The sequence below is a fragment of the Rhea pennata genome, chromosome 7 (genome assembly GCF_028389875.1).
Source record: "Rhea pennata isolate bPtePen1 chromosome 7, bPtePen1.pri, whole genome shotgun sequence".
Lineage (NCBI taxonomy): Eukaryota > Metazoa > Chordata > Aves > Rheiformes > Rheidae > Rhea > Rhea pennata.
In genome coordinates this window covers 15,151,716-15,295,894 of record NC_084669.1, presented here as the reverse complement: position 1 = coordinate 15,295,894, position 144,179 = coordinate 15,151,716, and the positions used below count along the sequence as shown (strand labels likewise).

Genomic DNA, 144,179 nt, shown 5'->3' with positions numbered 1-144,179 from the left:
CCGAGAAGCTTTTGCACTGCAAAGCCGTGGTGAACGCTTGCAGCCTGGTGACCCAGCCCTCCGCAGCGTGTTTGTCACGTCCTTCACGTGACCCCATTGCACGTCCCTGACACACACAGCTGATGTTGGGGGGGGGGGGGTGCTTTTTGTAGGGGGTGTCCGTGTCCGTGTCCGTGTCCGTGTGTGTGTCCATCTCAGCCAGGTTCTGGCAGCAGCTACTTGTGGCTTGCGTGGTGCCGGCTGGGACAGACGTAGGTGCAGCACCCGAGCCCCATCCCGTGGGGGTAGGACAAGCCTGTCCCATGGGGAAGCAAGGCCTGAGCCAGCCACGGGAGCGGGGGCTCGGCGCGCTGCTGGCTGCCTCTCAGGAAGGGCGATTTGCTTCAGACCGTTTCCGTGGCCTCTGCACCTATTCTGAGCGCTGGCTTACGGAGAGCGGGTCAAATCCGTGTTGCCAGACAGCATCAGAGGTTGTGAGCACCTTTCGGAAGAAGATACCGAAGGACATTGCTAAGGTCCCGCTCTGGAAAAGCCTGAAAATACCTCCAGGCTGTAAAATTCGGTGAGCACAGAGAGGTGAGACCAGACCCCGGCTAGCGGCCTTCACCGCGGAGATATGCTGCCCTGGGTGGAAATGGTTGCCGTTTGGGGTCGGTTTCGCTCCAGCAATATTTCAGGTTTGTAAAAACCCCGTTTGAAGGCCTGCGCGGCGCGGAGGGGGCACGGAGAGCTGTAAATACCTGGGAGCTTTAGAGAACTCCCTGAAATTGCTAGTAAATCACCCAAGGAATCACTTATGGCTCCATCCCAAGGAAAACTGGCTTAGCTGTGCAGCCTAAAGAAAAAGCAATTCGGCTAGTTTTATGAAATGACGAAAAAAAAAATGAAATAAGAAGAGAAAACAGCTGGTCTGCTTCACTCCGGGCTGAGCAACAGGAAGTTTTCCGGGGGAGAAGCAGGGGGAAACTGAGGCACGGAGGCGGAGGACGGAGGCGGCCGTGTCCCCGCCGGCCCCGCGTCCCGGCCCGTGCCACCGGCGCCGCGGCCGCCCGGGCGCTCGCCGGTTTCCGCCTTAATTAGAGCCCGGCGAGAGCAGGCGAAAATCGCATTAGCGCCGGGCCCCGGCGCGCGGGGCCATCCATCTTTTTTTATTACAGCGTAATGGGGCCGCTCGCGAGGCGCCGTGCGATTTGTCACAGGCCTCGTTCCCTGATAACGGGCATTTGTCATCGCTTTCTGCCCGCGTTAATGTCATCGGCGGCGGGCTGACAGGCGGACCCGCGGAGGGAGCGCCGGCGACAGACCGCATCCGTCAACCTAATATTTCCGCGGCTGCGGGGATCAGCCGGGCTGCGAATGCGCATTAAAGTGCTTATGGGGGGGGGGGATTAAAAAAAAAAAAAAGAAGAAAAACTAAAAAAAAAAAAAGGAAAACTAAAAAAAAAAAAAGAACGAAAAAGCTGTTGTCATTAATTAAAACGTTAGTGCAGGCGCGTATCTGAACCCCTTTAAAAGTGCTACAGGGGGCTGGGGCACCCACCCCGCTCTCTCTCAGCCCCATTTTCCACTGTCCCCCCCAGCCCGGCCGAGGGTGTCTCGCCCCTTCCCAAGTCCCCCCCTCGCCCCCCCGAGCACCCCATGATAAATCACCCCCCCCATGGGCGGCGGGACCTTTTAAAAGCGATTTATTCGTGGGGAAATGCTCTCATAAATCCGCCGGGCGAGGGCGAAGGCTGGCGGCGGCGGGGAGGAATACGGGACAGGACGGGATGGGATTGGGGGGGGGCAGCATCCCCACTCCCCCCCCCCCCGTCGCTATCAGCCCCCTCCAGCCTCCCCTCGTCGCCGCCACCGAGACCACGAGCGTGGAAAAATCCCCAGACAGGGAGTGTAAACGCTTGTTCTTTGTAAATGAAGAACATAATTAACATTAAATTAAGGTAATACAAATGAAGACAACACAGAGCCTGACAGGATGAGTGTTTGGGGAGGCAGTAGAGAGAAGTGATTCATATTTTTAATTTACTGTACAAATAGACTAGCAGGGCTGGGGGGAAAAGGGCCATCCAAGTGGAGTGGGGATTTTTTTTTTTCCCTACCTTTTTTTTTTTTTTTTTCCCACTGTTGTTTTGCTGTGCTTTAAGCACACAATGACTATTAAAGTCAACTGCCCATATAATAGGACATCTCCTACATGACTGCTCTCCGAGAGGCAGCTTGCTGTAGCAATAAATTCTGGGAGTGCCATCTGCTGGCACGCAACCTCCGCTGGGCACCTTCGCCTCCGCCCCGCCGGGCACCCCGGCTCGCGGGGAGCAGCCGCCCCGGCCCGCTTGGCAGTGACACGGAGAAGAATTTCTCTATGTTCACAAACTCGTTCACTCTTAAATTCATTTTTTTTTTCTTTTTAAGAGATTGGGTTGGGGGCAATTGGCTGACACAGAGGAAATATCTGGGGGCTTTAGGAAGTGACTGGTCCGTGGTTTCCTCCCCTCGGAAGTGCTGGGTTTCAGACTCGTGGCCGCTGCCTGCAACAGCACGGTAAAAACCACACGGGCTTTAGGGATTTTATTTTTTTTTTTCCCTGCAAAACCATGTTGGACTCACCCTTCCTACGCAAAACTTACCCAGCGACCGTGCCGAGAGCCTCCTGCCCCATTGCAGCCCCCACGGAGGTTTCTCATCTGGGGAATTTTCCAATTTTGGGGCACAACTCTCCATCCCTGGGTCACTCCTGTCCTGGCGTGTTTTTTGTTTTTTTTTTTTGTTTTGTTTTTTTTGGTTTTTTTTTTTTTTTAACACCTTTGTGGAGAGCGGCTGGTCCCTGTTGCTCCCCAGGATGGGCAGAGCCTCCATGCTGCTGAGTTTTTTGCCTGCTTCAAAGTGCAACTGGGGCCTCTTTAACCCCCTCCCTGGGGCAGAGGAGGTCTGGGGTACTTCCTGCACCCACACCGTGCTTCGGCGGGGGTTCGCCCCCGCGGTCGGCTCCCCATGACGCGACCCACTAGCTGCAGCGGGTCCTCCCCGCCGTGCAGCCCTGCAGCCGGGCGCCCCGCGCTCCCGGGAGGAAACCGGAGCGGGCTGGCGACGGAGCCCTGCACCGGGCTGGCTGGCCGCCGCCAGCTTTGCTCCGCGTTAAACAGCCCCGAGCAGGCGGGACCGGAGGGGGCTGCAAGCCACCGCTCGAACAGCACGTGTCCCGGGGGGACGTGGCGGCCACCAGCCCCGGGCTGCAGGCACAGGAGCCGCCTGAGAGGCGGCCTCCCCGGGCCATGCTGTCCCCGTGTCCCGCATCCTGCGGCTCGCCGTGCTCGATCAGGGCTAAGAAAAGCGTGTATGAAGCAGCCTGGATGAAAGGGGCCGGTTGCCCTAGCCTGGCCCGGGCGGCTTGTGCTCCCTAAAAGCCGGCCGTGCCGCAAAGCGGAGCGCTCTGCCCTCCATCACTACTCCCAGCAGTGCTCCTCAGAGCCCGTGACGGAGGTGGCCGAGCAGTTCCAGGTACCATCCAGTGGCAACGGGCTTCACGGAGCAGCTCTGCTCGGCTCAGGAGATGGTTTTCACAGCAAATAAGGTCCCCTATGGAAATGGGTGTTTGAAACCAATGCAAAAATGTTTCAGTGGTGTCAGAGGCTCGGTTGGTCCCCGTACTTAGGCCAGACCCGGACTCCCTCCCAGCCGTGTGCATCGTCAGGGTGCAAATACCTGCTGGCCTGCCCGGGCAAAACCCAGGGACGCTTGTGGCCTCGCCAGCCAGCTGTGCCGGAACAGAGGTGCCAGAAGGCACTCGAAGAGATGCCTCAGCAGGCTCCTGGTCAAGCCGTGACACTTCATCCTGAGCCAGGCACCTTCCAGGAACGCTCCCCTGCGGGAGCTGGGGATTTCCAAGGCTGGGGAATCGCCATTTCCATCGGAAGCTCCTTTCATCTGGGACTTTTTTCCCATTCCAGAAGGGCTGGGGTGAGCTTCAGCCCTGAAAGTGTTACACCGTGTTGCTTAGACTCACCCACTCTTTAGCACTGGGTAGGTCAGGAGAAGGCACCGTGCATGCGCAGCAAGTCACCGTCATCTTCCCTTCTGCAAAGGTAAAGAGGCTCAGGAGCACTTCCAGGCATCAGGTCGTATCTTGGACTCTTGCTTGCAACTGCTCCAGTCTTTCATGGCCTCCCCCTCACCACCTCTGAGACAACATGGATCGTCTGGGCCACCTCCAAGCACGTACAAATCCTTTTCCTGGGTTGAGCAGCACTGGAGCCCTCTGTTGCTCCCCTCCGCGTTGCTCCCCATGAGGATGTGGGTGCTGGGTCCTGCCTGGGGTGTTGCCTGTAGCCATTGCAAAATGAAGGCCAAGCAGCAACCCATACACTTCACGGCAAGCAGAGGAGATCCGCTAATCCTGCCTTCGTGGGGGTATTAGACCTAAAGGGCAGCCCGGGTTGGACTGACAGTCCCAAATGGAGATCCTAACCCAATGCACTAAAGAAAAATCTGATGAAAATCTAGTGCCCCATGACCACGGGATTCCTCGCTCCCTCCCTTGCAGGGCCTGATGGAGGATGGGGCTGCTCCCAGAGGCCCCATTGCACCCCATGCGGAGGGCAGGGGGCATCTTCCAAGCCGCCCGGCATGCTGGGTGGGAAAGATAAATAAATACTGGAATAAATAAATACCAGTGGCAAAGAGGCCTGAAATGATGCTGTCGTTTGCTGGGAATGAGAGACACAAGTGTAATTTAGGTTTTGATATTATGAAAGTCTCGCTGCTCTAAAACAGCAGGGCACTCAGTGCCTCATTAATAAAGGATAAACTTGGAGTCTATTTACAATGCACTTTTTGGGGTTATTTACACTCCATTATACATATGTAATGCTGCACATATTTACCGCTCTGTTCTGCTGCCGAGAGCAGCCGAGCTGGGAGGGAGACAGAGGGGGAAGCGGCTGATGCCGTGGAGCTGCGACCCCGGCTCTGACTGGTGTCCCTTAAGCTGCGCGCCGAGCTGCAAGGAGAGGCCCCCGAGCCAGCTGCCGGAGATGGAGACATCAGGACAGGGCCCTAGGGGGACCAGTTTGGCCAAGCCCCCATCCCCATGGCTGCAGCGCCCTGGACTGGTCACAGCACTGCGTGGGCCACTCTCAGCAGTCACTGAGGGTTGAGATGTGGGGGAAGCTGGGCTCAGAGACCAACCTGGGGCAGCAGCGACTTGTGGGTGCAGATGCACCTAGGACCACCTAGTTCTTGCTTTGAAGGGTGCACTGCCCCACATGAGCACCCCTGCAGGCAGTATAGGGCTTCATTCCCCCCCCACCCCAGGCAGGGACTAAAGTGCATTTGCAGTGGGTTTGCACGGCCAAGCTGGTTGAGATGCCAGGGCCTGGGAACCACTTTGACCACAGCCTCAGCTTGCAAAGTGAGGGGAGACACAGCCAGACACGTGGGGAGGGGGAATAGTCCAGGTGCCAGAGGAAGGGTCCATCCCATGCTGCCACTCGCCAGGTCTCTCCCATCCTATGCCCAGACTTCCCAGATGCCCAGCCCAGGAGTTAACGCTCTTTATTAAATACCTTGTGCAGGCAGCTCTGGTGACATCCATGTGCCTGGGCTCGAGGGGATACCCCTCACCCCATAGTGTTTTAGGAGGTCCTGTCTCTGGAAAGGCAGCTTTTCCGGCACAGGGGTGATGCCCACCAGTTGGCACCCGCTGGCCGCAGTGAAGCGGCCAGTCCTGGAGGCAGGTTGCTTCACCCACAACATCCCCTTGCAATAGCAGCCAGCAGTGTCCTCAGCTGGAGGCCCCACATGGAGGGCATGGGTCTAGCATCACCTCCCTCCCACGGCCGGGAAGGTTTGGAGGGAGCGGGGTGCTGGGGGCATTGGGGTGTGCCTGGTCCCCCTGCCACCTAGGGACATGTGACCCATGTCCCTGGGCTGGAGGAGCAGGAGACGGCTGGGGAAAAGGATAAGGCACAGCTGCAGGATACGTCCTGCAGACCCAGAGCTGCCTGGAGCCCAAGGGAGTTTGCACCTGCAGCCCTGAGACTCCTCCGCCACCCCTGGTGCCCCTATCGTGGGTCGGGGTCCTGCACTGGGAGGTGCTGGGTGAAGTCAGGGCAGCCGGGAGCCCAGCCCCTCCGGCGAGCTGTTCTCCAGGGTCCCGTAGCCTCCAAGCTTCACCATCTTGACGAGGCGGGTTGGGGCGGAGAGGACGGAGCAGCGGGCGGCGAAGATCTGGCTGATCTCCACGAAGGTTTTGTTCTTGGTCTCAGGGATGACGAGGTAGACGTAGATGGCCACCAGCAGGCAGATGCCACAGAAAAACAGGTAGCAGAAGGCACCAGCTGACATCTGGGGGCAGCAAGAGAGCTGGCACGGGGCAGGCGGCCGCGCACCCCAAGCCGAGCGCGGCACCAGGCATCTGCCCTTCGCATCACCCCTCCCGGAGCCAGCTCCCACCGGCACCCCCGGGCCCCGGCAGAGCTGGGAGCACGGGCTGGGCCATCTCCTTCCCCGCTCCTCCTCCCGCGGACCCCCGGGGCTGGTACCTGCAAGAAGGGGAAGATGAAGCCGACGGTGAAGTTGGAGAGCCAGTTGAGGGACCCGGCGGTGCGACTGCGTGAAGAGCTCGGCCGTTATCAGGAAGGGGACGCCGGCTGGGCAGGGGGGGACAGGTCAGCCCCTGCCCGGCTCTCCTCTGGGCCCTCGCTTTGCGATAACTTGCCTAAACCCCGATACAGTAAATCTAAAACAGACTAAAGGCACCCTGGAAGGTGTGCTCGGCACCGTGGATAATGTTGTTGTTCCCGACTTTCCTTAAGCAAAATGGTTTAGAAAATCTTCTGACAAAAGTAGCTCGAAGTTTTGCCCCTGTGGCCTTTTCCTGCAGGACGCAGAAAGGCCGTTTTCAAGTGAGCTTTCCTCAGTCTGTACCGGGTTAAAAAAAAAATAATAAAAAATAAATAAAATAAAAAGAAGAAGAAGAAGAATTGCTGTAAATGGTTCTTTCAGCCAGCTTGGCCATTGAAAAGTTGGACACCGGTCGTGGCTATTTCTCCTGCAAGGACGCAGCCCTTCGTGCCACCCGCCCAGGACTCCTGGGTCCCAGCACCCCGTCCCTTTGCGGAGGGGATCCAGCACACTGCTCTGGACCCACGGGGCTCTGGCAGGGGATGGTATTCAGTGTGGGGACATGCCCAGCGTCCCGATGCCTGGGACAGAGCTGACGGGGACCTCTTATAAAAGAGCTTCAAAAAAAAAAAAAAAAAAAAAAAAAAATCAAGGAGGAGTGAACCCCCTGATGGACTCTTACTCACAGCTCGCCCAGAATAGAGATATATATTTTTTTTTAGTTTTAAAAGTCCTATTCATCATTGTTTGTGAACAATGAGCCATTAAAATCCTAATTAAAGATGTAATTACAGCGAAGAAAGTCTGGGCTGAGGATGAATTATAGATCCGCTAGCAGCTCTGCTAATACATCACCCGGGTAAAGCAGCCCGGGCTCCCGGCGCCGTGCCCGGCGCCCGCTCTCGCGCCCGCGCTTGGCCGGGGCCACGAAGCCGCCTGCCAGCCGCGCGGGGACGGGCGCGGGTGCCGCCTCCGGGGGGGCCTTGGGAATCCCGCTAGGACTCTTTGGCGGTGCGACCTGGGCGCGAGGGCGATCCTGAGCTGGTCCCAAATGCGGGATGCTGCTGAGATGCGCCGGGGGGTGGGGGGGGGGAGGTTGCTGGTGGGGTACGGCACGAAAAGCCGAGGCTCGGGTGCTGGTGCACGTGTCTGGCCGACTCTGCCCCCCCCACCCCAGCTCGCCCCCGGCCCCGGCTGCTCCCCCTCCGCCCCGGCCCGGCTCCCGGTGGACCCACCTGGTCCCACGCAGAAGCCGGCGATGATGCCGACCACGCAGGCGACGGCGACGTAGCGCATCCCGGGCAGCGCTGCCTGCGGAGGGGACCGGACGCCCCGAGGGTCGCGCCGTGCACCCCCGGCACCCCGGCGCCCGTTCACCCCCCCCACACCCCACCCCACCACCCTCCCCATCCCGGCGGAGAGGCAGGAGAGCCAGGGGCGGCTCCGGACAAACCGAGGGGGCTTCGGCCGCGGCAAAGCTCGGAGCATCGCGGGCGCTGCAGGCCCGTCCCCGGGGGAGCGGGGACATTATTTCTGCAAAAAGCGGCCGCGTGTGGATTTGGAGGGTGTTTTCTGTCGTTGTCGTTATCCTTCGCGCTGAACTTTCCCGCCCCGAGCGGCGTGCGGGAGCCGGCTCACGTCCCGCTCGCGCCCGCGCCGCCCTCCCCTCCGCTGCCCCGCTCCCGCCCGGCGCCGGGGGCCCCGGCCCTGCCCCGGCGCGGCGCCCGGAGCCCACCTGCAGCAGCCGGGACACGGTGACGCCCGCCGAGCAGAGGCCCATGGAGCAGAAGCCGGCGAGGAGCAGGGGCCGGCGGCCCAGCTTCTCCACGGCGACGCACTGCCGGGGGAGAGCGGCGGTGGCTGGGGGGGTCCCGGCACCGCGTCCCCCCCGCCCGCCCCTCCGGCAGCCCGGGGTGGTGGTGCTGGGAGCTGGGGCAGGGCTCTGCACCCTGGGTGAGGGTGGGGGGGGGGGAGGGTGCACCCATCTGTCTGTCTGTCTGTCTGTCACTCACCCCGATGAGCCCCGCGGCGATTTCAACGGCGCCGGTGCCCACGGTGACGTAGGGGATCTGGGGCGCCGGGATGCCGGCAGCCTCGAAGATGGTGTTGGTGTAAAACCAGATCTGCTGGGAGGAGGCTGAGCGTGAGCTGGGGCGGGGGGGAGGGAGCAATGGGACCTGTGACGGCCCCGTGGTGAAACGAGTCGCCAGGTCTCAGCTCATCTCTGCAGAGCCGGTCCCGGGGCCGAGCGAGGATCCCGCGGGGCTTACGGCGTCGATCCCGGAGAGCTGCATGCCGGCGTTCACCACCACCACGGAGAGGGTTTGCCAGCGGACGGAGCGGTCCCGGAGCAGCTGCCAGACGGAGACGGTCTCCACGGAGGAGAGCGACCGCTGCTCCTCCCTCATCTCCTCCATCTCGGCCTGCACGTCGGTGGTGCCCAGGAGCCAGCGCAGCGCTGCGGGGAGAGCGGGGCGGTCACCCGCGCGCGTGTCCCGTCCCGTCCCATCCCGTCCCGTCTCCCCCGGCCGCAGCTACGAGACACAGCCGCAGCACGTGTTCGGCTCCTCACCCGGGGCAGCCTCCCCAGGGGAACCCCCCCGACCCATGGGGTTGAGGCGAGGAGGTGCCCTGACACCACAGTGACGGGCACCGGGAACAAGGCTGCGGAGCAATAAGGTGGGAGAGGTGTCCCCCCTCCCACCTCAACCCTGTGCTGCCACAGCAGCTTTTCCTAGGAGCGTGGACAGGCGAGGAGGGTGCCACGAGGTGGGACTCCTTCGCCGGGGCCAAAGCTGCATGTGGGAGGATGCTGTGAGGATGCACCCTGCTCTTGGGAGACCTTGGCCAGCGCCCAGCGCCCCGCGGGTGCCCCTCACCCTCGGCGGCCCCACGGACGTCGTTCCTCTCTATCAGCAGGTACCGCGGGCTCTCGGGGAAGCAGCGCAGCAGCAGGAGCTGTAGGGAGGCAGGAACGACCACCACGGACAGGAGAAGGGGCCAGTACCTGTCCTGCAAGGAGCCAAAGAGGGATGTGTCACCGGGGGGGCAGAGCAGATCGATGTGGGTCTGGGGGCCAGCAGGAGCAGGCTGGGGGGCATCCCACTCACCTCACCCAGCAGCTCTGGGAGCCCCAGGACCTGTGCCGAGAAAACCCCCAGGCAGATGAAGATGCTGGGCATGAGGCCCAGGAGACCCCGCAGGCTTCTGGGGGCGACTTCTCCTAGGTACAGGGGCACCACGCTGAGGCAGATGCCTGGAGGGACAGGGCAGGAGGCACCGTGGTGGAACAGGCAGCCAGAAGAAGACCTTCCGTGCATCCCTTCCCACATTCAGCACCATCTGTGGCAGGGGTCCCCTCTGGCCACCCCATGGTGCAGACCCTCTTACTGTACTGCTAGCATGGAGATGGGGACAGCCTGTGGCCATGGGGGACACGAGGTCTTCTCCAGCCCTCCAGAAAAGGGCCATAGGGGACTGAGACGCGAGGCCAGGGCTGTGCACAGCCCCAGAGCAGCTGGGGACCAAGAATCACCTACCTGAGTGGACCCCCATGATGAAACGGCCAAAAATCAACATCTCAGGGGACCCTAGGTCCCGGCTGAAGCCCATGGAAGCGCCGGCCAGGAGGACGAGGAGAGCACTGCAGCTCAATGTGCCATTCCTAGTGGTGCACAAGCAGTGGGGCAGCCCCTCCGTGCAGTCCCTATCCCCACCCATGGTCCCCATCCCGCTGTACCCTCCTTACCTGCCACGGTGTGCCACCAGCACCCCTACCAGCACAGAGCCCAGCAGCCCGCCCAGGGCAAAGATGGAGACAGTCAGGGAGTAGAGGAGGGTCAGGAGGCCGGGGGCCAGCCCGTGCCCCTGCCGCCGGGACCACGTGGCATTGTAGAAAGCCTTAATGGGCTGTGGGGCAGAGAGAGACGCCTGGGCACCAAGCACGCTGGGAGAGGGGAGCGAGGCCGGGCCAGCCCCACAAGAAGGATGCCATGGGTTTAACAGCATCCCAGAGGGCTGGTCTGGAGAAGGACAGTGCACAACTGGGGGTGACTGGGATGTGGCTTTCAAGGATGGGACCAGAGGCTTTCAAGGATGACTTACAGACACCCTTGGGCAGAGCTGGAGCACGAGGGGCAAGGCAGCTTGTAGGGAGCTTTTCCCCACGAGGCCTTCCAGCAGGGACCAGTTTTGGTGGGAAACCTGAACCCAGGACCCCCATGTTTCTTCCACGTGCCGTCCTTCCCCTGGGCTACTGTCTACAGGGATTTTTGTCTAATCCAACATGTTGGCTTTGGGCTTTCGAGTAGCAGTGCCTCCACCCTCGCTGGGCCAGGGGAGACACGGGCGCCTTCCCCTCGTCCCTGCCTGCGCCTGCCACCTCTTACCGCTGCCGGTGCATTCACCACAGCCAGGTTGTAGCCGTAGAGCATGGAGGAGCCGAAGGACACCAGGAGCGTGACCGACAGCAGCGGGAAGGTGAGGTGCTGGGAGAGAGGAGATGGGATTGGATTGCAGGGACAGCAGGAGCCAAGGTCACATGTGAAACAGGTTGCTTTGGGTCACTGCCCCCTTTTTTTTGACGGGGGGGGGGGGGGGGTGGGTGGGATGTCCCGGCCCCAGAGCAAAGCCGTGCTTTGGTGCACAGGCAGCAGCAACCACCATCCATGGTCCAGGTGGGTTTACAGCTGCAAACCGACCAGGGCCTGGGCCCTGGGGAAGAGCCAGACCACGGGCTGCTCCTGCTGCAAAGCCAGCCTGGAGCCGGGGTTGCTGCCCCCAGCCCCACGCCGCACCGAGCACCCAGCCCACCCCAACGGCCCGGTTCTGCTCCGCAGCCTGCCTGGGGCGGGGGGGGGGGGGGGAAGCTGAGCAGCCCGGCTGGTGGGGGCTTCCCGTCACTCTCCCCCTCCCCTTTTCAGCTGAGCTTTTCACCCAAACCTCAAACCCAGCAGCCCCCAACCCCACCTCACCACCAGAGAAAGGGCCTGGGCGTCCTCCCTGCGGCCGCCCCCCTCCCCAAGCACTGGAGCCGAATCCATAGCACCCAGCAGCTCCCGGCTCACGCACGCCAAATCCCCTCTAATCCCACCAGGAATCCTGAGCCGGGAGGGGGGGAAAGCCCATGGGTTTGGAGGGGGGGGGACCCCACCCCAGCAGCCCCTGGCCCATATGGTGCTCACCCCAGCGGTCTCCCTGCCGGGGTGCCGGGTCCCTTTCCCGTCCATGGGAGTGAGGCCGCGGTCGGAGCTGGGTGAAGGAGGAAGAGTAGGGGGAGAGGAAGGCGGCCCCAGTCTGTCTGCTTGATTCATTTCTCCCAGTTTTAGATGGAAGAAACAGGGGTGGGTTGAAGGCAAGGCAGCCTGGATGCCCGTGGGGCTCATTGGAGGCGTCCGAGCGGTCGGAGGAGGAGTCTGGGGGCCTCCCCGCCTCGCCGGGGGGCAGAGTGGGGCTGGGGGCAGTGCGTGTCCTGGGGCGCCCAGCTGGAAAGTCCGGGTTAAGTCCCCGGCTGGGAGAAGGCATCTGGGGGCCGCGGGTGACCCCCGCCAGGCTCAGCACCTCTCCAGTGGGACCGTGCTGGGTGGCATCACTGCATGGTCCCTGGATGGGGAGGGGGGGTGGAGGGACAGCCCCACATAGCCTGGCACCCTCGGCAGACCCCCGCAGCCCGTCAGGCCATGGGGCCGCTCTGCCTCGGGGTGGGAGGGCTGGTAGCCCACGTCCCCCGAGACCTGCCCTGTGGTGGGCACCGGATGGCACGGCCCCTCGCCCCCCCGGGCACGGCCCCCAGCCCCAGCAAGCAGAGATGCGGCTCATGGCAGCTCAGAGGAATCCAATTTTGCTGCGGCCAGGAGCTGCCTCCCCCCGCTGCTAATGAAGTGCCTTTAATTAGCAGCCTAATAGCAAGCTCTTAATTTGCTGAACAGCCAGTTGAAAGGATGGGGACCCCACCAAGCCGGCTGGCGGCAGCTCCAAGGGCTTAAAAGGGGCAGGACCCGGTGGGCTGGCCCCACCTGCCCCACTCCCCCAGGGGTCCCGGTGGCACCCAGCCCCTGGCTCCGACACCGCTGATCCTGAGCGCCCCTTCCTCCCACAGCCAGGATGCTCCAGCTCCCATCGCTTCCCTCCTGATGAGCCCCCAGCCCTCCGCAAAGCCACCGAGAGATTCACTGTGTCCTCCCCCCCCCCCCCGCCACTGCAGCCAAGATCCTCTCCCAACCTGCTGGGATTTGACTTTTCCAAGGGCTCCTGCATCTTCCTGGACCTCGGTTTCTCCATGTCTCGATCCAGGGTATCATCTTTCCCTCCCCGACTTGAGGGAGCTGTGGAGACCTCGATGACTGGCTGGGCCAGGAGCATCCCGACCAGCGTGGGGCCGCTGTCCCAGCGAGCAGGGGTGCAGCCAGGGGGTGCTTGCCCCCAGAATGCTCAGCCCATGCCCCACGCCGTGAAAGTAGCATTGCCACGGATGGGGCGATAAGCCAGGCCATGCTGCGTCCCGTGGTTGTTCTCCCGCTGCTCCAGTTGTTCAGACAAATGACTCATCCCTGGGACCAGCGCCTGGAGGGTTAAACGCGGACAGTCCAGTGGGCCCAGCTCAGGGAGCTGTAGGGAGATGAGGAACCAGCAAGGTCAAGTAAGCCACTGGCGTGACCCAGCCCAGGACCCTGAGTCTCAGCTCCCTGGTGATGTCCCCCTCCAGAGCCTGGCTTCACGTTCCTGAGGTGTGGCAGGCACCCTGCAAATCAACCCCCCCACCCCGTCCCCCGCCCCCAAACTTCCCCTGGAGCCTCCTGTCCGCTCTCCACCGACACCACTAACCATCACCAACCCCAGCACTTGGCCCCCCGGGTTGCCAGCTCCATCCCAGCCCTGCTGCTGTGTCCTCGCCGTGGCCATGCAGCACGGCACCAGCGCACTGAGCGGGGGCGTCCTCAGCCGTTGCTCTGAGTCGGGGCGGGGGGGGCGGCTGCCTTGATTCAGGGGGTAAATCTGAGTTATTGACACCAGCTCACAGCAGCCGCTGGGACAAGGGGAGAGGAGAGGTAGCAGATGTTCAGGTGAGGAGCCCGTGGCAGGGGAGGAAGGGTGGAGGAGGAGGAGGAAAGCTGGAGGGGGGCAATTAAGAGCCCCCAGGGAGCTGAGTTAATTGGAGACACTCCTGCAACCGGACCCGATGACAGCGGCACGTGGGGAGGCGCGCTGGCGAGAGGCACCTGCTGCTCCCTGCTCCGAGGGAGCTCGTCTCCGTGATTTACAGGCATCCCCATTCCTCCAGTGCTTCCCCGCCTCTGAGCGAGGGCTCGGCACAGCCCCGCTGCCCACAGTCCAGGCAGAGACAGGATCCATCCTGCCCGGGGAGCTTGGGTGGTGGGAAGGGCAGAGCCAGCCCCACGAAGCAGCACAGAGCCTCCTGCATCCTACTGGCTCCTCCAGGGCCACCAGGCAGCTGTGAGGGACCCCACAGCGACGACGTAAATCACTGGTGGAGAAACGTGCAGTCTGAAGATTTCCGCAGGACTGGGGAAGACTCGGGAAAAGATCTGCTGGGAGAGTTCATGCTCTTTTCCAAGATGAGATGGAAACCTTGCAGCAAGGACATGGTCTTCAGGGCTGCCCTTGGTGTTTGCTCAGCACCACTTAGTCCAGGACTAGAACAGAGTCCCTGAAGAAGCAACAGCTATCTGAAATACATGCACTTAAAAGAGATGCATTGCTTAACAGCTAAGGACCCCATTTCTTGCCCAGACAACTCACGCTCTACTGGAAAAGAGGGAACCTCCGCAGCCCGGGCACAGCATGACGGCACCAGGCAGAGCTGCTCGCAGACATCTGCACGGCTGGAAAGGTCAGAGCAGTTTGCCAGTGTTGCTCTTTATGAGTTGACACAGCAGAAACGGAGACTGTCCAGCAGCTTCCCCATCTCATTGCCCCCTCTAGAGGAGAAGCTGTCATTGATTTGTGCCTGTAAATATCAGTGGGGGGTCTTGGGCACAGCACAGAGAGTTTTGGATACATCAGCTGTGTGATGTTAACCAGAGACTTGCGTCTCTGCAAACAGCAGTGGTGTCCAGAAGGAACTCAGCATTGCCCTTTGCAAAAATACTGTTTATACTGGTGTGCTCTGCAGTATCTTTGCAAAACACCCGTGCATCGCTCTGTCGCATGCAGCCAGTTGGAAACTGAACTGTTCTGTTCTCCAGCTGCAGGAAGGTTATTTATCTGTACGGGTTAGGACTTTTCAAACCTAGGTTTTCCTGTTCATATTCCTTATTCAACTTCAGTGGTCCCCATCAGATCAGGATTTATGGCTGCTCCTGCCAACAAGGTGCATGTTGGTAAAGCGCTTGGGAGACGAAGCTTAGGATGGGAAGATAACTCTGGTGAGAAACAAGAACATCTCTTAGGGGATGTAATTAATGCATATTAGAGCTCTCTTAGAGCAGAAGAAAGCAGCTTGCACTCACACACATGCTGCCTGGAGCTTGCTAGAAGGGCTCATTACATCTCTGTCCATCACGTGTCCTCACAGCCATCCTTGCCAAGCAAGGATTAGCCAGTGGAGGGCACAGGACCTCAGACTGCTGCAGCCCACAGGGATTACTTCAGATTTGCACACAGTATGGTGCACAAGTAATATCTTGTTTTCTTCTGCTGCTCTTCCCCTTCAGTAGCTCAGTAGCTTTCTCTTGGGACAGTGTCCCAGACAGGAGGTTAGCTGGCTGTGAAGTAAATTGAGTACTTGGAAAGAGAAACTTTGTGAGGGATCACTTCCTCATGGCACCTAAGGCTAATGGGAGAGAGTAGCCAAGATAACCCTGCCCCTCTCCTCTGGAGCCTGGCAGAAGAGTGTGAGGTAGACGTGCTCCTTCCCTGGAAAATCTGGTTTCCCTGAGGCCTGGGTGGAGGTGGCACAGGATCTGGAGACCCTACAGTTGGCAGCTGCCAGAAAACCTGGAGTTTGTTGGAGGAGCCCTTGCAGAGCATGTGGGAGCCTCTAGCTCTGCAGCAGCTTCCTAGGTGCCAGGCCCTCAGCCCCTCACATCCTATTCCTGCTGAAAGCCAAATCATTTCCATACCTCCTTTGATGCTGCCAGGTCTGCTATTGGGGGGGGGGGGGGCTCTGCTACACCCTGCCTTTGAAAAAAAATGAGCCAGGAGCCCCCCTGAGGCAAGGAACTCCTGGGGTTTGCCAAGGCAGGGTGACAACTCGCCCACAAAACATCCACAGCGGCACTAAAGCACGTATGTTTGCGTAGGGCCTGACTCTGGCTGCCTCCCCCACTGGCAGACTCGCTGTCCCTACGCTCTTCAAACCAGCGCAGCAGGCCCTGCAACATCCAGCTGCTGGATTCACCCTAAGCATTTTTGGTAGGAATTACATTAACTTGCAAAGCAGGTCTAAATTGGCCAACTTTTCCCTTTGCAAGAGCTTACTACGCTCTTGAAAACACGTCTATAAAATATATTAAAAAGAGGTTTCTTTTTTAAAGCTGTAGGCTGATCAAATGCTGTTAATTTGAAGCTATGGTAAACATTAGTTCCCTCCTTCATTTGAAGTGGAAATAAGGCACACATTTTTAAACAGAAAGGGTAATTAAGCACTGAATCTATTTAAGATGGGCTGCCGTGGTGTTTGTTCTTTTCCAGTGGAAATTTACAGTGGAGATTACTTTTCTTTCTCATAGACACGAACTCTTGAGGTGATGCCAGAGATACTGGGACATGTTCTCCAGCATGTGCCTCACAACAGAGCACTGCCCCAGCCTTAGAAATTTGGAACAAATATTTTGATCATTGTTTTTAAACATCAGGGAAAAGAAGGAGAGGGAATAACTAAGAAATGACAAGAAATAACCCACGGGAGAATCTGTTTCACATGGAACTGAGTGATATTTGTCTGTTTGGGAACATAGAGAAGGAAACCAGAGACTAAAGGTAAGCGGTTTCACTCGTGTGCACTGGCAGTCTTGCACTGCTTAAATCAAGCTGCATCCTGCGCTACAGAGCGATCCGAAAACGATGGATGAAGCCTGTCATTGCAATTCTTCTTCCAAATCTATTATCATACGGGAGGAAAGAACGAGGAGGGAACAGAAAAGGTTCAAGTGGTGTAAATATAAACCCTCCTTGCCAAACCGAAAACCCGGCTGCTAGGAATCCTGTCACAAGGAGAGAAGGGGATTGGAAGTGACAGGAATCCTGATCCCAGTGCTTCGGAAAAGCAGGAGGCTTCGCAATCTCCAGTCCCCTGCTGGCTCCCAAGAATGGAGCCAGCAGGGAGAGAGCCGGCAGGAGCGCAGCGTTTGTTTGTTTTCTGACCACCCTAGGAGTCGAGATCTTAAAACTGCTGCAGCCTTTGTTTGAAAAGAGGATGTTAAGTAAAACGGAAAGATCCACAGTGACTACCAAAGGGAGCATTTTTAAGAGAAAGGTGTTTTGAGGGCAAGGGTGCCGCTGTTAAAATTCAGGCCGGCACTAGGCGCAACGGTGTCCTAAGCCGTTGCGTTGCACGTCGGTGCTGAGATATGTCAATTACTCACTCATTATTGAGCAGCAGGATTGCGATTAGCTTATAAAACAAATTTGTGCTTCTCCAACCAGGAGCTTCCAACAGTATCCAGAAAAGCACAAAGTCCTTACAGCTTCTCCCCCCGCCACCTTTTTAATGGGCAGGATGCTTTGAGCTCTTAACGTGAGTCGCATCCATTCTCTGACTTGCAGGGTGGACTCATTTGCCCCAGCTAGAGGCCATCAGCCATGAATAGAGAGTTTCTTAATTAAAAAGTATGCTGTGGCTTTAGAAGTAAGTGTTTCTTCTGACTGCCAGAGCAGTCTTTTATGCTGCATTCATCAATGAGCGACTGCCGGCAGCTCGGAAGCAGAGCTGACTAGCATACATTTTGTGTACCATGTAAAGCTGCATCTACCCAGGACTTGGGGCAAAGCTGTCCACTGTATGGCAGCAGCATTTCAAGATGTTTATGCTGCAAACATTGCACACATGGTGCACCTGCACCAGAAGTCTGACTCACGTAACAGGGCTCACAGAACATACAGGCTTCATATTTTGACAGCGTCCTTCACTCAAAAGGAAAACAGGAGAGATTCACAGCTTAATCTTTATATTTGTATTTAAGTTATTTTCTGAACAGTTAAAAAAAAAAACACACCGTTACCATGATTCTAGCTCAAGTGAACATTAGTACGTTAACTACACATCACCGTAACATAATCACAAAATTCAAAGCACTCATTACTTAAGAATCCAGATAACAAATATAGCAGTAACAAACAGAAAATTCTGGAGAAACCATGTTCTTTCTCACCTCTCCCACTTCCACACCCATCTCAGTCTGAGCAGGTAGGAGTGATGCAGCATAGCTTAGCCTGGTAGGCATGGAGCTCTGATAAAGGTAGTGATGTAAAATGATTGGGAGAAACTGGATCCATTCAATTTTGCTGAAGTCCAAAATATTTTTGTGCCATCTTTTGTGGATAGGGTAAGCCCTGCAATGCCTCAAATCAGAAGGACAAAGTAGCCGAAAGCATAATTATATTGTCAAAAGTAGCACAAGAATCCCACACTGAACTGCACAGATTTTTTCACAGCTAGCTCCAATTGCTAGCTCTGCAAACAGTCTGGGACAAGCTGGCCAATCCTTTTTCAGCAGTAATGCCTCGGCATGCAGGACTTTGCTCATACGTAAACCTGTGCTACAGCAGTAACAGATCAAAACACTAAAGGCAACAGATTGTAATTCATTACACAGGCATGGAGCAGAGTTGCTGTGTGAGGAAGGCTGGTGTTTCACGCTTACTTTTCTGGCCACAGCTGCATTTGTTTCCTGCCTGAGCAGAAATCACAGTAACTTTCAGTGTGATAGGCTGTTGAAACAAGAGACCTGTTTCAGGAGTTGGTTACAGTATGTTAAGAGATCTTTGCTGACTGTACATCTATATACATCAGAATCCCCATAGTTTTGAAAGGATCAGCTTAGCATCAGTGAGGATCAATCATGGGTGACAACTTCCAAGGGAGATCCACTGGGCAAAAGGAGAAAACCAATGGTCTTTCAGAACAAGCAGAAAGTCAAGGGAAAAAATTTCTGACAAGACAAAGGATGATTTATTCTGGCAGTATGTCAAGGCTTACTCTGGGAGAGAAGCTCTGGGAATATGCCAGTAGCCAGAAGGCTACACCTCATTAAAAAAAAGGGGGGGCGTGAGAGGCAAGGAAGAGAAAGTCAAATGCTCAGCCTCAGCAGGCAACCTTTTTCTCAACCCACCGCTGAGGTTGAGGAGAAGGAATGCACCCAAGAGACTGGTTGCTTCTGCGACAAATGATTCTCTGTATTAAAAGGGACTGTGTGCCCCTAATGCCAATCAATCCAGCAGGGATTTGCTGGAAGGAGGAAGGAGGGATTTCATATGAAGACCTCCTCTGTGGGACAACTCAGTCACCTACTGTTCCCCTCTCCTTCTAGAAGCTATTGCTTATTGCTTCTTGGGGAACAGCAGCAGGGCAAGGCTCAGCATGTCAGATGCATCATGCATGCCACTTGGAGATGCTGACAAAGTTCATTTTTCTCTTGGCCAGTGTAATTTAGACAGTCCCTATCCCCTCATCCCCCAGTGCAACCTAAAAGGGGGCATCAGATGGCTAGTTCAGCACTTGGAGGCATTACTTCATTACCTTCTCATGATTTTCAATGTTCTCACAGAAAACATCTCTTCTGTGCCAAGTACACAAGCTAGGCTATTTTCAGTATTGTCCCCACATCTGTAGAGATCAATCTCCATCCCCACACTCCTCTCCTACCTTTCAACCACATGGGTCATCTCATCCTTTTCCTCCCACAGTCAAGAGGCAGTCTGCAGTAAGAAGACTGGCTGCTCCATCTCATCAGCTTCCCTAATCAGGAAGGGCAACTCGTACCATGGGTCAACCACAAATGCTCCCCCATAAGCTAGTTTAGGAATCATCAGCCACAGAAAGCAAATCTAAAATGGCATTAAAGAAGCTAACAGAGCTCGATCTGGAGATGTGTTGAACATCATCTCCCCACTGGAGTTGGGAAGCCAAGAATCTCAGACCGAAGCTTGAAGTTCTGCTCAGACTGAGAAAGAGCTGCACAGCAGGGGCAGGAAATGCATACCTGGGAGCAGAGAAATACACATTACTCTCCAGCTTTTTCATTGTTCAAAAAAAAAAAAGAAAAGAAAAGAAAAAGAAAAAAAAAAAAAAAGGATCCTTTGGAGCAGGAGGTGGGTAGGTAGAGCATGGTGGTCCAAGTCAGCTTCCAGTTTAGAAACAAGTTTAAAGCACTTCAGCATTTCTGATGATCACAGGCTTCTAAACTTGTTACCCAAATCCTTCTGTTCCAACAGAGAATGTGTCTGTCCCTGAAAGTTAATGCAGAGCAGAGGGAGCTGCTCCAGAAGAGACAGCTGCAGAAATTCTCTTGCTGCAAATTGCTTCATGCCATTTTCTATTTGCATATTTTAAAGCAAGCTGTATTCCTCTGAGGATGAGAAATATTTGCAGCAAAACTGTGCCCCATTGCCAAAGGAGTCACAAGCAGAAGATGGTGTGACCATAATAGATTGTCATGCTCTTAATGTCCCACACCTCCAGTACTTTCGATCCCATAGTCCAAGGGGGAAGGCTATAGCATGAGCTTCCTACTTTTGGCAGAAGTGACGATCTCTACGCAGCAGAGATATTTCATCTCATTTCATTCCTTTTCAAAGTGAGGTGTAACACTTAAAGCCTGCAGACAATTCCAAACCTTGCTTTTATCTCCTTTTAGCAGGCACCTTCTAGTTCTTTTCATTATAAACTTTGCAATTACTCCAACCTGGCTGAGGGATTACCCATTCGGTTCATGCTGAAATCTTTCTCTTACATGCACTCTTGCACACTCACACACACACACACACACACACACAAGCCACTTTCTTATGACACTGGGAGATCTACTTACCAGATTATTCCTCCCTGGGTGCACAACGGACACCAACAAATGTCAAGCTGTGGCAGATTCAAGTTCAAGTTAATCAGTTAACTTCAGTTTCCTTCTTAGCTATCAGAAAATTTATACAACTCAGGAATTGTGGTAGGAATCCTCTCCCTTTTGCAATTCTGTATTTAACTACCCAGACACAGTCCCTTCTTGACAATGAGACACCATTCTTACCATTTGCCAAACACTGATTTCAGCTGTTGCTCACAAACTGTACCTTAAACAGTTCTATATAGCAGAGTTCAAACTGTGGTACCACTCAAATACCCTACAGTGCTTAGAAGTTACAAAATAGCAGCATGGAGCAGCAGGGCTATGACAACCAATTACAATCTGCAGTGTGCAATGGTGTTGTCTCTGTGTTTGGCCAACTAGTCTTTTGGTTTTCCCAAGCTCTCTTAATTAGCAAAAAAAAAAAAAAAAAAAAAAAAAAAAAGTCATTGTTTTAGGCATTAGCTCTAAAGATGCAGTTAAAATATGACAAAGCTCTGCAGCCTTCATAGGCTGGGAGAATAGACCACTGCTTTCTACAATAACCTGAAGGTAGAAGACAGAGGATGATGAGACAAACTGAGACAAACGGAAAATGACTATTAAATCAGCAGCCAAGGTTGTATAGACTGCCTACAGGTAACCACACTGCAGATCTTGTAAAAAAATGAACTTAGAGGAACAGTATTCACATACTATTAAGAAAAGACTCAGAACTTGAGCTCAGAGAAGTCTGGGATGCAAACTTTGATTCTCTATGCTTCCCAGTCAGTTTTGATTTGAGATTGCAGTATATGTGCTCTGGTTAACTGCCTGAAATCACAAACAGCCTTCCTAGACCTGAAAGCAGTGCCACAATTAGTTGTGGATGAACTTACGGTTAATATTCAGAACTTTAAGGACCCTGTAGAGATAGGTCAGTCAATGGTACTTAACAGAGTTAACCTGTTTGACTCTTTCTACAATAGTAGAAACAAACAGAAAACAAGAGTGTCACCACATGCTCTGAGACACTCTTTAGCACTGATGTAGTTCCTTGCCTCCATGAGAATACAGGGAGCTGGGTGCTTAACACTGCTGCTCATGAGCTTTTAGTGCTGTAGTTACTCTGCAAGCACTGGCTATCCCTTCCTTCATAACTTCATTGCCTTTTTTCCATTTTGGCTGTCGCTAAAATGATTTAAGCATTCTGGATGGCTCTCTGGGGACTCTTGGCTCAGCTACTTGCAAAATTTCATTGGTGGAAAAACTGCATCCCAAGCACGTAGAAACGATGCAACTGCTTCTGCAGCAAAGTGAAGTTGATGAGAATAGCTAAATAAAATTTCCCATCTGCCAAATTCCAAGTTTAGAGGGTGTTACTAACTCTGTTTAAAACTTCTTTACCCCTGAGACAAAGGGCTTGGATTTCCTACTGTGGGATCGGAGCAACTCCCTACTAAGGTAGTCGGGGCTATTCAAGACCTACAGTAAAAATGTAGCTCCAACCTGGAATAATCAAGGTCTGGTTTGCACAATCTTTTCTGATCTAAGTGCAGGCCTGCTGCAATTCTTTTCAGTTCTGTAGAAACAGTTGTTTTCCCCTAGATCTCTCAGTCTAGTTCAGAGACATGCAGAATTGTTCCCCACGTCCCTCTTCTTCAGGGCTACTTTTCTCTTTTAAACTATGTCAGTTCACAAAAGTGTCAGCTGCAAAGCAAAGATCCAGCTCAGCTATCAGTAAAGGGACTGTCTTGTGCCTCTAAACTGTAATGCAGCATGCACACAGCTTAGGGAAGTACAGCAAAAGCTCTCCCTCCTAATGCCTCCTGGAAGAGCCAGCCGTAGAACTGTCCTAGAGCTGCTGTTAACTTCACTGATCATTCTCACGGCCACATTCATTTACCCATTTGCCATTACAGGGGCCTGTGCCTCACCTTCGTACACGTGAGCAAAATCTTGCTGTCATGGCCTGAGCACTCATGTAGCATCCCCACTCCTGCTAGGATGGCTCAGTCTCAAGAGCTCCACAAGCTTGTTAGCAGCTCCCGCTTCCAGCACGGGGCTACAGCATCTCTGATGAGAAATGGGATGGAAAGAAGAGAGTAATGTCCAGCTCTCTTCCTTGCCCTAGCCTCAAACTCCATCCCACATCCAGAATGATTCCTAAGCCATTAGCAGCACACTGTCTCCAGAGACAACATTAGGAGGAAGATTGTCCTTGGTACAGACAACCCCTTTGCCAGTGAAATATTGCCCTCAGCCAACATACCCTACTGGGGTGGGGAATGGATCTCAACCCCTGGCCGTCATGCTTGGGACTTTGGCAGAAGAGGGTTTAACTTTTCATTGAAGCGTTCCCCAGCCAAGCAGATATTAAGGGAGATTATAATACACATTCAGCTTCCAAAGGGTTAGCAGAGCAGGCAGGAGAGAAAAGAGATGGATTTGGCTCATAACAGTCAAATTTCAAGGGTCCTCTCTCCACAAAAAATAGTTCTGCAGTCAGAACAGCCAAAAGCCGCAGGGAGGAGGGCCCCTGGTCTGGCTGTTATAAGTGTTTCTCTTGCTCTTCAGAGTCAAATGCTTTTATAAAGGCCTAGCAATGGATATTGATATCAGTCTGAAAGTAGCAGCCTTCTCCCCACCCACCCTCCCACCCCTGAAGTGACTCTCTCAGCAGGGTGCACTGTGGCTATAAGTCTTCTGCTTAACAGCAAAGCAACACATTCTGGCAACATCTTAAATATATTCATAGGACATCTGTGACTGGGTCTGGAAGGGAACCAAAGAGGGCAGAGGGAAAAGGAGTGAAAAGGAAGATGAGGAAGGGGGGGGAAGGGAAGGTTTAAAAATGTTAATTGTTCATGAAAGATAAAAGTCATCTTCTGATATAGCAGCACTTTAGCAGTCAGCCACGCTGAGTAGACCCTGTCTGAGATCAACCGCATGCCAACTTTGTTCCAGAAACAAGTCTGAGAGCCTCTCTCTTCAGCAAGTATTGGTAACGTGGATAGTTCTTTTGTCCTGGCATTGGCAGATAATTTAAATACTGCAGCTTAAATGAGTCCTGGAAACAAAAAACAGAACAAAACAAATCCTGTTCGTACTAAATCTTCTAAAGATTTAAAAGAACACCTGATGACCAGAGTGTTTACCGGGCTGACAGTTCCAGAGCATGACTGTATATTTTTCCATCAAACAGACAGAATACAGGATGTGCTTCATAACAGAGCATTTGCATGGTCACTGTCACTGTGAATATCCTCTTGCAGAAGAATATTCTTCTGCCATTTTTTCCAAGTTGCTAACAGGGGCGATGCCCATCAAAGTGAGCAATCATGCCTAATCCACTTGGCTCTCATACATCAAATCCACTCTGCAACTGACTCAAGCATAAGAAATACGATCTCTCCCCTGCACTGTGTTGGCCAACAGAAAAAGATAACGTGATGAACGAATCAGCCAAGCTCTGACATTAACAATTGAACATACATGCGGTAGTAGGTAGGGAGAAGGAAAGCAAGGCCTTATGAATAAATAATTTTGCACATTGATGCACCTTGATTTAATCTGCCAAGGCTTGTGCCTCAGTGTCTTCTCTCCTAATCAAACTGTTCTCTTGAATCAGCCTGCTGCAGAGCTAGGAGAATGGTCACCCTTCAGAGGGAGGGAACAAAGCTGATGCTTCTTGTGAAGTCTTCCTGCCTGGTGACAACTGTCCAGGGTCAGGCCATCTGCACCCCCTCGTTAGGCAGCAGCTGCTCTACTCGCTCTGCAGAAACTCTCCTTCTTTCTAGACAGCAGTGATAGCTGATTTAATTGTTGATGGTGACGGACAGAGGAGGAGGGGTTCCTCAGGAAAACTCGCAGGCACCACAGGCCACAAATCCTTGGATGAAGCCCCTATTCTAAGGCCTCAATACCATCTCTGTCCTTTTACAGGACACTGTAATTGCCGCTCATTCAAGATAAGAAATATTGACTGGTCCAGCTAGCCATTCAAGCAGCATGCTTGGCACTACACTCAAGTGTTACCTTTGAGTCTCTTTTTATTTATGTATTTATTTTTACCTGTGCAAGTGTGAGGTACACTGTAGTGTTATTTATCTTGAGATGTAGGTGTATGTTCTGGATGGGGAACGAGTGGATTCTGCTTGGACAGCTGGGTCATTCAGAAAATCCCAGATGAGAATGGTGTCATCATGTGAGCTGCTGACGATCTGGAACTCATCAAACTGAAGTCGAAAGACTCTTCCAGAATGCTCCTAAATGCAAGCAGGAGATGCAGCATGTTACTTCACACACTTGCCGGCTCCTGGGATAGAGCAGGGAAGATAAACTTGGGTTCGATTCTAGGGTTGAATTAATTTCTCAGTCATTAACCCCACATGACACATTGTGTATCACTGTCCACATAGCATAAACTAAGCCCTCTTTCAGTGAGATGAAGAGAGTTTGTCATATCTGAGTTCTTGGCTAGCAGGAAGTTTATAGTTATCCTATTACCCCTGCAGTCCCCATACATACACTGGAGAACAAACCAAGCAGCCTCCACAACACAATTCAGCCTCATGTTTTGTCTTCCTTGCTCTACTGTGTAATTCTTCCCTGAAATCACATCATTACCATATGCAGTAGGTTAAAGGGGAAGAGATGAGAATTTTGCATTCAAGACTTGGCACCATCGCTACTGCTGAAGAGGAAAGAGCTTAATACTGGAGGACACTAAGGAGACTGTTGTAAAGTCCAGTGACACAGTAATAATTCCTCTCAAGCAGTTCTAAAAATATGAACTAGAAAGGGCATTTTTTTATAGGCAGTTTGCATTCTGCTCTGAGGCTGAGTGGAAATGGCATGACAATTTGGCAAGAGTTCAGACCGTAATTAACAGGAGGCAATCACAAGATCCTGGATATCGTAGAGCAAATCCACTATGGTTCCCTTTTTTGCTGGCTATTTTTTCTTGATACCTACTGCTGCGAGAATGAGCAGTAGCCTCCTCCTCAGTCAGAAGGGAACAGAAATCATGCAAGTGGGGCAAGCCCTATCTCTTCCATTAATATTTCTCTGCAGTGCTCACATGGTGCAAGTGGCCTAGGGTCAGGAAGAGAAATGTAGTTAAAGATATTCTAATACTGAAAATACAGATTTTTCAAATATTCAGATATAAGAGAATAGTTAACTACTAAATGGGAAGCTTCTGTCTTATGGCACAGGAGTCCAAAAACAAAGTTTAGTTTGCAAAGCATGGAGAGAACACAATAGCTGCTTGAAAGGGAATGTTTAAATCTTCCAATTAACTGAAAATACACACATCAAAGTCAGATTCTATTTATAAGATACATATATATATATATAAAATCCAATCACTGGAATCTTCCTGATTTTCTAACCAAATAATCTAAATTTATCTTAAAAATATGTCATAGGTTTCTGACACCCCATCTGTCCCAAAGGGAACTCTGTTTCCAGTTTCTATAATGTATCACTGATGCAAAGAAGTTCCTGCTAAAAAACAGCACTACAACAGCTAGATCCACTGAGGGACTGTTCACAGAGGCATCGAGATGGGTATGTCTAAAAACTGTTTTGAAAACCTTTCTTTTTCTCCCTGTAGGCAAATGAAAGCTGCCACAAAAGCTCCACATAACACCTATCCTTTGCTGCCATCGTGGCGAGGGCAGTAAGCAGACTGCACATCGCAAGCAGAGGCCGCAAGGACCAGGGCTCTCTAGCTGATAAGGAAAGCTGTACTGTGTACTTATTCTAAGCCTGGAAAGCTGCTGTCAGACTCATGTAGCTGCTCTTTCAGCTAACGGAAGACAAAACCAGAAAGACCTGGCATGCAGTGAGCATTCGTTATCTGCGCACTTTCCTCCTACTGCTTGAAAATTGAACATGAGCAGCAGGAGACTCACGATGTTCACTGTGCAGCCAGGTTTAATTCCGGAGGCCAATGGAAGAGAGGCGAAAAAAAAAAAAAAAAAGACATGGGTAAGCAGGTATAAGAACACCCTGTTGGCATAAACATGAAAAGCCCTAAAAGCACCGCAGCAGCCTCCTCTGCCCCTCCTCTTTTGCCCCCCTCCATTACTATCAAACAGGGATTTATGAGTATCCATGTGTTGAGATTCCTACAGTGTTTCCAACCCACCGCTTCTGATTTATAATATAATTAGTTGGGGCACTTGGGCTGTCCACTGCTGGAATATGCAAAGGAAATCACAGTAGTTAAATTAAGTCTACAGGTTACTAAGCACACATTTGTCTCAGGCTGGAGCAGGAACACTACTAATAACATGCTAAAGTCTTAGACTCTCACGATATGTTTTCATGGGCATAGAGTTGTTTCATAGTTTGCAAATGACTGGCCAATGACAAAAGGTCTTTCTGGATTTCAGCCATGAAACTATTTGTGGTTCTATTTGGCTAACAAGAATGTTTTTCAGCATAGCACCTGCAGGCATCCAAGGCTCTCACAGCCTCTTATTCTGCAGCTTATAGTCCAAATACAAGATTGAAAAAGAGTTAGCATGCCTTAATGAACTACTGCATGTCAGCTGAGTCACTGTAAACTTTCACAGTCTGTGCCAAATGTGAAGTAAAATATATTACTGAAATGTATAGCAATAGTGGCAATTCAGGTGGTCAGTGAGTGCACAGGTCACCTAGAACAGCTCAGCTGATGAGAGGTAACCATACGTTTAGCAAATCGGAAAGCTTCAGTACGCTGCTAGTTTAGAGCAAAGATATTAGCCTCATGTGACAGCAGGAATAGGTGTAATTTCTACTGAGTCCATCATAGGCCAAATATTTCTTCTCTAAAAACACGAACTTTAGTTCTTCTTTTTCAATGTGAATTTGGTACTGGTCTGAAATTTTCCTTTATCCTCAGAGCAAGTATTGTCAGAGCAGCAACAGTCTAAGTTTTAGGGGTGAATGGGATGCAGAGATGCTTAGTGGAATCATTCCAGGGCCTTGACTGCGTTGGTGTTTTTTTCACAACCTTCCCACATTATTCTAAAATCAGTGAGGAGCCACTGCTAAGCACAGCTGTGAATAATGTTATCATTCACATAATGACATTTTTACCATACCTTCATCAGACCTGCACTAAACATCAACAGACAGCATGAGAGCAATGCCAGTGTAGTCACTGTCTAAGGACGAGGCAGTTTCGCTGTTTGTTCCTTCCAATCATTAGCCTCTCTTTCCTTTAGCACTCAAAAGCTAGTAAAAAGCAATTTCAAGGTTGCTTTTGCTCTTGTTCTTCCTCCAAAATTTGGAACGTACTACCTTTCTTCAAGAAATTTCATGTCAACAACTCTGACAGCATGGACTGCATCGTGATACGTGAGTACATGAGATACATGCATGGGCTAAGAAAAACCCATTGGCACATGAATTGCAAGAAGGACAAGTCTCATAAATGGATTTAGTTGCGAACTTAGAACCAGGGAAAAAACTTCCAGGGAACAAGGGAAAGAAATTTCCACAGGTTCTAATTTTTAATTAGCCAGCAATGTTAAAAAAGAAAAAAAAAAAGTTGGACTCCCAAAGAAGCGAGACCCACTCCCCTCTCCACCCAGAAGACAATTAAAAAGATATAACACCCCCCTCTAGCTGCATGGAAGTATGTGCCTTATGCCTAATGGTAATAAAAAGTAATATACCTACTTGAAGATAGTTCTCAGTGCTGCAGTGATGCAAAATACTGCAGTGATGACAGGACTATGCAAGAGAGAATTGACCCTCTGAAGTGGCAATCTATGACTGTCTATGGAATCTATATTGGACAGGTCTTCCAAGCTCCCTCAAACTCCCTCATTTTCTAGTAAACTTGCAGCTTTCTTGGGACTTGGTTTTCTAGATCTTGCAGTTCTGATCAAGCACTCTTTTCCACTCTCTCTACCACCCCTACCAAAAACTCTTACCACAAGGGTTCGCAGGCAGAGAGTCCCTGCTGGAGCACGGGGGTCCAAAGCAGCCACCAGATCCCACACTTTAATTTTCCTAGTAGTGAAAAAAACAGGCAAAAAACACAGCTCTGTTAAAGAGAAGAGAGTGTTTACTGAGAAAAAATTAACTATTAGCACAGCTTAGCTAATACAGAAGTTCATGGAAAACTATGGAAAACTTTCTGCTCTTGAGACCTAGTTCTTGAATTTTCCTTCTATAAAGCTCACGGAGCTTAATAGCAGAAAAAAAGTGCAATTAACATATAGCAAAACACATAAAAGCAGGTGACAATAAATAACACAGGAACATGAAGAAGGATTAGCACAGACACTTAGTCTGTAATGGCAAATGGCCCAAAAGATATAATCACAGTTGGGAAAGAATGTAAGTGTTTATGTAACAAAAGTGCTACATATTTTAGAAAACATTCCTGTGTGTCAGCATCTGCACTTATCTGACTCTCCAAATAAGAACTCATCCTCTCCTTTAACTGATACCAGTCTTTCTCTTTTCCAAGAACAGCAGTGGTACATAATAAAATTGTTCAACCTAAACTTGTGGCAAGAGTAAATTGCTGCAAATAGCAATTGCAGGTGGTTTCTATGGAAAATTTCAGACACTTCCTCCCCTGAATCAGCAAACGCTGAACATTTCAGAAGGAAGGATTAGGAACATTCCCTCCTTCCACAGTCCACACATTGCTACCTGCACTGCTAACAAATTCTCAGAGGTTTGGGATAAGGCTAAAAAACTCAGCTACACAGAGCTCTGCTGAGGCCTGGAGGGAGATGGATATCGTGCCTTCTTGGAAGTATACTAGGAAAGGCATCAAAAATTGGGAAACTGTAAGGGTAAAACACAAAAGGGCAAGAGAGCGCAAAATTTGGGAAATTGCTATATGAGCCTTGTTTCTAGTAGCAACAAAGAACAGGTAACCATGACCTGATGTCCAGCTATGGGGAAAAGTGATACATGCAAATATGCTCACAGAGCAACTAGGCGCTGTTAAAAAGATGTACTATATTTATAAAAAAGCAGCATCATTTTTTGCTTATGGACATATTTCTGATCTGCCACAAAAACCTCTAGTTTTGCAGGGAGAGAACTACAGATTGTTCTTACCAGTGATTGAACTACAAGAGCTTTCAGATCGAGTCTGTAAGATATTCTTACAAGCTAAGGAACTGGACTACACACATCAAACCACACGGACTTATTTCAAAGGAAGAAAAAAAGAAAGTGTACTTTGCAGTGGCCATAAAAAAGGCCATATTTAGTGGCCATAAAAAAGGCCTCTGAGTATGACAGACAAAGAGTCTAATCTGTATAAGGAACGTCTAGCAAAGCAAGATGTGAGAGGCAAAAAGAGACAGGAGGATTCAAGGTACCCAGACTGCACTGACAGCCTCACCCATCATACGCCCCGCTGACTATCCTCTTGTTATCAAAGCGTATGCATCTCACCAACTCTTCATGGCCTTCCAGTACTCGTAAACATGCCCCACACTCGATATCCCACAGCCTGAAAGAGATTAGGAAGAAGTACTGAGAATTTCTGAAGATCTGATTATTGCAAGGAAACACTTGGTCCTTTCTTGTACTTAATGGAAACTTGGAAATAAAGATTATGATGAAACAACAAAGAAGAAACCAACTACATTCATCATTTCTTTTCCTGCAGTTAAGCTGGATGCACGTTTATCAATATGACCCTTTTATGTTGCAGTACCACAGGGGAAATGATTCAGAGATCCAAATATTTTAAGACCAGAGAGGTCTAGTATCTACTGATCTAGTAGGATATCTCCCACTTATCTTTGTAGTGAGCCTCGTAACTTTGTTTTACTGAAGTCCATTTTACACAAAAATATCCTGCCTTGACTAGAAGATAGTAGGAGAGGGAGACTTACTAATCCTCTTGTCATCTTGCTGCAACAGGAAAATTGCCTTCACAGGGTATACAACTCTTTTTGCACCCCTACAACGCCTATTTCTCATTTGGAAGCTAATGTCAGACAAATTTAGACATCAATATAGTGGTGACAGGAACAAGAATTTACAAGCCCTTTTTTTATTCACTAGTTTCTTCCACTGAAGGTATGTTTAGTCTGTAATCAAGGTACTTTATGCAGAAGCTAAAATGTTGGGCATTCTAAATTTATTATTTTGTAATGCATTCTCTTCTTGCTCTCAGATAATTTCAGTGGCTCTCTGCTAAACTGTTTCTAATACTCCAATAGCCTTAAAAAATTCTGGCACCAAAAACTGGACATAGCATTCTACTAAGAGTCTCAGCCATGTGTTATTCTCTCAAACATAAATAACTCAGAGTGGGCTTGGCGAAGAATTTTTACTATGGAGAATAAATTAAAATACATCAATTTTTATACTTACACACTACACTGACAAATCTTTAAGAAATACTTGAAACAGTCGTAAAATAAGTCTATTTGCTTTCCATACTTTTGTCAGCTTCTTGATGCAACTCCCAGTTATCCTGGATGAAGAAGGACTATTTGCCTCCAAGAACTGAAGTTCTTTGACATGTATAGTCTGTATGTATTTGACCTCTGGATATGTGCTCCGTTCATGACGAATAGTAATCTTTTAATAGCAATATCTACTGAGACATTATGACACACAGCTGAAAGAAGACAGTTGCAAATGTTCTTAAATGTTCATTAAATTAGAGTTCAGACTGATACGAACTTCACAGTAGTGAGGAAGATGGGTGGTTCATGGAATCTCTCTGGGTGACTCATCTCAAAACAAAACAGCTGCTGAGGAGTCAGGTCACTTTTATTCAAGAGAGACAGAGACAGAGACAGAGAGAGGGAGAGAGAGAGAAAGAGAGAGAGAGAGAGAGAGAGAGAGAAATTGTTCCTACATATTTTAGTCTGAGATTCCCCAGGGAATAATTCAGATCCAGTGAATATGTGCTCAAGGTTGATGGATAATAATTTCTGCAGTCCTGCCAAAACTAGCTGCTCTCCCTCTGGACAATGGAGGACAGAGGCCTTCTTCATTGTAGGACTTAGAAAGGATTTGTCTATACCTACATTCGAGGCCAAGGAGGAAGATGATTCTTCGATCACTGAAGCTGATCTTTCAGGAATCTGTGAAGATCCCAATAGTTTTCATGTTAGTACAAGTAGACCAGTCAAGGTCAGAGCAAGCAACTCCATGGCAAAGGTCAGCCAAAGGCACTCTGGCTGGTCAAACAGCATTACGTTTCCCAAAGACTGTCAGTAGGATGCATAATGCCAGAAATGAACTGGTGCAGAAAGGTTCAAAGCACAATCATGTGCCAGGAATTTCATGCCATGTGTTTCCATTTCTTGCCATCAATCCTGAGTTTGCCAGCAGCTTTGGGAGGCTGCATCACAATAATTTAGGCCTGTATGATCAGTCTGAGTTTCTACCTGAATCCGATTAGAAAGGATCATCATGTCCCTAGCCATATGGGGAATGGGCCTTTGTGTACAAAAGAGATAATCACTGTTCAAGAGCAGCATATCTCAAATCTCCAGCTCCATGAAGCCTAGAATTCTGTGCCTAGGCAGAATTCTGTGCCAATAGCACCTCCCAGATTTGATAACCTTCTCAAATTTCTACTTCTTTAAACAGGAAAAGAACCAAGAATTAAGAGAACTATTCTTAGGCTTAAGAATTAGAATTCACAATAAAGAACAAAAAATCACTATAAAGCACACACATGCAAGGACACTACAACTCTTCCTTCCTATAGCTTTAGGAAAACACCTGGAAATAACAGAAGGCCTGCAACAATCTCACTCTTTAATTCTCTTGAAGCCCTGGCTGAGTTGCAAGGTATGTAGAGTGTGGGCAAGCCTGAATCCCTATCACCTCGAGAGAAAGCTGCTGTCTAAAGAGTCCAGTATCAGATCCCCAGGATTTGCACACACTGGAAGGTGATAAACAACAGCAAACCAACCATTCATTTGAAAATGAACCCAATGTTCATGTAGTTGATGTAGTCCAACTCTCCTGATTTTCATGTTCCAAATTTTCTTTTTTCTTTTCTTTTCTTTTTTCTTTTCTTTTCTTCCCCCCCCTCCCCCAACCTTTCCTATATAGAGCTTGTCTGTAGTAATTAAAAGCTTTGGCCCTAGAGGCCGAGATACTGAAGTGGATGGATTTAAGTAACTTGATCAAACTTGATGAGTCAGTTTCTACGTGACAGAAATTGACACAATTATAGTGATGCCTACAGACATACGTCCTTTTATACTGGTGAAATTTCTGGCAAAAAACAAAACCTAAATCATTTTCAGACATGGAGTCTCTCTCTCTATAAGACTGGTTTCAATGTCCCAGCTATGTTAACACTCCTTGGATTTGCAGGTGCAGAACTGAGAATCACGTAGTCTCATCTCCTTTTGGAAAAAAGTTTCCCTGCAACTGAGGAACAACAAACTTCAAATTCCTTATCAGGTTGCAACCTCTACTGAGGCCAATACACTGCACCTGGTATTTTACAGTAGCTTAAAATCAATTGTAGAAAACATCCTGCCACCCGGGAAGAGGAGTTAGTAACCTGCCCTTTTTAATCACCTTTGTGTCCAGTGTAAGCATAAAAGTAATTACATTTCTCTTTAGTATTACTACTATATTGACATTCATTTTTATTTGTATTACAAGTTATATTTTAAAATCTTCCCTAAGTGCTACAATATTTAACTATTTCTTACTTTAATTCTGGGACCAAAATTTCACAGTACAACTGCAGTGATAAGTACAGAAGTTCTCATCATAAGTTGTGCTATTCTTATAAAACACCTGTAACACTTTTTCCTCTATTTGAGAGTCCCAGCTCTCTTGGACCACCTGTTTTTCTTCCTCAGCCATGGTCTCAGACAGCCATACAGTAAAATCTGGTACAACAACGCAGTGATGTCAACTGAAGGACCATTATTTTCCTACAGAATCCAAAGCAGGGAGAGGTAGCTTGTTGGAAACAAAGCCTATAGGCAAACAGTAGGATGAATAATTTTCATTGAGGAGAAATGATTTTCAACATGGAAAGTGAAGTTTTTCTGTTTAAGCTGTCCAGATTTCAAATTTTATCGGAAGGAACCGAGTTCTTTGAAACAGTGGCAAAGACTAAAATGGAGGTTGTTCCTTCTTCCTGTTTGCACGATGAAGCCATTTCCCCAGGTCACTTACATTATTATTCAGGTTTGCTTTGCTAGCAAAGGTGACAGTGGGACACTTCTCTGACAGCAGCTGTAAGGACAAATCCTGGCTTATATCAGAAGGAGTTAAATCTCAGATTGCAACTAGGGCAGCTGGAGAAGTGCAAAAGGGAGCAAACTGAACTTCATGCGCTAAACCAGCTGTTCCAAACTTTACCAGGTGCCAAGTACCACAAGAGGAGTTTGGCGAGAGCCCAGGAGGATTTCTGCAGAGGATTAAATGCCTCTTACAGCAAATCTGACCCCTTTAACTAGACACATAGCCCAATTAAAATATCACAAGAGGACATCACACAAAGTGGTACTTGCCAGCTCTTTCATACACCAGTATTGTCAGAGCAATGCAACTCGTTGATTAGCGTGGGCCTCTTGAGATGCAGAGGATAAAAGACAACACAGTAAAAAAGGCTTCTAACATCTTTATCCAGTAGCTCCAGTGCTCTACACCAAAGAAAGCATATTTCAAAGACGACAAGGGTACAAAGCACTGTAGTTACCTAACCTCTGCATGTCCCAGGGAATCAGACATAATGTGAGAAGTTTGCAGTGGGGAATGTGAATCTCACCTGATAGTATTATCCGAAGAGCCGCTCACTACTAGCCTGTCTCTGTACTGCAGACATGCAATGCCTCGTTTGTGGCCATTTAAGGTGCGTACAAATTCGCAGGTACTAGTGTTCCATACCTGTGACAGGAAAGGGATGGAGGAAAACACACAGAGACAAAACTATTAAGAAGGGACTAACAAAAACTGGTATCTGTGTGATATATAGGTCCACTCAGAATGTTTGTAATTGAAAATGCTATCATTAAGATTGGGAAAATTACCCTTTCAATGACTTGTGACTACAGCCTGCAGCTGTCAGCAACTTGGGTCACAGTACATACAAGGCTTTTGCCATTCTTTGCCATTTATAGCTTCCAAAATCAGGCTTTAACACTCTCAGATCGTGATTTAGTATACACAGGAACCAGATTTTTCTGAGTTTTAATGCTACAAATTGGGATCACAGCAGTACCATTTAAGTGACTCCTATCTACTCACCTTTGCTTTGCCCTCATGCTGCCCTCTGACAACTGTTTGTGTAATTGATGCTGAAACAAATTATGGAACTAGTCAGGTTGAAAAAGAACACAGAAAAAAAAAAAACAGTCCTTTTTCAACTGCATTGGTACCTGTATCAGATGTGCCATACAGTTTTCTGAACAAGTTGTGTGAGCTCAACAGAAGAGGGATGAATGGAAATGAACAGCAGGAAGGACACTACTTTTAAAGGAAGGTCTGTGTAGTAACAGCCAAAGACTGTCTTCCCTGTCTGGTCATTGCTCTTGGTTACTAAATTCACAAGCTGTAAATAAAAAACCTCAGAAACATCTCACCTTTATAGTTCTGTCACCTGATGCTGATACAATGTACTTGTCATCAAAGTCCACTACGTTGACAGCAGCTCGGTGCCCTACTAGCACCCTCCTCAGGGTGATATCTGTTGGTGAAGCCATGTCCCACACAGCAATGGAACGGTCTTTGGAACATGTCACCATCATGCCGTTATTAAAGCGGAGGTGCAGTACTGCTTCACAGTGATGAATCAGCGTATTCAGCATCTCGCCTGCGTTCACATCCCACACCCTGCAATTTCAAGTATCAAACCAGAGATGAAAAGGGTTAAAAAACTGCACAGTAGACCTTCTGCAGAGAGGGACTGGAGGAAGATAATCAACTCTCTAGCCATATTAGAGAAGCAAACAATACAAGCTATATCTAAATCAACTAAATATTTTATTAGAAGATGTATTATATAAACCTGTTGATTACAGATATGTTGAGACAGACCAGCAGCCAAAAACCCTGCAATGCAGTTAACACCATAAAAACAATCCAGCCAGAAAAAGCATTCTCTAATTAAGGGAATTTAGTGCTGAGGAAAGGTATGAGATTGACAGCCCAAAAACCGATAGTTCCTCATTATCTAAGCCTAACACACACTCCATTTCCAGTCTACGAGCACTTAAACATGACCTGTTAAGAAGCAAGTCCAGAAACAGATTTAGGCTTTGACCTCTCTCACAGGACTATCAACACAGAGGATAATTTATACAGAGGCAGAAGATAAGATAATACTTTTCAAACAAGTGTAAGTAATTGCCAGTAGTTGCACAATGAATTGCTTTTCCTTGGCAACATATCTGGTATACAGCTACATTTTAGGAATGTACTGAATACCCAAATAAAGACAGAGCTTTTATGTCAATTTAATATTATTGTAATGAACTGGTTCACATGAAAGATAGCTTCAGATGAAAAAATAGATGGTGCTAAATATAGAACTTCTATGACTTGAAATGGAGATTTTAAGCCTTAAAAATGTTCTTTTTGGGCTGTTCTGCTTGCAAAATTCTTTAATCCACCATATAGAGATTTCTTTTGGCAATATCACAACTGTATCCCAGCTACACTGAGAGCAGAAAAGGCTGTACCAACAGACATAACAGACACTGCAGAAGCTGAAACTTTCCTCTGCTAGTACGGTAAGCAGTGAGAAAAGGCAAGATATGATAAAGATTTCTAATGTCTTATTTTCTAATGCATGGAAGTTGAAACTTCTGGATTTCAAATGAAAGAAAAGTACACTGTCAATTAGCAAATTGACAGAATGTAAAAGAAGAAAGACCACAGACTACAGACCTGAACTAATAGCACACAAGCAATTTGCAGACAGGGCTGCCAAACTGAACAGGAGCTGGAGACCTACTGACTTCCCTGGACAAGTGCATCTCTGAGATTTGGGAAGCATTAAGAATCCATCTGTACCATCTATTGGATGACGCCCCTCTTCCTGAGGAGACCCAAGGATAAAAGTTATGCATCCCATGTGCCTTTGGAGTCTGTACAAGCATTTATAGATACAGTGGGAAACAAAGTATTTCTGGGCAAGTGGCCAGTCTGCAATTTGGCCTGCCTGGTCTGGTATGGAAAGTGATAGCGCTTGTTACAAAGATCAGCCTCTCCTTTTGCAGTCTGTGTTTAGCAGTTCCCACATTGTCTCCATACTGACTAACGTGGTGCTAGATTTCCAGGCAGGTGGTCTTGCCTAAATTCTGGATTCCTACTAATTAAAGGACCCCCAAAATCCAGCAGCACCACAAAACTGCATGCATTACATGTAAAGGACTGAATTTAATGGTCACTAGTCTAACAGTGGCAGCTTACATACAAGCAAGGTAAGAAGCCTGCAGCCATAGGAACACATGCTAAGTTTCAGAAAAGGCCCACTGACAGACAAAACTTCCTGTCATCTGTAACTTCACTGCATGGGTACTTTTTGTACTCTGACAAGAAGAGGATACGTAACAGCATGGAGAAGACACACTTGCTCCCCCACCTCCAGGTTCATATTGCAACTCACTAATTCAAATGTGGCTGTATTTACACTGCAGATTTTAGACTCTCTGGTATCAGGTAACATGTCCAGTGAACTTCACTTCTCCAAAGTGAAAGTAAGCACCTCAAGTCTTGACTTGAGGTGTCCAGCACTTTAATAGAGACTGCATGACAAGGTTAAAAAGATTGAATGGGAAAATATACCATGCTGAAATTGAATTTAAACTCGCAGAAGATCTAGTCATCCATCTTTTGTTAAAATTAAGGGAAATCGGGTAACTAAACCTTCAAATTTGCTTTCAGAACTTCAACCAACTTTCTAGAAAGACATTCTCAGGGAAAATTTAAAAACATTCTTAGGGAACATCCAAACATGCAAAACTGGGGTGAAACAAAATGGTCTTCCTAAGTCATCTTGAGCTTGACTGACCTTTGCTTAAGTTCTCACTTCTCCTGGACAGCCACTTGCATGGACATCTGATAAACAAGGACTCTTGAAGTAAACTCTTCAACAAATGTGCTGAACTACTTCATGGAACTGATTGAATGGCACACTTTTAAAGAAAGATCATTTCAGGAACTAACAAAGCCAAGATCTTAGAGGCAAATAGAAAGCTCAGAATGAAGAGCACACACCTGACCGTTGAATCTGAAGATCCAGTAATGATCACCCGTTCATCATACTGGAGGCACAGGACAGAACCCGTGTGTCCAGTGAGAACTCGCTTGCATTCCAATGTATTCTTATCCCAGATCTAGGATAGCAAACATTTAAAAACAGCCTGCTAAGTAAGGTTTTTACCACATAACAAGCACTGACTGGTCTGGCTGTTGTTTTTTTATTACAATACATCATCTACATTGCAATTAGAACTTCTTTAGTGGCGTGGGCCACTCTTTGTAGTCTTCCACAGGCTCTTTGGTACAATACACAAACATCTTTGATACTCCTGCCTTCATTATGAACATTGGTTTTATCCTTTTCATCAGGGCACAGTAATTATATAGTATATAATTACAGATGGACAGATGCTCTGCTAACAAAGTCTGCTCAATAAGCTCTCTTGCCGCATACAACAGGCATACATGCTGTTCAGGGGTAGGGTGGGGGAAGGAGAAGGAGAAGGCTCAGCTACATGCTTAGAAGAAAAACACTCTTGGTATATAAAACCATTTAACAAGAGTATTGGCAGATGAAACTGAAACTAAGATAGGATATTTTTTATGGAGTAAGCACTATGTGCCATTGGGTATGCCATCCTGGAAAAGTCTCACCTTGATAGTGTTGTCTCGTAGGCCACTTACTATCTTCTGATCATCATATTGTAAACAGTAAACCCCTTTGCTTGTCTCACTTCGGCAATGGATTCTCTGTAAACTGTGCCTTCCACACCGCCAGTTTGACTCTATTGTCTTGAGAAGACACAGGAGACAGAAGAGAAATAAAAATAAAGCATAGAACTGTCTTCCTCCCCTTCTTTTTTTTTCTTTCTTTTCTTTTTTTTTTTTTTTTTTTTGAAAAGACAGCATATACTTCTTCTATTCGTGCCTTTTGCTGCAGTTGGGCTCATATAATCATGTAGCACTCCAGAAGCAGCAACACACATGGTAAAATCAATTAAACAGACAAAGGCCTGGGAAACCTATTTTTTTGCTAAATTCTTCTGTGCTGTCTGGAACCGTGAGCTAAAAAGTTTTCTCTGTCTCCAAGTCTCTGTGATTCAATGATTAAATCATTGAATTTGAACATTGAAATCATTGAATCATAAAGAGAGAGTCTCAGCAGAGCTTTAGTCAAGTGCTTGTACAACACTGCCACAGCAGTACCTGAGCACCTCTCCTGTCATTAGAAAACTGGCTGAACATGTCATTTTGCTCACTACTAGATACAAAGCAACAGTATCAACTTGCTTTCTTTTTCCCTGAGTCTTAGTATTGCAACCTTTAGCAATGCACTTTCTCCCTGGCTCTGCTCCTGATATCTTCCCATAGTATCCTATTAGGTCTCATCTGCACTGGGTGGAATAAAGCACTGTGGAACAGAGAACATCAAGATGGTACAGTGTTGTTGTGACACCTGACATGCATGTTGTATAGACTGCTGACCCTGCACGAGCTGGCGGGTTGGATCAGATGATCTCCAGGTCCCTTCCAGCCTTAACTATTCTGTGATTCCATTTTCAAACAGCTGACTGAGCATTCCAACTCGTCCCTTGTCCAAAGGAGGAGGAAGCCCTGGGATAGAGGATGAAGCTCATATATGTATCCCGTATCTACAAACTCTAGACAAACACAAATACATCATATTTAAAGAAACCAATTTCAAAATTTCAGCCTCGTGAATAAATCAGGGAGATTAAAAAAAAAAAAACTCACTTGAAGATGTTTCTTACCTCTATGTCCTGTATAATTTTGGGGTAAAGTGCTCTGTAGAAGGAGTTGGGTGGGGCTGTCCCATCAGGAGGCTTATTTTTAAATAGATATTGTCCCCTGAAAGACAAAGAACACTCCCACTGAACACAAATCTCTTTCAGCATTTTGGAGAAAGGTCTTCCTGACATTTTACAAGTGGATACCAACTGCTGAAAAGCACAGACAGATTCATATTCACAGTTAACTTACTCCATAAGACAAGATGGTTCCTTGTTCCGTTTGCCCCGCAACATATCTGTGTTTCATTCAGACACTAATAAATTCACAAGAAAGCAGTTACTAGTCACTCAGGGAAGGGAAACGTATTATCTACTTTGGACAATCAGCCCCTTTAACTCAGTAAGAGATGAGAATGGCTCATGTCTACAACACACATACCCTTATCATATGTCACCTTGAAAAGAAAATCAGCAAAGGCAATGAAAGAAGCCTGGGAACCCTCAAAATCACTATGCATTCAAGGCCAGTTCTGATCTGTATTAGCAGGAGCAATATCAACTTTGGTACATGGACATTTTACTGGTACTACTAGATTTTGGTAAGTAAAACTTCATCTATGGTGCCTTCCTCATTTCAATACTGATTTGGAATACTCATATCCCAAGCTAGATTTTTGCTACAAAAAAAATCTGCAAACAGCAATCACTACCTGCTGTGTAAAAAACTTTAATTCCTCATCCTGAAGTTAAGAAGCCACCAAACACGGTGTGGAAGCTAGTAAACCCCACCATGGGCGTACTAACTGCTGTTCTGCCTGGCAACATGCCTCACAAAATTGAGAGAGGCACAAATGCCTCCGAGTGTAATCCTGGCATCAGAGGCACAGAGTTTACACTGGGCCAGTGCCCCGCTTCTCCCTCCCTTTCTCCATTATGGTATAATTAATTGTTCAATACTTCCTTGTGCATTTCTTTCTTGGCCTTTCCAAATGGTATAACTTGAAACTCATTTGAGAGACTGTGTATTAGCTGCCCTGCTGTACTCTGGGCAAAATTTGAATTAGAGAAACCAGAACAATGAACTAAAGCTGTTAGTTCATAAGGAGGTAGATGAAATATAGTAGTGAAGAAACAGAACAACAAATGCTCAAGAAAAGCATTTTGAAAATTCTTTAAATAAACTATTTTAAGTACAATTTGAAAGAGAGTTGCTTTCCACTTTGGACAGAGAAACTATCTGTGTTTTCAAACACAGTGAGCAGCAGCTACTCACATGTGGAAAAATACGAGAGAAAGATGCACACAGATCCAAGCAAACCACTCTGTAGATGGGACTCTTATTCACCATGATCTACTGCGAAGCAGTCTGGAAGTCCACACAAGAAAATTAAAATTATTGTCCCAGGGAAACTGAAAATATTTTGGAGATACACAGAATGCTGGCATATCCTGGATGACCTGGAACAGGTCCAGGACAACCTGTATATAAGTTATCTGCCTGAAAACTATACCAGCTGAACTAATAAAAGGTCTTGTCTCTACCTAAAAACTATCCTTTGCTACATGTACAGTCAGCTGTTAACAGTTCAGCTAAGGGATTGTTGGAATTTCCATGGCATCCCAGTGACCGTTGAACTGCAGATCTTTGATAAAAGAAACTATTGTTTGCAATTTTTGATGACTGGCCAACTTAACTATTCAGAGGGACATAATAGCACCCCTTTGGGCTTCTGTTTTTATTCTCTAAATCTGTGTAACCCTTACTGCTTCCAGTCAAGCTGTCAGTGAAGGCTACCATGTTGCAGAATTGGGTGGTTTCTGCTGTAAACCACAAGCTGCTAATGCTGAAACCAGGCAGCCCATGTGCCGAGCTAAGTGAGAAGCTGTAAGCAAATAACACCAGTCATCTATCATTCTGAACTGTCCACCTAGTCACTTCCTTGTGCCATTCATAGAGCTGATTACAAGCTATAAAGCTCTGTATGGCAGAGATGCAATTACACTGTATATTTCTTGTCTGTCTCTCTTAACCACCCTGCCATGCCTGCAGTTATATCTTCTAGAGCTAACCAGAGGGCAATCAGAAAGAGACTGCGTGACTTGCTGCTATGTTATTTTCTAAAATTTGGAGGGAGCCACTTCAGAACTATTAGCTATCATCTTTGACAAGCTGTAGAGAATGGGTGAAGTTCCAGAGAACAGGAAGATAACGACAAACATAGTTCTTTTATTAAAAAAAAGGGGGGAAAAAAAGAAAAAAGGAAGAAGGTAGACCCAGGGAAGCTGTGCACTGGTTAGCTCAACTTCAACAGGTTGGAGGTCTGAGAACATACAGTTAATTAGATAAGCTCCTAGAAGATGACAAACAACAGCCAACATCGATCAACACGGAATAAATCATGTCAAACTGGCCTAACTTCTATTTCTTCTATGGCATGGTTGTGATATTATCCTAACTTCCACAGGGCTTCTGATATTCTCTCACAGGGTGATCTCCTCAGTCAGCTAGAGAAATACAGTTCTTGGTGGAAGCACTCAAGGGTGCACACAAAGAATTGTTTCCGAATGGCGCACTGTCAAACAGGAAGGCACCTGGGGTCTTGCAGGGGATCTCTCCTAAACCTGCCATTACAGAGCATTTTCATTAACGAAAAAGAATGGAACAGGGACCAGGTGTATTACATGGCCAATGATACTAAAGTGAGGAGACGCTACAAGCATTTTGGAGGTCAAGATTAAATTCATAATGCTCCTGATAAAATGGAGAAATATTAAAAAATACACAGCGTCTAATTCAACATGGACAAATGCAAAGTTCGTAACTTAGTAATAACATAAATATGCCAGATGAGGAATACTGGTCAAGTAGATCTTCTACAAAAAAGGCTGGTACAACAGTTATATAACAGTATTATACTACTGTTATAATATAATAAAACTGTTTATACTATATAACTGTTTATTATACTACTATTAAAAAATTAAAAAGCACATTTTCTACTGGATAGCATAAACTGAAGTGTCCTCCATAAGACATGGAAAGCAGCCCATCCCACACTACCAAACCCTGGTGAGACCTCACAGTATGTCCAGTTGAGGACATCATCCTCCAAGAATGGAGTGGCTTAATTGGAGATGGTTTTAAATCAAGCAAACCAAGAATGACAAGAGGACAATAAAACATAGGACTAGGGTTACTTAGTGCATCTAATACACAGGAAACATGATTATCTTCAAACTTGTAAAAGACTGCTGCAAAAAAGAGAGTAAGAAACTGTCCTCTGTGCAGGACAAATACAATGAGCTGAACTGCAGTAATAAAGACCGAGCCTATATTTTAGGAAAGTCTTTCTAACAGTAAAGATAGCAAAGCAGTTGAATTGCTTGACCAAGCAAAGCACAGGGAATCTCCATCAGTGAAGGTTTCTAAGAACAAGTTAGATAAACATCTGAGATGACTTAGAAGCTAAGTTGGCTCTGCCTTTAGGGAACAGGAGGGACTCTCTAACCTCTCAAGGAGTTCTTCAGACTTACAGACTTACAACAATATAGAGCAAAAGTCCAAGAGAGAACAAAGCACTGAAGGGGATGTAAAAGTTAACAAAGTCATGGTTGTGGTAAGTAACCACTTTACTCTTTTCATACATATTACACTACTGGAAGGAGATCAACAGAGTACTTATTTTTGAAGGACATTTCATAATTGTGATTTACTTGGCCTTCACTTCCTGAGAAAAACAGTAAAACAAAATTAACCGTGAAACACGAGTCTTTGTTTGCAACTCTGTATCTTTTTCTTTTTAATAGCAACCAAAATGCCTGAGCTGTCACTTTTATCTTGTTTATGAAATATTCATACCCAGCTTCCTTTCTGCCAACATCCTAGGGACACCCTTGGAAAAGAAAATTATGTATTAAAGAAGGTACCCTTGAGAGGGAAAGTTCTAATGAAATGTTAACAGAGCAGCTTCAAACTTGAGTGAGACCCACATTCTAGTAAGGCTATTCCAGATGATTATTAACTAATCTATCTGCATTTCTAAAGTCCCCTATTCTCCGTGGTACCTACCCTCAGCTTCCAGTTAGAAAATTAAACAGATATCTAATAGTGAAAATCTGCTGAGGAAAACAAACAGACCTATCAGGAAACAACTAATTCATAGCACATGCTGCCCCATTGCCACCCCTAAAAAAGCTCCCCTGAACTGCTGACAAGTTTAGTGTTCCCCTGTGGTGTACACAGCTTCTTAATTTGAACCGAATAACAGCTGGGCATAAAAATCTCAGTCTGTATGTCTCACTTGTCATGGTGGGATAAGAGCACGATCAGATGAGCAAGGTGAGGAAAAAGCTCCCAAATTGCCTGCATAGCCCATAAAACCCTTACTACCCAACCCCAGAATGTTGCTGTAAGCAAATGCCAGGTCTGGAACCAAAATGATGTTTCGGGGTGCTAAGTAACCCCTTTTCAAACATGGGGTAAACACATAGCACCTACTGTCCTAAGTGGGGAAAAAATGGATGAAGACAGATGCAGTTCCCTCACCATCCTCTCCTCTCTGACAACCCCCTCCACAGAGAGTCTGTCCTGACCATTCTCTCGATCAGCTTCTTCCACAGCATGCCATCCGACGTGACCCGGTACCACTCCTTGCACACCAGCTCAGCAGCACATAATGATTTGGCATCCAAGTAGGACAGGATGTTCTCGGCAATGTGGTCCAATCCCCGAGCTAGGGGAGGGGGGTGGAGGGGAAAAAGAAAAGCATTATTTGCTGGGGAAATAAGCAGTTTAAAAGTACTCCCTTTGTCCAGTACAAAGATACTCTCTCCTCCCTATGCCTTTCCATCTACTTTTCTACACGCAGAGCTGGATCAAATGCACACAAGAGCATTTGCAGCTAAGTTCAGGAGTGAACAGCGTTCTCCAACTTCCTTTGGATATAACACAACAAGTCATTAAAAATAATAAAGAATCCAAGAAGTCATTCCAATCTATTTCGATGGGTTTTAGCACTAGGGGGATATTCTATGGATGGCATTTCCAACTCAGCGACTCAGCCCCCAAAATCTCTCTATATTAGGACCATTTCTCATCTCACTGCTACAGCTGTTCTCATGTTCCAACGGCTCAAAAGCTGTTTTTGCTAAAGCAGTAGCTTTTAAACGTAATGAAGAAAAAAATATATATTCCCAATGTGTGCCCTGAAGGGTAGTGGTACCTTTAGACATGGGGGAGGGAAAGATATGCAGATGCACAGGGAAGTAGAGAGGGAAGAAGAGGTAGTCTAAGGAGAAAGTGAAGCAGGTTTGCTAGTATCATTTATTTCAGTGGGTGGAGAAAAATATGCATGAAAGTGGTATTTGCAAATATTTTCAAGTTCGAATACGAAGAGCAGCTTTGTTTCAACATGGCTGCAGTAAAATGTAAGCCAACTGAGCAAAAAACAAGCAACCAGCCACAATCATAGGGCATTGGCTCCATAGCCTGGTTAGAACCTAACAGCACAATGTAACTTGAATACCCGGGGGGGCAGAGAAGGTCATGCTATTTAACTTAGACTGGACAAATTTATTCAGTAAAAATCTGCTCTTATCCACTCAAATTCTATCAGCAGCACGACTTCAGAAGAATAAGATGCCTATTAAATGAGATGTCGCATAAATACAATTTCTCTTGGAGGCAGTTTAATTTGCAAGTGAGACACACAGAGTCAAGAGATTATCTCACTTCACAGGTCAAATTTCAGAGGCTTTGTGGAAGTTGTAGTTCAGACTCCATCATCCCCCAGGCACAATGTTCAGATCAACCAAAAAGGAAGCATGGCAGATTGGTATTACATGCATCTTCCCTCCTCTTCACATTTGGAACAGAGTTAAATGCGCCTTTTCTTGCTTTTAAAACGACAGCCTCAGAGAGAAGGTTCAGCTTGTCAGTGACACAGAAGGAAGAAGCAGCATATGCATTTTTACAGTCATATGGCCATACTTCAGCAAGCACATACTGAGGTGTAATCAGCTGGTTTTTATTAAAGTTCATGAGACACTGTGGGCTCCAACCTGTGTTTTTTTCGTTAACCAACAGAGCTCAAAATTATCTTTCCATGCCTGAAAATATGAGAATTCATCAGGTCTCCTCTTACTCCTTTCAAACATCCTGTATCTTTGTAAGGCCATTTTCAAATACATTTATAACACACTTTGGATCAGTTATCCTGATGCCCAGTATCTTATGCTTCCATTCATAAAGTGCAAAAAGCATGTGAATGGTATCACATGCAATCACAGAGTGGAGAAAGAGGCCTGATATTTCTTATCTTTATAGATGCAAAATTAGATGTCAACCTGCAGCATAAAAGCATCAGCAGCCTTTACAACATATTTAATCTAAAAAGATGTATACATCTATTGTATAAAATGCCTTAAAAAGAATGTTTGTGATTTTAGATTGACATTCTGGCAATTCACAGAGAGAGACAATGTTCTGGTGAAAAACTGGAATTTGCAGGACTTCCACAATTCAGTTGGGTGGATAACAGCGTGGACAATCATGTCCTGCTTCCCCATGCCTGATACCCTGCAATCCTGAGCTTTCCCCAGTGCGTGGGAACAGTCTATTTGCTTTCCTACCCTGTGTTGCTTCCAAGCAGCCCACAGACATGCATCCATTCCCCCGGGCATTTACAGATGCCCACTCATACGGTATTTATATTGGTGGCTTTATAAAAGCAGACTTGGAGCAAAAGTTATTTCATGTGGGGAATAGATTGGTGGCATCAAGGAAGGAGGGCTGCACTGCATCAACTGGTAGAATAATCCCCACTCACAGCTCTGCCTCTGACCCACCTGGCCTCTGTGCACCATCAGTAGTTGCACTTGAAATCTTGCTGCTGAAGGATGGATTAAGTGTTTCCATCACCGTAAGTCACCCTAGCCATTGATCCCAGATCCTTCACAGAGAAGGAATACGGCTGCTCTGTCCTCCTCACTCCCCTTACAGTGAATGAAAGGGCAGAGTTATTTTGGCCCAGTTACAAATTCAATTTTATTATTACGTATTTCAGGAACAGCACAACTCTCTCAGCCATGTATTTTCCTGAACACTACTCTCTTAAAAAAATAGACAAGTTTCCTTTCACAAAAGGTTCTGCTAAATTAATGTAAAATATGATTAGCCCTTCAGATTTCCATACCTAACTTATCCTAGTAGTACAGTACTGATCCTTAAAGTAGTCCTATGCAGCTGGAGTTGAATGAATGTTTCAATTATTTCACACGTGAAACCCTTACAAAAAATGACTTTCCTCATAAAAAATTCTAAGCTGAGACCATACTTTTTAAAAATGGAACAAAGTTTGTTAAGAGTGTAGTTAATCTGTGTTGTTCAAACAACCTTAATTCTGTCCAAAGCACTGGGAAAATAACCTGAACCAATTTTATTCTGTATTAACAAAGCATGTTCATGATATAAAACTACCTGAAATTCTAGTCATTCTGTGGGACATTACCAGGAGGTCAGAGACAAGATGCATCAGGATTTTGGAGTAATTTTATTGCTTAATTTACTTGATGGGTAGAGTAGGAGAAAGAAAGAAGGAGTAAAAATGAAGCTTGCTGAACACGAGGTTTTGAGAAAGTTACAAAATACCTGAAGAGCTTAACTTATTTTAGATTACGTGACTTAATTCATAATTCTAGTTTCAAATAAATGCTTATACTCTCCCTTTTCTGTCCCTGAGATCTTTTAATTTTTAAAAAGCTTTCAATAATACCTTGATGACAAGCGTTTCACAGTACTTACAAAACTGCATAAGTATGAACACAATTCCTTTCCCACCCTGTTCCCCCATCACATTCTGCATCTCTCTGATTGCAGAGCCTGAGCCCGTGTAATTCTTTGCCACCCATTATCTCCCTTAAAACTATATTCACTAGGACATCCATGCTTCACAAATATGCAAATTGATTCATATACATTATTTAAGCACACTATTCTCAGAATTGTTCAAATACCCAGATACGAGCTGCCTAATTCCTATCTGTCCTACACTCCAAGGAAGCCAATTTTAAAGATAGAGCTACTTGACAATTGTGAAAAACATACTAACAAATGCAGTTTGGCAAGGAAATTTTGGGTGCCTCTGAAAATGCTTCTAAAGTTCGCCCAAAGTTTTCAGGAAAAAGCCTGAAGGATGACCTTAAACAAGGGAGAATGAGATATGCTGGCCTGTTTCAATGGAATTCTGTGGAGAAAAACCTGGAAAAAAATGTGTATATAACTATACATATACTTCCACTTTAGAAGTGGAGAAAACAGTGCCTTTTCAAAATACTCACCATTTTTCTGAAACAGAACAGCTTCACAAGTTGTAAAGCTGCTCTAAGTACATGAGATTACTGCCATTGGACTACTAAAAACTCACATAAAGCAGGTACTTAGCATAACTAAGATTTTTTTTTTTAAACCCTAGAATAGCCATTTGATTACTGGGCACAACGAGCTTAAAAATCCAGAGTCTATATATTTAACTTCATAGCAACACTCCTGCAGTGCCTCTATTCTTAGTAAGATCCACAACTAAACATGCTTTTCTCTCTTCCAGCCCTACAATTGAAATTTCACCTTGTGAAATCCCTTCTGAAGAAATCAGATGACTGGACTCAACACACTGTGGGAGTTCAGCAGTTCTTCAAAGGTGTCCACAGAACAAGCTTTGTGCAAGAAACAAGAGGCAAAAACTGTAGCACTTCTTACTCAGTCCTTACTCTTACCTGAGTCCATCTGAAACTAAGGAACTAAGCCATTGCAATGCTAATCTGTTAACTATCTATCTACATATAGAGGCATGATATTATGTTCTGAAAAAAGAGAGGCAGGAATTGCTGGCAGGTTTTGAAACTCCATTGCTGTATAAATTTGAGTATGTTTTATCTCCTTCTGTTTCATTTTTTTTCATCTACGAGACAGGAACAGTACAAAACCGCATGTATGCATTCTGGGAGATTCACTCAATGTCGTACCTGAGAATAGCTTGGACAATATTCTCAAAGAAAAGCTCTACCGAGGTGCAAAAAAAACACACACAATATTTCTGTTCTTTGACCTGGTGTATGTTATTCTCTGGTGACAATTCACAGAAAATCAAATCACTGGTTTCAGGAAAGTACTTTACAAATAAAACAAACAAAAAAAGGTCAGGGAGAATCTTGCTTGAGTGATCAAAAATAAGAGTAGTTTCAATTTTTAAAACTTTTGTTACTCATGCATCATTTTGGGCATCATGAGTACAACCACCTGCCCTGTGGCCTGTGTTGGGTGTCCTCTGCACACAGACAAAATCTATTACTTCCAGCCAAACCATGTTGATTTTAGATCACACCTTGAAAGATGGTAAGAATACTAAACAAAATATTACTACATTTCATATTGTAAAATGTATCATCTATTTTGCAAACTGATCGTAAAAGACAACTCTTCAGTAGGGCAAGTCAGAGTCACGGGAAGTCAAGCAGAAGGGTTTTCTGAAAGACAAAATAGAAACTCAACTTCCTCTGCTTGCAGAAATACCTGGCAGTGCAGTGATGAAGTCCCTCTGTAACATGGGTTTGAGGTACGAGTTTATATGTCCATGTTGGTAGTGACACATCTGGGAGATGAGGTGCTCCACAAACTCCACCTGGTCAGACTCGGACCACTGTTCAAAATACTTGACACAGAGCTCCTTCTCCTTCTCATAGCTTGCAGAGAGTTTTCTTTGCTTGGGCACAATCATGCTGGAAGTGCCATTGGCAAGTTTTGTCTGTGAAAGGGAAGGAGAGAAAACCCAAAACTTACACGTGAAAAGACGCACAGGCAGTGTTACGATTTTTTGAAAAATAACAGAAGGAAAAAGCTTTCTGATGTATAAAGTTAGCCAAGACCATGGACCCCACTTGCCACTGTCATCCCGAGTGCAGCCACAGCAAGCTGTAACCCCTGCAGGGTGATGCAGTTGCTTGCACCAGAGCTGCACACAAAGGACTCTGGTTTGATGGGAAACTACAAATGAAAATTTAATACAAAGACAATTTTATTTACATCTTACACACTGTAAAAACACAGATGGATTCTTAATGTACAGTTATCAATTACTTGAATGCACCAACAGAAAACTGCATTTATGATATTTTTCCTCTAAAAAAATGGACTGCTGCTAAAATTAACAGAAAATACGTGAAATGGGTAAGAAAAAATTAAATAACACTTATTTTTAGTATAAAATTATACTGTAAGGATAAAGCTAGCTGAAACATACCTTGATATGTGGTATATACTTCTTTCACAGAATTAAGTATCTTAAACTTTCTGAGCACTGCTGAATTGTTGGAGTGAGCTTTCGGACATAACAAAACACTGATATTTCAACTCACTACTTGATAGCAAGACATAATTTCTGCTCTTTAAAAGATTTAACTGGGAGAATGGCACATTCAGCTGGAAGAAAAGCATTGCAATTCTATCATTTGTCCAAGTAAAACTAACTATTTGCTGGGAAATTACTTTTTCTTATACTAGGCACACAAATAATTTATATTAAACAGTAACTAAATGCCTTTTCTATTTCTTTTCAGGATTAATTATGCCTACAGACTCCCATCTTTATAATCTCAATCTAAAAATACATAGTATGGGCACACATTTAAAACAAGTTTTAAAGTGTTGCTGCAAAGACCCCAATAATTCTCATTTTACTACTGTAAGTAAATCCCATGGAAAACATTCTTTGTTTCACTGTAACGGTTTAACACCAGACAGCACTGTTACAGTCAATATTATTAGATCATTTTTACTTATAAAATACATTTAGTGGTTCTCTATTAATTATCAAATAATTAAAAACAAATTACAGATTCAGAATATATAAAATACATATTTAGGGATGCCATATTTCCATTCTGTTCTGAATGTTAATTCTGTTCTGAATGCTAATGCATCAATCCCATCAGGGAGATTTTATTCACTTTAAAGGAAAAAATGAGAACCTAAACCTAGATATCTAATTATTTAGCATTAAGGCACAGATTAAATCATGAGTTAAAACAACTAGCGAGTTGTTTAGAGACTACAGAAACTATTTTAAAAAACTGGTATTAGAATGCAGAAATTCCTCATTTCTCTGGAGTAAAGAATTCCTGTATTACAATACCTCCTCTACCTGATGAAAATTTTTACACTGGAACACCAAAAACATACCAACTTTAAAACCTACTCAACTATTCATTTATTTTCTATTATGTTTAATTTTTTTAGAGAAAATCCACCAAACTTAAATATTCTCTCCAGCACTTCCAGCAGAGCTGGAGAGCCTTTCCTCTGGTAGAGAAGCATAGTAATTAGCTGACATTTTTAAGAATATATTTTTTCTGTTTCAGTATTATAGCTTAAGTTTCTTTGAGATGGCAGAACATAAGTATCACATCATAAATGCATAATTCTGCATCTCAAGGTTTCCAGTCTTACTTTCACTCCCCTCCACCGTCCCCTCATTTCTCTGAGCGTTCAGTAAAACCGTGTTAGCAAAGGGCCATGACTGATAGCAGAGCTGCACTATTTCATTTGGTCATCGCACAGACAGCACTGACTCCGAGTCACAAACCCAGTACAGGGCAGGGGGAAAGAAATACTCTCTCTTGGGCCAACTATGGAGAAATCTCTAAAGAGATAGTGGGAATGAACTCCTTGCTGAGAAACGTTGGAGTCTTCCTGGCAAAGTCCACAGTTGGCAATAGCCTGGCATAAAATGATTACCAACAGACTGCACCGAACATCGGCCTTAAGGGACATTCTGGTCATTTTTGCTGGAGTTAAGCTGCACTCCTCCCACCCTCCCCCCAAAAAACAAAAAACGCTGGATTAAGACTGCAGAGAGATGTTGTATTTTACAAGCTTGATCTCATTTCATTTTCTCATTTTGTTTGCTGCGCAGCCAATCTCACAACTTGCTGTCTCAATAGAGCATTTTTAAAAGAGCTAAACCTCTGCTTTCTAATTTGAGGGACTGTGGCGTTCAATTAATACTCTGGGCTGGGAGCAGAGGGGATGGTCGATGTGCAAGGATCACGGAAGGGGGAACCTCCTTTCACAGGACGGCACAGCACACTAGCCCTACGCGTCTTGCCTCCAACCACCGTCTCCCAAGAAACCTCTGCTTCCCAATAACCTCTACAGCTTCAGTCTAGGGTATCCAACAGAAGCTGCAACATCTGCAAAAAACAAGTAATGGCTTATGTATATACAAACAGATGGCTCAGATGGGACAAGCCAAGATATTTTGCCTTGATCACAAGTGAATGCAGGGCCCCAAGGTGGGAAGGATGAGTAAATTAAGAGGACACTGTCCAATGCTAGCAACAACCCTGGAAGGTAACCTCTAGGTTTATTTAGTGGATCTGCTTGCTGGACACATTTATGAAAAGCACTCTGTGTGTCACAGTGTATACGCCTAAACTAGCGGGCAGGGGAAACCTGCATTTTTTTAGGTCCATGTGCATACTTTGGCCACATTCTGATCATGTCAGCTTGAGACCTAGATCGTTCCACTGCCTGTCTCAGTTTCCCTTTGAAAGGAGCAAAGAAGAGCAGACAAGTAGCCTCAGTGTGTGCAGCAGGTCCCGCAGCTGGTGACCAGGATGACAGGGCAGACTCCCAGCACACCCGTTTTACAGCCGACACTACACATGCCTCACCCAGGATGTCTGTAGCTACAGCTAAGAACAAAATTCCAAAATTTCAATGAGAAGATTCCTGAAAATCCACCAGGGGGTTCAGTGAAAAAGACCTGTTATTAAAAAAAGCAACAACAAAATAACAGCATCAAGCATCTGTATTATTAAAGTGTGTGTTTGGGGGGTAATGGTTACTAGCAGTAAGAGAATCGATTTGGCTTCCTGAGAAACCCTGATGACTCAACTATTCTGACCCACTGCTTCAGGTTCATGACAAACTATCTCAGAACAGTAACAGTAACTATTTGCTGGAGCACACAACAGCCTACAACCTCTTCCCTCTCCTGAAACAATAACCAGGCCTAACCTGGAAATAGGAGAACTGTTATACATGCTGTGCATCCAGCTATATTAAATATTCAAGCAAATCCACCATATATACTTACACTTTTTATAAGCTTCACTTCCAAACGTGGTGAAGAATCATAAGCCTTGGTAGTCTGTCACCCTGGGAGAAAGTCTGGCTATAACACAGCAAACTATCAACTTAGAACAGAAAAAGCTGTTCTTGCTTCCCTTTCACAAAGTCAGGAAGGCAGGTTTGGCCCTGTAAGTAAGGACTCAGAGATGTCCAGGACGGCTCTAGGCAAGTCAATTCATGTGCAAAAACAGCATAGGTGTCTTCCTATGGTGGTGTACTCGAGCTAGCAAGCTATGCCAGGAAACCCAGGGGACTGACTGTCGCAGGTTGGTACTAGCTCAGGGATCTATGTACTATGCTCCATTGCAGCCCATAATTACAAGACCATTTCTCCAAACGGCTACATTTAACACAAAGCACATTCATTTGCCCAGTGAAGTAGAAGAGGACTAATATATAAAGGACTTTAATCTAAATAATGGTTTGTAGTCATAGGAAAAAGTAGTATTTCAACAGAGATAAATAAAGCGTGGATAAGTCTACTGCTTTGTACAGAAAACAAAACAACTTTGGTATATCATACCTGTAACCCATATATGACAACGAAGGGTATTTTTATTTCTGTCCAGTACAGGGGACTAGGGATCCTTTCACAGCACAGAAAAAAACAGGCATCAGCATAGTTCTCTGACTCTAACGCAGGTGTAGTGTTTCCCCACCCATATTAGAAGTTACAACTTTATTTATTTATTTTTAAAAACACAATGTCCTCTAATATTGCAGAGGACTTGGTTAAGGGACTTTCCATAGTGCAGACAAATTCATACACTTCCTGATGTGAAAAGACATCTCCTTCTCTTGAAAGAAAAGCTGTTTCCTTCTAGAAAATTGAGAGTGGCTTAAGCAATCCGAGCAAGGTTTGGGACCTTCTGAGCCTTCAAGACATCTTCATCCTGGAGCTCTGGGAAGACTGAGAGCTTAGACTACCTCTGCAAATTTCTCAATTGAGTTTCACTCATGGCAAAAAGAAGCGACTTCCTTTTGATGTCCCAGCACCAACAGGTCACTCTGGGCTACCTCCCCTCCTTCCCACACTCACTGGGACCACAAGTTCTACCTCAGGTGTCTTCTGCTGCTTATTTGCAGCTGCAGCATTTCACCTTTAACTGCTCGCACTGCCAGTCACGATTAAGTCACTGATCTAGACAGAGCCACCTTAACAGGAATTTTGGATGGGTCTCAGTGAAGGGGAGGAAAAAAGAGGACATAATGTTTAATTATAAGAAATGATTGAAATAGGCACAGACATACCCCGGGTGCCTCTGCACTGCAGCAAGCTCTAAACTTGTTATCGTTAATGGTTTAAATTTCACTGTGCTAATCATTTCAGGACACAAGCCTTTCTTGATAATCTAATGAATTATTCCAACATCCTTCAGCAAAAAAAAATCCTCCATGACAGCACTAATTACAAGACGTTTTCCCAGTGCTTATGTAAAATATGACAGAGCAGCAGCTTAGGGAATTGCAGAAAACTGCTTCTAATTTCCACTGAGAAGCTGACAAACACCTCTCTTTCATCTCTCCCAGCTCTCGAGTAAGATTTAACTTTCTCATTTAGTTAATTACCGAGTGAGGATCATCATTTTCCCGGATCGGAGCGGCACAGAGCCTTTATCGTGTTAACTTGTGAACTTGATCGATGGCTGCTGCTAAAACTTAATAACTTCACCCCCTGGCAAATTGTAAGATAAATATAATAGGAGAAACTCTGACAGTAAAAACCTGCCAGAAATGAGCGCTGTGTTTATGTTTCTTTGCAGGCAGCAAAAAAACAACCGACAGCTTATTACTGGGTGCGTGTTACTTATATTTAAAAGACTCCAGGCAGTTAACTTTCTGCGTACTGTTCAAACTTTACTCACAAGATAAAAGACACTGGGGAAAAAAAAAGTAATGGGATGACAAAGAAAGGTATCACAGAGGTATATGTGCAGTGTGGGGGAAGAAGAAAAGGTACCTTCCCAACGAAAGTAAAGCCACATTCGAGCATACATTCCAAAATATTCTTTAAGATTAACCACAATAAAAAAAAAATCAGATGCAAAACTAGATTCAGCAGCAGCACAAAGCACAGGAATTCTAGAGCACGTTAGAAGCTGTGCAGAAAAGCAGAGGGATTAAAAAGTACAACCGTGGCAGTGAGGTATTTCAGTTTGGTGTCTGTAAAGCCACTATTAGCTAGAGAGCGTTAACGTGGCTGGCTTTTTCAAAGCTACTTGTGTGGTCACGAAATTGCTTGCTGCTCCCCATGACAAACTACCGCTCCAATGTAGCAATGTACCAAAAATGTTGAAATGAAGCTGAGTATGTAAGCCCAGGTCTCCATATTAAAGGGCAGAGCTAGTATTTCACAAGCCCATCAAAAGGGGTTTGTTTGCATGGCCTAAAGGCAGTAACACAGCATAATTAACAGGACACAGGTTCAATTTCTATGGCTGACTTCTTCCTCTTTGGGCCTGTAATTACCAAATGTTGCAGAACTGATTTCCAGACCGCCAAGGCTAAGCAAAGAGGGAGGAAATCCTTTGTAGCTCCTTACCAGGAACTTCTATTAAAGAGTTTTGAGAATTTGCAGAGTAGAAAAGGGGGTCTTACCATGAAGACTGGGACCTTGCAAGCCATGGCACCTGAATGACAAGAGACGGCTAGCCTGCTTCTCATTTTTCTCTTTTACTGGGTGAACCTGCTTCTCCAACGTCTGACTTGACAGAGCTCAAAAGCTACAATGCTAAGTCATTAAACAACTCACTCCATTTAGTTTTATTTTAAAAGCTCAGTTTAGAAGCCACCCATTTCTGTCTGCCTCCATCTCACAGAGCAGGCTCTGTGAGGTTAACCACGGGTTTAGCACATATACAGACTTACTCGCTCAGTACTGAATTAGTTTCCACACTGCAAAGCTCACTGAAACATTCTGAAAGAGAAACATAACCCACAAGTAGATGATCATCAATCACATCTGAGAGTCAAAAGAAAGCACCATGAAAAAAACCACAGCATCATTACCATTTATTTGCAAGGGAAAATTCAAAATTTACACTTATCCTGACAGCCCCTCGGATATTCCATGAGCTAACCATTCTGCTTGGCTTTGGCTGTTAGCTGCTTGCCCACATCTGGTTTCTAATCACACTGCAGAAAAAAAAAACTTTGATAAGAAAGGATACATCTAGATGAAAGATCACTGGAATTAAGCTGGACACAGCAGCCTAAGCTGCTGTACTTTCTGAAATCTTGGGGGACCAATAGTTTTCGGAGGTACCATCTAAGTACCTATGATGCGGCGTTAGCCTGAAGGGCACCCGGCTACGGATATTACCTCAGACACGGAAGAAAGGGAAAAGGCTGTTTTATTTCAGACCAGAGAAAGCTGCATGCACCAGAGAAGTAACATGCTGAATCTGTCAAGGGACTGGGGAGGCAGGACGGAGCCATGGATATTTGCACACGGGCTATACAAAGAGCTGCAATAATACCTTGCTGGAGAAGCAGCTCCCCTCCCACACTGCTAAACAGTAAACAGCAACAGGGAGAGCAGATTAAAAAAACTATTCTTTTAAGCTAATACTTAATGTTTCAGATAGACTAATAAAGTTTAATTGTCTGGAATCTCGTGGCTCTTACTGTAAACTTTCCTTTGATATAAGTCTTCCATCCAGATTTTAAGTGCTGGTAAAAACTACCAAAATAAAATCTCTCTGATGCCAGGAACGGATGTGAATTGGGAGCCCCTCTCCTCCTCCTCCTCCCTTAACTCCAAGTTGTCTTTGAAAAATAACAAGCGTTGATGAGAAATCTGCTTATATCAGCACAACACTGGCATATGCTACTTTCCTGAACTAAGATCCCTGACCAAATGCATACCTGGGTGGATGGGAGGGAGGGCAGACACCACTGCTCTTAACAGTCAGATTTCAGAGCACATGTTTTACTAGGTGTAAATTGGTCATAAACAAATTTCAGAGCTGATCCTAGAATGCTAATAGATAATTTTAAGTGAAAGTCACCAAAAGAAACGCTTCTTTCCTCAGAACGGCTACCAGAACCAGTGTTGAACTGCTGGGACTATAACATGATATTGCTGCTAATGGAGGGAAGGAACATGCACATTATCACTTGGAGAACCAGTCTACTAAAGTCATCCAGTAAGAGCCAGTAGCAGCAAAGGGCTCATTTATGGCAGGGAAAGGCATCAGCTATGCTCTAAGCAGCAGTTTCATAGTTTCCTGGAACAGTTGCTGCCGTTTTTAAAAATGCCCAAGCATGATCTACTGCGTGAGTGAAGTTGCTCTTTATAGGTGTTACTGTTGATTTTCTTTTTGCTCCAAGTACTCCCTTATCTCTCAAAGAAAAGCAGCAAGGAACATGTAGGTGGACTTGAATGATTTAAAACACAGCTGAACGGTGAAGACTATACAACTGGGAACAGTGCACCATCAGAGTGGAGTGGGGGAAAATGACCTGAAAGACCAAGTGCCTGCACTCCGTAAAGCTACTGAGATTTTCAAAACGCTATGGTTCCATCTATGTAAAGCTTTTATTATCAAAAAACAGAAGCCCTCTAAGATAGTATGCCCAGAGGAACACAGCTTCAAGTAGTCTAATATTTTCTGCGCTTCCTTCTTGCAGAGGCATTTTGCTACCAACAATGAAGAGGACACAAACATGCCAAACAACCTGGCCAAGGCCGAGTGGCTTAGTGATTCAGAGCTGCAAACTATGACTATACAGGTTGGATACCGTGTACCATTTCCCAATAAGGGGAGCACTATATATTTCTGGGGCAAATAGGAGATACGTATCAAACAAAAATGCAACAGCGTTCTGAGGAGCTACAAGATTCACGTGCATGCTGGTTCCCACTGCAAACATACTTAGATCTGCTGGCAGAGTTAGCCATAGGAGCACTCCCTAACCTATTTCAGTCAAAATAGGCTTGTTAGCAAAGACCTGCTATTTAAACTGTCTAAGCTAAAACACCTCATCTTAACTGAAAGCGGGTTTGCAGTTTGCTGACAGATCCTGGAGGGCAGCAACCTGCAGCAGCCAGACAAAGGCTGAGTAGTATTCTTTTCCACCAGCACAGCTAGGTCTAGAAAAGGACATCTTATTAGTCTGCACTGATAGATACCATATCCCTGCTGTTAGCAGCAGGTCACTGGGTGGCAGGTAGCTTCTGCCTGAGTGGACCAACAGAGGGAAAGAAGTAAAGGAAAAAATAATAGGGCAGAGGGAGGAGAAAGATGGAAACATGTGCAGGAGATGAGCCATCACAGAGGCAGTTGCAATAGGAAAGGTCTGAAATACTCTTGCACAGGTCAAAGCTGGTAGCAGGCTGCAGCCAATACCTTGACAGATTTGTACTGTAGCCTCCAGTAACCCCATGTGAGATAAACACATTACCGTCACCCACTAATACGCGTTGTCTTCTGGAGATGAGCTGTGCTGCTAACCTTGCAGCCACATCACTTGTTGGCAAACTGCAGTGAGCACCGTGGTGAACCATTAAGATTGTCAGGGGAGTGGAACAAATGGCATATGCAGAGAGGTATCAGAGCCTGTGTGTTCAGCCTGGAGATGACTGGGGGGATCTGGTAGTCTTCCCCTACCTGAAGGGAGATAACGGAGGAGACGGACAGAGCCTTTTCAGAGATGCACAATGACAGGACAAGAGGCAACAAGCAGAAGCTGTAGCAAGTAAATTCAGTATGGATATAAAGAGGAGAAATCTCCATCCTTGGAGATTTTCAAAATCTGGATGGACACGGTCCTGAGCAAGTTCATCTAAATGTGAAGTTAGTCCTCCTTTGTGTAAGCAGTTGGCCTAGAGACCTCCAGATGTCTATCCCAATTTAATTTTTTCTAAAATTTTATGTTCTAGGATTGTGTTGGCCCATTCTTTCATTAGTATCTGTCAAGAAATTCACAGCCTGAGGAACAGACTCCAAAAATACAAACTAAGGACATTCTCTCGTGAATTCTGCATATTCAAAAATTACATTAGGCTGAGTTCACACTGTTGATATGTGAAAGTACAGGATAGGAAAAAGGCATGAAAAAGTCCCAAAAACAAGCAAACAGCTTGATCATAGATCTCTCTTCAGCAAGGCATATTTGGTTTCACATCTGAACAGAAGACTTCATCCCTATCAACTGATATTCCAATTGCAGTAGAATCTACCAGTTCTAGTCACAGACTACTATAGTAGAGAGTCTTCCTTTGCTTGATGCCTAGCTGTCAATAATCTTTCAGGAAGATCTTCAGATTAGAAGGAGGAGGAAGTCTTACAGTATTCCACCCCTGGAATAGATTTAATCCAAGTGGAATTGTTTGAATATAGCAACATGTAACAATAACTAGTAAAATGGGGCACAATGTATTTATTAGCCCCACTTCATCCTTCACTATCCCATGTAACGTTCAATCTTTCACTCAGAGGCATGATTCCATTATTCCTTTTAATGATATTAACAGATGGTGAAAATAACTTCAATCTACCTGCATTTTTCTTTGTACAAGTGCAGGGTGAGTTTTCCTTTTATCGTTCATTCCACTTCCGAGAGTGAGTTACATCCCTGTCATATCAAGAGTGGAGTTACTGTAGAATACATCATGTGAGAAATTTCTTCCACCCTCATGTACTAATGTATCCCATTGTGAATTTATCTAACAACTGCTAACCCTTTCTTCTAACTTCTACTATAATAATTGGCTAAACATCTAAAAAAACAATTACATGCTGATTAAAGTAGCTTTTCCTTCCAATAGCTTTAAATATACTCTCTTTTAAATAACCTTAGGTACTCTATTGTGAGAGCTATCCTCCTCTGTGAAAACAGGTATATGAGACTATTAGACCTTACTAATAATGCTATTTGTTAAACACCTCTATGATACAATCACCTCTCACTTCTTTCCTGTATTTTCAGGCAGTTCACAATAGCCTATATTAAATCTAGTATTAGTATACTTGAGAACACACCATTTGCATCTCCTCATCTAGCAAGAACAATTTAGGGTCATGCCTGTAAAAAATATATGCAACTTTCTGATACAATATAAAATTAAATGGTAAGAGAATCCAACGTTTCCTACTGGAGAGCAAGTCAAACAGATGCACACTGTTCATAGCTTGTTCCTCTGATCAAGGGGTTAGAGCTCCCTCTAGCACTCTGAAAACAGAAAAGCCATAGATACTAAGCTGTGACTATCTGCTGCCATGTAAAGCACTTGGGTAGTGCTGCCTGGAATTTATATTTGCTTTAGTTTTTGCTGTCACATGAATAATTAAGAATGCATCCACTAGTTTATCTGAAATTCAAGAGAAATGTCAAAAAAAAAAATCTCTTAACTGATTAAAAACATTCAGATTACTCTAATTAACTAATTTCTATTTCGAAATGTAATTCAGTATCAGCTGAGGGATTATCATGCAAGCCATGTGTACAACACACAATGAAAGAAGTAGGTTAAAAAAAAAAGTGTTGAAAATTTCTATTTTTATAGCATAAAAAAGTCTTGCTACCCTCATCCCCCCTTGCAGCTGCCAAACACTCCAACAGAGCCAACAGGTTGCCTACAGTTGTAGTTGTGAATTACATGCTTCCATTTCAGCATTAAATATTGAATAACTTAGCTTAAGTAAAACTCCGAAGGTGCAGCTCGGCTGAGTCTTCACACTCTGCTGAAGACAGAGAAACATTTCCTGGCAGAAAGAATGGTAGACCTTTCTAATCATAGATTATTACTTATTAATTCTTGATAAACTGAAAGCTATCAATACAATGTAAAAATTAGAAATGAAGATGGGAGCCAAGTCTTTTTATGAATTTTATTTCTAACTTCCCCACTATCTTCCTGAGTTGCCGTAAGAAAGACGCTCCATTTCAGAAGTCTATCCATTAAATCAATGTATCCTAATACATGTCACACAAAAACAAAGCAAGGCTTAATGCTGGTAAGGTCTTCAGAGGTCCCTGTATGAAAGGTCCTTAGTAAAGCTAAGTACCATCAAATGACACCATACCACACTACACAGAAGTGCAAACTTTCCCTTCAAGGGCTGGCAAACTTGAGACTTGTCACTTCAGAACTAAATGAAAGCAAACAGACTTCTTAGAAATTGCATGGCCAAACTTTACCAATTTTTAAAAAAAGGTACCTGCACTAATCAGTTTAGCTGGTACACCTACAAAAAGCATTTAAGCAGCCTTTAAAACCAGGGTCAAAATTCAAATGTGTAAAGAAACCTATTTTACCTTGTTGAAGTGTTCTCAAACTGAGATGCTGCATCCTGAATGCAAGTCTTAAAATCAACAGATATGGAAACAACTAATAGACTCCCTGAGCCTAAATGCCCTAGAGAGGGTGCACTTTACTTAAGTTCCATTACTTATCACAGTAATTTCAATATTTAACCACCAGGGGACTTCTGAACATTGCTGGGTTTTAGAAGTTTGCAATGTTAGTATTACTGCATGACGGAAAGAAGAAAAACTCTAGGATGCATTTGGCTAACCACAGTCGCATTTTTCTCTTCTCTGACAAGTCCGCTAAGAAAGACTAGGAGTAACTAGACACAAGTAGATGACAGAGGCACCTGACAAAAACCATACAACTTCCTTGCGTAACCTGCCAACGTCCCTCTATGTTTGCGGACAGCTGCCCTTGCCATTCTGGTCCTGAACTCTCTGCACACAGTTCTGCTGCTGCACCCAAATCCTGGCACACAGACCTCCCCTTGTGTGGCACAGGGGGCATCCAAGGCTGTTGCTTTTATCCCCTTAAGAGGACTTGGAGAAAGGTGCTGGCAACTACTTCTCTCTTCCTCCGTACCTCTCACATGTGGCGAGAGAGGATTACAGTCAGTTATCCAAGCTGTTCAACATGAATCAAAGGACACGGGAAGTGAGAGCAAGACATCTACAGCTCCAATTCAGTTAATGATGTTGGTAACACTTAGCTGCAAGCTTCTTTGGATCGATAATATAGTCCAACTGCTTTCTCCATCATCTACAAAAAATTGTGGCTTGGTTCTGAATCAGTAACAGGAAGACAGAGATTAGGCCGATATAACTATAATGAGACATGGCATAAGCAATACTCCCCTACACCTGCATGCTCAAGTACGGAATCTTGTTAGGTCTTGGATCACTTCTGTGTATTGCGGCAAACTGCTTCCTAAATGATGATGCGAAATGCATTGTAACCTTTGGTTTTGTTCCTTTGTTAGCACCAGGGATCTCACCAAGTTATGCAGTCTGGAAGTATTTTAGGAAATAAAAGGGATGCAGCTAGTGCTAAATGTAGCTCTTCTCAAGCAAACACATCACATATCCCACACCTGTTGGCTTCATTTCTGGATACAGTGGGAGACCTAAGCTTTGAATTGAAAGGTAGAAGTCCTGCATGCATAAAACTTGGGAGATGCAAATATCTAATAACGGAGGTTATCTAAGACTAAGGAATTCATTAAATTCTGAATTCTGTGTTGACTGTGCTTTGAGCTGAACCTCCTGAGGTCCCTCCCACTTAAGTGGTTCTGTGATTCTCATCTCATGTTCTCCAGGTCAAAGCTCATCCACGCATCCAGGCTTTTGGAGGGAGGAGCTGTTTAGGTTTTGACTGAAATCAGGTTACAGTTGTTTATATTGATGTACTTATTTCACTTACTATAAGCAAAATCTGAAATAGTGTTTGAAAGATGCTTTCGCAGAGACTTTTTTTTAAGGTTCTCTCAGTTCTGGGCTTCAAAAACCTTTGTTAATGTATTTTTTGTTGTTTGAAGCAATCAGATACCAGGTTCTTCAACAGATGTACAGATCTATCTTCTCCTAAGTTTTTTTTTGCAAGTCTACAGCATGTAATACGCAAGGACCTGCTTGGACACTCAATCTTGACTGTCAATTCTCTCCCTCCAACTACTTAATTTATTTCAAAGACTGTTGATTTTGTAATATTCATGTGTTGTCTCAGCATCATAGCTGGTGCTCTCAACGAACCATTAAACTCCAAACTCATTTATGACCTAAAACAAATTTAAAATTCAGGTCTCAAACAATAATGAATTGACTGTAACGTCTAATCATGATCAGATTTTTCTAAAACAAATCTCAAAATATTCATCTTGTAACGCACCTAAGAACTGCCTAGTATTATAAATTATGATCCAGAATGGGGCTAACACATCTATATTAACATGACAGGGGAATGATCTGTTTTAACTCGGCAGATCACATAGTTTCGCAAAATCCAGTGACTTAAAATAACACATGCATATAACTGGCCTTATTAACAGTAAAAGTAGGATCAGAAAATCAATAGTAGAAATATTGTAATTATCCTGCATTCTTACTGTATTCTCAGTATTGAGCCATTGTTTTACGGGTTTCACTTGTGCTCTGAAGCAACAGGAAGATTATGGAAATGAGAATAAAGTTAAGTCTGAACCTGTGCAAACAATCAGGACAGAGTGATTCATAAATTCAGTGCATATTTCTCCCATAAAAGTAAGTTTGCCTGTCGTATGCAGGACTCAAATCTAGCTGTATAGCATCCTTTCCATTCTCAGATTTCAAACTACTTCATGAATACTTTGTTACAATGAAACAATTACAACTGCTTTAAATAGTGCTTCCAGGTCTGTAAGGGCAATTAGCAGGTATGCTCATTTTTAGTTATTGCTCAACAGTAAGGTTCAGTGATCTATACAGTGAGTATTGCTGTCTGTCTCCAAACTGCAGCCTAAACTAAACCTGTCAGTCACCTGCAACATGGCAGTGCCTGCCTTGTAGAAGTTATCCTTGATATGAGCTTCCACAGGCAGACTAATCCAAATCTATTTCTGTAAATTACTGATTGTGTTAAATATACATGAAGGAAAGTACAGAACACTTTTACTGCACAACATGAGTTATTTCCTATTCTAGCTTTCCTATGAAAAAGGTCACAATTTTAAAATTGCCAATTAGTGACAGTGACTATTGGTGAGATCTAAACCAGTGAAACAGTTGTATTTGCTGAGTTCTGCAAAGGGCAGAACAATGTTCCAAGAGAACAAAGGGATCAGGATAGCAGATAGTAACATGGAGAACCATTTACCTACACTTCCTTCTCCCTTCAGAAGATCTAGATCATGTCTCTGCCTTAATATGACAGTTAAACTACAAACTTTGCACTGGGCTGAAGAATTAGGTCTTTGGGAGTACACAAAAGTGAATGTTAATAGCTGCAGTACAGCTTAGAATAACTGTTAGATAGTGAGCAAGAGAGAGTAATCAGAAAAGCAAACGTAAATTAATTCCTCGTGGAAAACAAACTTCCCAATCACAAATGCTCAAACATCTTCACTTTTTCTCCTTCCCCATTTTTTAAACTAAGCCACTCCCTAGGGACCATTCATAAAAAAAGACAAAGGATATGACCGCTCTCTATAAATACACATGGATAAACAGCCGAAAGGGTAGAAGCACTTTCAAAACAAAAGGAAGATGCAAGTGTAAGAACCAATAGTACAATCCTGAATAAGCAAGGCTGGACACTTGGAGGAGATTCTAATCTTAGATCAATCAGGTTCTGGAATGATCATCTGATGGAAACAGCAGGGGAAAAAATTGTCAAACTAACCTTTAGCTGTCAGATGAAACTCAGTAAGTTAAATGGATGAAATCCCGAAAGAACAAGAGATTGGAACCAGTGCCTGAGAGGTCTCAGTAGGTGGAATGATGCACACCAGGCAGCGCCCCGTTCCACAAGAGGTCATTCACCACCTTATAGCTCAGAGTATAACCAAGAGGTCACAGACGCAATCTGGTTGACTGGCAACTCATGAAACTGACTTTCAGCAAGTGAGAACATATATGAGTGTGGCCTCCACCTTATTAAATATACAAATGTAGGAGTTCATTTCTCTATCATGGCTGCCAGAAATTTGCTTCACCCAGAAAATGAGGTGTTGGTTTTCATTCTAGCATGCACTCAGTCAGCTTGAGTGTACCTGAGATTTATCAAACACATGATCCACACCCTTTCCATTAGGCACTGAGTTTCTGAGTTCCACAAAAGATACTCACTCTGGTTGCCTTTGTCCATCTGTCTCAGCTCCAGGAGATGCATATGTAAACTCTGATTGATCCCTGAGGCTGTATTCACTGTGTCCGCAGGTAGTTCAACAGGATGCCCCTCTTCGTCTTGGATGCATTTATACCAAATGCATTACATAGGAACAGAGAAGATAATCTGTTTTCCTGTCTTCATTGTTTCCAGGTGAACTCCCATGGAATCTGGGGCAAAACTTTGAGCTGCTTGTTCAGATGATGTTTGGATAGGAAGCACATGGACCTCAACCACAGTTATGTTAAATGAAGATGGGAGTGGGCAGGTGGAAATACAAGTAACCTGAGAGTCCCAAATATGTAAACACTTCTGTAGGGGGAGTAGAGAGGACTTATCTTAAGGTCATTTACCACCCTTACCTGAGGGAAGGCAAGACTGCTGGGTACCTGCTGGGTAGTCAGCTGTAACTACTATGAACCCTATTGTCTACAGGGACAACTGTCTTTTGTTGCCATAATTAAGGAAAAGATACCTGGCTGATTTCAACACTGTTGTAGTCTTCTGATCACTTCTGCCATTAACTGACCAGTTACCTGGGTATAGGTTGCTGTGGATACCTTGCATCCCGACATGCACTTCTGCACAGACAGTTACCAGCTGGAGCCCACTATAGTTCTGAATCATTTTTTATGGCCAGCAGGACAGCACAAAAGCCATCCTTCCAGTTGACTCACAAAAACCATCCTTCCGGTTGACACTCATCTACTTGGAGAGTGAGTGATGGAGGCAAGTGTCTGACCTCCAGGTAGATTATTATGTTGAGCCACTTCAGGTCCCACACAAGATTAAGAGTTCTTTAACCTAGCATCAGGAAGTACTGGAGGTACACGTGTCTCCACCTGAAGACAGAACATGAAGGCTGTGGATCTGGTCTTTCATAAGAGAAGAGATTTTAATAGTCAATACTTGATCCAAAGAAGTTACTATGGTGAAAGAAGTTATTACGGGGAAGGAGAAATGAAAGTAAAGACATTTACTAGATTTGTAACTAAACTGAGGGAGAGACACCAAATTCTCCAATGCTATTTCTCTAATGATCTTCCCACCACCATCTTTTTGGCAATCTCAAATACGTGTGTTTTATTAAACACGATTGCAAGAAATGGGCCTGCAGGCTCAACAATGCTGCTCCTGCTTCCTGTCTGATAACTTATCCATGCAACCTGTAAGTTCACATCTCTCCAGCCTCACCTCCATGGACCTACAAAATGTATTTTGGGAAACAGTACTTTAACAGATATAACATACATGTTGTTTTCATTAGCACAGATAAAATTTTGAAATTTCTCTAAAGAAAAATTACACTCTGTAACAGTTTATAAATAAGCACCTGGCTATTAAAAACTTAATAGTTAAACTTACAAAACAATTTTTCTTTAATAAATGTTCTCTTCTTGTTTTTAAATGTTTTATATTTATAAAAAGTTTAGCGTACTTACATTGAATAAAATAGATTCCATGTTATGTTACTCGAGTAATAGAAATTTACCCTGTAGCACAGTATACAGTTGACTCATACTGTATATAGGAAAAGGGCACAGTCAAAAATCATGTAAACAACTTAGTCTCTTCCAAACTTCAAAGTGTTTCAGGTGTAAAAAGATACTACTATAATTTTCAAGTGAGGAAGGGCTTGTGGGGAGCACTAATATTGATTATATAGCTGGAAAAATCACACAAAACTTTTTCAATCTACTTTTTTCAAACATTAAAGGATCTTCTAGCTTAAAAAGAAGCTAGAAAATGGTTGAATCAAATTTTGTTAAAGGAAAAAAAGGAAATTTGAAAGATATTGCTGGTGTTTGTGGACAGCAAGTAAAAAGTTCACTAGCTGACATAGGGCAGAGAAAGAAATGGATAACTGAAATCTGTAAAATATGGACAGTTTAGCTAAACTTGGGAAAAACTTTAAAACATAGTAAAACCAGATTTGGTTTTGGCTTCACAAACTGCATACCTAAAGGCTTTTGGTCTGCTGGACAAAACATATGATATGCTGGGAAGTGCACGGGTATAGGATCCATGGAGTCTGATGTTCTCCTTGGGGCCATTAGTTATCAGAGAAAGGCTGTGGAAACTTTTGCATGTTGCTACTTATGCGTGGTCTGGTATGTGTTTGGCTGATGGGATGTTTTTTTCCAGCAATGAGTTTAGTGAGGCTGTCGGAGCTGTTCGAAAGCTACAGGGGGAGAGAGAGAAGAGATCTGGGAAAATTTCTTCCAGTATAGACTCTAATTACTTAATGATTTTCTTTATCAGATCCAAACTGGGCTAGCATGTCAACTAGGAACACATGATCAATACACAACTTCTTTTTGCCCTGCAGTAGTTTGTATAGGGCTTTTGGGTAGCTTATTCAAAGATGAAAGCTAGTTCTCTAGAGAGGAGTCCTCTCTGGGCTCTTTAGTTTCCTGAAGTCAATACTGCTGCACTCTCCTCCAAGCACGTACAACACTGAGAGCCTGGTTGTACATGAAAGCCTTTGTGATGTGCTCAGATGGTCACTAGCTTTACAAAAGTGGGTATCTTGCTCTATGGGTTTCCTTTTTATGTTGGTTCTGATGTTCAGAAAGTTACTTTCATATGAGGAGGATCTTAGAGTTTGATGAAGAGGTGATGGTTATTGAAGCTGTGGGAAAAATCAGTGGGAGTCCAGAAAGCAAGCATATAATTCTGTGAAAGGAAAGATGAACTTGCAGTTAAAGCACAAGATCGAACTGTCAGCAGAGCTAGAGAACAACTTCTACTCCTGGCTCTGCTCAGGTTTCTGTCTGATCATGGCTAAGCTGTCCCCCCAGCCTCTCCTGAGAAACCATACAACTACCTCACAGGGCACTGCAAGGTTGTATTAATGCTCCCTAAGCCATGTGAGCTTCAGAGAGAAGACAGTAAGCAGTAGCACTCTATATACCATTCTAGTCTTAAAATACAGCAGAGAAAGCTTTCAGGAGTGATTTGGCAAAAGGTGAAGCTGGACATCCCTGAGGAGAATTTTTTGCTGAGCTTGCTGGGGACTGAGAGCATCCTCTGCTCTTAAAGCACCTCCCAAACTGCACAGAGGGAACAGAATGAGCATATCGGGGTGGCAAGAGAGAAAGGCAGGAAAATGACACAGAGAAAATTTAAAATGTAGAGAATTAAATATGAAGAATGTCAACAGTTTTCAAATAAAATTAACAGAAAATAAGATGTAAAATCAACTGAGAACATCTAACACTGATAAAATCAGCCAGCTGCAAAATCCAACTGGGAGCTAGCGAAACAAAAGTCTATTAGGTCAAAAAAGAATTAAGATTTGCTGTATGTTCATTTTAACATATATGTAAACACTAACAATCCCTAGACTGCCTATTAATTCACATGTGGCATACTTACACCAGTTATGATATTATACCCCATGCTGGGACATCCCATTACAGAGTCACAGTAGCGGCTTCATACTTAAGGCGTCAGGAGTCTGCAAATTCTACGATGCATCGCCTCCTCCCTGTTGTTCTTTTGCAATAAGATGACTTTGGGGCAGGAATTTGCCAGTTAGTCTCACCCCACAAGGGAATCTCTTCGGGATCTGACAAACTGGTTTGATATAAGCAGCAGTGGAATAATTCACTGGGTTTTGAGTGGTATTAAAAAAGAAAAAAAAAAAAAAAAGAAAAAGCTTTGCCATCTTTTGGTGTTTTAAGCAACAGCAACAAAAACGACTGTCTTAGAAAGAGTCCACCTCTTCCCTAGACATTCCCCTTGTCTCCTGTATGGATCATACTTGATTCCAAATCTTACTGCAAATGTTCTTTGACTTCTTGGGGTGACTAGTGTCCCAGAGGCAGCTCTAATCCAGCCCTTTTGAAATGCAGGCAGACTTGGTGGGAGGGAGAGGGAGGCTAGAGAAACAGAATCCAGATCAGCATTGGGTGTATATAAAGAAAAATACCACTTAAGTACAAAACATGCTTTGATTGACACTCTTCCAGATCCCCAAACATCTAATGAGGGAATGTTAAGCAGCATTATCCTGTTTCAGAGACAGGAGAACTGAGATGGAAAAGCAGAATATGACAAAGACAAAAGACGTCTCAAAATCCAGAGCGATAATTCCTATCTAATATGCCTCCTGTGGGGCCTTGCTGCTTCCTATAAATAAACTATTTCATCCCTGGATTTCAGCTGTAAGAGTAACTTTTGAGCTCCTACACAAAAAGGGAGGCTGAGAGTCCACCCCTGGCCCCAAGAAACACTGGAAGGATTAATTAAGGTTTGTGAAGCACTCAAACTACAAGGGAACCCCCAGGAGGAAGTTCATATTTCCATATTCTGACCAGGGCTTGAAAGGCATGCAATAAATACAGCCTGGGGCACAGAACAAACAACAAGAATAAAACAAAATATTGAACAGCTGTTCCTTAAGTGAATACTGTTCATCCCACACACCAAACTTTATATCTGCCTCGGGCTGCAGGGAGGGAGGGAGGGAGGGAGGAAAATCAGACTAAAGTAAAATAAAATTTTTACTTCAAAGGGTTAAATAGTAGCAAAGTTCTAAACAACTGAAAGAGTTTCTCATAATGGCAAATAGCAGACACCCTTAACAGGCAGAACTGTAAGCCCCACTAACAACTCCATCACAAATACAATTGGTTTAAATAATACTAATGGCCTGTGGTTAATCAGGTTAATTTTTTGCAGGGATGTGTTTTAAGCTATAAAAGCTACCTGGAAATTACCAAACTCACAACCTCCCCCTCATTTTTAAACAGGAGCGGGAGGGAAGATGTAACATTATTGCTATGAAGTAACAAAGTTAAAAATACTATTGCAACCAACAACTGTGAGATCTGGCTGCTACTTAAAAAAAAAAAAAAAAAAAAGCTTACCCCCACAAACCTTGCCTTCTAGTACAGCTGATTTATTGCTACCCACCTAAAGGCAAGCAATGCACAATTCACTAACGGGTGAGTGCTTACAGTAGAGCAACATGAACAGCCTGTACCTATACATACAGCTGTGTATAGCACACTAGTTTTTGGTTTCTCTTGCACGCTCAAAATATTTCATTTGTTTTTTCTGCACCAGAAAGTGGGATACCCAGAAGCGAAAGAGTCTGCATAAATGTCCTGATTAGAAAAATGAAAAAAAAAAAAAAAAAAAAAAAAAAAAAAAAAAAAAAGAAGGGGGGGAGGTGGGGAGAAACTATGTAGACACCGCAAGCAGAATGACCAAGCCTTGCTCTTCAACTGCTAGCACTTCTTTGAGAATTATGGAGAAGGAGAAAAGTTATGCCTGAAAAACATGATGCGTACGTCAAGGAGGAATAGGAACTGTGTTAATATGAAAGTAGCTAAATTCTTCTGCACTGCAGACATTAGTACTATTTCATAATATTTCTTATTTTCCTTTGCAGAAATCTCTCCCAAATACAATTCTTCTTCCAGGAATACTGTTTTCCCCTTTACAAAAATACCTATTTTTAAGACTGATGCTCAGATCTGACAGTCGTTATTTCTAATTTTTATTTTTAGGGTGCACTTGAGAAAAGCTGCTATTTTATCGATCCTCCAGGAAAAAAAAAATCAAGTTAATCTCAGAAAATGCAGAAGCCAAATCTTTCAAATTACAATTTCTTGCTGGTAAATGAATAAACCGAAAATGTTGGCGCAAAAAGACCATGGACAAAAAAAACAACAAACAAGGCATACCAGGAAATTAATGCAGTATCTGATCTCTCCTCTTTTTTGCTGCTTAAAGACTCATGGCATGCATAGTATTTTTAACTGAGGAGTCTCATTTCAAATATATGCCAAGGAATCTTATTTCAAACATATACTAAATAAGGAGGGGAGTTATAAAAGAGGCAGCCCCTTACTCTAATTTTATCCATCTCCCTCCTCCTCTTTCCCTGATGCAGTGAAACTTTAAATCCTGCACCGAACCCTGCTTCTCTCCCTTTTCTTTTTTCTTTTCTTAAGCAGTGATCAACATTTTCCTAAAGGACCCACTTCCAAACTGCTGATTAGTAACAGCCACGTTTGCAATATTAACCTGGATGCGGCTGTTTATTAAGATCTTTTAAGGGGTTTCGAATGAAGACACAGTGCCGGCGTACAGGGAGCACAGAAGGGGTAATTTAAAACCCGTGTTTTTTCCTCCCCCTCGCAGAAAACATGCCCGGCACCGTGCAGCTGCGCTGCCAGCTTCGGCGCTCCCTCCGTCTCCGCGCCCGCTAATTAAAAGGTTGATCACAGAACAATGCTCTTCTCATTAATTTGGCCTTTCTGATTGGGCAGGATTCCCGCTCCCTCCGCCTGATCTTTTCCACGCTGCTGAAGTTAATGTGACAGGAGCCCGAAGATGGATTACCCGCTGCCATATTGCCCATCACCTCCAATCAGGAGCTATCCGGGTAAACTGATTGCTCTAATTTGCTCTCATTATTTTTACAATATCAGGAGAAAATAACGCACACAGCTCACTGTCAAAGCCACGAAAATCAGCCATTAGTTAAACCCCGACGCCGAGCGGCTTTATTAGCAGCGCTGCAGCTTATTGACGCGGCTTCCGTAAACTAAGGTAATACCTGCCCCGCTTAAACGTGCTTTTATTTGTACGTATTTCTGTTGAAAGAAAATTTTTATTAGAATACTTTTGGCAACGCTCGCTGTCTCAGCCTGTCACCGTGATACGCCAGCGTGCCATGGAGATGAAGAACAATGGAGGCACATAAAGAATGGCAAAATATGCAGAATTACCCACACAGAAGCCTGCCTGCACATCTCGGCTATTATTTTACAGTTTAAATAAAACCCAGCTCATTGCTAAGACTGCAGGTGAATACATAAACACATCCTAAAATCATGCCAAGTGCCGTGCTGCCGTAAAGACAAACATGTTACGGCCGTAATTATGCAGGCTGTACGTCCAAGGTCAATGATGTGGTTTGGGTTTTTTTTTCTTTTTTCTTTTTTTTTTTCTTTTTTGCTAAGCGAAAGAGCTTACGTAGCCCAGCATCAAAACCCGGGCATGGAGAGCAGGAGTTTCAAACGCTGTGAGAAACTGTTTTCATGCAGCTGGGCACTATTTTTTCCCCTACGAGAAAGCATTGTGCTGCTGCGCCTTGGGAACGAGTCAGAGCAGAAATGTCATTCCACACTGAATCCTGGGAGGATTCCCTGGCTAGGAAATGAATAAAGTATTGTTAGCGGTATGAAGTCAGGCATTTTTACACTAGAGCAGTCCTAAGGACTCAATTTAAAATCCCAGACCACTGGAAGTCTCTATGCCGTATATAAAAGGACCTGCATTTTTTTGGCTGCTGCCTATCTGCATCTTAGCAGAGGGAAATGCTAAATAGAGGGATTAACAGAAATATGATATCTTAAATCTTGCTATACATAAACCCTAATCTGGTGTCTACAATGCTGTAACTCGCAATGTGCTCCAAGAGTGACAGGCAGAGCACAGCAGACTGATTTTACTTTTAAATAATATCTAAATTAGATTAGTTCTTTGTGTAGATCTGCATGAACCAGAGGGGACATTCATCATTGTGCCAAAAAAGTTAAATTCACCGGGGTACGCTCAAAGTGAACGTTCTACACCTACGTTTTATCTCTCAGGCACATCATCAGGACGCTGTGCCAATATGCATGAAGCCAGCTAGGAGCTGCAAGAAAGACAACGGGAGAGTAACTGGCTACCAGAAAAGGTTTAATTTTTCCCTTTGTAGATTATGAATTGCTTGGGACAAGATCTGTGGCTTCTGTAGCCTGTACAGCACGGAGCATACCTTTCAACACTTGAGCTCCTTTTTTAATATTTAAACGAATTAAACATAAGGAAGTGTATTCTTCTCCCTCCCCCTCCAAAACAGATGTAATTCTAGTTCCCCTTCCCCCCCCTGCTGCAATTTAAAACACACTAATTTTCATTACCGCTTTTTCAATATTTTTAAATCTTCATCAGCTACACTTTTGCAAATTGGGGTCGATTTTTCCTTCCTCCTAGAAAAGCCACCTCCCAGCTTTGTCTGCTATTTCTTTTGACCCTCGCTGATGGTTTTCTCTTGGAGGGGCGTGCCATGCTTTTCTCCTTAAAATTCCTGCACTGAAAGACTGCACCACACCACACTCCACAAAACGTGCTGATGGCACAAATTACAAGCCCCCAGCCGAACACTCCAGCCCCCACCATTCGGGCAGATTTATGTGGGCTCTTGCCGACGTTATTACAAGTCAGAGTTTATTGGGAAATTGTTACATTATGCGGAGTGTCTAACAAATTGCTTATGCTGCTATAATTGGATTACAACAGCCGCTTGCTCCCACCGGTAAGATTAGGCAAGTAGGACTCCTGCCGATCTCTGAGCGTTAGCAGTAATTTTATTTGCCTTGCCTCTCTCTTTCCTAACAACATGCCTCTTTCCCTGCCAGCTGTCTGCTGAAAAGGCACAGGCTTGTTCCTTGGCCCTAACAATGCAATTACAGCCCTGCAGATCGCACTGTTTGTGCATTAAGTACAGAGCCAAAACGAGGCGAATTGATCGTTTGACTTTTGGAGGAGCCATGTGATCTCTGCGTGCTGGTGATCCGGCATGCATCAGTGGGCAATGCTGCAGTACATGCCTGACGATGAACTTGCTTCATCCTACTTCCCTTCTCCAGCCCGCTTCCCTGTATTAATCCAGATCGCTCTACAAAACTGGGCTCATTTTTACCAGCTCCCTTGCTAGTCTGAACCCAGAACTCATTTTGCCTTCTGAAATGTGACTCTTGGCCACGCCAATGGCATCCCTGCAGTGGGCGACAGGATGAAACTATTATTCCAGGATTTCACGCCAGAAGCTTTAATGCAAGAATTTGTCATATTTTTCAAATAACTTCTCCTTCTGATTCTTGCATTTGAAAAATATTGAAAACATCTCTAGCCAATGCCATGACGATGGCATTTACATACTCTGTCATCTCTGGGGGTGCTGCCACTGCAGGCAACCACTTTGGAGGCGATACTTCTTATACACTGTTTATCATTAAAACCATCAATGATTTATATTATAAACTGTTTTACATTTCCATCATGACAGATCGCAGAGTACTTTAAAAGTGCAAGCCCAGTTTCATAACTCTTACCCTGCTGAACAATCCCTAGGAGTTTAATGTGCCAGTGCCTTGAATGAAGACCTCAGGACTGCAATCCTTTATGCATACTATCACCAAAACACAGCAAACACACCGGGGTGGAATTACAGCACGTGACACTACTCTGCCATACACGTACAGGGGAATTTTGATTAAGGGTTCCAGGCCAAGTCCTTATTCTCAAAAGGTTTCCATTGTATTTTCATTATCTGTACACTGACAGGATCACAAGTTGATTCAGGCTGGAAGGGACGTCAGGAGGTCGCAAGTCCAACTTGTTCCACTTGACTGTCCTCATTCAAAAGTTTTTCCTGATGTTCAGTCAAACCTGAGGGAGTTTCCAAGATCTCTGTGGGAGCCTCTCCAAGGTTTACTGAACTCAAGGCTTTGCAGGTCACGCAATTTGGTTTCTCGACATCCCAAAGCTGGTGCTCCAAAAAGTAAAAGCATCTCCACCCAGCTGACTGAGCTCTGGAAGCATTTTTCACATCAAGACTGAGGTATGAGAGCAGAGAGATCTACTCATTTCCCCACATGACCATCCTTATTGCAGAGCTTTAAGAATTCATCTCTGGAATACTCTTAGGGACCCTCAGCTATAAAGCAATTTATGAGAGCTAAGGATTAAATTAATATTTCTTCAACATTTCTTTTACACTTAAAAAAGTAAGTGTAATTCTTTTTTAATTTGTGGCTTCACCAACATACAAAATGATGTTGGGCGTAAGAGAAGCAGAAAAAACAACTACTTCACAGTGTTTGTATAACCAAAGACTAAAGAAGCCTGTTTACATGTAGTTTAACACTCAAAAGAAACTCTGAACAGCTGAAATGCCTTATAAATAGCTCAGACCCAGAGGAAGTGCAAACGTCTGCATTGTGAATTGTAGATCTTAATTACAGACAATGGCTGGTACAGCAAGTAGCACGGAAAAAAAAGTGAAACAGTTGCACTGTTCATGGTTGGCAATAATTCTTCAGGAAAATATTTACTATCAATCAGTTATGAGAAAAGGGACTCTGCGCTCATAAAACAGCATGTTGCTTCTCATACCAGGACCATTTTGCTTCAGCATAATCTGAATTTAAACAGCTTGTTTCCTGCGGATATAATTTTGGAAATAAATAAAACAAGTCTATCAAAATCTGGAGAATGTGTATGGTGGGGTGGGATGGGGGGAGCAGGAATATCACATTTCTTCTTCAGTTATTTGCAAAGAGATTACTAGAGACGGGTGGGGGGGGAGCTAAAGCATAAAGATTGTCTTGACCTAAAAAATAAATAAATAAAAATGAAATTCACAATTAAGGTTAAAAACAGACATATTGCTACAGAAGGAAGATCACTATTAGGTCAAAGCTTTATATAAAACTCTGATTCTGTCTTCAGTTTGAGTTGTCTAAATATTGAGAATTCTGTGCTGCATTCATAGCTCCAAAGCATCTTACGAACATTAACTAATCCTCAGCAATGTCCCTGTAATATAAGCCATTCGCATTACCCTCATTTTACAGAGAATACCCAGAACAGAATGGTAAAGTGACATGCTTAAATCTCCCTTAGCCAATGGTTGAGGAGACATTTACTTAGTTTGCAATTCCTTTCCATCCAAATAATTTCCCGGTAACTGGGGTCCCAGAGAAATGCATATCCAACATTCAAAATGAAATACTATGAGACTTTCAGGAACTGGAAGCATGTCAGCTCACACCTCATCTCCGTCATTACACAGAAGCTCAATACTAAAAATTAAGATATGGAGGAATATACTTTCTAATTTAAACAGTGGAAGGAATATCAGCAAATAGAATGCAGTTACTTGAATAATATTCCTCTAGGATTAAATTGCTCTAATTCCAATCTCAAAGCACTGGAGAGACTTGAAAGCAGTGGAAAGCTGTGTGTTAGTTCAAGATACACCAACTCAGTGGTATATCACAGCAGAACTCTGAGCTGGTTGTGATGTTCATGCAAAGTAAATGCAGGGACAGTCTCACGAAAGAGAAGCCATCAATCTGTGACATAAAAGGACTTGAGAGCACAAGAGGGACACTCTTCAGCTCAATTTGTCCTACTGCCAACTGGAACATTCAGCATGGAACCCTAAATGTTTGCTTTTTAAAGAGTACTTGTGTTTTCTCCTTTGAATTCATATAAAAATTCTAAGCTTGATATGTGATTACTATGCAAACTATTTTTATTCTAAAAATGCTGAAGGAGTAGTCATGCAGAAAGAACTCACAAAGGAAGGGAGATTTCAATTACTAACAACTTCTACCACTCCCTGCTTTAGTTGAATTATCCTTGAATGCAGAAAGTACAGATATAGCTTAATAATACCATGCATCCTTGAAAGAAAATTTCTTAGAGCGTGCTTGAAGTGCCAAGCCTTGTCATGTGTTTCCAGAACCAAGCAGAACATAGCTCTGTCCCCCTGTATGCTACAAACAGCATGCTGAGCAGGCACAATATTACTGTGTGCTTAAGCAGGACTTTTTAGCAAGGATCTCAAAAGCATCACACAGTTAAATTTCACAGCATTTCTGCATGGATGATGTCATTCAGCTCCCTTTTAAAGGTGAGCAGGAAGAGCCATCATGGCCACAGAGAATAAAATAACAGGAAACAGAAAGGGTATGAACCCTTTCCTAGCTCAATAGTATAACTGCTACAGTATACAAATTTAAAAATATGATGAGCAGCAATCGAAGAAGATTCCCTGGAAGACACAACGTGCTTCATATAAAGACTCTGAGAATTCCTTCTGAGATGAATACTTGATTAAAAAACAAGAAAATAGTATGTGGCTTTGTTAAGTAAGTTTTCCTATCACAACAGCATGTTTAGGGAGTGCAAATGCAGGGCAGTGGGTTTGCCAGGACTTCAAAAAAGAGAAACAGCAATCATACGTGGGCAGGAAAGAATGGCCTGCAACAGAAGTCTGATCTTTCAAGGGTGCTGTGCTGCACTGTATTTTTCTTCCTCCCAATTTCTGAGTTCAGAAATCGGCAGAAGCTTGGGCTCGCTGTATGCCGTCTACAACACGTCTTCATGCTGCCTTTGGCAGGACTGCTGCAGGTTGCCTATCCCTGGCACACACAGGGAAGGATTTCACATGCAAAATGGAATTGAGAACACTTCTTTGTATGGCAGATACAGACAAACTGGAATGGACTGCAGGAGTTACTAAAAAATAAAGATTTATCTAATGTATACAGAAACTGTCTGTAGAAATTTGTGAGGTCAGCTAGCCTAGCCTCCTTCTGTAAAAGAAAAGAGCACTTTGAATTAAGAGGACATTTCTATGATCCAGGGAAGCACAAAACCTAACAGATTCCAGCTTAACAGCAAAAATCAAGCCTAATATAGCCCATCTTATCCAAGGGTGAAAAGACTACTCTTTGAAATCAGGAATATATATAATCCATCCAAGTGAAGATTCAGCCAAGGAGATTGGCGACACTTTAGAGCATCCCTCACTGAACGGCAGACAAAAAGTGTGAAGGTCACCATAGAACCAAAATGGCCCTGGACACAGAACGGGAGACAAACTTGTTTGCACACCAAGGAGCACCACAAGAGTCCTAGTGACATACCAGATGCCAGGGGATTTTTAACTATGCCCCTCTCTAATTGAGAATGAAGCACACACCAACACCATTATCTGGCCTGAAGATACTGGCATACAAAATATGGAACAAACAATAGGAACAGATGCTCATTTGGCCAGATTTCAATAAGCCTCATTAAAACCAAACACCCTGTCCTTGGAGCTCAGGTTCATGCTACATTTCTACCTTATTTAAGCACATCGCACCAGTTCCTGAGAAAGCCATCCACTTGTGGCTGCACACCAGTAGCACCACGAAAGAAACCCTCTCTCTGTGACCTGCAAAGGCACAAACAGGAGCATTTTATACATGCGTGTGTGTGTGTGTGTGTGTAAAAAAATAGAAAATGCACTTCCTTTTTAAAAACATTAGGCTGAGCATACATTACGCTTGTTAAACACTCAAAGGTAATCGGTGAAAAAATACCCAAAGATCAATGGAAAGACTGCTGAGGATGAAAGAGAACTGACACCACCAATCACACAGGTGACGTGTGCGAAAATATATAATCCCTCCCCTTCCATCAAAATATATGCACGCTTGAAACAACTGCTACTGCTCCTTATTTAATTGGTTGTACCTAAATATGTCCAAGTTCTATACAACAGAGTTTCAGAGGACAAATAAATACCAGAAAAGGGGAGCTAAGAACAGCATACAGAGATTCATTAAAACTTGACATTCTGTTTTTATTTTTAAATGTCTGAATAAAACTAGTTAATCCATAGGCTTGCAAAAGCCACTGAGCACCTGGCTGCAGACAGAAAGCGTGACATCAAATAAAAGACTGGGCAGGCAAGGTTTCCTAACACACACAGGCTTTCCTGAGTGGCCAGAAGACAGCAGCCCTATGCCACATTCCCTATCTGAAAATACGTAGATATTTATTTTAAGCTCTTTCTTTTTCCTCTGTTTTAGAAAGAATGTCAGTTATTAGGTAGGTAAGTTACAGCTGAAGGTCTGTATAGAAGCACTCATCCACAAGAAAGCTTGATGGATGAACAGTGGTTTAGTCTGTAAAAAGATATCTCAGTATTGATATGTGAGGCCTCAAGGGAAACTGCATGTCATTCTTTGAACAAACTTGAGAAACATCACGCACATGATCAGCAAATGGCATTAATATAGTTGTGCACGATTTTCTTTCTTGCAAGTAGGTGCAGAATCAGGAATTCTGTTTTCAGAAAAAACATTCTCTCTTGCAGACTAACTGACACTCTGACCAGTTTGTGATAATGCTGACTGTGATTCCCAGCCAGGGTTCATACTGCGCTGCAGAACCAGGAAAGATAAATTTTGATTTCCATGTGTGATTTCCAAAGTAATCCTTTTCATCTTTCTCGGCCATTTAAAAAAAAGAAAAAAGAATATCCTACAATACTTTTGGAAAAGTGCTGCAGATAAAGAAAGCCACACTTATCCTTTCCAGCATTCACTCTCTTGACAAAACATTTTAATGTCTAAGGCTGTAAGACACATCAATCACACAGGATAAAACTCACCATGTGCAGAAGGCTAAGAGAAGGCCTCTGAACTCCTTAAATCCCACTTAAGCCTTTCACCTAGGGTATATTTAACAGTTGTGCCATTTGCCTATGCCATCACTAAGCCATCTGTATCTAGCTAACTGGAGTTATAAATGCTACAACACTTCTGGAATTTGAAAGACATAAGCTTTCTTAGAACCTATTTCACTTTGTTTTGTAGCTGGAAAGGCAAAGGAAAGGAGTATAACAGCAACACAAGCTAGTACTGGGAGAAATATATCCCCAGAAAAGCATATTTTTTTAAATATGTATTACAGGACGATATATATGAAACAATACTTAAAAACACACACTTTTCCAACTCTAGGGCCACAGTTCAAATTCATCCTAAATCATATGAAATGAGTCTTGTCAGACCTGCCTCCATCCTTCTCCACACCGCTTGCACAATTCCACCAAAAACAGGTTTTAGGGGAGTTTTCAGTCTGGGAGATTACCAATTTAAAGGGATATTACTTCAAGTAAAAGAGACATCGCTTTAATTAGCAGCTGTAGTTCTTGCATAACCTTGCCCCTTAGTAAGACGATCAGGTCAAAGAAGATGCTACGAAGCAGGTGGGGTTGAATGGGTTCACTGGAGCTTGCTGGGAGCTGCTTCATGTCGTGATAATAACGCCCTGTGCCCATATATTTCAGTAAGAGCTCTTCTGGTGACTTGCTTAAAGGGTTTACCTACTTGTATCATAAGGGGCCTTATGAAGCAACGTGCAACACCAACAGTCTGGAGCTGGGAATGCAGGTGCTAAGATTAAATATCAGCACTTTGCACCAAGATTGGTAGCTTCTCTCAGAAGTGCCTCTCCCTTAGAAGGTAACTCTGCATGCCAAGTGCAGTTTACAAGCACAAGGCCACCTGCAAGCACCACGAAAAACTTTTATGCTGGCCAATTCCCCGACAGAAAATAAAAGTGACAAGACTTCCAAATTTCACCAGCAAAATCACAGCAAAGATTTATCCTTGGAAATTATTTTAAAAGTACACAGAAGTGGGCCATGAAGGGACAAGGCACATTTAACAACCATTCAAAAGTATGAGAAAAAGGGAACTTCAGGAAGATCCAGAGAATAAATAAATGAAAGAGAACAGGCTTTATAGTGGTCTGGTTGTGGTGACAGAGGAGCAACAAAATGCCAGCTGGTTTCGGTAACAGATGGCTGCATGCACTGAGCTGTCCTGCATGCCCATTCTAAACTTCCCTTCAGTGGAAATACGAAGCTGATGCAAGGCTAAACGCATCCTTTGCCCCAGCCTTTTTATACATATTGCATCATGGTTGGAATGTTTTCCATTCACAACTAACTATGCACGTATGTTATTTTATTCTAGTTACGCTGAGTTTTAAGAAAAGAAAGTGGTTACTGGCACCTCACTTCTCCCATTCACATTTCTCTTAGGGGTTAATACATCCATTTTATTGCAGTTCCCACTGTCGTATCTCCCTCCTTCCCTTCTCCTACACACAGCATTCACTTTATTTTAATTTAAAAGCCTTTCTTTACAATCCCTTCAGCGTATCCCCTCAGCAGCTAAGAACAGGAATCATGATACAGTGAGTTCTCATACAGTAGTTTTAGAATATATCTGGACATTTACCATTTAAGGTTGCTACAGCTAATTATATGGCAAGAACAGGTCATCCCATTGGAAAAGCCTATTACTTGCATAGCAGAATGAACTTTCAATCTCCACAACTCAGGACTTATAATTACTTCCGAAGGAGGAAAATAGTAGTTTGCAAGCTCTGAAAACTCTACAGGGAAGAACAAAAAAAATCTAAAATATTTGCTGTTTGAATATTTTTCCTAAGTGCAACTTCAACAAGAGTTTTTCTTTGCTTAATAGTAACAAAATGTTAAAAAAAAAAAAAAAAAAAAAAAAGACAACACTCAAAAACAAAGCCATTCTGTTACTTACTTTGGCCACACAATTTTCAGTCTTCACAGCAGTGCTTCCTAGACATACTGTTTCCTGGTTTAAGCACAGTCTGGCACAGCTGTTGTAGGTCTGTAGAAAGATTAAAAAGGTTATGAATAGAAGAACACAAATTTTATTTTAGTCACCCCATTTTTGGCACGAAAACCTGCAACAAGTCTATGAAGTCATGCTACTCCATTTCTGAACCATTTCCTTTTTCCTGAGGTGTGAAAGTTTTGAACCCACACAAGCCAGTCTATATCCAGAATCTATGCTGAAGGCATGCATTTCCTCTGAGTAGCTATGTGCCTTTTTATACTTCTGAGATGCAAAGATTGGAAAGGTTTTTCTCCTCTCTTCCTTTTAAAGAGAAAAAAAATCTGACATCAGCATTTTGTGGAAGACTGAACAGCTAAATAACTAAAGCTTAGAGATTTCTACATGCTAGTTATCAAATGTTAATAAAAATCTTGTTTCTTTATCAGGTTAAAATATACAGGGACAGTACAAAGGTTACAATCTGATGTGAACAAATGCATGCCTGATCTCACCTGTTACAGTTCATTCTCCTAAATTTGGGAAGCTTGTTCTTTCAAAGTAAAATGTCTGCTCTTTGATTCATGAGAACCTGCACTGTAGACCCTCAACCAGGACTGCAAATGAGCCTTTGCAAAATTTGTTTCTCACAGCACCTCCTTTTTTGGGGTCAGCATATAAACAATACTTAGTTAAGCGTGCTTGAAGTTATACTTTAGTTCAATTGGTATTTAAACTAAGATGCACAGAGAACTTAGGAATTTCTAATGGAAGCCTTCCACCTCCTTGCTTTCAATATCTTGTTAATTACTACTTGATTAAGCTCACGTTTTACTACTACTAGTAGTAGAATAGTAGCACCTAAGAGCTCCAGCTTGGACTAAAACCCTACCATGAGAGGCCTTGTGCTAACAGAAGACAATATTCACTGCCCCAAAGAACTTGCAGCCTAGGTACTGACCAAGAGACAGGTGGACAAAAGAATACAAGGGAAAAATACCAGCGTGGCAGTCAGTAATCTCTGTGCACCAGCTGCCAGTCCAATTTCTTGGGAACACTCCTGTAAAGGACTGGTCTGTGGCTGCTCACAGAAAACTGCTCCCAAGCAAAAATGGAGCCCAAAAGAAAGCACAAAGTTGCTTCATTGGAAAAGTAGCAAGTGGATTGCATAGAAGATGTGAAGCATGCAAAGAAGCATGTGAAGAAGCTAAGAAGTGTGTTGAAACAGAACAAAACTGAGTATTTGCCAAAAATACATTTCCAGGAAAACTAAAGCAAACATATGAACATTCACGATGTTTTTAAGATCACCATAAGTGATGAACACACACAGATTTGTAATGAAATGCTGTCTGTTCTCTCTCCATAATATTCACTGACAATCTTTCAAGATCCTTCTTTCAGGGCATGCTTTGGATTTCTGTTAGTTTGATTCTAAATTAATTCAATCCCAAAACTTATAACAGATAAAAAAAAAACTTGCAAACAACACTGACTGATGAGGACTCCTAGCTTTGGAGTAGAGCAAGATTTAAATCATCTGAGCCATGTTGCCTCCTGCACTGTTCTCTGTGCCAAGCGCCAACCAAACAAATGATCTCTCCTTTTCCTCCCCCTGCCCCAGGCCTGACACTATGTGCAAGGTGCAGCCAGTAGCAACACTCAAAACATCAGAGGAACACATTGCCAAGGGTGTCAAAAAGGCAAAACCTTTCAAACAGATTAAAAGAGGTTTAGGCTAGACAATAGAAGACAGATCCACATCCCCAGTGGTCCTAACCCAGTCTGCAGGCTCAGGAGGACGGTAAGCTCTAACGGACTGGGAGCTAGGTGATTTGAACCAGGGGAAGCATCACTCACTGTTCACCCAAGTTCTTACAGTCCTCGTTAAATACTCATTACTGTCCACCATGGAAAATCAGAATAATGGTTGAGGTGGATCCGTACTGGGCTGATACTGTACGGACACTCTTGTGGCAGTTCAGGAATTCACAGCCTTTTCCATTTATATTTCTTTCTGAACTTCATCAAGAAACAAACAAAAAAAGGAGCACAAAATCCCTATTTTCTTCACTGCTTTATCACTTTACATTTTACTTCTCAGTGAGCTCTCTAACCAGAAAAGAACCAGTGACAGACAGGAATGCGGAATATCCTGGCTCCAGCAGATCTCCTTACAAGACATAACATTGATATCTGCTGCGACTAGCTGCCAGCTAGCAATTTCTGACTCTGGATCCAGAAGGAGAAACTGAAAAATTCAAACACATGAATTCTTTCAAAGCACCGTGCAGATGAACAGAGAGCATCTTTCAGCAGAGGAGGTTTAGATTCAAACTGGGATTAGTCCACAAGCAAACAGAAGTCTGATGGACTCAACTTAGCCTCTTGCAAATATTTGCCAACACCATAAAACCATCACTCTGGTATGCATAGCACTTTCTCCTCAGAATAGAGATCAGAATAGCATAAACTATTATAAATTGTGGCTTAGATGGAGTGGCTCAACTGGTGGACAGAAAGTTGACACCATCTGCTTTGCACTAATGTTCAGACAATAGCGCGTTATTTTATAAGCATCACATTAGTCAAAACCAACCTAGATTCGGAAGGTGAAAAGCTATGAATAGTTGGCAAGATTTTTTATTCACTATTTACATTTGTGTAGATTTAACCCATCTGTTTCATCATAAATATATGATCTTTCATTGGCCGTTTCATTCCTAAAATTCCAGTACCAAGATTTCTATACAACTTACCTACTACACATTGTATATTTGAAGAGAGGCCCTGACTTGCAGAAAGCTAATACTAACTCCACTTTACGTATGGAAAGCTCAGTCACAAAAACTTGTACTGAAAGGAACTTACACACACGGAAGCCTGAGGCACAGCCACGAACCAGACTTGTGCTTTTCCCCCTCAAGACAGGTAGGCACAAACAAAAAAGCTTTTTGAAAGCCAGGTTTACAACAGACTTCCTCTCACATGAGCAAATGGGAAAGAGCTGACCGTCCAAGTATGAAATACAAAGTAATAAATGCTAAATCTAAAAAATCTAAAACTTTCTGAGAAGCAAGGAAACTCACTACACTGCTACACAAAAGGTGAGTACATGTCAAAATACAGCTACAAAACTATTCCAATGTACTGCTTAACTTTTATTATTTTCATTCACACGGAAGATAGTACATTTTAGCATGAACAGCAGTAACTATTTCCAGCATAACAAAACAATTTGTTCACCAAATCCCACAACGCTGGAACTAGAGACACTTGATAAAACCAGTTGAGCATAAGTTTACACAGAGGAAAGAAACCTCTTCTTCACATAGGCAGCAGCGAACTTCTGGAGCTTGCTGCCACGGGATAGTACGGAGGGAAACAACATCAGCAAGCAGCTACAGGGATTAAACAAATTCACAGACAGCAGGTCTGTGGAGTAGTTGGCAGGGATATCCCCTTGACACCCCAGTAGAGCAGCTGTGGAAGCTGCAGAAGAAGGAAGGGAATGGACCACAGAAAGTAACCAGACTTGTTTGCTCTCCCTAGACAGCATCTCCCACTGACACCGTCGCTCACAGCGCACTGGTCTCACAGACTATGGATCTGACCCACTTGGGCATTCCTGTGTTCTTACTGCCTCTCTGCCCTTGGATAACAATACTTAAATCTCTCCTTCCTAGTATTTTCACTCACAGAACGGGGACAAGAACATGCTTGTAGCGTAAGGATCAACTTTTGTGCAGTAATTTTACTGCATAAAGATCTATGCAACTGCTAAATTACCAGACAACCACTAAGTCCTTCAGTAACTCTTTGTTTCTCAAAAAAGCCACAGAAAAAAAGAAAATTAAAAGCAGTGCTCAGCAGTTCAATGTCCATTACTGCATTCGTAAAGTTACAAAGTTCTTCCATTATTATTTGCACATTTTCACTGAAGAATGCATTCACTTTGTGCAAAGAATAAAATGATAAATGCCAGAGAAGAGTCATGTGGATGTTCTACAAAAATGTTCAAAAATGTCTCAAGCAAAAACCTGGAAGAAAATCTAGTTCTCCTTAAAATCTGGGGAGAAAAAAAGACGTAATGTTGCTGTACTTAGTAGGCTTCAGTGGAAATGTATTGATAATGATGTAAAGGCTCATGAAATCACGAATCATAAGAAGCTGGGAGACTATATCGTGGAATTATTACTATACAGTTGTCCAGTTCCGAAGTTTCTCTGGAGGCAGCACTTATTCGCTATTCTCAAACACAAGATGCTGGCGTAGACGGACATTTGGTTTCATGTTGTACTCTCATAGCTGTGATCACACAGTAACAGTTACTAGCGAGTAGACCTGAATGAAAGAAAAATGAATGTTGTATTGTCGAGTAGTAATCCAAAGCCCTACATTCCAGGTGAAACATTTGATGATGTCTCATGTTACCCTGCAGTGTCAGATTATCTCCTTTCATTGGTTTAGATGCCTGTGCAATCATTGACTAGTCTAGAAGAAAAACACGAAAATCAAAACCTGAACCCAAGTCTCAGGAAAGCAAATCTCTCCCTTCACCTTTAAAGCTCAGCATTTTTAAGCATCTCATCTAGTTTGCACTGAAACTGTTCAAGTTTTTCCTCACCTTTCATCAAGATAAGAGGTTTCTTTGCCATGGGAAAGCACTCTGAAACAGCAGCCTGGTTCAACGCCACAGGCGGATAGCTTTGCGTTGGAGTGCTTTAATATGTTTTTATATTGCATATAAAGCAGGCAAACATAAACCAGTTTGTTGAAAACTACCTTCTTTGTGGAAGCTGGCTGTAATTCTGAACAAGTTTTCAATTTTCGCACTGCTGCTAGGGTAAAACATTTTAAAGAGTTTAATTTTTACAGTGGCTCAATGACACGAGATTATCTAACAAAGTAATGGTTAATCAATAGAGGGTTTAGTTGTCAGGTGAAACATATAACACACTAAAAGGGATTGATTGCAAGGCTCCTCCTTATTTACTAGGAGGTATATATTTAAAATGACACAAACTTGTTACCAAGCTGCATTCCTTTAACCTTGCAAAAGCCGTTTGAGAACAGCGTTAAGCAGCCCTATAGCAAAACAAGCTCTAATGAAAAAAAAAATCTACAAATATATGGCAGCACCAAATCATGTCAGAAGCAGGGGAACCACAAAGCTGTATTAATTCTCAGCCAAAGGCTTAAAATGCCACAGAGACACTAGACTATAGTTCACTAAAGATAGAGCTGTATCTGATCTCATTCCGTAAGTGTCTTTGGTTACATTTTTGTAATGCTTCTCTGACTTGGTCTGATAGACTGACTCCCCCCCCCCCCCACACACTTTAAATACAGGATAATCTTGTTCTTTGACACAAACATTTCTACTCATGCCAATGTAGCTTTGGATGAACACAGAATGCCAACCTGGAGTCCTGAACCCAAAGCAGAATGGTGTTTGTGCAGCTTTTTTGCCACCAGAAATCCATTTCTTTGGCCATTTATCCAGAGAATCCCCAGTCCCTGAACAAAACTCCACTTTTTAATAGAAGCTGCAACCCAGGAGTTCAATAAGATTTCCCCCCGCCAATAGTTAATAATTACATGATTTATCAGAGAAAGATAAGACTAATAAAAACACAGCAAAAAGACACAACCCATACTCTCCCTTCAAGTCATTTTCAGGGAAAAGATTATTAAACTGTTCTTTTTGAACACGGGCTTTTGTAGCTAAGCACAAATTGCCAAACGGTTAGAAAAAAAAGTTATTAGGCTCAGAAGAATTCAGCAGAAGTGGGAAGTTATATAAACAAATCACTCTAGCAGGTTTGGAAAGATCGCTTTCATCTTACTTAGAGTCTTAGGAGACTTGCATTAATTACCCTTTAAAGGTCTTTCACGTGGACTATTTAAAATAAATGCAATTTATTTATTTATTTCAAATGAGGTGCTTCTGAAAGAATTAAGTAATCTCAACAAATTTAAAAACGTTTTTATAAACAGGTAATTAAAAAGAAGACTAGAATTAAGTCAAGCTGTAAGACATTACCCATGATTTGCTCTGAGTATTTTCTTAAGACTAGATTTTTGCTATCCACAGCCCAGTCTTGGGAAGGGTAGTCTCCACGGAAAGTCGTAAGACAAAATAAAGACTAGCCAAAAAAAACCTGGATCACTTACAGGATTTTCCCTGAAGCACAGTTTGTCATATTGCAATTACACCTTGCCTACTGTGAAAGCCAGAGTCCTTAATATTGCCACTAGAGGGAAGAAGCGTCTCAACACATGGCAATGGTAGTTGGGGAGTGGGTTTTCTTGAGCAATTACCATAACAAAGCTCCCTTGGCTGTGTGTACCTTCTAATTACTCAGTACAATTAAAATGACTTACCTAAAACAAACAGCAAAAAAAGGCCCTTAAAACAAAAAAATCTCAAGACAATACAAACAAAAAGCCTTACTCCAATCTGCCTATTATCTGAAATCACATTAAAGCTCAAGATCTTTTTTTCCTCATCCATCAATGCAAGGGAAAAAAGAGTATGTCACAGTGCCCGAACACCACAGGGCTGTTCAGTGAAGTAAAAGCATTAAAACAAACAAAAACAAAGAGCAAGGAGAACTGGATCTCTTGTTAAGGGAAAAAAACAAAGAAGAAGAAAAGAAAAGAAAAAGGAAATGTCGTGGTATTTAGCCATCTGGTAGCTGCTTGAAAACAAATTGTCCTCAAAAGAGCAGAAATACAGTACGTCTTCTCTCAGTTCACTGGCTTATGAATCAGATTTTTTTTTTTTTTTAATACAGACATGGTAATGCTAGACTTCTGTGCTGCTGCTTTCACTTCCCTCTTGTCCCACTCTGCGAAGACAACCATGCCCATCCCAACCAGATCAGGTTAGTCCAACTTGGATGCATTATTTGCTGAATCTACATCTTCTTGAGACCATTGTTCGAAATCCCTCCGTTTGTTTTTTTTTTTTCCTCCCTGACAGCTACTTGCTGATTTAAAAACCCTTATATCTTTCATTTTATAGGGCTCGTCATTAAGGGAAAATGGCAGCCAAGTGATTTTTCTTTCCATTGACAATTTGTGACATTTCTCCAGCAGCGCACAAGGTGTTGAAAACCTGGCAGCTGTTACCTCCCGGGATGAAGCTCCTTTTTTATCCTCCCTTGACAGTTTAACTCAATGGGTCAGCACCTTTAAACACTGCAAAGTATCTCTGAAGTGGATGGAGGCTTGAATTACTGCTCCCTCCCTAATCAATGTAAACCCTCACTGCAGGTGAAACTCTTCATCTATAGAGGTGCATGGGGGAGGAAAATATAATGCCCTGAGCCAGATGGTTTTCATCTTGTTTTTTAAAGAAGAAAGGAACAAGCTAACAAGAGGACAGCTACTTTGTTAGCTCCTTGGCCTCTCTCATGGCTTTGCATCCCCAGGGTTCCAGCCACACAAGGGAAAAAATACAGAAAAACATAAACACTTAAAGAAATATAACTAGGGGGCTGGCAACATGCTGCTTTCAAAGAGCTGAGAGCCCTGTTCAGCACTTTATTTATCACTGCCCACGTTCTTCGTTCTTCGGATGGTAAGTGGACATGGACACAAAGGGCGGGGGGGGGGGAGTAGACAACACTTGCAATTTACTCAATTACAGAGGAACGCCGAAATGCAGCGGGGTGACAGATTCCTATTAGCACCAATGCTGAAAGAACCCAGTGGCCTTTCCGCCACAAGGCAGCATTCCCGTTGTAACTTAAGACTTCGGCACAACCCAGGTTCGCTCTCTCTCTCTCTCTTTTTTTTTTTTTTTTTTTTTTAACATGCACTAAGTGGTGCAGAGAAATGGAAGTGATTTATTTTTTTGCTTGAGAATATAGAAAACTTTAAAAAAAAATGCATGACTAGCACATATTTCTATCAATTTCAGGAGGCTGTTCAACCAGCAACTCCTTACTAGTAAACATTTATAGCATAAAAGCATGAGGTAAACAGGATAATTTTAGAGAAAAGGTACTTCTCATCTCAGCGGGCTCTCCAAGAGGAGGAAAATTTGAAGTACAAAAAGCCTTTCCTGGAGCAAGGGAGGGAGGGAGCTACAGGACCCTTCCAACCTCCCCACTTTGTAACCTTCCCCATCAGTTGAAAAGGGGAAACCAACTCTGCCCAGCAGAAGGGCTTTTGGAGAGCTTTAGATTATACCTGGAGCAGAGGCATCCTGAGAAGCAGGTGAAGCCACCAATGAGAAGTGTTCAGATTGCTACTACTTTTGTCTTTCCTTTGCTCTGCCTTCTTTAGCTGCTTTCTGCTTCTGACAGTTTGCTTGTATATTGACTTTAAACTCTTAAGAGCAGACTGTGCCTGTTTTAACTTTGAAATAGTGCCTGCAGCATGTTTTAGGTGCTACATGTAATTTTACAAAATGATCTAAAATCCTTAAGACTGAATGCAGGCAATATTCCATGCCAAAATGCCAACAGGGAAAAATTCTGAAAATGCTAAAGGGCCTGTTTGAATGGGGTAACAGACAGAGATTTTTTTTCCCCCCTGGACTTCCATCTGGAAGCTCTGCAGAACGACAGCAGAGCCCGAAGTGGGGTTTGCAGGAGGTGCATTACGGCAATCTCGCCGCTGCCAGCACTTCCCCGCGAGGCACCTTTCCCGGCGCTTCCCCCCCTCAGCCCCGCAACGGCTCTGCCCGCAGAAGAAACCGCGGCAGCAAAAGGCACCTCAACAACCTGCATTGTGCCCGTCGTCTTTAAAAACCAGCGGGGCAATCAAGTTCAGGGCAGCGCCGGGCAGCTGCCCTGTGACCTATTCATGCTGACCCCCCCCATTCATCACTTTCCTTCGGACCACGAGGGCGAGCTCCCGGGGAGTGACCACCACAATAGACAGATAGGAGCCAACAATAATACGGTTCCTGCAAAAAAAAAAAAAAAAAAAAAAAAAAAAAAAAAAAAAAACAGATGGCACTGCAATAAATTTACAAATCTGCATTCATGGCTCTGTTTAAAACACCCAGAAGCTAAAAGGCTGGAGGGGCCCCCAGAGAGCTTCCCCTTCGCAGTTTCTAAAGGCCGGCTCTCTCCCCAAGACTATTGAGCTCGTGTTCTTCATAAATGAAGAATGGAGACGTAGCCCTTAAAATAACAAATGCCTGACCTAATCAATCTAGCGTTTGGGTCTAACACTAAATGATAGGCACTGAAAACTAATTATGGTTTTTGGCAAGGAAGTTGAATTAAAATGGAAACACACAGGTTAAAAAGGCACTGAAGCATTTGCGAGTCCCTTTGAAAGGGCGGCACACGCACACGCTCACACACAGGGTGTGAAACAGCAACCTGATTCAATAACTCATGCATTTATTTTTAAAATGAATCAGATTACTCCCATGTGTGACCTGCCGGTCCATCTGTATGAGCCGGACTTAATGGGCACTCTTCTCACGCTTACTTCAGTTTGAAGTATGAGAGAGATAAATTTAGTTTAATTTTCAACAGATCAAGCTATCCATTTTCCAAATGGACCATCTGGATCAGCCTATTAAAATTAATTTATAACTTTGCAGTGTGAAAATTCGTTTGTTAGCTTAAATAAAGTTGCCAAAATGCCAAAAACTTTTGCCACTTGTCATTGTTTTTTTTTCTGAAGTCTTGTTTTCATACTATGATTCTCAGTTTACCCCCTCAAAATTTAATTTTGTCAGATCAAGTAGTCAGCAAGAACCGAATATTTGCATCCTTACTTCAAAATCTGTCATAGCTTAGATCTTTTTACTGTTCCAACTACCAGTGTTAAGCTCATTATCTTTTTTATTTCTTTTCCCAGTGCTAAGCTCCATGTCTTCTGTTTTGCTGCCCCTCTTGCATCTAAGGGTGGCCATGCCTCCCATTTCCAGCATGCTAGCAACACAGCTCCACTTTTTGAGACTTCTGAAGACACCCTTCTACAAAAGCCATTTCAATCACTAGAAAAATTACATTTCTCCCAATAAGACATCCACAGTACTAAGCAATGGAGGTCTTTAGCCTGCTTGCATCTTTGGAAACTGAAGTAGCCACTACAGCTTTTCATCACCTACACCTTCTGGTACGTCTGCGCCACAAGCCTACCTGAGGCAACATTTATGCCAAAGGCTGCATGCCAGCACAGCAAACGAGGCGAGGCAAGGTAATGCTCCTTATTTAAACTTCTCAGCTAAACATATCAAGACACCATGCCTCCCCTGAAGTGGCCTGATGTATCTTATCTATTTCCTAAAACTAAACCATGAGAAAATGACTAAATTTGATGACATTCCCATTAGAAAGACTAATTAGGTAGACAGACTTCCTCCCCTCTCCACACACACATACACATAGTCCATTCTTCCAAGCTGGTAGATATGTTTCCCAAAAGTGAAATTTTAATAGCAGCATCTCAAGGGAGGGAAAGAAAATATGAAACTATTATATACTCAATATTTACCATGTTAGCACCTTTCCACTTAGGTACCAGTAGTGAATCCAGCACTTTTTGTGTACTGCTGCTTTAAAAGCATTTGCAGATCAAATCATTTTGGCTTTCCGAAGTGTGGACAGCTTTAAGACAAGGTAACCACTTCGCATACATTCCTGTAGGAGACATAGATCTTTCCAGTAAGTATCGTTCTACTCATTCATTAAGATGGAAGAAAGCACATGGCTGCATGTGTCTGAATCCTGCACCTAGAGTCAGGAAACTCTGACCGACTGCTTCTTGCCAATCACTAACCGAGAAGAAAAGCAGTTCATCTGAGCTTCCAAAATGATCTGTCTGCTTGTATTTATGTGTACAAAAAGAACCAAAATTCCTTCTGCCACAAAATCACTGGTAACCACCTCCTAAGACCTAGATATGAGGACACTAGCTTTAAGACTCCAGCTTGAACTTGTCCACAAACACTGTTCTAAACACAAACGGTGCCACATAACAATCAAAAGACCCAAGAATTGTGTCCTACAAAGACCAGGCAGAGACAATGATGGGGACTGTGATACATCATCTTAATATCCTAAAACATAGTTAATCATTTTTGCTGTAAATAACGTCCATATGAATTAATTCCGATATGAAGTATTTTGACAGTGCAGTTTTTAAGGTGTATTCTCGATACCAAAGCACCTTGGTTGTGGCGAATTGTGGGCCCATGGAAAGATAGCTTTCTATGGACACTAAGAACGCTTTTTTGAGATGGACAGATAATAGAAACAAATCCAGCTCAAGAAACCACACCTTCCTGATCTATATAATGCTGCTCACGTGAGCATTTGTCGCCTCCTTAATCACGAGAAAGTACTTAGTGGGATGAGAAGGCACACAAGATAGGTAACCCATGTTCCTTTTGACTTATTATCTCTCCCTATGGACCTTTTCTTGGAGAAGAGATATATGCCTTTTCCTTTTGAACCTTAAGCAAACTGGTCCCCTAAATGACTCTTTAGGCTTGTCATCAGTAAGGTAATGTTAAGATTAAAAAAAAAAAAAAAAAAAAAGTTTTCTAGTGTGTTAGTAGACACACCTCCTAGACATTTGGTAGCTTCGTGTGTTTCTGCTGGCTCTCACATTTGTTGCTGGATGTCAAAAACATTCCAAGTTTGGTGTAAAGCATTTAATCAGTTCTACAAGGGAATCTTTCCCAACAATATCTGATATCTTGCTCCAAATATATTGCCTCTTGTCAAAAAGACTTCCAAGGACCTGAGCCTTAGTCACATCTAGACCTTCACATGACACCTATTCCCACAGAATCCAACGCTGCTAACACAGTACATTATAAAGCAAGTTAGCTAAGAGAGCAAACAGGCTATATCAAAAAGATACTCTATCATGGTTCTGACTTGCAATTTTCCTTAGCAGTACCAACAGTGGGACACTGTATTACCACACTACTACTCTGCCTGAGGCTGCATCTCCCGTAGCTGAGGTCCAGCACCTCAGTTGCCTCAATGTGTGGCCTGGGTGTTCATTTAAATCACCTTCATCAATGGCTTTACTCCGATACAACAGGCAGCAAACTTGGGCAGCTGAAGCACACACATTTGCTTCTGCTGCCTAAAGGCTGCAGTCAGGAGAAAGAAGGGCAAGCTGCTACATGAAGCACCATCCGAAATCACTAGATTCTACCTAAATCCACCAGAAAGCATAAGTCAATTCCTTCTGTCAACCATGGGGATTATAAAAGTGATTCTTCTGATGAATTGGTTAGAAATTTGCTTTACTCTATGTGAAGGACAAAGAGATATGTTTATTAGCCCACTCCTTCTCCTTTCTACCTAGTAGTAATGTATATGAATTTAGAAGAAAAATTGATTATTTTTCAGGTTATTAACCTGGACATCATCTCTAAGAAAATCTACCTTCAACAGTAATGGAAAGTTTAATTGTTGTGGAATCCTTTGAGATTCTTGAAAGCATGAGCTGAAGCAAGGTAAAATATTCAACAAAGAAGACATAAACAATCACAGGAGAAAAGGCTGAAGAGGTCTTGATGAAGAACAAATGTGGAAAGGTAAAACTAGAAAGTCACAGGACCACACAGAACAGTCTAGGTTTCCTTGGAAAGACTCATCAGACTGCACCCTTGTGAAATCTCAGCCCATGTGTCTGATTTCCCCAGGTACAATGCAACTTGCTCAGACTTCAAAGGAGGGAAGAAAGATTTCCATGAGCACAAATCAGACTTCAGCTTCCAAAAGCATTTTAGGATTCAGGTAGCTTTGAAAGTTTTATTGCATTTTTAAAGAGACTGATCACATACCTGTCTAAGTGAATTCTTCTCGGGAATGATCTTCCTAGGGGGCTCGTCATTATTACAGTCTTCTCTCTCAGAAGAATTCTGTGAAAGAAAGTAAGCTTTAATTCAGTTCTTTCCCCTAATATTGCTCTGTGAGAAGAAAAGAAAAAGAATATTTTTAGCTACAAAGGCAATATTATTTTATACATACTGGAGGCTAACTTGTACTTCTCAGCCAAATGGCTTGTTATGGCAGAGAAATAATTTCTTGCCCCCAACACAACAATGCACCACTGTGCAGATAACTATTAGAGTAGCCTGGGCTTTGGGGATTTGTACTGAAACTACTAGTAATGGCCTCTTTGGAAAGGTGAACTGATGATCTGATCAGTTTGCTAACACCAGTGCTTCTGAAATCTCCAGAATAACAACTCAAAACAGTGGAACCTACTGAAAACTAGACTGTTATTGGGTGCACTTGTCCTCTACACCTCTATGTTTTAATCTGCCTACCCTATTAATTGCACAGAGTCTGCTGGGCTGCCAGAAATCACTCAGAAATTTCATTTAGCTAAATGCTGGTGGTCAGAAGGCGGGGATTGGAGGTAGTTTTTATTTGTTTGCTTTTTGTCTGTTTAACCTGTGTAGGGAGGTTTGATACCACGGCTATGCCTTTCATTCCTGACCTGCAACTCTGCATACGTACACGATTCCTTGACCTTTCCAGAAAAACAGACCGATGTGAAACTTAAGCTCAGAAAGACAACTTCAAAAATACATGGGGGATAAGGAAGGGAAAGAAGAACTCTGAAGGCCTTTCTAGGTTGAATACAGAAAGGCCACCAGGAGCTTTTGTCCTGTTAATCTCTTCTTCAAAACTAGTTATTACCTGCTTTAGAATAAAGACAGGTTATAGCTCATCTCAGGACATGGACCATCTTCAGCAAACTTTTGGCTAAAAACTGCTGGGTACAAGGGGAAAGTCCTGTCCCGGCTGACGCAGAGAGCGGCTCTGGAGCACAGTATTCCTTAGCACAGGATCAGCTTCTGTGCAGAAGGAGTAACACAGCCAGCTTTGGGGAAATCCCACAAACACATCTAAAATCAGTTTGATCACCATAGTATTCATAGCCTGAGGCCACATTCCCACACATTCAGTAGTAAGTAACTAAACAGGTTTTAAAGAGAGACAGAAAAACTGCTTAGAGAGCTCTGCCAGTAAAAGGGTGGTTTTTCCAGTTACTTGCAGGCATGCTCAGAAGCAGTATTTCAAGGCACAAGTTTGCATCTTGTACTTTTCCCCCCTCATCAACCAAATAACCTCCTCTTCCGCAGAGCGCTGCTCTGCCCAGTTTCTCTCAGAGCTGGCTGCCAGCCCCACAAGCTAAGGACACAGACGGGGCATCTGCTGGCAAAGGAGGAATGAAGCCCCACGGACAGCGAGGCAAAGCAGGGCTCGCAGCAAAGGAGCAGGCTGTGGGAAGCCCGCAGCAGAGCAGCGCCCTCGCGCACCCGCTGCAGCGCTGCACCAGCAGGCATGGCCGGGGCAGCTCACACGCTTGCAATTCTCTTGAAGGGGAGGAAAAAAGGTAGGGCAGGGGCATAAGCTGTTTGCTGAAAAATGGCAAATAATGAGGGGAAAAAAGCCACACAGGATATCATAAATTGATGCTGAGGATTCTGTGTAAATCAAAGCTTGTAGACCAACTAGCATTATTTTATATACATATATATATATATATATATATATATATATACACACACACACACACACACACACACAAAACTCACAGGGCACCATGATATCCAGGATGCTGTAACCAGGGTTTTATAATGGAAATCAATGCTAAACAGGCCTGATAAATCGCTGTAAGAGGTAAGCTTTTAAAAGTTTTCATATGATGCCTCAGCCAAGGACCAGGTTATTACATTAAATCTGGCTCAGAAAGGACTGGGATCATAAAATCATACAAGCTAGAACCACATATCTGCAAAAAGGAAGGTCAAACACAAAGGCTGCTCTTTTTTTCTCATAAAATACAGTTTAGTAAGCGGTTAATTCAAGTAAAGCTTTCAATTCTGTGGTTTGGAGGGAAAAGATCAAGTGCAAAAGCCGTAAGAATTTGAGGTGAATACTATACATGCCAGGAAATACATTTTGTTGTTGTGGAACGGCATGCGGTTGTTTACTATTTCTGGATGCATTTTCAACATTCACCCTCTCCCTACAACAACTGCCAAAACAATTCCCTCTTCCAAATAATCTTTTCCATAACAGCAAAATTTTGTGTTTTACTGGCTTTGCAAAGCCTTTAAGGATTCGCCCTCCAAAAGCCTCAAAAGCAGGAAAATCAGTGCTGAGGGCAAACTGTCAGCCCTTATTTTGAAATCCCTGGTTACTGCAAAGCATCAAGTTATCTACTTTTTCTTTAAGCTGAGTATCTCATTTTAAGAGCAAGCAGAGGACCATTTTGCATTCATTATCTTTATAGGTGGCAAGGCTAAGAGGTTGGCTGAACAAAGACCAGACAAAGACTGCCAAGTGCATATGGTGGTTCACAGCTTGGCGTCTCACCATTCTACAGCACCAACACAGCAGCTCCAACAGCAGACTATTAAAGAGGAGCGCTGCTCATGCACTTTTGTCGGCAAGTAAGTTACGCTTGGTGAAGACAGAATGACTGGAAAGCATTACGCTTAAGAAAAAGCGCAGATGTTTATAACTCCCGCTCATTTCTCAGGCATAGGGAACCCATCAATCCAGGTGTAGGTACAAGATCCTGCACGTTTTAGGATGAACTGCAAACACGTGGAAGCAAATTGCACTTGATAAGGTAATGTTCAGCTGTGGCCATAGGAAGAGGATAACCTAGTCGAGTTAAACAGTGTATCTATTTATTTCTCCCTGCTGAACAAGGTGGGAGGAGGGATAAATGTGCGAGGTCAGAGCAAGGTTTACTTCGGCAGGACGTCGGCGATGCTCTCGGCCGCAGGAGAGCCAGACAAAGGGAGGAACTGTCCTGAGCACCCTCTCGTGGTTACTGAAACGCACATCTCGGGCACAGCTCTAGGAAGCAGCATTTGGTATCCAGACGGTGGGGTGGTATACTCACTGGGAATATTAAGCTCTGCCGTGACTGTATTTGATGCATAGTAGAGGAAGGAGCGAATTTGTTAGGGTGAAAGAAGCGCAGAAAAACAGTGGACATAAAAAGCAGGTACGGCTGAAAATCCATACAAACTCTCTCTCCTTAGAGCAAACTCTAAAAATCCAACAGGCGTATCTTTCTTCATGAACTAAAACCAGACAGAAGGGTTTGCACTTGTGTCTGTGGGTCTCTCCTTTCAAACAAGCACCGGACAAGCAAGATAAAATGAGAAGTGCCAAACCCTACAAAGCACAAAGTGGTTGACCTTGGTGAGGTAAATACCCATCCCCACCCTCCACACCTCCCACAGACTGGTAATATTTTTGGCATATTTATTTGGCCAAGGTCACACAATGACATTGGAAATGTGGGAAAGAGAATCGAGGAAACCCAACCTCACATTTCTTGTAATCTTCAAACATTCCCCCAAGGAAGAGGTTCCTGTCAAGGCAACTTGCCCTTCGCAGTGTATTTTTCCTAAAATGGCTACAGTCTATAACGAGATCCTTTTAAATCTGATTTGCATTTAAAACTTCAGCCTGTAATTAACAGAATATAATTCCATGGCAGGTTGTCTTAAAGACCACCACAAAATTATTACTATTTAACTCTCCCCATGAAGTCTCCTCCATCACTAAACACAACACGCTACAATGCATACCAAATCCCCAGACTGAAGCGTTTGATGTGAGATGACATGCAGTATTTTGTGTACATGGCCCAGCAAAGCACTGCTGGGAATGAGATATAATACACGGATAAATGCACTCCCAGGGACTACCAATTGGATGGAGCTACCTTTAGTACCGCCTTACTCGTGGTGGAAATCAAAACCCTGCCAACTGGGGAGGCTTTCTTTGGTGCTGTTCTGCCCAACACTAATTATAAAACGGTACAGATGCAGCCCTTTTCCAAGTGCGGGGAGGTGGGGGTGGGGGAAGTACTGTGTGTCTATGCAAAGAGCACAACTATTTTTTATGCTTTCAAATTCTTAATCCTGTTTGGAGCTGTCAGTGGGGGTTAATGGAAGCCTTGGATAGGAGAATTCCAATCTGGTTGGCAGATGGATAGGTTGGTTATAGCTGCATAACTATGTCTTGCCTGCAGGCACAATTCAGAACACTGTTAAAGCAATATAAAGTCTCTGTCAAGCTGAACCATTTGGATCAGTAGCAAGGAGAAATAATAATAAAAAAAGGAGTTCATTTCTGGGCCTTGCGCATTTATGCTAGTATGCAGAAACTGATTAATTGTCATCGTGTGCTGGTCTGCTATACCTCGGATTTCTACTTCTGGAGTAGATTTTGCATGCTAATATAATCATTCTCCCTCTTGAGACATTAGCAAATAATCAAATGAAAAACAGGATCATAATTTACTGAGATTCGGGCAATTCTCTATGCAAATTTGACTTGTTATTGCTGCTGCCTCGTTAATCTGAATGCCTTTGACAAACTCCTTTGATTTATGAACTCATGACAACTCCAATGTGTATATATTTTGCTAGACTGACATTATCATTAAGAGTGGGTGGACTGAGCTCACATGAATGGCTGATTTTATTCGCTGGTGTCTGCTGCTCAACAGCTGAGCATCTCCTTCTCACAAAGCCCCTGAGCGCCAGGCTCTTCCCATCTACCCATCCATTCATCATCTCGATGTTAATTGGCCCAGGCTTTAAGCAAATTTTCAACACGATTTAAAGGCACGATGACACTGATTACTGACCCTCTGCCATACGGTGCCTATTGATTAACCTGACAGAGATGATGAGCTCGAGGGAAACTAGGTGCGGACCTCAGGGGGAAAAAAATATATATATATTGTTTATGCAGGCAAAACACTTGTCATTATCCCAAAGGCCAGAATTTGTGCTGCACTGGCCCTAAAACACACTATTGCTTTAAACACCTGCATCCAGTACAGAAAATGTTTGCTTGCTGTGGAAAAATGATTATAAATTTGATGTCATGTGCAGTCTGTATTTTAATCGAGTTCCCTGATAAATAGGGCCCCTCAAGCCAATCAAGTCTTGCTCTAGCCGTTGCGTCTGTACACATCAGCTCTAACAGAGGCTGGGGCCAGGGTGCGTTTTTAGTGATATAAGCTCATCGAATTGCATGAAGGAAATCTACTCGGGTATTTCAGGTCCCTAAGCAAATAATACAGTGGGAACACAATGTCCAAGCAGTTACAGTAGAGTAAATGATTCAAGGGCAACCCAGATGCCAGATGTAGCTATTCTGCTATTCCTATAGCCACATTAAAATCACTATTTTAACACAAACCGGTGAAATAGTGCACTTTTCCAGTGCAAACTGTTGACACAACCTGATCCTCAAACTCACAGGTGTGTCTGCTGAACATAATGTTTTAATCAGAGCTTGCAAGTGACTGACCACCTCTTTCACATTCCTTGAAGAGTCCCTGCAACGCACTTGCTTCTCCTCACCAAGGACGGCAGGCTACCACCTCGGCCAAGAGGGATCCACTGAATAAAGCCAATATATCAGCATTCCGTTTGCAGACCAGTGCTATATAAGAGGAAAATAAAGCAGAAGGCCTGTTTAACCTGGGGCTGGGCAGGGGTTAAGTTCGTCAGTCAATGCACAATGTTGCTGTTTCCAAATACAAGCCAGCAGCCTGTCAGCAGTCAGGCGGTTTCTCCTGTCAAAACTGCTTTTTTTCTTTTTCTTTTTTTTTCTTGCTGCCCCAAGATGCCATAATGTTCGTTGTCTTCCAGCCTGCATTAATTGATTGCAGGAAATGGGACAAGGAAACATTGGATAAATATGTGGGGAAATTAAGTATGATTGCCCAATGCCCATATCAATCAGACCGGATTGAGAGACAGTGAGAGAGACAGTCAGAGGGAGAGAAACAGTGACACACATACAGTGTGTGTGCATGCGTCTATATGTGAAAATATGTGCCAATCTAAGACTAAAGACACATATAAGCTTTACGTTCCCTTTCCAATAACCTTTGTAAGTGATAGATGAGTCCAAGCCCATTGTTACCGTTAAGGGACTGTCAGCATCCTGATTTTATAAATGCTGCCTGTCAGTTTATAAATATCTCAGCCATTTCAAATGCTGCTAGGATGAATCCCGGCATAGCTAATGTCTGTCTGAAAGCAATATTATCATTAAAAAAAATTATGGGCCTAAACATCCATTTAAAACATTTAATAATAGCTTCTCTTCTTCTCACAAGGCCTAAAACATTCAAATTCATGCTTATTTGGCTAGCCACTCCACTATGCAAAAATGGTGGCTTAACACTGGCTAAAGTACTTTGAGGAAAAACAAGTATGAAAACGGTAAGTTTGAAGGCAATTCTCTGTCTGTTCAGTAGATAAAACAAAAATGACAGCTGTAACACACAGGGAGATCCACAGCAATGAAAATGCAGAGATAAATATTAGACCCCATTCCTCTTTGGCACTTGCTGCTCTGAACATTCACCGAGATTAGATCCTTTCAGAGAACACCATAAATTGCAACGTGTAGGCACAAGGGGGTGACTTCGGCATGGAATGAAGGGGTAGACAAGTTTCTCAGCTCTTACAAGTTTAAAGTTGAATGGTATTTTTGCAAGGGGTTTAAGTTTGAGCATTTGAATGAAAGAGCAGAGAAACTGCAGCCTGTCTTGCAGCAACTGATACTGGAAAAGGAAAGGAATTAAGTTAAACTGGTATTCTTGCTCCGTGCCTGCTTTATAGACTGACATGTATATGCTTACCATGATTACACAGTCACCTGCAAAGAAACCTGTTTCCCACCCCCCCGAGCCCCGATCTGTTTAGAAACTCCTCATGACAGAGCCTATTTCTTTTTGAATAAGTGTGATGCCTAAAGAAACGAAGCTCAGATCCCCACGCCTAAGCAGTTCAGGTGTCTAGGCTAAACTAACTCTTAAAACTGAAGCTCTGACAACAGTGAGAACGGAAATGGACAATAACCACATTCACACAAAACGGAGCTTGGTTTGCAACTACGTTAATATAGGCCACAACAATAAAAGTTTCACAGCAATAAAAGTTTCAACAAATTTTTTTGCAGTTGAAAACCATGATACTTTTTACACCTATAAAATGGGCCCTGCATATTTTTGTCTCTTTCACTCAAATTAATAACTTGCAGATTGGAAAAAATACTTATTTTCAAAGCAATGAGACTGGACACTGGAAATTCATGGCATCAAGAGAAGTCTCATGTCAAGTTGATTTAACTTCTTAATGATTGCTTTGTTAGAAAGCATTAATTAAAGGTGTGGGGAGTCCTAATATTACAGAAGAACAGTGAATTCAGTTTAATCCTTAAATTTCAGAAGATAGTACAGAGAGACATTGACAAACAGGATTATTTTAAAGAGTACAAATTTGATTCAGTTAGGAAATGAATAAAAATCCAGGTGCTGGGAACAAGCCATTTAGGGATACTCTAAAAATATAGCTTCGCTTTGTAGACATTTCTCTCAGAGAGAAAGAAAGAAAGAGAGAGGCAAAATATGGCTAATGAGAACAGTCTTTTCACATTCCCCAGGAAGCAGCCCTGCTTAACATTTCTGTTCTGTGAATTTAAGAGAGTCAGCAGTGGTAAATTTGTTTTTAATATTCAAGCTCTCAAGCATCACAAGCTAGTTGGCCAATGGCCCTTTCTGTTCCAATGTTTGTTGGTGCCTTATTTACACAAGCATTACATCCGGAGAGTCTTTGAATATAATTTCACGTGGATTAAGGGAAGAACATTTGCTTCTGCTAATCAGGACATCTGGTTATTTTTGTAACTCACAGACATCTGCATTAGGCAGTTCGACTTCCCCATTCCTCATAACAAGGTTAGAGCTTAAGAAGCTTAAAGATCTCGAGTTGGATTTTATTGCTTGGAATTTTTCACAGCCAGATCTGTTTCAGAATCTCTTTCCCTAAATAACACAAATCGATCAGTACCTTCCCAGGTATACATGTTTTTATAGCTAGCACTTTCTATGCATGATTTTATAGCGTACATCTTGTACTCTAAGCTTTTATAGCACTTCAGAACTACCTACATCTTTTCAAAGGAACAGAAAGGCCGTATTCCCAAAATGCATAGATGAAAACAACTAATTAACCATATAATATGCATAATATGCATATTTATTTCTAAAAAAAATTCAACAGGGCAACTTATGTAGGGCTGATCTCAGGACTTCTGAATCCTATCATCACTGTGCTTTTCACCTCATACTAGTGTATTAACCTGCATATCTGCTCCTCACACTGAACAAAAAAAAGTATTTTTCTTTTCCTGTTCTCTAGGACCACCTTAATGATTTCACCGATCTTTGAAATTCTCATTGAAATTCCTCTTCAAACAATTTCAGCTGAGGTTAATTTGTCTCTCAGACTGTAGACTTCTGCCACACATACTTCAGGAAGACAGATTTTGCATGGAACAGAAGCTTATTAAAGGAGAGAATGGAAGAACAGAATCAATCACAGCTTGGCTCTTGCTTCCTTGTTGGTTTAATTTTGCTACATTCCTTTCACACAAATTCATTTTCAACACTCAGAGCGTTGAACTACTGGATTCTGGAATTATTCACTTCCATTCTCGGCTTGCAGGATTACCCCTCTCCACCCAGAGGCTTTTTATCTGTGCTGATGCAGCTCTGAATCAAATGTTCTCTTAGTTTTCTCCCCACATATACAGGGAGGAAAGAAGGGGGAACCACACACAAACCCAGCTTTTACAGGCTATGAACATATAACAACATCCAAAATGTCAAAATATATTTCTAGTACTAACAAGAGTTAACAAGGGCCAACAAGTCTGGGGGGGTTTTAAAAAAACTTTTTATTTATTAAAATTCTCTAGACACAGATTAACTTTCTTTATACAATATTTATTATAGTTTCATCTGCATAGGAACTGCAAGTGCTCTGATAAATGGGTTGTATGACTGCCTAGTTCTGCTGTAGACTGCATGTACTTTCTGGAAGTAAGTAAATGCAGTCTCATTAGTCTCACTATAAAACCTCTTCCCCTTCCATCCTCAGTCATCTTCTACCCTTATTATTTTAATATTTTCTCAAAACCTTTCATTTTGAGCTTTCCTATCAAACAGATGGAAAGATCTCTGCTAGTTATTACACCCCTTTAGGGCACATGGCTTCCCACCTCCCAAACATCTAATTCAACCACCTTGCTCTCATCCTGCTGTATTATGCCTTCCCTTTCCAGCTTCAGGCTTTTTCTTCCTATTTTCCAATGGAGGAAGAAGGGAAAGAAGGCATGAAGCAGAGGTTAAGTTGTCTGCCCAAAGTCAAAACGACAGCACGGGGCAAGAACCCCAAAATTCTGGCTCCCTGTGTTAGCCTTTTAGTCACAATTCTTCCTAAAACAGGAAATGAAAGCAGCTCGCTTGTTTAAAGAAAGGGCTGCTCAATCTACTTAATGCAGTGCTAGATTGCTGTGAGTTCACAGTGTATTATCTACACCATGGGAAATACAAGCACCCATGTCTTTATGTCACAGCAAATGCGAGCTGGTGACCCTGAAGCCAGAGTGACTTCATTTTGCATTTAGAAAAGGTTCAAAATACCAAGGGAGTTAGCACAGATCCGTTCATATGATGTAGCCCCAACTCCTAACTTGCCTCGCAGCAGTTTGTCCGTGAAGGCAGACCTACAGGCTTGTTCCAACTTCTGACAGAGTAAAAAAAAAATATATATTATTTCTTAAACAAGAAGCCTCATCCTCTGCTGGATTGTGGGGCAAATTTAGCTAGCTTTTAACACATGCTCATATCTGTATACTGCTGAGAGAAAAACTCATTGCCACCATACAAGAACTTGCGAGTCTAAATGTGTACCAACCTTCCATTCAATAAAGCAAACAAATAATATAATCTTCTAATAAAAGAATGTGAAATTATGGATTAGTCACTGAATGTTATGACATTTGGCTAGCAAGCACCACAGCCTTGTAATAACAGCTGCCACCCAAGAAACATACCTCTGGGTCATCACGATTTGGCTATACCAAATACAAACATGGTAACACTACAGCCTCTTCCGAAATACTTAATTTAAAAGCCCACTATTACGTTCTGCAATTACAAAATAATTCCAAACAGCATTCTTCTTGAACTATAGCAAGGAGTTACAAAAATGTTATTGCAAATCTCATTGCCCTAGGTAAGGATGAAGAGTTGGACCTGCTATGGAGACAATCAAATGAGGGGGGCAATCAAGCAATCAAAGGATGAAAGATAAGGGTGTATGTGCATGCAGTAGCTCATCTTCAGATACTTCAGGGCTAGCAAAGATTTTGTTCCTATAGGAAATCACAGTGCTCTAGATCACCAGCCATTGAGACCCCACTATTTGCAGCTTTTTGCTAGAACATGAACGACTTATTAAATCTACAACATACCCGTTTTAGTTAACTTCTTACTGGAGAGGGGGCCAGGAAAACAAAATGTACTTAAATGCTAAATTTTTTTTTCCAGGCTGAATGCCTTTCATCCAATAAGACATTCAAAGCAGTGACCCAGCAAATGGATTGAAAAAGCAATCTTCCGTCTCAGTGCCACATTATCATTCCTATTCAGTATTCTCGGTGAGATATCTCAATCAGCTGGATGTGTGTGTAAGTGACAGCGCAGCCCATTGCTGGGTTAATTAAACATTTGACTTTAACACCCTCCCCGTCATTAAGCAAATAAAAACAGATAATTCAAACTGCACTTCATCCACGGGGTACACAACATACATGTCAAAATTAAGAGAGTCCAAGGCCCTCAGGGAGTTCTACTCGGGGAGGTAATCAGTTTAAATCTTATCTGGTTTATCAATTATTCTATTGATTAAAGCAGAGTGATTATACAAAACTCCTTCTTGCCACATGGGATACATGTCAGCAGAGCAGGACAACACAGGGAGGTTCAAAAACGATTTAAAGAAAAGACATACAGATGAATAACAGTCTATTAGTACATGCCAGTAATCCATAGATGGGAAGCCTGATTCTTCTTTTTAAGCGAGTGAATTAAAAGTCCTTCCAAATCAGAGTGCCAATGCTGTTACTTCATCTCCTTTAAAATCAGATTGATATACTGAAAGGACAACACTTCTTGGTTTTAAACAGATGACTCCTTTCCCAGCATTTGAGTCATGTTTTATTGACACTGGGCCTAGAGCATAACAAGGGCACCACCACCAAGCACAAGATACTCCAGACTTTAAAGCCTTAAGTTTATCCATCAGTTACTCCAGAAAGTGCACGGAAAAGACACTCTCGGTACCTGAATTCTCCCACATGCACCCATGACACAGCCATATGAAAATTTTATTTTAGTGATTGAATTGTCCCAGCTCATCCTAGAGTTAAAAAAGAAAGCACGCTTGGGGTTTTGGAGAGATTTTTCGTTTTGCAACCCTCCAAAGCGAGACCTCAGCAGCACTGCAAGCTGCCGCAGCCACAGTCTCTTACTTTTCACAAACCTGCACGTAATCCCACTACAGTGGTCTTTATTGCAATTGCAACTTCTCTCCCTCACACAGGCACGGTACACAAAGCAACTCCAGCTACTTCTCAGTTTTTGTTTCCCGATGAAGAAAGGCTCCAGAGCACCATCGTCTCTTCCAGGTTCTATGTCCCAGCTTCCCAGCGTCATTTTGCTGCAGGTTTTACACTGTCATATCCTAAACTGGATTTTAAAATGTTTGGTTCAAGGCCTTGCCTTAAACATATAAGCCAAAGAACTTTTAAAAATAAAAAAGAATCACTGCAGTCTAGGAAAAAACAACCGAAATCTGTGTTTTTTCTCCTGTAAAAGTTTCCTCAAAGCAGACCATTAGCAGTAGAAGAAAGATCAGCTTTAAACCAGGACTTTTCACCATAACATCTCCTACAATGTCTCACAGCGGTCAGACTGGTCGTGCAAGCTATTTATTAATAATTTAATCACATCTCAATTTTTAGTGAGGATGGAGGTTAGGAACCACAGCGGTTAAAATCCTGCCAAGCTGGAGGGCCCCAACGCTTCACTTGCCAGTGCTGTCGGAGTTGCAGTCGCAGAAATTTTAAGAAACAGGGCAGCTCTAAGGCAGGCCTGAGGTATGTATGTTCGTGCCCTTCACCTTCAGGAGCAGATCAGATGCCAGTCCGTATTGGCACTGCATGTGCATCCAGCCATACCATAGCCTCTACTCTATACATCCCTTTTCTTCTTTGGAAGCAAACTAGAAAACCTGCATTAGCATGCTGTATTTTACTCTCACCACTAGAAATACTGAGGGTGCTATTTGTAATTGTATTCTTTTAAGAGGTTTGTTCTCTGCAGCTGTTTTCTGCTTGCAGTGTATTTTGTGTAATCAGCACATCATCATAAATACATTGGCTGTTCCCCCGAGGGAAGCTGTCACTGTTTAATTTACAGAACAACCTGGCCAATGTGAATTCTAACACTACAGCACTATGGCAAGAAGTTACCACACTCGGAAAAACAGGTTTCTATGAATTTTTATATCAAGAGCCGGTCCCAGGACAATTTAGGTTCTAGAAATAGATCGTTTTTAAAAGCACTTTACACACTGGATGGAACAGATTCTTTCCCACTTACTGCTTCTTAAGGCCGCACTGAGCTCACTCCAGCATTATTTTAGAGGTCCTCCCAGTCCCCCGTTTTCGCTTCTGAGTTCAACCAGGAGGAGGCACTGGAGGTGTCTCATGCTACACACCGATTTTTATGAAGAACAATCCAAAACATCAAGGTGCTGGAAGTCCTCATTTCAACAAGGGAACACACTGCGTTGCAAGGTCAAATGTTATTACCTACATCAAAGGGTTGCTGCAGAGCTCATTGCTCTGAAGATGCCATAAAAGAGAAAAGCATATTCCTGAAAGACTAAAAATGTATGCAACTTCATTGGCTGAACTAGAGCTGCTTCCTGTGTTTCCTTGATATATGGCTGTATTTTGGGGGAATAAATCTCAAGCGCTCTTCTAGAGGGCAGGAAAAAGGCTGATTATTGACCATGCTATACATGGATACACTCATAGAAAATTCACTACTTCACTGTTTAGAAAGAGATGCAAGGAGGTTGAAAACTTGATACAATGCCAAAGAGAAGTAACTTCAAATGTGAATAAATCTAAATAAATTTAGAAAATTTATTTGTCAATTGTCCTCTAAAAGCAACACTGAAAAATAAAAGCTATTCCATATATGTATATACATATATATATATATATATATATATATATAAATAATATATATACACACACACACATATATATACATATAAATGTTTCCCATTTTGTTGAGAGGGGTCTTTTTTTTTTTAATTTAAATAGAACTCAGAAATCACAACAGCTCCATGTATAACAGCACTTTGCTGGTTCTTCAGGGTAATTAGAAGTCCTATTTAACATCACCAGACATAGGGCAAGTATATGAACATAATAAAAAGAATCATGCACAGAGTATTGTTTATGTATTTTGACAAGCACAGTTTAATTTGAGTTAGTTTGCACAGCATCCTAGTGCATTATTTTGGTCTATTTGAAAAGTAACAAAATCTCAGGAATGAACATTAAAGCAAAACAAATGTCATCACATCTCTGATACAGTTTGAGAGAATGATCTACAAAAAACATGCAAAAGGCATAGTGGAAATTGCTGAAATTTTACGGAAAACTGAGTCTTCCAGGTGAGAAAGAACAGAACAAAGAATATCTGGCTATTTCCATGCCTAAAATAAGTAGTACTCAACAGAAATCAGAAGAAATAAAAACAAACCAATCAAGCACCATAAGCAAGTATCTCTGACCTACAAGTTTTAAAATTTACCAAGTGCATTCCTATTTTGAGGGTTTGGGTTCTTCCCCTTCCTCTCCTAGAGCTTAGGTGTGATCAAAAACCTGATCTGTAAGATGATCTCATTCTGTTCTCCTATACATGTGTGCATTTAAAGTTATTTAGAATTATCTTTGCATGTTATGTTTTACAAGAGTCCCTGAATTCTGACTGACATTGGCTTAAATGTTGGTTGATAGAGTACACCATGAATTTCCCAAATTTGTGATGAAATTATGTATGTTGATTTTTAGAATATTATTAATGTGATATCAGCTCTTGGCCAGTTTAGCATAAACAGGTAGAAACTGATCTTGTACAGCTGGTTACCTCTTAAGAACAGCCCACAGGGCCATTCAAAACCAAAATAACAAAGCCAAGTGATTTACAACAGACTATGCTGGTGCTAACTTCAGTAGAAATACACCGAAACATTTATTATTGCTGTCAAGGGACTGCAGTGAATTACACTGATCACTTCTTTCTTCATATAAGAAAGATTAAGATAAGGTTAAAATATCTTGAGGGGCATGAAAAACTCACCAAAATGTTAATTAAAAATACACATTTTTAAAGAAACTATTAAATAATGTCAAGAAGTAGTGTTTTTATAGATCTTAAACCATCCTGGGACCATGGGAATTACAAAGGACTTTAGCCTTAGGATATGCCAAGGACTGGAAAGCCCTCTCTCTTCCCTGGAGACTGTGCAGTACCGCAGAAAACCATGAGATAGCAGCACAGTACATGTGATGGTTGCGTCCCCCACTGCTTCCCCGCTCCCCAAGGCTCCGGTTCTGCTTAGCTCAACACACACACACATGCGCGGTGGCATGCGTGTGCGGGCACGCATACACACACACAGGCTGATGCTAATTCAATTAGTGCAGTCTGCAACTCCAGAAAAGAGTAATTCAATTAGTGCATTGTGGAGCTCCACAATACCTCTAAGCAGATGTTCACAATCCTTAGGAACTGGAGCTAGCTTTTAAAAATACCTGTATCCCTTCAACATAGTGCTGCATATGCCATTTGTCAAAACACATTTATACATCTTTCTGACTTCTAACAAGGGAGGAAAGAAAATGCAGGTTTGGTCAGCAGATTAGTTTTGTTTTTTTAAACTAATCAGCCAAACTAATGCTGGTGTGCTAAAGACCTTGCTCTCTCCTCACCAGGAAGGGTGCGTTACACAGTAACAAGATAATTAATGCAGAGGGTGAAGTAAGGGAGGCTTTTTAGCTACAATGCAGTTTAAATTAATCATCATGCTCAGCATACTGGGGTGGAGTGGAGCAAAGAAAGTATTTCTCAGTAGCAGATACTGTCACACTTCCCAACGCTTTTATCATTTCTTCAACCTAAGTATGTGCAACTTTTGACAATGAGTATATGTGGAGAATAAATGCTGATTTCCAAATAGCCGACTGTAACATACTACCTAAAAAACCCCAGTCTCCATGGTTCCACTGAGGAGGATCTTTTTGCTACCTGAAAAGATAGAGGCTTCTCTTGTCACTGTTGTTAAAAGACAGCTTAGAGCTTGCAGCAGGATCCTGAGGCAGGGTTTGATAGGTTTTCCAGCCACCATCAAGTAACAGCACTGGTTTTACGTACTTAAGAAACCAGCCAGACATAGAGGTCATTAGATTTAAAGGAGGATAAACTCTAAATATGTTTATCAAACCTCTTCTCTGGTCACTAGGCAGTGGCTTTATTTTCTTTGCTCAGTCCCAAGCTAGGATAACCCTCTTGGTCCTCCTACAATTAAGCTCCTGAAAGTTTGAACACATGCAGGGGTTGGAGTCAAGTGCAAAAATTACGTAATTAATTTGGCTTCATTTCTGCTACTTCTCTTATTCCCTCTCATGCCCTTAATTGTCTTACCACCTGGCAGGAGCAAAGACAAACAGGAGAAAGAGAAGCTGAACACCACAAACAAGAAACTTTGGAAAAAACAAAAAACCAAAAAAAACAGGTGTCGCATTCTGGCAGTTCAATATTTCATAGCCAATACAAGGAATGTGCAACAACACTGCAACTTTAAATCTTTGCCTCCTGTGTCAGTCTCTCTCCTCTCATTGTAATGCCAAAGGGAACGGCAATCAGAGTAGAGATGTTCAACGTGATAGAGGTCAGGACACCAGTGGATCAACGTACCAGAAACACGACCTTGTTTATTTTTTTCCCCGGTATTATTGTTTACAGGGTGCTTTGCTCATGTACCTTGTGGTTCTTAGCTAAAAGATGAAATTACAGCCCAGAATGAAGCGCTCAGGCACACATCCAATTTGTGTTTCCATCTCAGAAAACAAAAAGCTTCTGAGGCCCTCGGGCTGCCATTCAAACTTGGAGAGGCTGACATTTTTAACAGCATGAACCAGAGACTGGCAGAGGGAATGATCTAATGCATTTCTGACTTGTCAATCAAAGACCTCACCTCTGCTGTCTTGTAAACAGTTGGGGGCCACCTAACAACATTCATAAACAGGGGAGCGCCTGCCGCCAGCTGGGGGGGGGGGGTGCTGGAGCCACACGCTCTGGCTATTAGTCACCAAAATTACGAATCCATTTCAGAGCTTCCCTGTACACGGCCCACGGGCACATTTCGGGGGGCCGCAGGAAGGAAGCGAGACGAGGGAATGCAAAGCAGGCTTGGTCGAGTGCAGCCCCGCCTCCACGCTGACGGACTCTTCTCTGGACACCATGTTTTGCTCCCACTTAGATACAGAACGACGCGTATCAGTAAACATTTTTGCCAATCTCCCTTAAATGCATTTCTCGTAAACACATTCCTTAGCATGCACTGCTTGCTCACCCCAAGACTTTTGCTTTCATCTACTACAACACCGTAAATAATGTACCGCTACTTCTCATGTTTACATGAGATGTTTCAGGAACAAAAAGCCAACTTTAAGGCAAAACACATAAAGGGTCTGAAGGAAATCTACAAAGACATCAGTTTCTAACAGAATTTACAGAAAACGCTTCTGCAAAAAAAATTCTATTTCCTAATGTGAAAACACAAAGATGACAAAAAATAGATGTAAAAATGTTCCATGCAATCTGCCATGTAAAGCAGGTCAATTCTCCCTCCTTTTTCATGTTTCCAAAACCCCACGCACACATCTACTATTTCCTTTTGTTGCTTTCCTTGACTATGAGGGTGCTTCCTGCAAGAAACAAAGGACATGTTTCGCGTCTTCAAAACCACGCAGAAGACTGTCCCCTGGGGCTGACAAAGCCCAACGTGCTGTTCTTTACGATCAAGACCTTCACTTCAGGTACAGCAAAAGGTTAATTTCTGGCATTCCAGACAGAGACAGTCTTAGAGTCAACAAGATGCTACCAGCTCCACCATAAGATCACTAATCCTCCTCTTTGATTACTAAAGCCCATTACAGAACTACTGCATTTTAGAATTGGCAAAAAAAAAGCTGACAGAACTACTGTTCACTTTTTGTTTTGGCACTTAGGCTCCAGAAAGACATAAAAACATGACTTTTGTCCCCAAAATGTTGCAATCTGAACTGGACTCAATGCTTGTGAGGGATGTCAACTGGGTAAAAAGGAAGAGCCGGACAGATCTCTGCAACTACCCTGCTACATAACCTCTGGCAATGTTGCTCTTAAAATCTCATCTATACAACAGCCAATAGAAAAGATTTCAAGGAATAACTATGGTCTTTTGCAAACTTGGAAGGTTTAATACAGTTATTTTCTCAGCACTGTTGTTTGGTGTAATTATAAATCAAAATTTGAAAAGAATGGAGTCTATAAAATGCAAACTGAGCCTTCTGAACATGCATGGCAAATATTTTAATGGGGAAGTAATTATCTTCAGATGAAAAATGTCATGAAAACAGACACCTGTTGGTGAATCTGGAAACTTCCAAAACACAGATTTTTAGAAAAATATATATATATATATATATATATATATATATATATATATATATATATATATATTTTTTTTTTTTTTTTTTTAGTATTATGAGAATCTACATGCAAACTTGCTTTAGCTGCTTTGAAGGGTGCTAGTGCAGTAAAACCTGGCATCCAAGACACTGAAGATGAAAGGGCTGGCCTTTTTCTCTTAAAATATCCTCTTATCACCTCCCCACAGTGTCTTATAAGTTTTCATGTTCTGATTTGATGCCATTTCCCCCTACAAGCTATATGAAATTCAGTTACACAGACGCACCCACACTCAATAGTTGCAAAGCGTTACGAGATGAAAGAGGTTTAACAAAAATTTTTCAGAGAACAATCCTACTGTTTTCTAGTTGCTTATTCCCCATTCCTGGGTTGAGCCTTAAAACCTTTCCCTGTGCGAGAGGATTGCCAAAAGGCCCTGAGCAACCAGAAGATCCTGTTTGCACAGAAGCATCTCTAATAATAAAAACACACAAAGAAGAAAAATGAAGTTATCTGACACATTAACAGAATCATCTCTAGATCGAGTATCTGCCAATGCTTCCCATGAGAAGTCAGCAGGGCTTTAACGGAGCTATTCAAAAAGAAACTGTTTCCACATTTGTGTCTGAGCATCTGAAGGTAAGCATGTAAATAACTAGATAAATTCAGCAGTGACTAAGTAGCCTTCCAGATGGCACCTTCTCTTTTGCCACAAGCAAAGAACATTGATATGCTTCTCCAGTTACTTCAAGCTTGCTAGGGAAAAAATAAAATAACTTAATATGAAAAAATTTGCTGGGCTACAAGAAAGTCTTTAATGCTTTCCTGAAGATTCGGTACCAAAGAAAGCATAAAAGAACAACGAAATATTTCAGTATCACAGCTTCAAGCAGGCTCCACGCCACTCCCATTTAGATTACTGCACTGGAAAACGCAGAAGCCATGCCTCCTAGAGGGGAGATTTCTTCAGACCATGCAAGCTAATGGGGATCAAAGCCCATTGAAGAAAATGGATTGAAATAAAGATGACTCATTGCAGCAGAAGCTATTGCTGGCAACTTAGTTCTCTCTCAATTGGCACTAAATGAGTTCCTCAACGTAGGAAACATGGAGTGCTATGAAGAATGCTAGCATACCATTACAGAAGCAGATTTCTCCAACCCCCATGGTCACTAAATATGCAAGAAAACGTCTCAAAATCTGCAGGAATGCAGGTGTCAAATTCCTGCTGCACTTCCAAGAAGGCAATATATAGTAAGTTGTTGTGCAGTTGACTTATCTGACTGCAAACATCAATGCAATGTATCAGTAGTCAAGTTGCTGTTCATATCTATCATTAGGAAAGACATTTTGAGCTAAAAGCTAGTTCCCTCTCCTTCTTAAACATTTTATATGCTTATACCAAATAAGCAAATCCAAGCAAAGAGAGAGGAGCCCCAATTCGAGTTTACAAATTGCTTTATATACACTGCTAAGGTTCTCTAAAATCTGAGCTTAAAGAGGTTCAAGATTTATTCAGTAGCAGAAAGCCCAAAAATGCAGCCCATCCAATTTAGTCAAATTATGCAAATCAGGATTAGAAGTAGGATTCTAAATTCTCTCTGTTGTCTCCAGAGTCCTCTTAGACTAATAAAGTCTTATATCCCCACCCCCCACCCCCGCCCCGAAAGCTCAGCTGAAAGCTTGCTGCAGCAAAGCAGGTCTGGCAGGACACCTTCCAGAGCCCATCACCACTCCTACTAGCTCAGCAAAAAGACACACAGCAAAATGATGCAAGGCACTTAAGCCTCCCTTGAGGCTGAGGAGATTACAGCACTCCTCTGGTCCTGAGAGCCAGAAACCAAATTCAAAATAACCCTTGCATGCTATCCCTTTAGAAGTAGGCAATGATCTCACACCAAAATGACAATTTCAGGAAAGTTCTAGATTCTGTTATGCCTGGTTTCTCCAGATGCTGGTTAGTAACACTCTTTGCCACAGGTTGGGTCAAAAAATGCAAGTGTGTAAGCCTTGCAATAAAGATCCATGCTGCCACGAGCTCCAACAAGCACGCTCTCTGCAGAAATATCCCTAAGGTCCCCGAGTCATGATGGTTCACACAGAATCATCTCAGGCAGCAGAGCATCCAACACAAACACAGCATCTCTGCAGTCAAGTAGCAACCGCCTCCCATTTAAGTCTAAGTGCTATTCTGAAACTTTTGCAATGATCTTGAGAGCCTTAGCTAGGTTTCTAACCACTTGTCCAATAGCTGTCTTGTTCTCTGCCCACAGGAGAGCAGCTAAATTTTGTAAGATTCACTGGTCATCCAAAGTATCTGAATAAACCCTGTTTGGCAGAAAGCTTGAATCTAACAAATTCAGAGCAAAGAAAAACAGGTTTACTTATTTGCCATTTGATTAACAGCTTGCTTGTGTAATAATTTTCTGTAGTCAAAGGGCCCAGACTACTGCTAACAAATTTAATAAAGCAAACAAATGCAGGCATCAATTATCACCATGGCAATGAATCCACCCCCTCAGTCCTCTAAACAGCATACAGAAAATTTAGATGGGAAGGGAATCACTGTATGAGAAGCCAGATTGGAGACTATGTGATGGATACTGTTTGCCAAATATAATTAAGCAGTGTATTTTTGATACAACTGAAAATCCATGGAAAAGATAATGGTACCGAGCCAATTTAGACAAAATAATTATATTAAATCAAGATAATGGAAATGCCCCAGTACTGAGCCACCCTGAATCTGCACAAGCCAGTGTTAAATTCTGGAGGGGCTCTGCACAACATAGAGGCACACAGTACGCAGCAGAATAAATGGAGGTAAGCAAGCAAGCGAGAGTAAAGAAGCAGACGCACACGTACACGGACGGAGAGAAAGGAAGCAGTGGGGAGAGACAGAAAGTACCTGGAAAGCTGGGAGTGCGCCAGTCCCTGGGTTATACAGGCATCGCAGCGAGGGCATGCTGTCCGCCAGGCTGGAGCAGCCCAGCCACAGAGATCTGGGCATAGAGCACTGCAGAGAAAGGACAACTATGAGATGGGGCTGTATGAGACAGGATGGCACAGATTACAGGTACTTTCAAGGCTTCGCTGAATGGTACCAACACAACTGCAACTGGCCTTAAAGACCGAGGCATCTTTAAGAAAACACAAACTGCTGATTAATCTTTCCCTTCCCCAAAGACTAACAGATGTCATAGTAGCAAGAAAAGGACAGTATGGATCAAGAGAGTAAGTTTTTCATCTTTTTTATGCCAATGTGCTAGTTTTTCACTAATAAAAAGTTGTTTTACAATTAGTCAGGCCTCCTCTCCATGCATAGCCACTGCCCAGGCACAATACAACATAAAGCAAGTAATTCTGCAAGGGAAGCAGAAAAGAAAATGACAATTTTAAATGGAATATTGGAAGGAAAATAAAAGTTTTTTTTTTTTTTTAATAAATAAATAAAAACTCCAAAGGGGTAGAAGGAAATTCCTGCAGTCCAAGGTCAATAGGACCTTGCTGACAGGTCACAGGAGTTTCATGTTTCTGCGTGCCTTGTTACTCATTAAATACAATTATTACAACAAATAGATTCTGTCCCTCCAAACCCATCAAATACATAAGAGCGAAAGCAGCCAATCACAGAAAATTCTATTTATTTTGAGAGTTAAAGCTATTACACCCTGAAGTATACAGAGTTACTTGTTCATTTTAAATCCCAACTATTAAATTTAGGGATGTATTAGGATAAATTGTTCTTACAATGCCCGCATTTATCAAAGTACTGGTAAGGCAGGAAAAAGTAAAGTTTAAATGGGCAGCTAATCATGAAAACTGCAGGATGTGATATCTTAGCAGCTAGAAATTTCAAACCATCATACTCCTCTTTTTTTGCACCCCTCATCATATTAAGTTTTGAGGATTTTTTTTAAGGGGGGATGGTAGGAAATCTGAGTGGAATGGGCAGCTGGAATGAGTATGAAATGACAGCTGCCTTTTGAGTCACTGTTTCACGCTGCTCTTAAGAGGACTAGAAAATCTTGCACTAAGTTAATATGTAGGAGCTATGCAATCAGTCCTTGAATGAGCAGAAAGAGGGTGATCACCAACATCTCTATTTTGTTACTGTGTGTCTACACAGTAGAGACAGAGGGATTAACCCTGTCTATCACCATGTTCTTTGGTGCACTCTGTTGCCCTTTATGCTTCTGTTCCTGAAATAGCGTAACAAGATTGCTGGGGAGAATAACCCATATAAATGTGCTTTTAAGAAGTTTATGGTACCCTACTATAATTCCTCACATTTTCTTTGTTTTTTAAAAAAGCTAGGTAATCAAGCCCTCGAGTCTCAGTATTTCCACAGTATTACACCTAGCAAGAAAACGTAGATGATGCCTTTCCTGATAGACAAAGAATTATGGCCAAAGAATCATAACAAAGAAGAAGAAATCTGAACCATATTTCCTTGTTTCCTATCCTGACCTTCATGAAAACACTCCCTCCTACATACAGAAACCTTGCAAATCCCAGTAATTTCTTTTGCAACACAATGTGTCACACCGGCTATTAAGATGTTGTGATCATTAGGGAAAAAACTCCCAAAACAAACACACCGAATGGACCTTTATATTTAAACATCTATCTCACCAACTTAATCATGCACTGACTTAAGCCAAGTTGTTTATCAGCACTCTTCAAGAAAGTCACAGAAGCAAAGGAGTAAGGAACTATATATATGTAGTAACCTTCCTAATGTAAAGCAAATTCACTAGGTAAGCATTCAGCTACTTACCATTTACCCAATCTAGGATTCATAACAGTACCAATATGCAATAAGAAATTAATTAGTATTTCTTGCATACAGACTTTAATAAAGTCTTGGTCCAGCTGTTCATTCCCTCCTCCTAGGCTTCCTCTTTCCATGTGCTGGCTGAAGCTTTTGTCTGGCAATGGTGAAGTAGATTGAGGAACTGATTGCAATTCAAAGTAGGTAAACAAAATAAAAGAAGCTACCTTAAACAGTTGTACTAACCAAAGCATGAAAAGACACTGAGGCAGAAAAAGAGGCCCACTTCTGTCAGTGATGATGCTGGTTTATGCTGTCTCAAAGGTTATGCAAAATTATGGCTCAAATCAGTCTCTGAGTCACTACAAGAACCAGGCACGGATTTGGGGAGGGGATACAATCTGAAAATACAAGTGTACCCACTGTACCAGGGCACTTGCAAAATAGTATCTTCCTCTAAAATTGCCATGCTAACAAAGGAAAATCCAGAAGGTCTATTCTGCAGAACTCCCTGCACCTGAGGATATTCTTGCTCACGTATGTATTCTTGCTGCTTCACATTATCCTTTATCTAGAAAGTACATCCTAAGAAAATACGCAACACCTCCGATGACTTCTGAATCTACACTAGCATAACAAAATTTCTATTACTGAAACAGTCTTGTTACTTCTCTTAAAAAGAAATAAACGAAGTGGGCACACACAGGGAAAAAATGTCGCTCCTGTACTTGCCTTTTACCTATTGAAGGAAGCAGAGGCTCTAAATTACTCTTGGTGACTGAAAGAACCTTATTCACAAGCATGAACAAAAGGCCCCAGGTGCTTCAATGGAAACAGCTTGTGTGTAAATCAGATGAGTGACCCAACAGAACAACTTCATTTACAGCCTGAGCTCTGAAAATCTCGGCCGCCTCCATCCCCAGGCGCGGAGCCGGCCACGCGGCCACCGCTCGCTCCTGTCCCGCCAGCGCCACAGACGAGGGGCTGCCTCAGCGATCGCTGCCCCAGAACCGACTGACAAAATCCTCTCCCAAACTCAAGTCGACCCACATCGGTTCTTCAGGACAAAGATACGGGGGCACCGAGTTTGGGCTACAGCGCGACGGGACTGCAGATGTCGCTTGCTAAGTAGTGCGCTGGGACGGGCAGGATTTCTACCTCCCTGACTCCCAACTGCATTAGTATTTTGGACACCTGCAGCACCTTTCTCACCCCAAAGCGCTTTATAAAACCTAAGCAGCTTTAAAACACTTGAAGTGGTGCTAGACAGAGAATGATTTCACAAAAACTCGATTTCTTTTCCTGATTGAGTTTTAAGTCCTCTCCTACTCCTCTCACTTAAACTCAGAAATATGTTTTCCCACTAAAGAAACAGAGGGAATCCGGTTTCAAACAAGATCAACATCCTCCTCCTGACAGAAACTGGTACCAGCTGCACCTGTGATGATTAAAATGGACCTGCCTTATTTTGAATTAAAACAGACCAGAAGCATTTATAGACCCCGAGCTGAGTGGGCAATAACCATGAGCTGAACTGAGACCATACTTTAACCTGTTCAACCACTCTTCGTGCAACTGTATTGCAAGAAGATTTTTGAGTAGATTAGATGTTTTGTCACTGATAACCTACCCTCTATTCCAATTATTTTATGCACTAAAGACAAATCTCAGCACACATTCAATGGCTAAATTTTCGCTAGTGTTAGAAATTATTTAATTTTATTATTTTCTATTGCATTACAAGATTATACATTACAATTTCAGCTTTTTTTTTCTTTTTTTTTTTTTTTATTATCAGATTTGTTCTCTTCTGGTCCTTCAGCAAATACAATATACTAGAGGTAGCTAATACAGTTTTAGGAAATTGTGTTACAGGTCAGAAATATATCACCTTCTTCTGTAACACTAAGTGGTTCTACATGGGGAAAACCAGAAGTTCTTGGACTATTACAACTTACAGGTACAGAATACACAGAAGGGATGAAAATACAAGGGATGAGAACACAAAAGTATGAACTCACTGTAAACAAAACATAGAAAACTAGTCCAAGGATATTTTCTTTAGAAACACTTAGGAGAAATTAATTAGGCAGCAGTATAGTGCTGATCTTTAATATTAGTATGTTAAAATGCATGACAACTAAAGTGCAACAACCCACTATTCCTGCCTGAAGCCTACACTCAGCCTTATGACAACTTGTATGCCTAAAACATCCTTGATTTACAAGCAAGATTAGACATGTTTGCAAAGTCAGTGGGAAAGCCAAAAAGAAAAACTTTTTTTTTTTTTTTTCCTCCAGTCACTGATTTTTGATCAGCTGCACACAATACTAAGTTCAGCTGCTAACCACACTAATTTCAGTCCTTTCCTCGTTCAGAGTTACTCCTCTTCTAGTACACTGCTCGGTGCTTTATGAGGTTCAATTCTAATGATAAAGCAATACATTTCTGCTTCTCTTGGGAGATGGGAATTAAAATCCTGTTCACACTGTATTTATTAAGGAGCATGAACAGAAAACGAAACATGCTGACAAGAGCTGAAGAGTTTAAATACTGAGAGAAATGGGACTTTTTCTGGTTGATCCAGTTGACTGTAAGCCAGGAAACAGGATAAGGTTGTGTAAAGCGGAACAGAAGCAGGACACAAGTTGGAACTATTTATTAAAGAAAGTGGAACAAGAGGTGAAAATAACTGCTAGAAATTCTACCACCCAAACTGGAGCAAATAAAGTGTAAGAAACACTCTGAAGGGTAATAAAACTACATGAGCTAGGCCTAACCTTGGTAGAAAGAGACAGATCTTTCCCTATTTTTTGTTGTCATCACTTCAGAAAGAGAAAATGAGATTGCTGGGAAGCACAATATCCCTTGAAAAAAAGTTGGAGTATTGTTTCCTGCATGCTTTCTAAAAATAAGTAGAAAATATGCCTTAGGAATCTTGATCCTTAAAGGTGCTTTATCAAATACACACGTTCAGATGCTAGAAGAATTCCTACCTCACAAATATATATATATTTTAAAGCAAATAACCCAAAGAAGCACAGAACAAACTCCAGGATCCTTCATTCCCACTCAGTTCCTCTTGTGTTTTGGGGCCACGTATTTAAGTAAGCCAATGCCAAAAACAAAACACACATCACTTTCACATTGTGTCCAGTGAGCACTCTTCCTGTCATCACAGAAATCTATACGTTCTATGAAATGTTATTACAAATGCTGGTCTTGTGAAACTTCACAACAATTCCAGAAATTTACTTTTAGCTAAACAGTGACATTTCAGTTCCTCTCCTTGGTCCACTTTTCATCTTATTTTCACATACTTTTAAAATATATATATTATATATATATAAAAATCTTGTGTGCATACATACATAGGTGGGTATACACACCAATATATACATGCACACACACATATATATAAATAAATACAAAACACAATGTATAATATATAAATGTACCTAATCAAAGAGAATATCTAGCTGAACAGGAGGAAAAAATGATAAGAAATTCCCAAATCATATTTTATACTTCCACAATTCAATAACTCCCAAATGCACTTAATTTTTTAGTTTGGGTAACACTTGACCATATGTTTTTTTTTTTTGTTTGTTTTTTTATCTGGGAAAAAGGTATTTGATGGAACATCAAAAAAATCTGCAAGAACAGAATAAGCAGCAAATTCTTTTTTTTTTTCTTTTTTTTTTTTTTCCTCCTATTTTGGTATGTATTTTAATAGGTTTTTGTGGGGCTTTTTTTTCTTTCTTTTTCCATCCCAACAGTGGATGCAAGGCATACTAAATACATAATTACATGAGAGAGCCACCCAACTTCCAGAGGAGCCATTCCAGTGAATTGTGTAAATAATATGCCTTTAAAAACCCTAACATATGAATACAGATTTACCACTTATGGAACAGTTATATACCTGAGAGACAAGAATACCCATTAAAAAAAAAAAAAATCCTGCCTAATTATGAATTTGCCAAAGAGACCAGCAAGGCCCAGAGCAAATTAATACTTTCATAACTTTCTCCAGAAATTTTTTGTTTCATTTGAAAATAAGAAAAATGTTAAAAGTTGTGAGTCTTAATTAAGCCAAAAACAACAGCCAGAGAACTTAGTTAGAGCTTACACCTCCTTACATCCCACATCACAGTTCCCTGAAGTTATTTAGGGTTTTAAAACAAGATAATTATGATTTGCTCTGCCACTGACTTCTTGGCAATTCTGCCACAGTGAGAAGATTAAGTTATAAAATAAAAAGGGGTGTACAGTATACCTCTGAGTGTGACCGTGAGAAGGGTTTCTCAGGGCTCACCTAGCCTACAAACTGTCAGCTCTACCTGGCATATACTGCACCAGAATCACAAAGAGCAACAGGCAGTTGCTATCATAAAAATGTTCTTCACAATTTTCAGTTTCTATTATATTCAGACATTTTGGTCATGTTTCTACAAACATGTATCTGGACTATTAAAAGTGGTTTGTGTTCTCATTTTGCTATAATAGAAGTCATTGCATGGTCTTATTAAAAGACCTTTAAATATTTTTAAAAACTGCAAATAAACCAACCCAGAATCTCACATACAAAAGTAGATAACATGTTCCTTGGACATTGTAGGAACAGTCTTCAAACCAAGCTGGTGTCACAAATCAGAGGTTGTTACCTTCTAGCAATGTTTAAGTATAACATCGATATTCTCAACATCTGAAGGACCGAACTTCTTACCCTGGCACAGATCGCTGCATTCAGCACAGAGGCTTTCCCGTCCACACTATGGCTTGTGGGTTTAATAGGTTCTGCAAGCTCTGCTGTGCACAAGCAGCTCAAAGCACTGTAAATGATTCCTTCAGCCTCCCACTTTTCATGTAATTGCTCAGTCAATTTTCCTGAACATACACATTATGCAGACATTTCTTTAATCCTCTGGTAACTCCCTAGCTTACAGTAACTTTTAACAAGAGCCTAGCTCACTAACTACTTTTAAATGTCAAAGATAAGAGTGCCTATTTACATATATTCCATTTATCCAAATAATTTCTTACCCGAGCAGGATCCAGGAAGATCACATCACAGCTTTTAGATACATGTTTGTGAAGAAATGTGTTCCCCAGAGAGCGGTTACAGGCGTTGTTCAGCCTCTGGGATTCAAGATCAACAAAAATTACCCGTCCCAGAAAGGAGCCAACTTCCCATCTACAAGGTGTATGAGGATCCTCAGTTGCCAAGTGCTTGAGGGAGCTTGTGCAGATCATATCAGAACCAGATAATACTAATGTTTTCGTAACTATAGCTCTTCAATCACGAAGATGACAAATCCAAACCAGTGCACCTGCAGAGCTTCAGGATTCAGATGCCATACCGTTCTTTAGGAGTGTAACAAGTAGACACTTGTACATGCTGCTTCAGGCAACAAAGATGGTATTAATAAAAGCAAATCCTACTCAGACTGAGAGCAACCTCACTAAGGTCTATAGCACGAAACTATCTGAAGGCTTAAAATTGAGTTCTTGTAAATAAGAGCAAGAGCATTTCATAAGAAAACACAGTTGCTTCATCATGTCCAAGGCCTGATTTTGCAACAATCCCAATTTTTTTCATCTAGGAAAGTGCAGTTATAGTGGAAGCATCCTGTTTTTACCACAGTCCTGGTTTTATACTCCGTTTTCCAGCTGACTTGACTGTATTGCAGACCATTTATAGCTCAAATGCCTTGTTCAATATATACTGGCCTTTGCTGGCACCAATCTAGTTAAGGTAGCATCAAGAATTTCCTGTATAAAATGTATTTACAGGTTTAAAACTTGGCTCTAAAAATTCTGCTCCAAGAGACAGTGGGAGGCAGGACGGCTCAGAGGAGTGTGTTATATTACATATCTTACATGATACACACTTGCTCACAATAGTATATGAAGAGAAGGGATTACAAGTCACCTAAAAATGATACTTTTAATTTCCCCATTAGTGTAATCAAAGTAATGTTTTATGTTTCACCTAATTAAGAGTTTAATATGCACAATTCTATACTTTGTTAATTTGTTCACAAATACGATCAATAGGCATGACATATTCCAATTCCTATATTATTTGGAAGCCTTTTTAAACCACACACTCCTGCCTTAGAAGTCAACTCTAGCTTGTCTTCAAAAGAGTCAGCATCTAGGAGATGGGATGTTACAGACTGCTAGAAACACAACACTGCCGTTCAAAGAAAGGCTTAAGAGAAGATCAAGGCCGAATAAAATAACTGCAGGTGTTTGGCTTTTTCTTACAAAACAGCAAGAGTAAAGAGAGCTTTACAGCTTACTTAAAATCCTATTCTTGAAAGTAACATGTATTTCTGGTCATTGGTATTGTATTTCTTCTAGCCCACACACAAACACAACACAACTCTCCACTGCCGCACAGCAACGTTAAATATAAAAACCCACCATTAAAGGGCAGGGGGTAATGGCATTAGTGTGGGCGACCCATGCTCAGGTAGTGTTCAACTATTATCTCCAGTTTAAGTAGGCTGAAAATATGCAAATCCAACCAGCACTGTTTTTAGATAAAATTGTCAGTTTTATGGATATTTATAGTATGTGTCCACTCTTGCAGAACTCCATCTTCCTCCATCTCATTTGTAATATAAACTGCTTTTAGCCCACATTAATACAATGTGTTACCGAGATTCTTCTCTCATTCCGTATAAAACAGGCAGCAGATCAACACTCAGCTACACTGAGAAAAAAAAAAATCATTACTTCTGTTTCTGATTCTGTTAAACACGTACACATAGACACAAGGAGGAATAAACTTGATGCACAGATACTAGTCCATCTAGATCCATATTCACATTACTGCTTTTATTTAAAAGTGTCTTTCTTTCCAACATACTGTTTTAAGAATTTTACAAGTAAGGCCTTTGGATGCCCTACACCAAATCCACCTGACCTCCTCCAGTTTTTTGTGGAGTGGTTTTTGTTTTTTTTGTTTTGTTTTGTTTTTTTTAACCTCTGCTTCTTACAAGAGCTCTTTCTTTTGAAAAAGTTTCCCCCCCTCACACATCAGCTCCCTTACCCACATACTTCCTGTGGTGAAATCACAGCACTGAAATTGGAGTAGCAGAGCTATTTCCATGACAGCATCTGCTGATGACAAGCTCAGGTTTATACCCTTTACCTTGAATCAAGGAGTAGTAAGGAGATTTAAGATAAACGCTTCAAAAACAATAACAGTAAATTAAAACCAAAAGGAAGCAGCGACACAAAAATATACAAATAAATGAACTTACTCTGATGCTTGCCTAATGTGAAAGTCTCCCTGTGAAAGGCACTGACTGAGCATTTTGGGTTTTTTTCCTCAGTATTTTTCAGAGGCAAAATGCTTACAGCTCACCTGCATCACAGCACTGGCAATACACTATAATAAGAACAGATGCAGGTCTGTCTGCCTCAGAGGTAAAAGGGAACAGAAAAACCACACAATCCTTTTCCTATTATTCTCCCAGCCCATCACATAAGAAAAGGAAACTGGTGCATGCCCCATATGTCAACAAACTTGAGCTCTGTCAGACATTAATTGCAGCGTTGAAAACCCTCTGAGACACCTTGCCTCCAGCTCAGCAAAGTTTAAATCAAGAAAACATCAGCTTCAACATCCCAACTGACCTTCACTAGCGCAAAGTACAAGAGGGAAAGTGATGGTCTCTCAGAGAGAAGCTCCAAACCGCATTACTTTGCGTGAGTGATGGGCTGCAAAGGCACAGCGGTTTGCAAATGTAATACGGGATTCAATCCCCATCATCTCATAAGCATTCAATTTCTTCTCCATTTCGCAGAAGTCAATGTGAGTCGACAGCAGCAAGGAACTTGCACATACAAGTTGCCACTTACTACTTGTAAGATATGGAAACAATCCTGGAGAAAACCAAATCTATCCTGTTAGCATCTCCAATGAAATCCGTTGCATTTTAAGGGTTTTTTTTAAGGTTGTTTTTAATTCTCTCCCACTCAGCCCAAGTGACTTGGCTCTTTGTTTCTGTTGGGCTCACAGTACTATATATCCTTTCACTACCACGTTTCATCATTTTCACAACTCTCGTTGCCAGGACAACAGGATGCAGCTTATCCATGCTGTTTTCATATTTCCAGTTTCTGTTGCCATAACAACACAATCATTCTGGCTTTCTACAAAACCAGCAACTTTAAGCTATACCTTCTCAAGGACACTGGACTCTCTCATGGAAAACACACGTATGATGAAGAGATTTATATAGGCAATTTGTAAATTAAGTTTTTTTTTTTTTTTCCTGAAGAGGGATTTTTCACTCACAAAAGTGAAAAGCTGACAGCAATTGCTAGAGGCAGACTGCTGAGACATCTAAAGCCTGGCCTTTAATAACAGCCAGAGTAATATAGCACTAGGCCACTTCTGAGTGGGGAGTCCCCACAGTGTCAGATCGTGTCAAGCTGCACAATTGTTATGTGATGTGAGTAAGTGTCCATACTTGTTTCACCCAGTCACATCTGAATTGGACTCTAGATGCAATTCTCATGTGCTTTAACCCATTGGCCTCCCCATTATTACCAGCACCACCACCATGCAGCTTTACGTTTGAAGGTCCATTTTAATTCCGTAATTTGAGCTGTTGTTGCAGATTTCTTTTCAGACTCTGCCCTTTTTCCCCTTTCAGGTGACTGTGTTCTGAACTTGTATGTACAGAAAGTGCACATTCATAAGACTTGTGAGAAAATGTTACACAAACACAGCATGCATAAACACAAAACAGTGATGGCTATGAAGGGTATCAGCTAACATGGCACCATAACTTCATTACACCCTCATTTATGCACTTCACTAATGAGACAAGCACAGGTGTCCAACACAGTCCCTCACATGAGATGAATAACAATAATACAGTCCAACCTGCTTTAGCCATGCTTGGTATCCAGAAGATATAAGTTGGAATCCATCTTTTGGCATGTGTATTCGGGGCTAGGAGAGAATAGACATAAAGAGAGACCTCCTTTTACACTGGGACCTAGCTAACCTAAATAATCCTAGATTTCAGATTACTTTAAAAAATGCAGATGTCTTAAGCCACATATGAAGGTTCAGCCCCCAAATAAGTTATTGCTTAATTACTACTCTAGTATCAGTTGTTTTAAGAACACTTTTCCTAATAAAACCATTTTTACATTTTCTACCATTTTACATATCAACTCAATATACAGATACTTCTTTAAAATTCTCACACAAATGCACTTAGATGAACACTGCCCCTGTGGTGGATGCAGCAGCAGAAACTAATGCTCATTAATGCTTTTGCCAGAATGTAAAGCTAAATGGTGTCAAAGCAGCAGCAGCCAAGCTATGACAGTGTTTTTATAGTCACTATCTCCAACATGGCTGTACCAGACACTGGGCAATGTGTAAAGATTAAGGAAAATCCCCAAAGAGGGGCAGTCTCAACAAGGGGGTAATCAGAAACTGCACTCACACAGTCATAAATTATGCCTTAAAGTGACAGACAAGTGCAACCTCCACCCATTTGTTTCCCCTCCTTTTGCAGGCTGAAGAAAAGGCAAGACACCCAACTGCACTGGTAGCACAAGACATAACTTAGGGCTTTAAAAAAAAAAAAAAAAAAAAAAAAAAGTAACATTTCTGTTACTTGTTAAATCCATTTGCAGTTCAAAGATACTCTCACAATTAAGTGGATTCAACTGCACCCCTCCTTCATCCCCCCAAAATTTTTAGATACTAAAATCACAACTAAGCAACATGACTATATAGACACCGTCAGACATCAAGACCAGAGTCCTTTCTTACTGCAGGCAACAACTCTGCAATCCCTTTATTAATTCACTGTACTCCCCCTCCAAACCAGCAGATGCATACCCCTACCATTCCTTTTTGGAAACCTCTTAAGTTTTCAGACTAAATCTAGTCAAGTTTATTCCCATTTGTTCTTGTGTCAATACAGTATTTAGTTTGTACAAACTGTGTCTACTTTGGCACTTGTAACACTGTATAAAATACAATCGGATTGAGCAGAAAATTGTATCACTGTTGAATGAACAACCTTCACAGCTATGGTGGGGAGATAGCCAAGTCTCATTTTTACTTTAAATTCCAAGAACTATAACATACTAAAATCTTGCCTCTAAAAAGCACACCTACAGTATTTCATAATAGACTTAAAATACCAGTTATTTTTGCTCTTCTATGGTTTAAATTGAAATCCATCTAAATCTTTCAAAGCAGTAGCAAGATTATGCCCTAACATCCTGGCCAGTAATTCCAGTTAAACATGAATTTTAAAAACCACCATCATACTGATAAATTAAATTCAAGTATATCCGGTTACTGCTTTCACCCACTGAGGCTGGACTTGCAATGTTTAACACATTAACAAACTATGTTTTAGGGGACTCATTACACTACTAGAAGCATCACACTCCCGAGACTTAATCCTTAGTTTAGCACTAACTTCATGGGTGGTTAGTCTCTCTACTACTGTAAAACAAGGACAACACTTATTTAACTGACCTCACAGGATTGCCGAGAGAAATCCCTGACATTTCTACACGTTTTGAAATGGAAGAATCTTATGAAGCACTATATATCTAGCAAAAACATTGTAGAAATCTGTATTTTACACTTGATTCAAGTGCTTCTGGTGCTTTTTTGAAGTAGCACAGCATGGTACACCTACCAAGAAAGAAATATAAACGAAGTCCTCGTAAACAAGCAGAAATAATGACCTTACGGTTAAATCAATGTCAGAAGTAAAGAGACCTGAACACCAGTCTCCGATTTGCCCAGGTACGCACAACAAATCTGTGAAAAATGACTTAACTTCCCTCTCCATTTTGGTCACCTAACCTACATATTAAAGGATAACAGGACTCTTAGGACCAGCAGGCTGCTTAGCATTTGCAAAGCCCAGTATGGAGTAGTTGAGTAACTGATTTAAGAGACTGATTTATACCATTTAACTTGAAGACCTTGGCCTTGCAAACACGTAAATATATTCACAAAACTACTGCCATCAACAGGGTTGCTCTCAGGCAGAAGCGTCTCCAATAACAAAGACAAAAATGTGTTTTATTTAGACAACTCTTACTAAGATCTTTGCAACTTCAAAATAAAGTTGCTTGAATATTAGCATTAAAAGTAACGAGGACTTTCAGCAGGTTAACAGTTACTGCAAACTATTTTTCATTATCCACAAGTTACAAAAGGGACAAATTCAGACACCATCACCCATTCCTCAGCACCATGCAAAAATCACCTCAGACAGGTACATCTCCTCTGCTAAGCCTATCCTCATCTAAAAGGAAAATAAATCATATAGAAGAGAAGCAAATCTCATCAGCATAAACTATATTATTACCCGCATGCTGCTGCTTAGGACATTAAAGCAGGATCTGTGCATTAGTGAGCCTTTAGGACCACAAGCTCCATCGACTTCAAATGCAAGCACCAACAGAAAAGTATAACTTAATGAAAACCTCTGAACTCTGACTCAAGAGCATTTAATTCATATGGATTCACTATCGGTTAAACTTGATCTTGCAACTAATTTCCTAAATTTTGGATTTGCTTGGTTCTCCCTATGAATGCCTCCTTCCGCACAGACAAGCGATTAGATAAGGACATCAGGTTAAACTTTTACAAATTTTGGTGTCTCAACAGCAGCAGACGTGTAACTGCAGGTGACTGAAGAGAAACTCATATGTGCTTGACAAAAAAAACACATACACACAAATAAAATTAACACCCATCCCCCCCACACACAGCTTTTAAAGATATTCGACAGAGACATTTATCTTGTTTGGAAGTAGTACTATTTTGTCAATCAACATGCAAATCATTCATGATTATGATCCATTTGAGGCAACTCCATCAACAATACAATTAATTGCCCAGCAAGATCTACTCATTTTTTTTGTATTTTCATGAACACACACTGTTTATGCTCATGGTTGCAATAGCATCCATAAGAGTAATATTTTCTCTTAACATCTGCTTCAGCATTTTACATTATTAGGAGCTAGACTGCTAGGGTAATTTTCCTCTTTTTTTCAATAACCAGCACTGTACTTGCCTTTCTCAAAAGGTAACTTGGAAAGTGCTCTAACTGCCAACTTCTATCATGCCATTTTGTGGTTATTTCCCAGCCTAATCTATGTGACTAATTTGTAATACCACCCTACTTCCTTTTCCAAGTCATTCAAGTTTATTATTGAGAACTTGCTTTAAAAAGGAGTCTTCCATCACCATAAAAGATTTATTCCATAACCAGAGATTTACTTGTAGTTCTGCAATGTAATTTTACCCTGTATGAAATACGTACTTTCTCTTCAGTATTTCTTTATGCCCATAGAACTTATACCACTATCTAAATACTAAGATTGTAATTGTTTATAACCCCATGGGCCAGAATAACTATTTTGATTGCCTTTTCTTTCTCCCTCTGCAACCCTCAACTGTTTTTTTAAGCAATCTACTCTTCCATTTTTAAGCCATTTGATTTGTGCAGTCCATAGCAAGACCCACAATAATACAGTGATTTCTGAGAACAAGTCAGTCATTTAAAATTCAGTGGTACCCTCACTCCTTCCCTACAAAAGGCTGATTTTTTAGAGGACATTTAATTACAGGCCTGAGTTCCTATTTTCTAAGCCTAAACACAACCCCTGAAGGCTTACAATATTTGAGTCACAGCTGGAGCTGTGGTTACTATACAGTTTAAATATCAGCCTCTTTACTGTGCAATTTGTTTTGAAAATCAAATCAGACGCCGTGTCATAAACAAGTGCTAATTAAGTAGTGAGCGGAAATTGGGCTTTTTTGTGCAAGAAGGGTTCTTAAATATCTGCATCTCCACTTCCACAAGAAAGGATAAATGTCAGAGCAGCATAATTGTATCGTGAAACCTACTATGGTACTTGCAAGGCAGTACTGCTGCTTCTCTATTTTATCAGCTTTCATGTAAGAAGCAAAAAAAAAATGGGAGGAAAAATGAGACCCATATGAAATATATATGTACTAAGGATTTTATGAATCATCATATAAACCATAATGCTTCCTCTTCCCTTGGAGAGGACATTCACCCTGGGTTTCCATCACTTACCATTCACACATGCAAGCTAAAGCCGTTTCTCTCTGTCACTACAAAGCAACTGTGGAGCTACTTATATTTTCATTCCTTTCAAGTTATACTCTACACATGAGTATTTATTTGAAGATAACATTGCATTCATTAGATACAACCTTATTTGATAAATATCAAGACTAGGAAAATGCATTTTAATACACTGAAGATTACCTCTGAGTTACAATATTCACAATGCCATTAACTAACAGGCTCTCAGCTACAAAGGCAGAATTAGATCTGTCAGCTCCTGACATGAGAGGACACAGCCAGCTGCACTGAGGATCGTCCAGTTGAGATGGCTTCCATAGCAAAGGGAAATATCCCCTGTGGCCTAGAACTTGTTAATGAGTTTGTATGCATTACAGTGATAAATTGAATTCCTGCTACAGAACATACAACTTCAAGACCCAAACAGATCCGTATTCTACTGTTCAAAGAAGTATTCAAAATAAGGCACAGGTAGATCCATGACCTCAACAAAAGCACACACAGGATTTCAAAATCTTTATTATTAGGAAAAAGAAGCGTGAGCTTTCTGATACCAAAAGCATTAGCTGTCAATATTTAAGTGCACCATTTGTTAGATTTTTGGAGAAGAAAAACAATGAATTCATTGACTACAAGATGGCAAAATTCGGTACAAACTCCTTCAGAGGGATTTAGCACTCTCAAACAGTAGGCTTTGATTCTGCTTGGAAACTTATTGAATATACCATACCAAATAACAAATTTTGATATTTATGTGAACATAGCTACTCTAGTTCTTCAGCGAGTTAATCCAGAGTATGCTCAACAAGATTTGTTCAAAATTAACTCTCACTGGAGAATGTGTATTTATATTCCCTGACAGATAAAAAGATACAAGCTTTCACACCCTACAAAAAGAGCAGCTATCAGGAAAACTACTTTAGTAATAAGAAACACCTGGATACCTTCTTAGGCTTACAGGAATACTAAGCTACAGCATTCAAAACCAAATTGAGAGCTGTGACAACACTCTATTAATCTTAGAACAAAGTAACAGCAGTTCTGAGGACATGCTTACTATTACAGCGTAAAGAGATCCTCTTTGTGTCCACGAGTAAAAGCATTCTCTATTTCACAGCCACCTTGCTTTTTAAATCTGAAATTCAAGTCTATATTCAACTTCCTTCAGGACTGCAAGATCTACAGCAAAGAAAAGCTACATTTCTCATGCTACTGTCTGAACTTCTAACAGGCAAGTATCCAACAAGAACAGTAGTATACGCAGTGCAAGCCTTATGCATAAAATCATAGCTAGACATTTATCTAGATATTAGCAAAATAAAGCTGATCATATTTTTGAAAATATCATCTCTCATATAAGTCCATACAAAAGCCAGAAAACTCATCCTGGATACTAATTTTTCACTGAGACTCAGAGCACTGGGAGTAGAACATTCTGTGCTTAAAAAAAAAAAAAAAAAAAAAAAAAAAAAATGAAGCCAAGGTGAACAAAATTAAGATGACTGCAAAACCATGATCATCTTAACCAGCAGAAGAATCTCTAGTGGTAACTTTCACTTTCCTGATCTCCTGATAAATTTCAGGTAGGAGGAAAAAAAGACATGCAGAAGAGATGAAAACACAGGTTAGAGATCTGTGCCAACTATCCTGAAAGTCAACTTAAAATCCATGCATTAAAGTAAGCAAGTTCGTAAGAGGAATACCACGTTTTCTAAAGAAATGGAAATGCTTCCAAGGTGAGACTCCAGCAGTCAACCATGACTTCTGGTCTTAAGCCAGTGAGCTCTCATGCTCTGAATATACAGCACTCAATCCAAAAATTTTCCTCTGTTCAATAAAGCAGCTAAACAGGAGTTGGGGGAGAAGACTTCCTTCTTGCAGGAATAGCCATTTTATCCCAATTCACCTCCCTCAAAGCACTGTACAATATTTACAGTGTGCAATATATTCACTCAGTGCAACAATCTACTCAAGAAAGCCTGGAATCCATAGATAATTGCCCCAAGTACTTACCCACATTTATAAAATTTCCTTTGCTGATCTAAATGCCCTGTACCGAATTAAGCTCTATGACAGTTCTTCACTCTACAAAAGTAAATGCTCCTTTGCTTAGCCTGACTACAGGAAATTGCTCCTTAAAAACAGGAAAACCAAAGAAGTTGTACCATCTTGCTGGAAGGATTATGGCATAAGAACGAAGCAGGGACAACAGAAGTAACTGAAGCTACGTAATGGGTAGTCTGACAGTACACCGAACACATGTGCCAAACACATACCCACAAGAAGAGTAGACAGGAGGAGTCTAAAATGTTGCAGAAGCGATTGGCCATCCCATCAAAGAAACCAGCATGTCCTATATCTCAGGTAACCTACTGATTACCTACTAACTACTATTACTATTACTGATATCTGTTGTAAAAATGAAATAGTCACCATGGGAGACCTAAGTAAATCTTCTCCCAATTTAGAATAAATTAGAATTAGTGCTAGACTAACCCAATCTTCTTCTCTAAGAAGATCACTGAAGTCCAGACAAATTAGTAGTAGTTAAGCATTTGATAAATGACATGTAGGAAGTTACTAGTCAAAATGGAGAGGATTAGGATTAATACTGAAGCTGTAAGGAGGATAAGAAACTAAAAAGGGTAGAGGATCACAAGTTATTCTGAAGAGCGAATCATCAAGCTTTGAAGAGATAGATCCTTTTTGAAATCCATTATTAATTTTGAAATTAACAATATTCTCATTAACAGCTACAAAACAAAAGTTACCAACGTGCTAATGAAATTTGCCAAAGAAAGTTAAGAATTGCCATAAACATATAGGAGGACACAGTATCTTGAAGATTCTAGTAATAGAATCAAAACACTATGTCCAAAAAATAAAAAGTAACATTATTTTTGTTATAAATCACAGACTCGGCAGCTGAGGAGACTGACACAGGGAACGTTATTTGCTAGGTTATGATGGTTCCCCAATAAGATGCAGCCACGAGAGGAAGTCAAATCCTACTCTGGAATGTATCAAGTGAAATACTCCCAGTAGAGAGAGATCATCATTAACACCTTTGTACAAGGAATCAATACAACTTTATCTGATATAATTTGTGTAGTTACTGTCACTCATGGTCAAGGTAGATTAATAAAATTCTGCAGCTGTTCAAAAAGATCTATTAGTATAATTAAAAATTATGGGAAACCCTCTATTGTGAGGAAAAGAAAAAGAAAAAAAATGCCAAACTTGTTTAGCCTCACAGGATTCAGCTGAGTGGGCTATGACTGCTTACCACAAATATATCTTGGGGATGGACGCAGGGGAACAACAGAGCTGTTTAAACTCAAGGACAACATTGGCACAAAAGAAATAGGAATAAGTTGGTAAGCTGGAAATATGAAGAGGATTTTAGCTATCAAAGAAATGAAATTTGGAGTAGACTTAAAACAGGCTAGCAAAGAAAATCATCCTCACTTCTAAGAACTGATTTGAATAGCTTGCAAAATAGACTATGGAGTATAGGGGACAAGAACCAATGTCCCGCGAGACTGGTTTCAATGACACATAGAGACCCTTCCTCTCACTGAAGGGTTCTGTACCATTTTGTCTCTTCACACATTTTTATTTTATGGCCAATAAGATATGCATATATATGAATATCTTCTTGCCAGTAGAAAACACATTTATATTTTTTATATATAAGCAACAGCTGTGACAAGAGCAGCACTCTGCACTGAAGCCATCCAAGTCAAAAGGTAAAAAAGGAAAAATAGTTATAAAAAATAAACAGAGATTTTTGTACTTTCAAATCTATTAGCAATGGAAAGCACCTTCTGTCATAGTTGAAGATGATCTTAGCATTATTAAGTCTGGAGTTCTTCAAAAAACTTCAGAGGCTTCCAAGAAATCTCCTACAACAAGACTGACCCATGGTTCCTTGAGACTACATCAACTTCTCATTGTTCTAATTTGCAAGAGATGAATGACAGCTGGCTGCATTTCCCAATTCTGTTGAGGGTTTTGGCACATAAGAAGTAAGGGCATTGAGCAGATCCAGTGAACAACCTCTCTGGACAATCACCAGCATTCTCCTACGAGAGGAAATTTGAGGCCAACTGTTCATAAACTCGAAGTAAGTCCCACATAAACACTGTTCCATTCTGTATTACTCTCAATAAAATACACATTATGCATGTGGGGAGGGAGAGTGACCAAACTGTATGATGGACTTTCCCTCATGCTGGACCTTTTTTCTCTGAAACAACTAGAGACAGTTTGGGCTGCTAAATGGTCAAGTCTCTAAACTTCAAAAGACTGCAATCTGACTAGAAAGGTAAGTCAAGACCTGCTTGAATCCTAGAAAAGATAGTCATCACTTCTCCCTGAGTATTTAATCCCCCATGCGGTATTTGAAAGGCTTCACAATCTGCAACAACTACTTTGTCCTGAGCTGAAGGCATCAGGAAATAGGACTCCTAAAAGCGAACTGAGGGAATCCACATATGGGCACAAAGCCAGCTGACAGGAAAACCACACCAGAGTTCTGGACTGCCTGGTGTCTCTCAAATTCCTTTTTCTCTTTAGATCTGTTCTGCTTCAGGTGCTCCTGAAAAGATGAGGTGTCTAGACTACAATTAGAAGCACACTTATCAGCTCACTAACATACAGTTGGGATTATTAACATCATTCTTTCAAAGCATGGCACCTTCCTCCTTTCTTATCATGGGATGAAGGAAATGAAGCAAACACAAAGGCTGTTTTTGCTAGTCCAAACTGGTTAATGAGGTGGACTCTATCAAGAGGTTGCAAGGCTCCTGCTCACAGACTACAAACATTTCTGTCCTTCCCTCACAAAGAATGGAGGTAAAGGACCACTCTCCAAGTTTTCCCATTCTTCTGGCATCTCTCCTTCCTGCTGCTCTCAAAGATGAATATGTAGATCCTGTTCCAGAAGTGGGGGGGGGGGGAATAAATCAGATGTTTTTCAATTCTTAGTGCAGAGGAGGACTAGAAGCAGCTACAGTGTGCAAGTTTATGATCAATCCTTTGTTTCTGAGCAAAATCACTACAGAAAAGTAAAATAATTTAGATCTGAAAGTCTTCATTGTAGCTTGCCATACCTTCTGCAATCATGACTAACAGATTCAGCTACATACATATAGCTTCAAGCAGACTGAGTACCCTTGGTTAATGGAACCAAGGAACTTAAAATTAAAGAATTTTAATGCAGTTTTTAGAAATACTCGTCATTCTTTCATCATTTCCACTTAGTGGAAATCATCCCTCTCAGTAGGGGATGATATTTTAATGATGTAACATTGTGCTTCCCAAAAGACAAGCCTCATGAGGCAGATTAAAACTAAGAATATTCAGATCCCATTAAAAACAGACATTTTCAAGTCATTTTTAAAATTAATTTTGTTTAATGATAAAATGTGTTATCATAACAGGTGGTTAGCCAATTGTTAAATTAACCAAAACATGGTTAGAAGGACAAGGCTTTTCTATTCTTCTACTATTGGATTACCACACGAGAGTACACAAATCACTCCAGTTCATGACCCTACGCAAATTTCTGAGCTTCAGCTGCCTCTTCTGCAAATCAGGGGCAATATTTTTCCACCACTAGGGTTCCTCAAAAACCTCAGATAAAGAGACTTTAGAAATACTATTGTTTAATAAGCAGGTCATATTTAATAACTCTCAAGTTGTCTAATTCTTAAATATTTCTGAGGGACCACGGAATTTTTCAGCACTAACTGGCATCACATAAAGAGAGCAGCTTCATGTTTGATTGCTTATTTATTATATTTTAAACGCTTATTATTGAGCTGCAGCCACTGGACTTCCTTAAGCTAGAAGTCATTTTCTTTTACATCGGTTTCTTCAGCTAAACAAATACTGCATTCTGCCTTGCATAAGCACTTAAAATATATAAATAATATGCCTGTAGAGCATCTCCTGAATTGTAGGAAAAACAAAATGAGTAAGACTGAAGAAAATACAAAGCGTTAGAAACACGAGGAAGTTCACCACTCAGACTGGTTAAATGTTGTGCCCCTTCCCTCAGTTCTTAATGAAAGTTCATAATTTCAAGTAATATATGATTTTTCTTGTAATATAAGTATTTGGCATTAACAAGCTTTATGATATAAGCAAACTACCAGCATAGTAATATCTAAGAAAAAGAAAAGAGTGGATGAACACATCCAGCTGACATTCGTAGCTCAGGAAATACTATAAAAACATTTAAAGCGGGGGTCAGAAGGTATGAAGTGCTTTTTAAATCAGACTGGATCACAAAGCTTCTTCTGCCATTTAGTTTCAAGTCTCAGATCGCTCTTTTGGCTAGCTCAGTAACTGCTCTCACTAAAAATAAACAGGAAAACAATGTAGCTTTATTTTTTCATTTCACTTACTGTCCAGAGATCAGAGCTTAGAAGGCCACCAGAAATGCTCTGAAGACCACTGTTTCAGTCTTTTCTTCATTAGGTACCTCTTAAAGAAGCAATCTCTAAACATTGCACATTCTCAATCAACTCTCTAGATATAATAAAGCACTACAGAAAAATTTTCTTTTCCTTTGAAATCTTTATTACCTTCGATTACCACTATGGAATACTGAAAATGTTGAGGTCACTGTGCATATCGTCAATCTTGTAAAAAATTATTTGGAAAAACCTTTGCCTAACCAAATGTTGTGGTTAGAACAGTCTGCTTTATCTTACTAATGAGAACTATAATTTAGTACCAAATACTCGTGAGGAATTATAGCTCTGCTGACTGGCAAATAATTTGCCAAGGCAGATTAGTTTAGTTGCATAAAATAAATATCCACCTGCACATACTAGCACTAATCAGGGCGTGAAATTAAACTTTTTATTCAGTGGGAAATAACTGCTGCAAGGCGGCGATTTAGTCTGGGAATCAAATATTAAGGTCAGCTTACTCTCTCTGATGTTTATAGTATATACAACAGTGGTGAGAATATGGTGCAACAAATTCTGCTTTTTAAGTCTATGAAGCTAAATACTCCAGTGATGCGATAGTAAATTTGCCATTTGCTTTTCTAATTGCATACATTTAATGGAACATTACCAAAAAAGCAAGGGTGAAGTTACTAAACTACCTAAGGAGGCCTGCAACAACTAAAAAACAATAATAATAAAAAAAATCAAAGAAATATATTTGGGGAGAAAATAAATCAACTTTTTTTCCAGACATACTAATTCCAGAAAAATTCTCAAACTAAGAGGATGTTACTTCAGTACTATTAGAGAGAATGACATGTTTAATATTTAAAAGTAGGATTTGCAACCATATTTAACAGGCAAGTCTATGCTACCCCAGCTGTTTTACAAAATTATGCTCATTACTTCCATGCTTTCTCTGCTTTAGATACCCTTTGCCAAAATGACCACAACACAAATACGCTGTAAGGAAGACTATAAGGTTCTTGAAGCAGAGTTTTACAGCAACAGTTACTAAACTCTAGATCTTTAAAAGTCAACCTCACTGACACTGTAAATTATACAAGTTCAGTGCAAACAGAATCTCTGCAGTATAAACTTTTGCCTATCTGTCCCCTTTCCATCAGAAGAAGGGGGAAAAAAATAAAAATAAAAGAATCAGAGATTCAGCCCTTCAGCCTCCAACTATGACTATTTCTTGCTATATTACCTGACAGTTATGTGGAAGTTATTGCAAACATGAGAATATCAGTTAAGGAACTTCAGGGCTCTCTCTTGCTTAAAGAAAAAAAAAAAAGAAAGAAAGAGAGAAAAAAAGAAAATGCACCTTTAAAAAGTGCTTTTGTTCTCTGTGAAACTGGAAGGCCATCAGCACCTCCTAGAATCACTTTTCTCCAGAAAAAGAAAGCATTAATTTGGGAGTAAAGTGGAAAAAGACACTCAGCAAGAATGTTAAAGTCAACATCATCTTATTCACAACCCAGGGAAGAAAATGAAGTACTGTCAATTGGTTCATTCAAAAAAAACCAAAAACAAAACAAAAAAAAAACAAAAACTAAAAAAAAAAAAAAACTAAAAAAAAAAAAACACTTAGAAACAGAAAGTGAAACTTCAGTATACATCAAGTTATTGCCTGCCCAACCATCCTACCTAGGATTCAAACCGGTCAGGTACAAATCTGAGCACTGCTAATTTAATACAACAGAAGTTGTCACTAGTCCATTCAAGAAAACAGATGTTGCTTCACAGAGCTTTGATATTTTTCTTAAATACCTTTCAAAACGAGGAACAAAAAATATGAACTCTTATAAAAGGGCTTTATTGTATTTTTATAGCATATTACATACCTTGTAACAATCATTTTGTTAAGTGTGAATGTCAGTTTTATTTTCTGTCCCTTTTTTCCTGGCTATTTACAAGCTTTGTAAGAATCATTCTTTAATTAAGTCTAAACATAGTTTTATATAAATGGATTCCTGGAATTAAAAACGTTCAGACTTAAGAAATGATTGTTACGGAGACTGTAACAGGCCGTAAAAAAAGAATGCCACTTTAAACAAAGATTTCTCATTTTAATTAAAAAGATAATCATCAGAACATTCGTACACTTAACGGAACCATTTGGAGCTACTTCTACTAGTCTACACAGGCATATGTAGTTTAGTTTATATGACATTTAATCAAAGTCTCAGTTGAGCCTATTGCACTCATGCTTTAAATACTGTATCCACATTTTTAAACAGTTTATTCAAATATGGAAGTTACTTATTGTGCGCCTCATCCCTGGTACTTTTGTAAATTGTTATGACAACAGAAATGCCATATTCTTGAAAGAATAAAAACAGCTCTCAGACAGGGCTTAAAAAAAACAACAAAAAACAAAAAAACTAATGAGCGTATTTGTTTCTCCTTTTAGCTTGTGCATCAGTCTTTTAAAAACTATACTTTATGAAGAGTGTAATTTTATCCGCAGCATTTTAGAAACATAAAAAGGGGGCAAGATGAACTTGCATAGATTCCACCCCAGCGAAATCCTTGGTATAGTTGCAGAGCACTAGAATATATACTTCACAATACCATATTCTAAGTCTATAAACAGGCTTTCATTCAAAATAAACTTTGCAAGATGACCTATAGACTAAATGATTGAAAGCACTCGTGCACCAGTAAGTACAGTCATCATCAGTGAGAAGCTGCTTAGTATTGCACTATACCAATACACAGCAGTTTAATATTAGAAGTAAACTTTAGACCTTCTTGAAATGTAGAGGTGACTTGAATAGGCAAGTACAGTTAAATAAATTACTTAAATCTGAAAGTATTAGGTTATACGTATTGCATCTAAATACGGGTAGCTACAGAAACTGAGAGTGGATACTAGCTAATGTAGTATCGTTTCACTGGTAGGTAATCCAGCCAATACCAGCCAGGAAGAACAAAACTTCTTTCCTCCTACGAAAAAGTTACATATACATGAGCATATGAAAAAGAACAGTTAAATTTGTCTTTGAAAGTGTCAGATACAGTCTTGATTCTGAAACACAAAATAAAACTGATTTTCTTAAAAGTATCTATTTCATCTATAAGATTAACACAGAATGAAATTTCAACATGACATTTTCTGTTAGTGTCAGACATTTAAAAAAAGATCAGGTTCATCTCACCTGATATCTTGTGATTCAAGAGAACAGCTCACAGTCACTACCAAAAATGATGTACAGATATTTTTAAGTGGGAAAAGTAATATTTTCCTAGAGGACAAAAATAGTACCACCTACCAGACTGCTTTCAATATGAAATGAAATTGAGCTGAAATCTGTATCAAAAACAAAACCATCCAAAGCTGGAGAGATAGCAAATCTCATTCCTACAAGGGATATTTGAATGTTAACTATGATGAAATATCTTGGCACTCGCGAAAGTCACAAAGAAAAAAAATCAATAATTAATAGCATAGCCTACTTCAACCCAAACTGTGACCCATCTAATAAGAAAATAATACATGAAGCGTATCACACACTTGGATGAACAGAATAATACATTGTGAATGATTCAGCATTAGTTGAGAGGATGCACTAGGCAATCTATGTAGATAATTGTATCAATACTATTAAAAAAGTCTTTAGGTATGCAGTAGTGTTAAGACAGACACAACAAGAGGCTTTCCAGCACAGCCAAGTTGATATGTACAATTAATACGATCTTACATATCGAAACAACCTACTTGTGTCACACCTCCACAAACTGCAAAGAGAGAAGACTGAAAGACATCACAACGTCCAATTAAAAACTTTACTTCATCAAAAATCACTAAAGTGAGAGTCACATACTGTATAAATGTGCGTGAAAGCAAAAGCTTAAAATGTGTTAAACAAAAAGCCTTTCTCACTCTGTCAACCTGTAATCAAAACAAAAATGCCTAAACAGTTGTGAAGGAAAAGAGGGAGGCTACATGTTCCATTGCTCTTTTTAGATGTGTTTTGCATATAAGGGATTTTTTTTTTTTTAATAAAACAATGAAGAACTTGGTCTAGCTTTTAGCTCTCAGTACACCCTGACCCTTGAGCATTCATTCCTCTATCTGGTGCTCTTAACAAATGCAGCTCCCATAAGCTGCTCTCTCTCACACTCAGGTGTCTCTCTCCAGTGCCGGGGAGTTTTACTGTTCGAGTGGAACACAGCCAGCTGCAAGATGGACAGGAATTCCCTCAGGTAGCCAGGCCCAATCTTACAGAGGATCTCAAGCGCCTGGAATAAGCCCTTGGATGGGAATCTTTGCACAGAGAACAGAAAAAAAGCAGCATATGAGACGTTGGCACAGTATGTTTACAGTGCTCTTTGGTGCAAGACAGAAACTTTTCAGGATATGAAACTCACTATCTATCCAGATGCAGGTTGTAACTACCAAGCTTAACCAAATGCAAGTGCAACAGGACCTGGGATACTCCTAGAGTCAATCATACAACAAAGACGGTAATTTGTAATTAATTGCTACCTTGCCCATTCAGGTATCCATAGCATTTTCCCACTTCATTGACCTGACTCTATAAATCTGACAAACTTTAAGAAAACTAGAAAAAGGGTCAAAAAGTCTCAAGAGAAACAAGTTCTGCAAGATTAAAAGCCAGAAGCCAAGCAAGTGTTTTGAACAGCAATTAAAAATTAGAATTTGCAACTAGTGTTTCATTTTGGGCATATGCTCTGAAGATTTAACAGAATTGCTTCTTCTTGATGAGCTTAGATTTAATTCTGTACCATGGAAAGTTCTAATCCAAAATAAACTTTTAGCAAGCATTGCCAGTCACTTAGAAAATATCCTTAGGGAAAGGACAGTTTGGGGCACCTAAAATTAACAGCCAGTTCAGTTGACACCGGTTTGTTTTCATTTCCAAATCTTACAGTTTCTAGCCAAAACATCCAGTCCCTTGTAATAATTCAATTATTACAATAAAAACCAATAACTGTTTTAGAAAAAAAAGAAAAAGAACGAAAGAAAAAGGATGAAATACAGAACGTTTTGACTTAAATGTATCATGCCTCAAACCTAGAGTTAGCTAGCCCTGTTTGAAGAGCATCTCGGATGCACACACCCCACGGGTATTTTCCATGCCAAAGGCCCACTCACAAACCTAGACAATACAAATGCTCTTTATGTTTGTTATCAGCGAAAGACAGCGGGAGATGGGGAAGGATTAAAGTAGCAATACAGACGGCTCCCGGGGCAGAGTGGGAGGAAAAAATAACACAGGAACCGCAGCGGCCTGGGGCACACTACAGAAGAGGCTCGAGTACGCGAATAAAAGGAGAAACCCAGTACATACGCGCAGCTCCCTCCCCTTCCCCGGCCCGGTTTGAACTTCTCCCGCTCCCAGTAGGCACCTGCAGCCCTCCCCCCCACACCCGGCCTGCGCACCCCGCACCAGCCCCCCGCACTTCACCCCCTCGCCCCAGCCGCCTCTCTCTGCTTCAGCCCAGTGCCAGGAAGCGCCCCCTTCCCCCCGCCCCCAGGGCCCGGCCCGGCTCGGCTCCCCCCCAGGGCCCTTCCCCTCCCCCCCCCGCCACCGCGCAGGTGCCCCCCCCAGCCGCCGCGGCCCCTCACCATGAACTTCAGGGCCTTCTCCTGCAGCACGGCCTCGGCCGGGTCCATAGTCTTGCGCCACCGCCGCCGGGACCGGGGCCGGGGCCGCCCCTTCCCTCAGTGCCAGGCCGCAGCCAGCGCAGACAGGAACCTGCGCTTCCCCGCGTCCCCCCCCCCTTCCCACCTTGCCCCGCTGCCGGCGCGGCGCATGCGCCGCCCGCGGGCCCACGGGAAATGGAGTCCCTGGCCGCCCTACCGGCAAGGGCCTGAACGCCGCAGGAAAACTACCATGCCCAAAAGGCATCGCGGCCAGGGGCACGCCGGGAGCCGGCTGGCGCATGCGCCACGCGCGTCGGCGGGGGCTGATGGGAGTTGTAGTAGGAAGGAGCTGTGGCGGGTGTAACTCGAGGGCAGAAGCGAGCGGGGGGAGGGGGCGAGAGAGGCCGCTTCCCCGGGGGGCCCTGGGGCCTTCCAGCCCCAAACCTCCCCCTCGGGGCCTCGACCCCGGTTCCCAACTCAGAGCCCCGCTCGGCTTCCAAATAGCATCTCTTGCACGTGGCTAATTGCCAGGGTGCCCCGGCACCTGAGTGCGCATACACGGCTGCTTACCCGCAATTTATGGTGCCGATAGAAGTTTCACTAATTGTTCCGTTTTGCTGCAGCTGTGCTCAGTGCCTGAGCACAACTGATTTTTAAGTCAATTATGGCTTGTTTTAATATGGCCCCAAATACCATCTAAAATCCATCCTACTCACCGCCATATATGGCGTATATCTACATAATTGGTACCAGAAATGTTTAGTGTCTTAGTTTGGGGTGAAAGCCGGGTCTAACAGGTAAGTGCTGCTTCTCGGCAGGGGACTTCGAAACTTGGAAACCTGCAACACTAGAATGGATCGAGTAGCCCTACGTCAGCCCTGTGAGGTACCTGCCTAAAAACTGCTGCAAAGACAGTTCCTCACGTAACCTACTGCAGTGCTGCACCACCCTTACACTTAGATATTTTTTTAATAACAAAGCTAAATCTATTTTCCCTGAAAATTACACCTATTTCTTCTTGCTGTATATAACAGGAAACAAGAGAAACAATTGACAACAGCCCTCTTACAACTGCACAGAGGCTGAAAGGTATTTACCACATCCTCGACATCCCTCTTTTCTCTGTTGTGCACTCGACAAGGCCAACTTACTCTTTGTCAGTCATGGCTTCAAATCCTCTCATTTCTGTTCGTTTTGTCTAACCTGTTCCCAGTTTGCCTGCGTTTTTTACAGTGTGCCTGAAAACTGAAGCCTCTACCCATGGAGCAGCAGAGAGCAACACCTGTACCTTTAATACTAATTAAAACATCCCAGTAAGTTTTACCTTTCTCTGTAACAAGCGCAGCACTGACTCCTACTTCATTTGTGTGCATAAAACACTTGTAGCCTTTTCCTTGTGCGCTTACGTATTTGACTCTGCATCTTAAGTGAGGTGCCTTCAATTTTTTCCTATTTAGAAGCCACAAACCGCAGCATTTGCTTGCCAATGTGCAACCTAAACTCATTTTCTTTGTTTCTGTTTGACCTAAAAAGTACAGCTTTATGTTGCAGGGATGATACTAGCATCTCCTGATAATAAGAGCCAGGACCCATCTACCATCTGTTGCCAATTCTTATGAAATGACAGCAAACCTTCCCAGATCTGGCATTTCCCATAACACTGCAGTGCTGACAAGTATGGGATCAGTGTAACAGTGCAGATGGAAATTCTTTCACAACAAGAAAGAATTTCTAGCCCTTATAACTGTGGGGAAAAAAGTAACTTAAAGTGACAGATTTCATCTATAAATAAATACATAATACTAAATGTTTTCCCCAAAGCATTTTGATTTAATATTTTTCATTATTCTGATGCACATACTTCTGAAGAGAGTATTTGATAAGAATAATGTTGCCAACTTTACCATATTTTTTTCTCAGAGCACCTGAAGTTACATCAGAGTATGCGGCTTCTCGCTGTTGCAGTTTATAGAGGGAAGTCTAGAAAGATGACCTGGCGCTCATCCTGTGGTCTAGAAATATGAAACAAACAGGGGACCCTCAAACTCACCTTATTTAAAAGGAACCTCAAGATTTCAAGGCCAGCTGCACAGATTTTGAGGCCTGATTGTTATTGTTGAGTGTCTGGGGCTGGCCGCACCAAACCATTATCACAACCTGAACTGAGGCCAAAAGCCGAGAGCTAAGGATGGCCTCAGGATGTTGTTGCACAGTATGAAATAAGGAGGCAGTCATTGTCTGCAAAACTCAGAGGCCAGTTTGCCATATTCTGTGCACCAGCCCTCACCCTTGTCTTCTTTAAACACCCCTTCATATCCCTATTTATGCAGGATAATCAGAGAGAAAAAGAAAAAAGAAGCAGAGAATATGTCCATTACTGAATTCCTTGCAAGGATGTGTGCCCTGGATGGCATA

The 144,179-nt window shown here is 42.4% G+C and overlaps 2 protein-coding genes across 5 annotated transcripts; both read right to left on the bottom strand.

Moving 5' to 3' along the window:
- Positions 1 to 6,102: 6,102 nt before the first annotated feature.
- Positions 6,103 to 12,981, bottom strand: LOC134142853 (solute carrier family 2, facilitated glucose transporter member 9-like). The gene is given in 14 exon segments (XM_062580401.1): positions 6,103 to 6,342; positions 6,540 to 6,597; positions 6,599 to 6,647; positions 7,857 to 7,932; positions 8,357 to 8,458; positions 8,634 to 8,744; positions 8,892 to 9,079; positions 9,501 to 9,633; positions 9,732 to 9,877; positions 10,161 to 10,285; positions 10,370 to 10,530; positions 11,010 to 11,108; positions 11,805 to 12,000; positions 12,842 to 12,981. Coding segments are annotated over 14 exon segments (1,824 nt in total).
- A 10,306-nt stretch (positions 12,982 to 23,287) lies between these two features.
- BTRC (beta-transducin repeat containing E3 ubiquitin protein ligase) lies at positions 23,288 to 141,895 on the bottom strand. 4 transcript variants are annotated; one of them, XM_062579653.1, is made up of 16 exons: positions 141,747 to 141,895; positions 125,456 to 125,524; positions 114,679 to 114,786; positions 93,877 to 93,954; positions 81,057 to 81,146; positions 49,119 to 49,350; positions 44,097 to 44,283; positions 39,572 to 39,668; positions 38,454 to 38,591; positions 37,815 to 37,933; positions 35,177 to 35,426; positions 34,363 to 34,481; positions 29,992 to 30,102; positions 28,556 to 28,634; positions 24,693 to 24,886; positions 23,288 to 23,688 (listed from the first exon to the last, which is right to left on the bottom strand). In XM_062579653.1, the coding sequence occupies exons 1-15, from the start codon at positions 141,792 to 141,794 to the stop codon at positions 24,725 to 24,727; spliced, it is 1,887 nt and encodes a 628-aa protein (XP_062435637.1). In that variant the 5' UTR covers positions 141,795 to 141,895; the 3' UTR covers positions 23,288 to 23,688; positions 24,693 to 24,724. The 4 variants fall into 4 exon arrangements, with proteins under 4 accessions (XP_062435637.1, XP_062435635.1, XP_062435634.1 ...); XM_062579651.1 differs by lacking the exon at positions 114,679 to 114,786; XM_062579650.1 differs by lacking the exon at positions 125,456 to 125,524.
- Positions 141,896 to 144,179: the final 2,284 nt, after the last annotated feature.

Coding starts and splice junctions, on each gene's coding strand:
- BTRC (XM_062579653.1), bottom strand. CDS start 141,794: ATGGACCCGGCCGAGGCCGTGCTGCAGGAGAAGGCCCTGAAGTTCATG. Junction 114,787..125,455: donor ACCAAGCATGGCTAAAGCAG/GTTGGACTGTAT, acceptor CTTTCTCTGCAG/TGCTCTATGCCCAGATCTCT. Junction 39,669..44,096: donor TTGTCAGAGAGGAGAGGATG/GTGAGGGAACTG, acceptor TTTGTCTTTCAG/GGGACAATATCTATTTAAAA.